General features: G+C 35.5%; 1 protein-coding gene across 2 annotated transcripts; it reads left to right on the top strand.

Moving 5' to 3' along the window:
* Positions 1–47032: 47032 nt before the first annotated feature.
* Positions 47033–118091, top strand: LOC131161664 (protein LEO1 homolog). Of its 2 annotated transcripts, XM_058117583.1 has the most exons (11): positions 47033–47318; positions 67365–67456; positions 70351–70552; positions 85522–85674; positions 86064–86195; positions 87126–87305; positions 109112–109315; positions 114852–114959; positions 115298–115336; positions 116821–116972; positions 117798–118091. In XM_058117583.1, exons 1-10 carry the CDS (start codon positions 47175–47177, stop codon positions 116953–116955), a joined length of 1389 nt encoding a protein of 462 aa, XP_057973566.1. In that variant the 5' UTR covers positions 47033–47174; the 3' UTR covers positions 116956–116972; positions 117798–118091. The 2 variants fall into 2 exon arrangements, with proteins under 2 accessions (XP_057973566.1, XP_057973576.1); XM_058117593.1 differs by lacking the exon at positions 115298–115336.
* Positions 118092–144179: the final 26088 nt, after the last annotated feature.

Genomic DNA, 144179 nt, shown 5'->3' with positions numbered 1-144179 from the left:
AAGACTGAACCCCAACTTCAGTCGTCTGATCCTGTGTCCAGGTTAATTTTTCGAAGCTCTAAGGAACTTCAGTCGTCTAAGCCTTAACCCTCAGTCTTTTAAACTTACGGGAAGATAAAAAAATTTTGATTTTTTAATGAGAGAACACACAAGTTATTTTTTGATCCAACGGTTGAGATTCATTCTAAGGGTAAGGTTACGTATATAATCAACATCCAAACCCTAGTGCCGTATAAGGGAGAGAAGAGAAAGAACCTTTAGCATACGATTGAGCATATTGTACCATTAGCACAACTTGGGAGAATACACTGCTGAGTTCTTGATTGGGATTTCAAATCTTATACTTCAAATCTGAGCTAAAGCTACGTTGATCTTCAAAAGACTTTCTTGTGATTGTTGTGCGATCAACTTGGTACTGAGGTTTGGTAAATCGATCAACTTGTTTATAGTTATTCTCATAGAGTTTTTCATCTAAACTGATTTGCTTGTTAATATTTATTCTCAAAGAAATTTTCATCTCAAAATCCATTATTGAATATAAGTTAAGTGATTGATCTTGAGTGTGCTTACATATAGATTGTTTTGACAAGATCACTACTTGAGAAAAGTTTTTGCCATTGGTTAAATGGTTTTTGATTCAAGTGTGTTCAAGTGTGATTTCAGTTAAAGACTCGATATTTTCTATATTACAAAATCTCTTGATTAAATATCCTTAGTGTTCATAACTATATATATATTATTGAGGAATATTTTCTAAAAAATATTATATTAGGTTTTTGATCTTTGGAAATCATATATATATATATATATATATATATTTGCATATTACAAAGATCATATTGTGGTTGAATATTTAGAAGAAAGCTTATTGATTTTGACCATTATAATATTCAAGACAAATCTTTTGATAAGTTCACATTTGATATTCATGCATTTAGCAAGTTGAACTAGAACCCTAATTTTTCGAAAGCTTTTACTTATATCATTACTCTAGAGATTTGATAAAAGGGAAATTGGTTGAAGCATATCATTCATACAACAATTATATCGTTACATACATACTGAGCTTCAAGTTTCATCATATGGATATGTGTTAGGTTTCAATTGTACTCACTAGCTTTGTTAGAAGCGAATCTTGAGTTGTTTCTCAAATTTGGCATTATATATTGTAATCACGGTTTTTGTTGTGAACCGAGTGAGGAGGAAGCTGTGCCTCTTGTAAGCAGCAGCTGTAAGGGAAGCTTCCTCTCGGTTAAAGCAGCAGGGATATAGTGGATTCCTTGAGTGGGTTGCTTAAGGCGAGGACGTAGGCCGAGTTGGGCTCACAAGGAACCCTAAGTTCAATGAATCAAGTGAATGTGTCTATTCAGACTCATGAGATGTCGTGTAAATACAAGAGTTTATACATCCAGATTGACATGAATAGACTACTGATCAATTCTTCATGGAGTTACAAAATCATATAAGTGTGTAATTCTTAAGTTATATGCAAGTATGTGAAGGGTATATGTCAGTGTTAATCATGGCATAAGTTAGTGTAATTCCTCAATACCTTTTTTTTTTTTTAATTTAATATAAAAGCTAGCAAGTATACGTGCACAGTGTCACATGCAAATGCTCACCCCCCCAACTAAAGTGGAACATTGTCCTCAATGTTAAAGCATAGGGGAAATAGAAAAACTGTGTACAGGAAAAGTAGGGCGTACTTGGGTGGAGAAGTAATGGAAAATAAAAAATGAAATTACACAAAAATGTACCTGAAAATTAACTAAAAATAAAATAAGGTAAAACAAAATGAAAAGAAAGGAAAGAAAAACATCATAGTTGTTTGGCTGAGGCTCTGGAGGAATTTATTCTGGTGGGTGTAGGTCTATAAATTGAACTAGTGGGTCTCCAAATTTGAGCCACCACAATGAATCAATCTGCATACCTGCACGAAAGTCAGCCTCAAATGAATTAGTACTCATCAAAATACCAGACAATACATGTGCAGATTGACTTTCTTGTTTTAACAAGAAATGATCTTTATTCAGCATATTTTTCAGGAAATTTACTTCTTTACGAACTGGTTTTTGAGGAAAAGTTGTTGGAACAATTACCTTTAATTTTTCAGAAGCATTAGCATTATAAGTTTTATCTGGTTCCTTGAAAGTTAAACATTCACTATTTTGCTCACCCTTTTTATCGGTGTACCAATCATCTTACCACTATAGGGATTTGCTTCAGTATTGGACTCCTTGATATTCATTCTAGTCGGGAGTGACGGTTCCACGGCTGCCAAGCTCTGAGAATAAAGTACCACATGTTCGTACTGCTTATTAGTATCAACCTCCTCATTAACTGATTGCTTCACATCTAGACCCACTTTCTTTGGTTTTTCTTTGACTTCATTGGTCTCAAACGTAACTTCAGGTGTGAGGACAACTGATTGTCTGTCAATGAGCACCTCAGGTTGGGAAACTTCTTTGCCGCTTCTCGAAGTAATGGCGGCCTCCGCTTTCTCAAGAAAAGCATTATGTATTTGTTGTTGTTGCTAGTGGTATTCTTGAGAACTAGGCTGAGGTTCCACTAGAAATTTCCCTTTTTCTAAGATATCCAATTGGGTGCTTATCGCATTAACGGTGTCCCGCAATTCATATATGTCCTAAGTATACTGATTGATTTGAATTTGCATGAACCTCTGGAAGGCATCCTCAAAAAAACATCCCCTTAGATTGAAATCTTGACGATGCACAACTCTTAGGGATCTATTGTGGCCAATATTGAGGCGGAAGAGTGTTTGAGTAATATGTTGGCTCATATGTGTCTCCACCACTAATTGTGCTAATAGGTTGTATTGTCGTGGGTGCCTGATTGTATCGTGTATTCCCTTATTGGACACTTTCGCCTAGGTAATCAAAGAATGATAGTGTCTGATTCGGTTCCTTGCTGAAGAGTTCTCCATTACACATGGTTTGGACAAAGTGTTTGCAATCAGGAGTAAGAATTGTATATAAAAAATTAACTAACCTCTATCATTCAAACCCGTGATGAGGACAAGTACTTAGAAGATCCTTGAACCTCTCCCAGCAAGCCCGAAAAGTCTCGTCATCCTTCTGTATAAATTGAATGATCTGTCCCTATAAAAATTGAGTTCTCTGTGAGGGACAAAACCTATGTAGAAATTCACGCCCCATATCAGCCCAATTAGAGATATAGTGAGATTGCAAAGAATTAAACCACATTTTCGCCGTATCCTTCAAAGAGGCAACAAATAAACGTAGTCCAGTAGATTCATCAGTTCTAGCACGCGAGAAAAAAATATTGCAAGTCAACTCGAACTTTGTCAAGTGCCGATTAGGGCACTCAAATTCCGTCCCATAGAACTAAGGAGCAATGACTTCCTCCCACACTGCATCATGAAATTAAGTTCTTCATTAGGTAAAGTAGTGTAAGATGGTGCAGTGGTATATTGAAACTGCAAAAAGTCCATAAGCGTGCATGGTGCAGGTGCAGCCATAAATTTTTTTCAAAGTTCAATTCTTTTTCTTTCTTCTTTTTTTATCTTTTTATTTTTCATGAGACTAATTAAAATGATGGGAAAAACACTAATTTAAGACTAAGACTGACATTCCCCGACAACGACGCCAAAAATTTAACTTACTCGAAAAATGAGCAGCTCAAAAGCTATCCCAAGTATAGGAGTTCTGTTGTGTAATATTCATCTCAAAGGTTAGGTCGTCTCCTCAGGGAATGCAATTTAATCTCAAATTTTACGTATTTCCAACCAAAAATAAAAAGTTACTGAACTTAGTTTAGATTTGGGGTTTTTAGGATTGTTTGAGATTTCTTTTGACAAATTAAACGAACATGCAAATTAAATTCTAACCCTAACATGCACTGAATTTAATAACGAGAAATGGAAATCCTACGTCTAATCAGGTAGGAATCGAAATACGCGCTGAACTTCGAAAGAAAAACTAAAGACAATAACTTTAACACGTAATTAAAACACGCAAGTTTAAAAATCTCAATTGAATGCAAACTTAAGAATCAAATATTTTATGCAATTAAGAACTAACCAAAAATTAAAACTTTAATAATAACACTAAATGGAAACACGATAAAAATCTAGACTTAAACTAAACGAACTTAACTTAAATCAAACCCAAAAAAAATTTAACTTCTAAATAAAAACAACCAACTTAAATCAATAGGAAGGTATTTTTTTGCTTTGATATTTTATTCTTTTTTTTAATAAATCAAACCCATTAAAATCAAGTTGAAATTAATTCAAGAAAAAAGTAAATCTAATACTAATATAAATCAAAGGAGAAGAAATTAAATAACATCAATAATAACACCCAAAACAAGCTTTAAAAATTAAAATTTTAAATAAAATTCTGCCCAAGAGAAATAACAATTATTTACTTCTTTAACAGCAATAACAAACAAAACACTTAAAATAAAAGAAAGGAAAGAAGAGGGAAAGAAAGAGAAATAGAGAAAGAAAGGAAAAGTTGGTCGTGTTTGTGGTGTAGCAGCAGGGCAGAGCAGCTGTGGGCAGTGGCTGGCTGTGGGCAGTGGCTCTAGCAGGTGGCTGTGGCTCGGGCAGGATGACTGGCAGCAGTTGGGAGGCAAGGGAAAGTTGGGTTTCAGTAGAAGCAGCAAGAACAGAGGAGCAGCTGGAGGGATTCTTCACGGCGATAGCAGGTGCAGCAGCCGCAGCAACAGAGTTCTTGGCTGGGGCAGCAACATGTTTGGCACAACAGTAGTTAGGGAGGAAGGAAGAAGGAAGGACAGGGAAAAAGAGAGGAAGAAAGGGAAGGAGAAAGAGGAAGAGGGGAAAGAGAGTTAGAGAGAGAGGTCCGAGAGAAAGTGAGAGAGGGAGCTTGGGGCCTACGGGGTTGATTTGGTTGTGGCCGAAAGAGCAGAGGGAAGGAGAGGGCATAAGGGAGAAGAAGATTAGAGAGCTGAAAGGATTCAAGAGGAGTGGGAAGGGTGGTAAGGGAGAGAAAATAGAGCCAAAAGGGGACAGAAGCTTAGGTGTTGCAAGAAGGGAGGAGAAAGGCAAGAAGGAAGAAAGGAAAGGAGAAGAGAAAAGGGTCTGCTTTTTTTTTTTTTATGGAAAAAAAAGGAAGTTATAGGACAAGGGGGGAAGCCCTACGCACATTTGTGAACGAGGCCAATCTTGACCCTCCAAGAGCCCGTATCTCTTGAAGTTTTAAACATGAAAATTGTAGATAATCTTCTCATCTTTCTTCAGAATTTTGAATCTTCTTGTTCAGAGCTCGGATAGAAAAATTATGCACGATTTACGAACTGATGCCGATTTTAACTCTTGATAATTTTCATGCGATAAAAAAAATGCCAAATATTCATAAATTACTCAATGAAACCCAATTATTTTAAATAGGACACCGTATTAAAATATTGAGAATAATTAGGTATTTAATTAAAAATATAAGCCCCAATGCATGAATTAAAACGCCTAATTACGCAGTTTAAGCGCGTAATCACACTAGTGTATGACAACATGAGTATTTTCGTGTTATACATAATATCAATACATAAATCATATCTGGTAAAAACTGTTGATATCATATTTGAATAAAACATGATACCCCATAACATGATATAATGTACTAAATTACTATACATGAAAATCATCTTATATAACTATACAATATGTGAATAATACTCAGGATGGATAGCTAGATGATGTCATGTATTACCCCCACATGACTGAGTTGTGTGGCCCAAAGGCGGGACCTAGCAATGGCTGGCCGACCATGCTAGTTTAAACATAAGTTTGTAAGTACAATGTGTCTGCTCCACCTGGTTCAGACTACCAGGGGAGCGCCTACACTACCATGAAGCCACATCGACTGTCATCTCCCACGGTCTACATAAGATGTGTGGTAGCACTTCATGAACTTGTACTTGAACTTGAACTTGAACTTGTAGTTATGGTACCGTGCTTGTGAAATCTAAACTAAACCATCCGTGTTCTGATAGCATATAGTACGTTTCATATACTTGTACATAATTGTTTCATAATCATAATAAGGTCTCACATGTTAATATTTCATGAAATCTTGCATATCATACATAATAATGGCATCTGAGCCAACATGAATCACAGCATTTGCGCAGACATATCATAACATGGAAATCACGACATCTGCGTGGCATATCATAACAAACTGAACATGAAATTCTTGTACTGATTTACATAATATTTATAAAACATGGTTTCTGTATTGTTTAATAATTTTCTTGAAAACTGAGAAAAACATGCTTATTCTGAGGAAATCATAATATTTTGATATAACATAATTTCATGAAAGTTATACTCATGCCACACAAATATGAATAATGTTTCAAGCATAAAACCTGATCTGAAATCATATTTCCTAATAAATAACATTAAATCTATTTTCTTATTCAACTGTAGTATTCCCAAACACTATGCTTATGCATACATAATTTTAGAAAATAAATGTTGTAATATGGTAAATAATTTCATGCAAAATATAGTTTATCTCCTTACCTGATTTATGAAAAAACCCACAAATTACTCCAAAATTACGCCTGCAGTGTTCCCAGCTCAATACCCTAAAATTTACATTTCCCCCCAACAAAACTTCAGAAAAATCCATCTAACACCTTTCCTCAGCCCAAAAATACCAAATACCTTAATAAATATTAAAATAAGTAACTTACTCAAATTTTGGAATGGTGCCCAAGTTAGCCTAACCAACAAATCACTCCAACAGATTTGCAGAGAATCTTCCCAGGAGTAACATGGCGGCTTCGGATCGTCGAATCGGCAAAGGATGGAGCCGAAATTGAAGAGAGAAGGTGAGAGAGTCGTAGGGGAGAGAGAGAGAGAGAGGGGGGTTTTTTGAAAATTATCTTGTAGGAAAAATAATTTCTTGGCCTTTTATAGAATTGTTGTCCATGTGGCCTCATTAACGAGTGACATCTCCTCGTTGATGAGTCGAAGCGATAGTCTCGTTGACGAACACCTTCTTCTCATCGATGAGTTTCAGGTTCTGGAAGAAGCTCTCTCTGTAATTTCTCGTCGACAAGGCGCGAGTTCCCGTCGATGAGTCGAAGAGCCCTGCTCGTTGACGAGCACTTCTTCACTCGTCGACGAGACCCTACTGAAACCCCTTTTTTAAAAATCTTTTTCTCTTCTTTCCTTTATTATTTAATTACTATAATTCTTCGGGTCTCTATAGGTTAATCCAAAAAATGTGAAACATCTAGGCTCAGATTAAATGAAGGTGTAAAAAATTCGACTCAGATAAGGTAAAATGGTAATGTGATTGGCTCAGTCTAAGCCAAAAATGTGAAATATTTGGCTCGAATTGAGCCTAATGAACAAGAGTATCGACCCACAATGAGCCTAGATAGGATAAATTCTGCTTAGATTGAGCCCAACGCTGCTCAGATCAAACTATATGCGGCTCAAGTGAAGTCAAATCATGCCCTGGTTTTGCCAATTAATGGCTTGAAGTGAGTGAAAAATGGTTCGGATAAGCCAGGGGTAGCATGCTTTCAGTCAAATGAATGTCTTAGAGTGAGCCAACTTCATCCTAACCAAATCAAGAGTAGCTTGGGAAAAGCTGAAAGTGGCTCGAAGAGAACCAAGGGTAGTTCTGATTTAGTAGAGAAATGGCTCGGTATTTGCCAAAACGACTTAGCAAGCCTATGGAAGCTCAGATCGTGAGCTTGGCTTGGTAATATGGAAAGCAAAACGGAGTCGATGATAGCTCATAGTTTTCCAAGACGGCTCGAACGAGCCAAGAGTGGCTCAGATTAGCCAAATACGACATGGAATTATCATAAACATCTTGGATGAGCTGAGAGCTGCTCACGTTGAAATAAATAAATAAGTAAATAGGGGCTCAATAATTTCTTAAACCTTTGAACCTTGAAAAAATCATTTCAAAGTTTTGAAACTAGAGGGGGGACAACTAATATACCATAAATATCCTTACTCAAAAGGAAGAATGGTTACAAAACTACTATTAAACCTCTCTACATAACTAACGCAACCCTTAATATACACACATTAATGAGATGGAATGGTAATAAAAATATACTTAAAACCTCCACATAAATACCAGTTAAACCTTTGCAGCCCCTACAAGCATAATAATGCCCATTAATGTTGTATTGATGAAAGGTCAACCTCCACCACTATAAAAAAAAAAAAAAAAGACTTTGAGAATAGGTAACCATCTCAACCAAATCCACTTCTTTCTACTGTTGCAATTCAAAACCTCTCATTAGTCCATTACTTAGGCATTGGAGTGATCCCTCAAAGTACACCTCGGGTCTTCCAAGCCATTCTTGCTTGATCTTTTTCAGGTGGTTGTGATCAAGGAATTCGCAAAGATCGTTCAATTTTTAGGCAACAACAAACACATTCCAAACAAGGTTATGAAAATAATAAAGAACTAATATATTTGTTTTCTAATATACAATCAACCACATTAAATCACAAGGTTCTGAAAATAATAAAGAACTAATATATTTGTTGTCTAACATACAATCAACCGCATTAAATCATAAAACCATTGTATTTTAAAAAGACCAAAATGTCATCCATAAGCATTACTTTAGTAGTAATAAAATTGAAAATATAAAAAATAAAACACTCCAAAATGTGTCACTTTCACAATCGATCATATGCATTCTTTCATATGTCACGAGTAGTTGCAGGACGTTATTATTATTTATTGACAGATTTGTACTATAGGTGGGTTAGGTTGGGTCAGGTAGGTTGACAGTAAACCCACAAACCAACCAGTACAATTGTGTTGTGTAAAATGGAAAATCGTCAATCGACCTATAAGCCATTTGAAACCAATTTTTTGGGTCGGTTCTGTTTGGGTTTATTGAATTGATTAGGTTGGGTAGATTGTTGAGCACCCTTATTAAACCATTTCAATTGGACAATTGAATTTTAGTTTACTAGTTTTTAGAACAATATGCAATCGTTAATCATGGTTACTGAGTGGGCCAAACCAAAATTGAATCGTAATTAAAAAAAATAAAAATTTCAAGTTGAAATTGAACGAACAAAAAATTGGTTTTTTGGTTCTATTTGATTCAATTCAGTCTTGCGATTTCGTTCTATGATTTCATTTTTTTTTTGTGCACCCCAAAAGTAAATGCATCCTAGAATATAATTTTAAAAATATTTTTGCATATATTTTGTAGCTATTAACTTCAAATGTGATTATTGAATACCATATATGTATCATATGACTATTGGTTTATTGGATACCAATCAAGATGTTGAGGTGGTATATGCTTCTTATGAATATTTTTTCAAAAAGTTAAAGGATCAAATGGGAAAGAGAAATAAATTAGGAAAAGACAAAAAATGGAAAGAAGAGAGGAGTGAGAAACAAAGAGAGGGAAAATAAAAAGGAAGAAATTAAGAAGGAAGTGAGAGAAAATAGATAAGTGAGAAATAAAGAGAATAATTAAGAAGAGAGAGAAGAGAGAGGAAATTAATAGAAGAGGAGAAGGGATAGAGAAATAAGAAGAGAGAATGATGAGAATATGAAAATATAAGAAAAGATATCAAACAAAAATAAGAGAATTAATCAGAAGGTTGGTCAAAAAAGAGAATTAATGAGGAGAGAGAATGAGAGGAAATAGAAAGAAATAAAAAAGAGAAAATAAATGAGAAGTGAGAGAAAATGAGAGAGAATGAGAATATAGAAGAGATAAATTAAATAGATTGAAAAAGAGAAAATTAATATGTTATGTGTGCATGAGAGAGAGGGAGGAGAGACCTAGATAGAGGGCTAAACACATTGACAATTTGAGAATTATTCATTATATAGGCTGCCCATATGAGAAAAGGAGCTCACAATGTATTGTGCAAAAAGTTTTAAATTAAATTAAAAAAACATAAATCTATTAGAAAATAATAAGGTTCATGTTGAATTGATTTGGAATATTAATTATTCTCACTCATATTAATGTGAGATCACCTTTTATATTTCCTTGGTTTTAGAGTCTCACTATATAGGGCTAAGTTACTATAAGTTTTGTTCTAATTTTCATTAAAGGTTTCAAGTTGATAATAAAAATTTTAACGGGATTCACCTTCTAACAGGATCAACAAGATTAAAGTGTAAATTAATCTATTTTTTATACGCATATGCCTCGAGATAGGTGTATGCAACAAAATATACACATGCATTCTCATTTTATGTTTGCATATATATAAATACTTTCCAAATAAGGTTGGAGATGTGGCTCATATTTGAAGTGGATCAAATGTATTGGAGAAAGCTACATGAAGCGAGGGACAATTGCATGAGAGGAATATGTAGCACTAGGGCACACCGTCGATTGATTGGGCTAAATCATCGACGGTTTCAAGTAGTACGCAGGAGTATTTTCTCAGCACCAAACAGTCAACTGTTTGGCCTAAAAAATCGACTATTTCAGTCGGTGGAGATTACGTGATTTGAATATGGGGGCTTGTGGAATAGGCTCATCTGGAGGATTTTCTTTCGGGGGATCACTATAGATGTAGTTTAGTTTTACTCTAACTCTTCTATAGGCATTGGGTTCATACTTAAACACTATTGTAACCCAAAGATGTAAGCTTTGACATTGTTCATGGTGAAAATTGAAGTGTTGCTCACGTGGATGTAGGCTATTACCAAACAATGTATATCTTGTACATTCTAGTTGTGTTTTGCTTATTCTTATTATTGTTTGATTTCTTCTTTAGTATATTTCATCATTGAGTGTTTGCATTAGTGATTGTTCAGTGATTCGTGATTGAATGTGTGTGCTTTTGCTGTGCGTGTTCAAGCCGAAGGAAACACCAACATATGGTATCAGAGCTTTAGGTTCTGTAATGGCTAGGGTCTCTTTGATGAAGTTTGATGTGAACAAGTTTGATGGAACAAGTAATTTCGGGCTTTGGCAATGAAGAGTGATAGATCTTCTAGTGCAACAAGGGATGGTGAAGGCTTTGTATGGAAAGAATTCAGATGACATGAATGAGGCAAGTTGGAAGGAGCTTGAACCAAAGGCGGTTTCCATAAGCTGACATTGTCTTTCCAATGACGTTGTGTACAACATCATGGATGAGGAATCACTAGCGGTGATATGGTTCAAGCTTGAAAGCCGGTACATGTCCAAGTTGCTTATGAACAAGCTATATCTTAAGCAAAAGCTTTATGGGCTTAATATGGCGGAGGGTTTGGATCTTTCTCAACACATCAATACTTTTAATCTGATTATTAGTGATCTAAAGCACATTGATGTGAGGTTCAAGGAGGAAGATAAGACATTGATGCTACTAAATTCCCTTTCGACGTCTTCGACATTACGAAAACCTGGTTACAACTCTAACTTGGGGAAAAGAAACTCTGGAGTTGGAGGATATCACAAGTGCATTACAAAGGTTCCACCAAAGGAAGAAGACCAGCAACAAGGGTTCACATGCTGAAGGGCTCGTTGCAACGGGGAATCAAGATCGTGGGAGAAGCGGTTCCCGGAGTGGATCAAGTGGTCATAGGGCTCGGTCTAAGTATAGGAAGAAGAAGGATGTGTCGTATTTTAAGTGTGGCAAAAAAGGGCATATAAAACCCAAGTTTCTAGAAAGGAAGAAGGGAGGTGCTGAAAAGAAAAAAAGGTTCGTCAATAATGGCGAGTGTAGTTGAAGAAGGAGATTTTGGGAGTAGTGATGGTGATATGTTCTCGGTTTCATCGAGGTTGGATGAGTTTGCTTCCTTTCTTTATTTTCTCATTAATTCAACTTTTCGGGTCTGTACACCTAGCTTTGCTTTTTTACTTACTCATGAATGATCATCTTGAAGTTTAGTGAGTCATACCACTAGTCTTGGATCAATCATCCAATTGTTGTTATGATTAGCTCTACTAAAACTTAACTTCATGTATGGGATATGTTATGCTATGCTTTATATATTCTAACTACGTATCCAAACTTAATCATATATCATCAAAACAGATTATGTGACTAAGAAATATATCTTTTGTCCATAAGAGATGATTTTACCTATCATGGCTTGCTTTTGAACCTTTATTCAAAACCTAACTCATTCATTATGAGGTTTTTCCATTTGGCACTCAAAAATTTATTCTTAAGGAGCAAGCTTTGAGTGCATGCTTTTTCATCCCATAAAAATAGTCAATACTTCTAAAAGAAATAACCAATCAATAAGAATATATACAATTAAAGTATCATATTGGTTTTATAATTTGAACTCATCAATATTGACATGAATCTCTAAAGTTCCCAGTATAGTAATCAAACAAATTAAAATGCATAATCAGGGATTTTTATATTTTGAGCACAATCGTAGTTATCACTAACTCTTTTTACCTAGGTATGGTTAAATCTACCTAAATCCTATTTCCTAATCCAAGGTTCTAAGGAAGTAATAGTTCAAAAATCATGTGTTTCCTTTTGGTACTTGGCAGGCTCACCAAGGCTTGGGTCCTTAACTACCAAAAATAATATTTATAAAACCTAACTATCCCAAGTTTAGTAGAAAGTGGGTAATTCGGGTATCGATCCTTAGGGACTTGCAGCACAGTTATTAAACTGCTTCCGACTTAGTTTACTAAATCCTTGTATGAAAAAGAAGTGAAATATTGTATTTTACAATGGTGTTTGTCTAACAACTACCGGAAAGCATATAAAAAAAAAAAAAGCAAATAAATTTATACTACAGAGAGCAAATAAATTTCGAAGTTACCCTACTCCCACAAAGCAATATTGTGGTCCAAATCAATCGTTGGACGCCATGCTTCTAACTACGCTCATCCAGACTTCCATAAAGGTACTAACCTGAGTGGGCCAAAGAGGGAGAGGGGCGATCGAGGGCACAGGGTAGCAAGGATGCACCAACCGTTCGGAGTATACCCTATATCAATGATAATGAACACCTCCGCGGTTCCGTAGCAGACTATTTCTCTTTGATTGATATGTAGAAGTGCTTATCCTTATCTGCAACCTTTCATAAAAAACACAGCAAGTAAATGGAAAGCATTAAATTGAAAGCAATAAATGAAAGCATGAGTAAAAAGAACATCCCTTTATCATTCCAAACATCTATCACTAATGCCAGAAGTAATATAGGAGATCCTAATATACACGGCTGTTGCATTAATGCCGCCAGTTGTCACAGGTCGTTGGACACTCCATACACAAACGAAAACTACTCTACTCCTATTCTATCTTGGCTCTCAATGACTTCCTAGGTCTGTCGCTCACCTAAGAGAGACCAAAGAGGAGCTCAGAGCTTGTGTTCATAGCGAATACTTATAGGCTCTAGGGTTTACAAGGTTTGTTTTACAAATTAGGAAATGTTACAGCAAATCTCGCGTAGAAGATCATTGTTGTCGACCAAGTCGCTCCTCTGTCATTCCTGTCGGCACCCTAGTTGGATCTTGTCGAAAGTTAGGGATTCAAATCTTCAATGTCTTCGACTTTGTCGCACTTCAGGGTCATGATGGTCAAGTTGATGGTCGAGACTTGTAGTATTTCGTTCTTTAGGAATTCTCAGTATCTCAACATAGTTGCCTCGGAAGGTCTCTTGGTCGACCACTTCATCGAGACTCTTGGTATTTTTGAATTTCAGTTGTGTCTCAATATCTCGATGTAGTCACCCTAGAGGGTCACTTGGTCAAGCACTTGGTCGAACCTTGCAGCATTCTGATCTCAGTATGAACCTTAAAGTTTGTAGTGGAAAACTAAGTCGCCCCTATGGTTCACATGGTCGAGCATCATTTTCTTGTCCATTTATGATCTGAAGCCTCTAGAGTTTGGTTGAATGTCTGAATTTGAAATTTGAATCCTCCAAATCCTCATTGTCTTCTTGTAATTCCTAAATCCATGGTTTTAACTTGTTTTTCCTAAAAAGACAAACAACCCTTGCATAGCTATGAACAATGATAACTCTGGGCAAATACATAATAAAATGAGGATAAGCACAGGTAAATGGGGGTCTAAAATCATATATTTTAGGGGCTCATCACAACCTCCAACCTACACTTTGCTTGTCCTCTAGCAAAGCAAAATCTAAGAAAACTACCAAATCCTACCTATATCCTCTTTCGTGGGAAATATGATTGCATTTATCGCATGCAGCATGTCTTTAAAACCCTAGGTTGATCCTAGTGGACGAGTTCTAGTCTTGTGAGGGTTTCCTGAGAGATTCCCATAAACACTTGCACAGTGAATATTAGTAAATATGTGTATGTAACAAGAACCTTACCATTTCACATACAAAAATATGACCCAATTACACGTAGGTCTAATTATTCGTGATTCCATTATAAATACTCCATAGCAATTCATTCATGAAAGTCTCAACATTGCACGACTATTATACCAAAGATACAACTCTTAAGGGATCAACCAACAATTTCAATTCAGTGCTAAAATTACTATGCAGTTTCAAACATTGCTAGATTACATCACAAGGCATGTGTAAGGTGCATGATCTGTCACACTCAGGGTGCCTTTGGACACTTATAGAACAGTTGTCTTGAATCAACCTCACTAGTATGCCTTCGGAATGGAAAACACTCAAGAAAAGGGGTTCACTTTCATATGTGAGGAAGAATGTCATGATCAAACATCCCACATATTTTGAAGAATTGACGATAAGAATGGAATGGACTAGCCTCATAAGGATGGATCCAGCCTATTTGCGAGGTCTTGGGCCCTTCACCTTAGCATCTTCTCACTTACTCGCCATACACAATCAAGACCAGCATAGATCGACCCCTTCACAATATCGACATAAACACCGCAGATACATTGGTCAGCTTGAAGATTCCTGATATTTGTAAAAACATGGTGTCGTGTCCTTAGTTTGCCATTTTGCTTACATCTAGAGCAGGTTTATTTATTTATTTTTATCTTCTGCTCATTCTTTTCTTTGGCTTTCATTTATTGGTAAACTAGGAAAATCATTATACCCTTGGTCATCTTCATACTAACAATGGGAAATTCAACTTGGAAGGGAGTCCATGAAGTATATCTATCTCTAAAGTGGATCAATTTTCATGTTTTGAGTAAGCTACAAGACCTAAGTTTATATTTCCCCACTTGATGTCACCTCTAGGCCAGCAAATGCATGAATAAAGACTAGTTAACAAGGGGTATCCAGAAAAAAGTAAAGTTGAGTTCTATAAACTCAGAGTTTGATGACAAAAACTCAAGCAATGAATGAATGGCTCAACAGTACCTCACAAGGTATTATAGTCACCATGATTGTTCTCTCAATGCTCTTAAAGAACCGTAAGTGTTACAAATCACGTGTATGTGTGTTTTTAAGTCTCATGAAGTTCCATTGAATACAAGATTTCACACATCTACTAACACAAATGGACCACTAATTGACCCTTCTGGAGTGGCATGACAGTTCATTAGGCCGTTTAATGTGAAACCATGCACAATTGGCTCACTACATTATTAGTGATCATAATAACATCATATAATAGATGAGACTAGGCATGTAACGTTTGAGTTACATAGGTGTATGTAAAAAGGGTAAACCAATTTCTATTATGTTATGAAGCACATACTATTTATTGATAAAATTTTTGAATGTCGGAAAATTGTGAAAATTGTGTCCTTTGTGTGCATGAATGCACAATGTAGTGTATTACCCCCTACCCCAAACTTAGAACTTCAGTGTTCTCACTGAAGTTGCTAAAAGGATGTTGATTTAGGTGTAATCCCGAGAGGAGGGGGGGTGTGAATTGGGTATTTTAAAATTCTTTGAATCTATTTACCACTTAATCCCTATTTGTATATTTAGCAAATCAATTTCAGGGATTTATGACAAAGACAAATTTATTTTACCAATGAGTTCTCTTTACCCAATTAATTGTGTGTAACGTTATTCAAACTACACATGCAATACGAGTAAATCAAATGTAGTGCAAAAAGTAAAGAGTAAAGGGAAGAGAGAAGATAAACGCAATTTTTATAAGGTTTAGCCAACTTGGCCTACGTCCTTGCCTTGAGCACCCACTCAAAGATTTCACTATAATCCCTGCTCCTTAAATTGGGACGGAGCTTCCCTTACAATCCGCTACTTACAAGAGGTACAACTCCCTCCTACTCCGCTGCTTACAAGAGATACAATTCTCTCCTCAAACACGGTTCACACACCGAACCGTGAATACAATCAAAATCCTAATACATTTCCATATGATGAAATTTGAAGCTCAGAATGTATGAAACGATAAAATCGTTTATGAATGTTTTGCTTCAACACACAAACCCCTTTTTATCAAATCTCCCAAAACTATTTGTATAACTCAATGATTTGGAGAATTTAGGTCAAATCTTTGATTACTAAAAAAAAAAAACAAACAATTTTGAAGATTACAAAGATGTTAAACACACTTTGTCAAAAACAATATTTCTCTAAGTACTTCAATCTCAATGTGATCTTGGTAATATTTGACTTAATGTATATATATATTTGTATCAATATGATGAGAATACCAAAGATCAACACACTTACTATATGATTTTCAGAAAATATCCTTCAATATATATATATATATATAGTTATAAACACTAAGGATCTTCAAATAAGTAGATTTGTTATATTGAAAACTATCAATTCTTTGAATGAAAACTCACTTGAACCAAAAGTGTTTAATCAATAACTAAAGCTCTTCTCAAGTGGTAATCTTCTTAAAAATGAGTTACTATATGCACACACGAAATCAACCTCTTATCAAATATTAAAAAATGGATTTTGCAATGATAAGCTCTATGAAAAATAAATATACTCTTGATTCGACCAAAAGCTAAAACCTTTCTCAAGTAATGAACGTGTCAAAATCAATCTTTATATGAATAAGAAAACTTAATATCAAACACCTCTAAGGATGTTCAAAAAACAAATGTTGATATGAGAATCTCTTGATAAAACTACATGGATTAATCAAACCTCAATACCAAGTTGAATGAAAGATGTATGAGTGAGATCCCTTTTGGTTTTCTAAGTTGAGTAGCACAAAGAAGATGAATATAGGTTGGAGTGCAGGCAATCGTATCGCAATCAGATCGCAATCAGCTCAAGTTTCTCAATAAGATGTGTTCTTCTCTTCTTGTGTGTCTTAGATTTTAACATTTTTATTTTCTTTTATGTACTAGGGTTTAGATATGCAGTATAAATAGGTGTTTAACCCCTAGAACCAATCTTGACCATTGGATTATAAGATAGCTCGGGTGTTTGCTCAATAAAAATTAGATTTTTAATCTTTTCCGCAAGTTCAGACGACTGAGGTCAAAGGCCAAACGACTGAAGTCCTTTTTATCCTTCAAAAAAATAACCCGGACACAGGGTCAGACGACTAAGGTCAAGGGTCAGATGACCGAAGCGTTGAGTTCAGATGACCGAAGTCAAAGTTCAGTCATCTGAGGTGCTTCTATAAGTTTTTGTTTGTTACCAATAAATCTTCAGACTACTAAGCTTATTCTTTAGACGTTTGAAGTAATTCTTTAGTCAACCGAACTTAAAGTTCAGTCATCTAAAGTTGCCATTTTAGGCTTCTAAATAGAAACTTCAGTCTTTTGAGGTTCTGTTCTTCTGATTTTTCAACCTCAATTCAAAATATGATTTGCTCTCTTTATTTATCCTTTTATAAGTCCATAAAATCCCTTAAAAATGTTCATGAAATGCATGAGTCATAAAGTAATTCTAAGATATGATTTGAGCCTCGAATTAAATCATATGAAAATGGAAGTACATGAGTTCTATGTACCCATTCCCATGACGTTCTTGAACTTTTCCGCTTGCATCTTGATTCTTGTATTCTTTGAGTTCCATGGAATATGCCAAGATGTGTAAACTTTAATCTTCATGGCTTCCATTACTCTGTTATCCTTCCATGCATGCTTAATATAATTCCTGTTCAAAATCTCAATTGCATAGATCAAATACCAAGTGATTTGTCATTATCAGAACAAGATTGGACTCGTAGAGTCAACAATCTCACACTTTTTGATGATGACAAATGCACAAGCAAAAATATATAATGGGTTACGCCTAACAAGGCTCCCTCTCAATTAATGCATCAAATATTCAATAAATGAAAGATGCTCATGCCAAATGAAATATGCCCATGTTCATACACACGTTGTTTAGCCTGATTTCAAATGGAATATGCTCCTGATTTTTCTCGTCTTAATTTGCTTTTTCTTCTGAGTTCTATTAGTTTTTCTTTCGATTTTTCTCCCCCTTTTGACATCAACAAAAAGGTGTAAAATAATAAGACATGAGTAAACATACCCTTATGTTCTTCTCACATTAGAGATCTTAAAGTTTGAAGCTTGTTCAACCATCAGATGTACAAAAAAATTTCCTTCTCCCCCTTTTTGATATTAACTACTCCCCTTGCTAATGCATAAATTTCAAAAATCATGTGAGGATATCAACTTTTTATTGATGGGATACCAAACATGGACAAATGTTATATCAACTATGAACAAATGTTGATTAATAAGATTCCAAAATTTGATTGATTTGATACCAAGTGATTACATCTTAAGTGATGTTGCTCCCCATTACATCTTAAATGATGTTGCTCCCCCTGAATTATATCATCTAATATGATTCTTGGCAACCTCTCGACTATGCATGAGACCTAATTCTCGCATAATCTGGATAAACCTATCCTCCACAAGTGGTTTGGTGAATATATTAGCCCATTGTTCATCCGTGCATACAAACTCAAATGTCACTTCCCCTTTTTGTACATGGTCACGAAGAAAGTGATGTCGTATTTCTATGTGCTTAGTTCGTGAATGTAATATAAGATTCTTTGAGATGTTCACTCATATTGTCGCATCTAATAGGAATTGTTTCATAGTTTAAGCCAAAATCCTTCAGTTGTTGCTTCATGCATAGCATTTGAGCACAACAACTACCTGCCGCTATATATTCAACCTCGACTGTGGAAAGAGCAACTAAATTTTGTTTCTTGGAAAACCATGGGACTAAGGAATTTCCTAAGAAGTGGCAAGTTCCACTCGTGCTCTTCCTATCCACTTTGCTAGCAAAATCACATCCTAAGATGTGACTCCAATTTCCAGTTCACCAGCTGCTCTTTTGGTAGACCTGAGGTCTACTGGTAGTCATCCCCCGATCATCTATTAGTATACCTTGTTCAGCTGTTAACTTTTTGAGTGGTCTCGACGATTGATTTAATGAATATTTCATGTTTTTCTTGTTTGATCTGAAAGGCCTGCATCAGCATCTCACACACTCTTTATTTGCATCTATGTTTAATTATTTTTCTTATTAAGTCAGAAGTAACACACTGGTCCAATGCTGGCCCACTGGTCAGTGCTTTGCTGCTCCTCCACACGCACCGTGCTGCCACCGAGCTACGAGCAGTCCCTACTGAACCCCCTGCTTGGGCCGGCCGCTGCAATACCGCGCCCGCGATTTCCTACAACTCCATCCCCACTGCTCCGGCCACGTGCCGTGAGCCACCCCTATTCCCAGGACTCTCAGCAGCAGCCACTTGAGCACCACAGCAACCTCACTAGCAGCTCCTCCCTTCGCTGCAGCAGAGGCTCTGCCCCACAAAACGCACAGTCACACACACGACAACACACACCAGCCACCACTCTCCTTCACTCTTTTTACTTTTCCTTCCTCCCTCTGACGCACTGTTAATGTTAAAATTTTCATCTTCAGGATCTCACATAATTTATTGATGATTTTATGAGTTTGCTTTGCCCTCTTCTGATGCTTATTATATGTTGGTTGTTTGCTTTTAGGCCAAGGAAACGTTTTTTGAGGCGGGTTGATTATGGGTGCTGGTGAAATTGTGTTTTATGGTTGAAGGAACTGATTTTTGCTATTCGGGAATTTGATGAGGAACTTCTTCACCACAGGGTTCTCCCTCTTCCTAAGTTCATCAATTCTAGAGCACTCCAGGGAGTACATGACTTGCTGCTCTTTATTATTATCTTTATTTCCTTTATCATTTTTCTATTATGTTTAATTTACTGTGATGTTTGTATAATATTGTTTATGTTTAGTATGATGATGATCTTTGTTATGATATTAGGATTTGTGTTTATATTTATTCCGATGTTTATAGTATCATGTTTTAGGTTTACGTTTATCATTACATCGATATCACTATTAGGATTTCTTGTTCATTAATCTGTTTTAGATTATATTATGTTTATTATTAGGTTGAGATAAGTATTTTGTTATGTTATTATTATATTTTTATGGTATTTATGTTTATTATTATATTATATATTTATTATTATGATATTTTTAGCATTTTAATATACATAGTATTATTTATTTTGATAACTTTAGTATCTGGGTATTATGTTATTATATTATATTATTATGGTATTTTATTATGTTTATATATGATATTATTTGTTATAGTATTTTTAGTATCTTAGTATATATAGTATTATGGTGTTTTTCTTTACTTATTATGGTAGTTGTAATATTTTAGTAGATATTTATTATTATGAATATTGTGGTATTTTAGTATTACATCTATGTTTTAGCCTATTATTAATTTTTTTTTTATGTTTTATATTTATTATCTTTAAAAACCCAAGAAAGTTTTGATAGTATTATATAATATTTTTAAAAATTATATACATTTTTTTAATAAATCTAGGAGCTATTTTCATAAAATATTTTCTCAATTTTTATCCCTATGATTTTAATGCGGGGGGTATGAGCCTTCGGACTTCACGTGTCCTTAGTTCTGAGGGAATATGTAAATATATATATATATATATATATATATATATATAGTACATATATTTTTGTATTATTTATTTATTTATTTATACTACATGTATATTTGTAAATCCACTAATAGAGGGGTAATTTGAAAGACTTATTAGATTAACTTAGGGATAATTCCGAATTAATTAGGTACCGTTCGTAAGAACGGGCGCGTAGGGGGTACTTGTACCTTCCCCTTGCGTAACCGAACTCCCAACGCCAGCTCTGGTAAAGTAGACCCATTCTACCCCTAACGGGGTAGTAATCATGTGTTCTAACTACACTAAAAGGTTAGTGGCGACTCCGATATTCATTGTTTTTCCCTGAAAATATAAACACATTTTTATTTTGCCACCCCGAGGCACCCACGCTCCGGGACGTCGCGACAATATACTTGAACTAGTAGAATGTCAGCTTTCTTAGTCTTTATGAATAAAGTTGTATCTATATTTCCTTTTATAAATTCATTTTCTAATAGAAACCTGCTTAGCCTTTCATACAAAGCTCTAGGAGCTTGCTTTAAACCATATAAGGCTTTTGTCAGTTTATAAACATGATCTGGATTTTTATGGTTTTCAAAACCTGGGGGTTGTTCTATATACACTTCTTCATTTATGTAGCCATTTAAGAATGCGTTCTTAACGTCCATTTGATATAACTTGAAATCCTTAAAAGCTGCATATGCTAAAAGCATTCGAATGGCTTCCATTCTAGCTACAAGCGCTAATGTTTCTTTAAAATCTATACCTTCTTCTTGATTATACCCTTGAGCTACTAATCTAGCCTTATTTCTCACAACTACTGCATATTCATTTTCTTATTTTTATATATCCATTTGGTTTCAATGATTGACTTGTCCTTAGATTTGGGAACTAATGTCCATACTTTGTTTCTTTCAAATTGATTTAACTCTTCTTGCATGGACAACACCCATGATTCATCCTCTATGACTTCACCAATATTCTTAGGTTCTTATTGAGATAGAAATGTAGTGTGACAAATCATACTCCTAAGTGACGATCGAGTGGCTACTCCACGTAATGGTTCACCTATTATTTGATCTATAAGATGATTCTTTATGTATTTTCATTCTCTAGGTGGTTCATTAATCTCATTTTCAGTTTGATTAGTTTTAGTGGATGGTTCTTGAAGTTCATTATTCTTTTCTGCATCATTCTCAATAGACAGTTCTTCAAATTCTCTGTTTATTTCAATTTCATCTTCATCACCTCTTTTGGAGAAGGGATTTGACTCATCGAACACAACATGAATAGATTCTATAATCATCAATGTTCGTTTGTTATACACTCTATAGGCTTTACTATCTAAGGCATACCCTAGGAAGATACCTTCATCATATTTCATATCGAACTTTCCTAGATGTTCATTGTCTCTAAGCACAAAACATTTACAGCCAAAGACATGAAAATATGATATGTTTAGTTTATGGCCATTCCATAACTTGTACAGAGTCTTATTAAGTGATGGTCTAATTAGAACTTTATTTAGCACATGGCAGGCGATATTCACTGCCTCAGCCCAGAAGTACTTATGTAATTTATGTTCATTAAGCATAGTTCTGACCATTTCTTGTATAGACCTATTCTTCCTTTCAACTACCTCATTCTGTTGTGGTGTTCTAGGAGCTAAAAAATTATGGGCAATTCCTAATGAATTACAGTAGTCTTCTATGCCTTGATTTTTAAATTCTCTACCCCTATCACTTCAAATTTTAGTTATTGTATATCCCTTTTCATTTTGTATTTTTTTGCACAGGTTTATGAATTGTTCACATGCTTCATCTTTGTGACCTAAGAACAGTACCCATGTATATCTTGAAAAATCATCAACTATGACAAAGGCGTATGATTTTCCTCCTAAGTTCTGAATTGGGTTTGGCCAAAATAAGTCTAAGTGTAGCATTTAGAGTGGCCTAGTAGTGGAGATCTCTTTCTTCTTCTTAAAGCTTGTTCTTGCTTGTTTTCCTAGTTGGCATGCATCATATATTTTATCTTTCACAATTTAGTCCTAGGTAGTCCCTTAACTAATTCTTTCTTAACAAGTTTTAAGATTAAATCCATGTTTACGTGTCCTGGTCTCCAATGCCAAATCCATATTATTTCATTTATAGCAGAGAAGCATGTCACACTCTATGAGGTTAAGGTATCAAAGCTTGTGGTATATACGTTTTCATGATGTTCAGCAGTGAATAGTATCTTATTATCAGTTTTGTGTTCAACAGTGCACTTGTCATGTTCAAAAGACACTTTGTAACCTTTATCACAAAGTTGGATTATACTCAATAAGTTGTGTTTTAAACCATCTACTAGTAAAACATCATCAATAATAAGTGACGAATCATTACCAACTTTACCTACACCTGTGATCCTTCCCTTAGCATTGTCTCCAAAAATGACAAATCCTTCATCCATGGGTGTGATAGATGTGAACTTTGCTTTATCCCTGGTCATGTGACGTGAGCATCCGCTATCCATATAACATCTGTATTTTGAGGATGCTGATCTTAAGCATATCTCAAGGTCATCATGTGGCATTAGACACCGATTGTCAATCTGGTCGTCGCTAGATTCAGATTCTGAACAGCTAGTGTTGTGTGTATCCCAACTGAATTTCAGCGCCTTCTTCTTTTTTTTGAGACTTTCACTAGTTTGGGACACTCAATCTTGATGTGTCCAACCTCTTGGTAGTTGTAGCATGTTAGAGGATCCTCCTTGTTTTTCTTCATGCTTGACTCTCCTCTTTTTGATTTTGAGTTCCAGAATTTTCTGTTGAGTTTCTTGTTCTTCTTCAAGAACTTCCCGAACTTATTTGTTAGCAAGGCCATGTCATCATCCGTTTCAGAATCACTCCCTTCACTTGAGTAGTTTGATGATGCCTTAAGTGCAGTGACCTTCTTTGCATTGCTTTGCTTGTTCTTTCTCTCGTTTATTGCCAGCTCATAGGTAATGAGCAATCCAATGAGTTCGTCCACCGACATCTCCTTGATATTTCTCCCTTCTACTATTGCTATAGCTTTCGCTTCCCACATTGGAGGTAATCCCCTAAGTATTTTCCTGATCAACTCATAAGTAGGGTAAGTCTTTCCATGCGCATTTAAAGAATAAATAATGTGTATGAATCTAGTGTACATCGATTGAATAGATTCATCTATAGTCATCTTAAATGCTTTATATTCACTAGTGAGCATGTCTATCCTACTATCCTTGACTTCCTTAGTGCCTTCATATGTAACTTCTAACTTTTCCCAAATTTCTTTAGCTGAGTTACATGCCATTACCCTATTAAATTCATTTACGTCTAATGCATAGAAAAGCAAGTTCATGGCAGTAGCATTGATTTGTACTGATTTCCAATCTTCCTCTGTATACTCATCTTCAGTTTTAGGTACACTAATCTTATCAATTACTTTCACGGGTATGTGATTTACCTTAGTCACTATTTCCCATACCTTCCAATCTACGTTCAATAGATATATGCTCATCCTACATTTCCAATAAGTGTAATTTACACCACAGAAAATTGGTGGTCTAGTGGATGAGTGTCCCTCACCGAATGGAGTTACACTTATGTGTGCCATGTGATCTTTTTACGCAAGGACTATTAAGTCTATGTACACCCGCTCTGATACCAAATGTTGATTTAGGTGTAAACCCAAGAGGGGGGGTGAATTGGGTATTTTAGAATTCTTTGAATCTATTTACCACTTAATCCCTATTTGTATATTTAGCAAATCAATTTCAAGGATTTATGACAAAGACAAATTTATTTTACCAATGAGTTCCCTTTACCCAATTAATTGTGCATAACGTTATTTAACCTACACATGCAATACGAGTAAATCAAAGGTAGTGCAGAAAGTAAAAGGGAAAAGGGAAGAGAGAAGACAAATGCAGTTTTTATGAGGTTCAGCAAACTAGGCCTACGTCCTCGCCTTGAGCACCCACTCAAGGATTTCACTATAATCCCCGCTCCTTAAATTGGGACGGAGCTTCCCTTACAATCTACTTCTTACAAGAGGTACAACTCCCTCCTACTCCGCTGTTTACAAGAGATACAACTCTCTCTTCAAACCCGGTACACACACCGAACCGTGAATACAATGAAATCTGTAAAATACTCAAAATTGCTTCCAAAGAAAGCTGGTGAGTACAATTCAAAATCCTAATACATTACCATATGATGAAATTTGAAGCTCAGAATGTATGAAATGATACAATCGTTTCTAAATGTTATGCTTCAACACACAAACCCTTTTTTATCAAATCTCCCAAAACTCTTTGTATAACTCAATGCTTTGGAGAATTTAGGTTAAATATTTGATTACAAAAAGAAAACAACTTTGAAGATTACAAAGATGTTAAACACACTTTGTCAAATACAATATCTCTCTAAGTATTTCAATCTCAATGTGATCTTGGTAATATTTGACTTAATGTATATATATCTATTGATATGATGAGAATACCAAAGATTAACACACTTACTATATGATTTTCAGAAAATATCCTTCAATATATATATATATATATATATATATATATATAGTTATAAATACTAAGGATCTTCAAATAAGTAGATTTGTTATATTGAAAACTATCAATTCTTTGAATGAAAACTCACTTGAACCAAAAGTGTTTAATTAATAACTAAAGCTCTTCTCAAGTGGTAATCTTCCCAAAAATGATTTACTCTATGCACACATGAAATCAACCTCTTATCAAATATTAAAAAATGGATTTTGCAATGATAAGCTCTATGAAAAATAAATGTACTCTTGATTCAACCAATAGCTAAAACCTTTCTCAAGTAATGAACGTGTCAAAATCAATCTTTATATGAATGAGAAAACTTAATATCAAACTCCTCTAAGGATGTTAAAAAAAAATGTTGATATGAGAATCTCTTGATAAAACTAAATGGATTAATCAAACCTCAATACCAAGTTGAATGAAAGATGTATGAGTGCGATCCCTTTTGGTTTTCTGAAGTGAGTAGCACAAAGAAGATGAATATAGGTTGGAGTGCAAGCAATAGTATCGCAATTAGCTCAAGTTTCTTAATAAGATGTGTTCTTCTTTTCTTATGTGTCATAGCTTTTCATGTTTTTCTTTTCTATTACGTACTAGGGGTTTAGATATGCAATATAAATAGGTGTTTAACCCCTAGAACCAATCTTGACCGTTGGATTATAAAATAGCTCGCGTGTTTGCTCAATAAAAATTAGATTTTTAATCTTTCTCGCAAGTTCAGACGACTGAGGTCAAGGGCCTAGACGACTGAAGTCCTTTTTATCCTTTGAAAAAATAACTGGGACACAGGGTCAGACGACCGAGGTCAAGGGTCAGACGGCTGAAGCGTTGAGTTCAGACGACCGAAGGTAAAGTTCAGTCATTTGAGGTGCTTCTGCCAGTTTTTGTTTTTCACCAATAAATCTTCAGATGACTGAACTTATTCTTCAGACGTCTAAAGTAATTCTTTAGTCGACCGAACTTAAAGTTCAGTCATCTGAAGTTGCCACTTCAGGCTTGTGAACAGAAGCTTTAGTCTTCTGAGGTTCTGTTTTTCCGATTTTTCAAACTCAATTCAAAATATGATTTGCTCTATTTATTTATCCTTTTATAAGTCCATAAAATCCCCTAAAAATGTTCATGAAATGATTGAGTCCTAAAGTAATTCTAAGATATGATTTGAGCCTCAAACTAAATCAATGAAAATGTAAGTACATGAGTTCTATGTACCCATTCCCATGACGTTCTTGAACTTTGTCGCTTGCATCTTGATTCTCATATTCTTTGAGTTCCATGAAATGTGCCAAGATATGTAAACTTTAATCTTCATGACTTCCATCACTTGTTATCCTTCTGTGCATGCTTAATATAATTCCTGTTCATAATCTCAATTGTATAGATCAAATACCAAGTGAATTGTCATTATCAAAACGGGATTGGACTCGTAGAGTCAACAAAGGACAATAGAACCTAGGCAAGGGATAGTACATTGCATGGTGCCAGTAAGAACCAATATTGTACCTATGAAAAATACTAACCTGAATAGCATGCATGAAAGTACACTGTAGCATAGAAGATATGGAGTAACTAAAAGCACCATGAACGTTTTCCATTAAGATTCCATCATTACAATGTAAAAAGGCATATTACAAATATTGAGATTATTAAGAAACATGGCGAACTAGAACAAGAAAAAGAAAGAGAACAACCCAATGTCACAAGGGCATAATACAAGACCCAAAAGTAAGGGACACAACAATGTTAATTCTAGACAGACTCATAATCAAAATCTGAATCCAACGAAAATAGCAATGGTTGGGCTGATGCTGCTGCACGAGATGGTGCCGTTTCCCGCACGTACAGAAGCTGGCTGGGGGAAAGTGGGGGTCGAGTCTAACGTGGTTGGAGAGCCTAAAGTGGTTGCGACTGATTAGGTATGGTACTTGGCGGGAGGTACTGATATGATTTAAAAGGGTACAACCATGGTTATGGGTCAGGCTTGGGAACCAGAGGCGTAGTGGTGGGAGCATCGAGAATCTCTGACGGTGAGATATACGACATGGTCGATTGGAAGAGGTGGAATGGTAGGGGTGGGGAAATCGAACCTTATGAAGGTCGATGGTGGTCTGGTCTACGAATGATGGTGTTACTTAGCGCGGCGAGCCCCCTGGTCGCGGGCCCGACCCTCATCGTGGTATTAACCGCAGACGTCTGTGAGGTGCCCGAACGACATGCACAACCTCTTCCTGTGACTCAGAACCCCACCGACCCCATGATGAAGACCCCCGTCATGGCATGGCTTGAAGCCATCACCACTTGGTAGCATGCTAAGATGATGTATTGGAGGATGCCGGAGATGAATCAAAAGGAGAGGACAATGCAAAGGAGTGCAATGGGACCATGGTTTGCTCCAGTAGCAATTGCGAGAAAAGGGCGACTATGCTCACCCAAGCTATAATAAGAAGGCAGGAGATGAAGAATTGGGGTCGAGCATATTTTAAACGACCTCTCATTGTTTCTTGACCAGGGTGTACCAAGCTCAGTGTTGGTCATGGACCTAGTTGAGCCTCTCAGTATCTCCCAATCTTATAACGGTGCAGGGGCTCGACCATGTTGCCCACACACGTGATGATCACTGCACTTTTTCGCACCCCCAGCCTATACTAAATCCTACTTGAAAGACTATCAACCCTACTTAATCTACTCTAACTATCCTAGGGACTCAAAAAGTAAAGAAAAACTATTGGGTTGCCTCCCGGAAGTGTTAAGTTTACCATCTTCAGCCAGATGCATTGAAACTCAATTTGGACTCATCCTAGTTCCTAAATAGCAATGGCTTCTCTATTTTCTTCCTCACACCAGGAGTTGCATACCCCCCAACTTATGTTTAGAACTGGGGACCCACTTTTGTTTTATTATAAATTGCTCAACAGGGTCCACAAATTCAGTAGTGGTAGGGCTGTCAAGTTGAAGCAGACTCTCCCAGGGGTGTTTCCATAGCATTGACGAAGTTGCTTCTCTAACAATTTTGTTAATCACGTATTCGTCCACAGCTTGGATGGCATTAAGTGGATGTTGGGAGGCATTAAATATGTTTATCCTACGCTGCTTATGAGTTATGGCTCCATGAGATATCCATAATCCCCATCCTACATTGAATGCAGGCATTAGTCGTGGCTAGGAATGGTCATCGCAAAAGGACAGAGATCGGGTTTGTGGAGGTCTCTGTGTCTAAAATGATGAAATCAACAGGGTAATGGAAATCTCCCACCTTGACTACCATGTCTTCTACTACACCGCGGGGTTGCTTAAGAGATCGATTAGCAAGGCATAAAGAAATCGAGGTGGGTTGCAACACTCCTTGGTTAAGTTTTTGATAGGCCAAGTATAAAAGGGTGTTCACACTTGCTCCTAAATCTAGAAAGGCCCCCTTAATGGTGTAATTTACAATTACACACAAAATAGTAGGTGTCTCGGGGCCTTTTAGTTTAGGAACAAAATGCTTTAGTATTATGGCACTCATATGCTTGGCTTGCTTAACAAAGCCATCCATGTGCACCCTTGATTCTATCACCTGCGTTGACAAGTCCCTACGATATTTTATGAACGCGGGTGATTGATTGATGTCATCAGGGGGAGACATATCCATTCTTACTTGTTTAAACATGTCCTAGATGGACTCAATGGAAGTCTCTTTCATGAATATAGAGGGTGTAAGTGGTGTCGCCGGATGTGTCACTAGCTAGCCGTGAAAAGCCCTATGGGAGAGTGAAATGAGGGGTGGTCCTTCTTGTGGTTGGCATGATATTCAATGGCCTTTGTACCCGACTAGAGAAAGAAATAGTGCATGAATCCGCAATGGGTGCTCCCAGTTTTTCATCTTGGGTCTCTCCCGTGCTCAGTTGCTCCTTGCCTTGTTCAGTTATCAGCTTGTCATTTTGAAGTGTGGTTACCACCTGAGCCTACTCAGAGTATGATGAGGGGTCAACATCCGGTTCACATTCTACCCTATATTGTCCCTTTGGGTTTATCATACGCTGACTTGAAAACTTACCCTTATCCCTCTAACTTAGAGTAGTGGCTAGCTGTCCCATGGTGGTTTCTAGCTTTGCAATAGATTGGGAATGGGAGTGAAGGAGTTGCTGGTCTAATTGATGGTTAGCTTCAATTCGATTAAGGGCTGTCAACACGTCTCCAGAAATGAATTATATTTGGATTGAGGTGGATGTGGATGTTGCACGGTTGAAGGTCTAGGGGCTGAGTCCGAACGACTTTGGAGATTTTGGTACAGTCGTGGAGGCAAAGCGTTTGGGGCTTGTGAAGGTCTTTGGGCTTGGAAACCCAGAGCTTATGGCTTCCACAAGAAGGTAGGATGTTGTTTCTACCCAAGGTTGTTTGTGTTTGAGTATGGGTCATTAGAGGGCTTATCATACTAATTGTAGGTGGCCTTTACTTCCTTGTGCACAAGTTCAGGCTGGGAATGCATGTGAGGGCAATTGTAATATATATGGGAAGGGTCGAAGCAGATTGCACAAACCTCTGCACACACTGTTGTTTACGGTCCTATGGACAAGCACTGATCTAATTTTTAGATAGAGCATGCAGAGTAGAGGCCAGGTCCTGGTCTGCGGTCAACTCATAGACTCCCTTAGGTTTAGAAGTTGATGGATTAGGTAGTCTACGGGTGGCAACCATGTGCTGCTAAGAGTTTTTCACCATATTTTCAAAGAGAATTCAAGCCTCATTCTCGTTCTTAGTGAGGAAAGGACCTCTGCACGACGCATCGACCATAAACCTATCTCTCTCAGCCAACCCTTCGTAGAAATTTTGGACTAATTTCCACTTGGGGGCCCTGGTGATGTGGACATTTACAGAGTAGGTCTCTAAAGCGCTCCCAAGTCTCGAAAAAGAGGCCCCCATCCATCTGTGAGAAACATGTGATGGCTCTCCGAAGCTGATTAGTCTTCTCAATTGGAAAGTACTTTTTAAGGAATTCATGCTTCATGGTAGCCCAGTTGGTCACTGAGTTAAGCTCTAAAGACATCAGCCACCATCACTGATATTTGGCCTTATCCTTCATAGAGAACGCGAATAGCCTAAGACGTATAGCATCATCACTGAAATTAGGGATACAAATGGTTGAACAAATTTCCAAGAACTCATCTAAATGCTGATAAGGATTTTCAGTGTATTTCCCATGAAAGTTGGGTAGTATTGAGATGATCAAAGTCTTAATCTCAAATTGTGCTTCCTGGAAATTTGGGAACCGGATGCAAGATGTCGATGTGTATGCATTAGGTACAAAGTAGTCCCTAAGGGGTCAAAGGTGTTGCTCTCCCACCATAGGTAGGTGGGGAGCATGGGTTTTTGGGATTTGTTCAATGGGAACCGAGGGGTTATCTTCGGCCATAGCTTTTAGTTTAGACGACTCAACCTTCTTCGGATTAGAGATAGGTTTCCTAAGGGACCTACAAGATTTTTCAATCTCAAGATCTATGAGAATTATCTATGGTTCTAAAGAACGCAGACCAAACATACACACTTGTAGCACAATGATTCAGACTCCCAAAAAAGAAAGCAAAATAAAGAAAATAGAAATTAACAAAGAAAGTGAAAACAAAAGGAAAGCAAGTCAAAAGAACAAGGCAATAATACTCTAAAGTGGAAGTTGGCTTATAACCGTAGCCAAGTCCATGGCAACGATGCCAAAATTTGGTAGGCTAGCCAAGGCTTGGGTCCTTAACTATTAAAAATAATATTTGTTGACCTTATGGGTCCTATCCCATTTTGATTATGACAAATACTCTGGTATTTAATGTCTGTCAAGTTTGTGTGCAAGATCATATTGGTGAGATCATATGATGGCATGTGGTGACTTTAAGAAGATAAAGACCCAGAATATTTATTTTTTGTGATTTATATTAAGTTCAAATTGGGTCTGTAATATTTAATTTAGAAAGGTCTGTAATAATTGATGCATATCATGCATGTAGGAACTCACATGTGGTCACACACTGATTGTAATACTTTCTTCCTTACTGAGAGGTGTCTTACTCCATTATACAACCTTTGTTTTTAGGTCCATCGGGACGTCGGTCCTAGTAGCTAAAGGGACCGGGGAGATTGTTTTGGTTTAGCTTACGTAAGCGTTCAAATCATGTATCAAACTTAGATAAAGTTCCTTTTTGAAGGGTTGTAATAACTTGTTATATTTTATGTCTAACTTTGTGTTCTTGAGGATGTAATAGTAAACTCTGGTCTAAGTCTAGCAGAAATCCCAATGAATGTTTATGTTTTTCCGCAACATTTACATTGTAATTATGTATGGTTTACACCCGTATGTCCCCGTTTAGGGCGGGTTGTCTATGTATCTTGAATAGGTACAGGTATTTTGTATTTGGGTTAACAGTTCTGGTTCATATAAAGGGTCGGGTCACTACAGTTGGTATCAGAGCCCTTAATCAGTCGGAAGTGTGTATTGATACATACTATCTAGTTAGGGAAGTGTTCAGGACTTAGGGGTTGCTAATCTGTAGTCTAGAATATACCAGAGTATAGGACATAGATAAGACCTTGGGTTTTGCTTTGTATAGCTAGAGACATAAATTCATTGATAGACTTCCGTGTTTTTCTGGGTCAGTCAAAAGGTTCCAAAAATCATGGCAATCCATCGACGATTTTGTTTCCTAGTAGAAGGGCGGAATTCGAGCTCGAATGATAGTACTAGTCGATTCTTAGGCTGTTACCTTTCTAATGGTTTCTAGTAATTTTTTTTTAGGATGGAATCCAGGGATATTACTACCAACGTGGGAGGCAGTAGTAGTGAGGGTGCCAGCCTTGAGGCTGGCAGTGACTCCACTAGTGTATTGCGTGATTTCGCATAGTAGCTCATGGCTGAGGTAGTGCGAACGAATAGAGGACAGGACCGTTCTACAACAGAGATGGGTTGCTCCATTGATCAGTTCACCAGATTAAAGCCTTTGGCTTTCGTAGGAAGTGCAGATCGAGTTCGTGCTGAGAATTGGATCCAAGAGATCGAGAAGATCCTAGATGTCTTGAACTGCACGGAGAATCAGAAGGTTACCTTCGCCACATTCAAGTTGGCAGGGGAGGCTGAGAGATAGTGGGTGTTTGTGAAGAAGATGGAGGAACTCCGATCGATACCAATAGCGTTGACATGGGCCCGGTATTTTTGGCAACGGTCAGAAACACGAAGATGGAGGAATTCATGAATTTGACCAAGGAATCGTTGACAGCGTAGCAGTAAGCTGCCAAATTCCAGGAGCTCTCCCGATTCGCTCCATTCATGATACTGGATGAAGTGAAGAAGTCCTGGAAGGTTCAGAGGAGCCTGAGGAAGGAGATCTGTAGGCAGATGACGATTCTGTAGTTGCAAGACTTTGCTACTTTGGTTGATAAAGCTACAGTGGCAGAGGAGTGTTTGCTTGAGGATGCTGAAGTCCAGGTTTCAAAGAAGAGGCCAGTGTCTCCTAGTTCTTCGTCTAGGGCAAAGCAGGGTAATTGGAAGAAGAATAGTGGTGGTATGTCTCAGAACACCGCATGTTTTCAACGTTGCCCTTTGTGTGGAAAGAGACACTCGAGGCAGTGTTGGTTGTCTACGGGGGCATGTATGCGGTGTGGTAGGCAAGGGCACCAGGCGAGAGACTCTGGTGTATAGGGAAGCAGTGGAGCCTGGCAGCGACTATACAGAGGGAATGCTCAAGCACAGCATGGTGGTGAGCAAGGGGGTATGGCCCAAGCTAGGGTGTATTCTTTGACTCTAGCCGATGCTGAGAAAGCTGGCGATGTTGTCACATGTATTATTTACATGCTTTATCATAAAGCTGTAGTAATATTTGATTTTGGGGCAACGCATTCTTTTATTTCCCATCGATTTGTTAAACTATGTGGATTAGCGGTGTAATTGTTAAATTATGAATTGGTAGTAGCTACACCGTCTGGGTCTACGGTCGAGTGTAGCAGTGTAGTCCATGATTTCCCGGTTGAAATTCAGGGAAGGATGCTACCAGTTGACCTTGTGGTGTACGACATGTTTGGCTTTGATATCATCTTTGGGATGGACTGGTTGTCAGCCAGTTATGCCAGTATCATATGCCATAGGAAGGAAGTGTTGTTCAGATCACTAGGAATACAAGAATTCAAGTTCCTTGGATTGTTTGTGCGTTTTGCACCATGGATCCTTTCTTATTTGCAAGTTAGAAGGCTACTCTTGAAAGGGTGCTAGGGGTATCTAGCGTTTGTGAAAGACACGCCAGCAGAAGAACGAGATCTGGAGATGATTGTTGTAGTACGCGAGTTCCCTGACGTGTTTCCAAAGGACTAGCCAGGTTTACCTCCGGACCGTGAAGTAGAATTTGCCATTGAATTAGCTCCAGGTACGGCACTGATATCGAAAGTTCCATATCGTATGGCTCCAGTTGAATTGAGAGAGTTGAAAGAGCAGCTTCATGAGCTACTAGACAAGGGGTATATTCAACCCAGTGTTTCTCCCTAGGGAGCACCGGTGTTATTTGTGAAGAAGAAGGATGCATCTATGAGAATGTGCATCGACTACCGAGAATTGAATAAGGTGACGATAAAGAACAAATATCCGCTACCCAAAATTGATGATTTGTTTGATCAGTTTCAGGCCATGCAGATTTTCTCTAAGATTGATTTACGGTCTGGGTATCACCAGTTGAAGGTGAAAGCGGAGGATGTCCCGAAAACTGCATTTCGAACCCGGTATGATCATTTTGAATTTATGGTTATGCCTTTTGGTTTGACTAATGCACCTGAAGCATTTATGGATTTGATGAACAGGGTCTTCCATGAGTATCTAGACCGGTTCATTGTGGTATTTATCGATGATATCCTAGTGTATTCTAGGAGTGCGGAGCATGAAGTTCATTTGAGGCTAGTATTGCTAATGCTTAGGGATAAGAGGTTGTATGCTAAACTGAAGAAGTGCGAGTTCTGGCTGGAACAGATTGCATTTCTAGGGCACGTGGTGTCTAAAGAAGGTGTATCGGTGGACCCGAGTAAGATTGAAGCAGTAGTGGACTGGGCGAGACCGAAGAATGTTCAAGAGGTTAGAAGTTTTCTGGGTCTTACAGGTTACTACCGTCGGTTTGTGGAAGGGTTCTCCAATTTAGCAGGTCCTTTAACGAGACTCACATGGAAGAACGTGAGGTATGATTGAGCGGATGAGTGTGAACTGAGTTTCTAGGAGTTGAAACTATGACTGGTCACTGCTCCAGTTCTTACTTTTCCATCCAGTGATGGTGGTTTTGTTATTTATAGTGACGCTTCAAAAAAGGGTCTTGGCTGTGTTTTAATGTAGCAGGGAAAAGTGGTTGCTTACGCTTCTCGTTAACTCAAAGAATACGAAAAGAACTACCTTACGCATGATATGGACTTAGCAGCGGTAGTGTTTGCACTGAAAATTTGGAGGCACTACTTGTATGGTGAAAGGTGTGAGATTTTTACCGATCATAAAAGTTTTAAATACCTTTTCACCCAGAAGGAGCTCAACATGAGACATCATAGATGGCTTAAGTTGATTAAAGACTACGGCTGTGTTATTAGCTATCACTCAGGAAAGGCTAATATGGTAGTCGATGCTCTGAGTTGGAAGTCTGTGGATGCATCTATTTCGGCAGTGGAGGTTCAGCATCAAATCTGTATGGGCCTTGAAAGGTTGAGTTTGGAGGTGGTAGAAGGAAACCATTAGGCTGTCCTTGCTAGCTTGGTGGTACAATCAACTTTACAGGAGAGGATTCGTGTGGCGTAAAAGGAGGAGCCTGAGTTGGTTGAGATTATGGAAGGAGTTCAGAAGGGGTTAAATCCAGATTTCAGTATCTCTGGCGATGGGATATTGAGATTTTGCGGCAGGGTTTGTGTATCAAATGATGTCGTGATTAAACAGGTCATTCTGGAGGAGGTACATCGTTCACTCTACATTGTACATCCTGGTAGTACGAAAATGTACTAGGATTGAGGGAATCTTTCTGGTGGTCCAACATTAAAAGAGAGATCGCCCGCTTTGTAGAGCAGTACCTGATATGTCAGCGGATCAAAGCGAAACATTAAAGGCCGGCGGGACCACTTCAGCCACTTGACATCCTTAAGTGGAAGTAGGAACACGTCTCGATGGATTTTGTGACTGGTCTACCTACGGCGGTACATGGGCAGAATGCTATTTGGGTTATAGTGGATCGGCTGACGAAGACTACACACTTCATTCCAATCAGAGTTAGCTACTCTCTGAATAGGCTAGCAGAGCTGTATGTGCAGGAGGTGGTACGACTCCATGGTGTCCCTATTTCTATTGTTTCAGATCGAGATCCGCGTTTTACATCTTGTTTCTGGAAGAGTTTATAGGATGCCCTGGGATCGCGACTGATGTTCAGTACGTCTTTTCATCTGCAAACGAATGGAAAGTCAGAGAGGACTAGTCAGACATTAGAGGATATGTTACGGGCTTGTGTATTGGATTTCGGTGATAGTTGGATACGATATCTAAGGCTTGTTGAGTTTGCATACAACAACAGTTACCAGGCGAGCATAGAGATGACACCTTATGAGGCTTTGTATAGTCGTTAGTGTCGATCTCCGTTCTACTGGGATTAGGTAGGTGAGGGGCAGATATTGGGTCCAGAACTTGTTCAGCAGACCTTTGCTAAGGTCGAGTTGATTAGGGAAAGAATCAAGACAGCTCAGAGTCGACAGAAGAGTTATGCTGATACTCATCGACAAGAGTTGGAATTTGAGGTAGGAGATATCATATTCCTGAGAATCACTTCGATGAAAGGGGTGATGAGGTTTGGGAAGTAGGGAAAGTTAAGTCCTCAGTATATCATGCCTTTTGAGATCCTTGAAAGGATATGTTTGGTTACTTATCGAGTGGCTCTACCTCCAGCATTATCCAAAATCCATGATGTATTTCACGTGTCTATACTAAGGAAGTATGCACCAGATCCATCACACGTACTGAGTTACGAACCTCTAGAGATCAGTGATGCCTTATCGTATGAGGAAGTACCAGTGCAGATATTGGATCGGAAGGTGCAGTAGTTACGGACCAAGGAAATACCTCTTGTGAAGGTATTATGGCGTAACCATGCGGTGGAAGAAGCTTCATGGGAATTAGAATCTGAAATAGCCAAAAGTACCCATAGTTACTTGATAGTACGTAGATATATAGTAGTGTAGATGGTATAGATTGAATGATATGATCTTCGAGAGAGTCTTGTTTATATATGTAAGCTTCCAATGTATCCTTTGTGTAACCACGGTATTCCTCTGCCATATGTGAGGGTATGTAATGAATTCGGACCGAAGTCACTTTGTAGGTGACGGTCAACTCTTTTTTGAAGCGGGATTATAAGAAAATATTAAGTTAGCAATTGTTAGTAAATTTCGAGGAAGAAATTCTTAAAAGGAGGGTAGATTGTAGAGACCCAAACCCGTATAAGCTGGGTTCATCGACGAAGAAGTCACGTTCATCGACGAAGTCCTTTAGAGCCTTGTCGACGAAATTCAGAGCCTCATTGATGAGCAAATACCGAGCGGGTCAGAGAAATATCCGGAATTGGGCTTGGCGATGAAGGAATGGCTTCGTTAATGAGCTATTTGGTGGATTCGTCGATGAAGACGCTGCCTCGTCGACGAGTTTGACTCGGTCAAAGGCCCTATAAATATCCATTTTGGTTGCTTAGAAGCTAAGTTTCTTCCCAAAGCTCTCTCTCTCTCTCTCTCTCTCTCTCTCTAAACCAGCGAAACTCCTCTCTCTCTCTCTAAGGTTCTTCATCGTTCGACGTTCGTTTCTAAAAACGGAAGTTCCCGTGGGGATCAGAGGAGAAAATTCTACAACTTTAGCAGATCGGATCGTTGTTTTGAAGATTTTTAGGTTTTCCCAAAAATCGAGGTAAGGATCTGATTTCAATTTCGATTGAATATTTGGATATTAGTCGAAATTATAGTAAAGTTATGTTCTGTGGTTGTTAGGTTTTGAGGATTCCGGGTTGTCGGTTTGGACCGTTTTGTACGTAGTTTCGTTTCAAGTTTAAGGTAAGGGGAATTTGATTACAACAATTCTTTTTGGAAAAAACTAAACCGCTAAAAAGTTCGGTTATGCTTATATGTATGATTTAACTACTTATTTGCTAAATTTCACCGAGTAGAAATGCTGGTTTTGCGATTTTCCGATTTTTGGTAAAAATATGGATTTTGGTGTATGGACTCCAAATGTTTTAAAACTTATTTATTTGGATCATTATGTATGTAGGAGATGTCTGAGTCCTTTATTTTTATGTAAAATGGTGTTTATTATATCATATATTATATAACGGATTTTCGTTTAAATTGGTGTGATATGTGGATGAAATTGAACTTGTGAACATTTGATATTATTGATATGAATCATGGGAACGGAGTTCCAACTTGTTATACTGAAAATGTGGAAAACAAAGGCCGGTTATACACTGAGCTATATATGTGAAAAGGGAAAATTGAGAGGATATGTGCTGGTTTAAACCTGATATGGATACATGAGTTTGTGAAAATATTTGAATTGCACAGGTTATCATGTTTTTTTTATAACTTGTATATATGATAAATGGAACCACAGCTTGTTACCAAAGGAGTTGAAAGATACTCTAGAGAAAAAAGGGGGGGGGGTTGAAAGATACTCCAATGTGAGAAGTTGAAAAAGCTTCATTAATGGAGGTGAAAGATACTCCCAATGGCAGGGAATTCCTTAGTTGGAAGGGTACAACGAAACCACACATGAGGGATCAGTGTGGGTACATAAGATAGTCGACCTGCGTGGAGCTAGTAAACTTTTGGTAAAAATAAACCAGAGTGCGGTCGGACTATAATAGATGCTCGACAGTGTCTGCATGAACAGGGCATTGTCAGAGGTATCAATGCACAACCCATGCCACAGGGTAAAATAGGCATTAAATGTGATACAAAGTTGTTGGTCATTCTATATTCATATACATGATTTAAAAGTTGATATGGAAAAAAACGGTATTGTTTATATTGATATATATGTAGTGCTTCGGTATTGAAAACCTTTATCTCATATATATGGATACACGTTTTAAATTGAAATACTAACATGTGGTCACACATTGATTGTAATACTTTCTTCCTTACTGAGAGGTGTCTCACTCCATTATACAACCTTTGTTTTCAGGTCCATCGGGACGTCGGTCCTAGTAGCTAGAGGGACTGAGGAGATTGTTTTGGTTTAGCTTACGTAAGCGTTCAAACCATGTATCAAACTTAGATGAAGTTCCTTTTTGAAGGGTTGTAATAACTTGTTATATTTTATGTCTAACTTTGTGTACTTGAGGATGTAATAGTAAACTCTGGTATAAGTCTAGCAGAAATCCCAATGAATGTTTATGTTTTTCCGCAACATTTACTTTGTAATTATGTATGGTTTACACCCATATGTCCCCGTTTAGGGCAGGTTGTCTATGTATCTTGAACATGTACAGGTATTTTGTATTTGGGTTAATGGTGTTGGTTCGTATAATGGGTCGGGTCGTTACAAGGTCTCTACACATAAAAAATACTTAGAATTTGGACTTAGAATAAAATTTAAAAGGATTTCAATTGACCGACCCCAGTTATGAACATTAAGCTCAATTGATCGAAATGCTCAAAGGTCATAGGTTGACCATGGTTTAGCCGACTGAATTGTTTCTGGACATGTATTCCTCAGTCGACTGAATTCACTTGTGTCCGACACCCAGCTGTTCAGCAAACTAAATGATCAGATCATTTATAATATAGTCGACCGAATTATAAATATAGTAGACCAAACCCAGATATAGTTGACCGAACCTCGCAGGGTTCGTAAATTGCCCTGATTTAGCTGACGATATTCTGTAGTTCAAAAGTAACTCGGTACCGAACTTGGCAATTGGGTCGACCGAACTTAAAATACAGTCGACCGAAAACTCTTGGGTTGGCCAAATTTTACCATGGTTAATTAGGGTTAAACAGGATTAATTTTTTAAAACTCAATTAAAACAATTTTAATAATTCCCTTGTTAGCCCCAACAGTTATAATTTTGGCCAATTCTATAAATATGAGTTCATTTTCTCAGATTAAGGGTAATTAGAATTTTGATTAACAAAAATTCTCTTTGTATTTTTGAGAGACCTTTTTCAAACCAAAAGCTCATACACTCTCATACTACTACTCCTTTGCTATATCAATCCCTGTGAGAGTACCTTCAGTGATTATTCGTTATTCCCATTTGCTAGAAACACTAATTTGTTCATTATATGTTTGATTTTTGGATTAAGAGTTAAGCATAAGTTTTCCCTAGATTTAATTTAATAAATGTTTTGTGTGGGAAAACTTAAAGCTTGTGCGTCTTGGCATTTGAATTGCAAGACACCTTAGCTTGTGTTTTTATTTGAGTTAAAATCGTTTTCACAAGCTTACGTTTCAAATATCTCTTGAGCTTAAATCTTGAGAAAGTTATTTTAGAGATATTTTGATTATTCTTGTTGGAAATCTTTGAAACCTTAAACTGTGATTGAAATATACATCTATATGTAGTTTCAAAGATTAGCTTGATAATACACTCTTGCGCTTGATTGAATATTGACATAAGATTGAGTGTTTTGCACACATATAACACTGAGCTTATAGTTTTTATATTATTGATGTGCATTGATTGATACTGGTACAAATATTCTTGTTGAAGAAGCATATATTTTGTACACATCTTATATTGTGAATTGGTTGTATTCCACGCATGACCTGAGGGGGCGTTTATCCTGCCTAAAAGGATTGGTTGTAAAGGTTGAGGTCAACCTTGTGTTAATTTGACCTGGTTGTATTAGGTGCTGCTCCACCCGTTAAGTGAGTCGTAGTGCAATCCTTGTACTTGTGAACCAAGGCAAGGACGTAGGCAGTATTGGCCAAACCCCGATAACGTATTTTTTGTCGGTTCTCTATTTATTTTCCACACTTTCAATTCTGCACATATATGGTAGTACTTGAATTGCTGTGAATGTTTTAATTGGCTTAAATATTTGCATACATACTTGCTTGGGGAATTGAGTCTATTTAAAAAATAAAAAATAAAAACTCTAGGGTTGTGTAATACTGCTGCTGGATAATTGACCTAAGGGAGAAATTTTTAAAAATACCAATTCACCCCCCCCTCTTGGGATTATAGTAAAGCTAACAATATTTATAAAGCCTAACTATCCCAAGTTTAGTAGAAAGTGGGTAAGTAGGGTATCGATCCTCAAGGACTTGCAGCATAGTTATTAAATCACTTCCGACTTAGTTTACCAATTCCTTGTATGAAAAAGAAGTGAAAGTTGGTATTTTGCAATGGTGATTGTCTAAAAACTACCGTAAAGCATATAAACAAAAGCAAATAAATCTATGCTACTGTAAAGCAGGTAAATTTCTAAGTTACCCTACTCCTACAAAGCAATACTGTGGTCTCAATCAGACGCGGGATGCCATGCTTCTAACTACGCTCATCTAGACTTTCATAGAGGTACTAACCTGAGTGGGCCAAAGCAAGAGAGGGGTGATTGAGGGCACAGGGTAGCAAGGGTACACCAATCATCCAAAGTATGGTCAGAACCAGAGTATATCCTGTCTCAATGATAACGAACACCTCCGCGGTTCCGTAGCTGACTATTTCCCTCTGACTGATACGTAACAGTGCTTATCCTTATCTACAACCTTTCATCAAACACACAGTAAGTAAATGGAAAACAGTAAATTGAAAGCAATAAATGAAAGCATGAGTAAAAATATCATATCATTCCAACATTTGTCACTAATGCCAGAAGTACAAGAGGAGATCCTAATAGACACGGCTGTTACATGAACACCTCCGGTTGTCATAGGTCGTCGGACACTCCATAAACAAACCAAAACTACTATACTCCTATTCTATCTTGGCTCTCAATGACTTCCTAGGTCTACCATTCACCTAAAAGAGACCAAAAAGGAACCCAGATCTTGTGTTCGTAGAGAATACTTATAGGCTCTAGAGTTTACAAGGTTTGTTTTACAAATTAGGAAAGGTTATAGCAAATCTTGCGCAGAAGATCATCGCTGTCGACCAAGTCGCTCCTCTGTCATTCTTGTGCGCACCCTAGTCGGATCTCACGGGAAGTCAAGGATTCAAATCTTCAATGTCTTCGACTTCGTCGCGGTTTAGGGTCTTGATGGTCCAGTTGATGGTCGAGACTTGCAGTATCTTTGTCCTTAGAAATTCTTAGTATCTTGACATAGTCGCCTCAGAAGGTCTCTTGGTTGACCACTTCGTCAAGACTCTTAGTACTTTTGAATTTCAATTATGCCTTAGTATCTCGACGTAGTCACCCCAGTGGCTCACTTTGTCGAGCACTTGGTTGAACCTTACAACATTCTGATCTTAGTCTGAACCTTGGGGTTTGGAGTGGAAGACTAAGTCGCCCCTGTGGTTCGCTGGTTGCGCCAGATGGTCGAGCATCATCTTCTTGTCCATTTATGATTTGAAGCCTTTGGAGCTTGGTTGAATGTCTGAATTCAAGCTTTGAATCCTCCAAATCCTCCTTGTCTTCTTGTAATATCTAACTCCATGGTTTTAACTTGTTTTTCATGAAAAGACAAACAAACCTTGCATAGCTTTGAACAATGATAACTCTGAGTAAATACATAATAAAATGAGGATAAGCATAGGTAAATGAGGGTCTAAAATCATATATTTTAGGGACTCATTCGTACTCATTCTTCCTTGGGTGCCTAACTAGGGGTTTGTCTTCTTCACTACCCCTTCAAGTTTCCTTTCTTTGCCTCTAGCTACTATATAAGGGCAAAATTATCGTATGTGACCCTTTCTTTCACAATATAAATAATTTTGTTTGTGTGTAAAGGTTTTGACTTATTAGCATTATTTTTACTTGATGAGGCATAACCATGTGATTTAAAAGACGATTTAAAAATCTTTTTGAAAAAGTTATTTCTTTTAACTCCCATGAATTTATTGGAGTTTTCTTTTCCTCTTATGGATTTACCATGATCTTCACCTTTATTTTTCAAGAGAGTATTTTCTTTTAAAATATTTTCAATTTGATTCTTCAAATTTCCTACTTCTACTTGAAAAGATTCATGATCTTTTTGCGCTTGTTCAATAAGCTTATCATTTTCCTTTTTAAGGAAAATATTTTCTTCTTTTAAGGTAGAACAAAAATAAGGTTCCTTTCCTTTGCATTTTAAAAATTTTTCCTCCATATTTTTGTTCTTTCTTTTAACCACAAGTAATTCATTATATATTTTAGCACAATTATTCACTACTTCATCATAAGAGGGTTCATAATCATCCTCATCTGAACTCACTTCCTCTTGTTTGTTAGCCATGAAGCACAAGTGTGCTTCTTCCTCTACTTCATCATCGGTGGAACGTCCATTGATTTTATTCCAAATAGTAGCATTCATGGCATTATAATCTTTTTTTCAAAATTTCTTGTTGTCTTTGATCATGGGACAATTAGTTATAATATGCCCAAACTTCTTGCAATCGCACCTAATGCTATCATTTTTACTTGTTTCCTCTTTTCTAATTTGCTTACTAAACTGTTGCCTTTTTACTAGGAATTTCCTAAAATCTCTTATGAGTGATTCTATATCATCCTCACTATCCTCATCATCTTCTAGAATTTCTTTGTATTTTGAGTTAGATCATTTTAATGCAACACCTATATCCTTCCCAGGCTTCTCAGGGTCCAAAGTCATGTTTTTCTTAATTTTATATGTCATAAGTGACCCAATTAACTCATCGAGTGTGACTTTGGTTAGATCCTCTGCTTCCTCACAAAGGTGGTTGATTTAGCATGCCATGACTCGAGCAAAAAATTAGAGAACTTTTTGTACATTATCCTCCATATAATAAATTCTACCGAGTGCTTTTAATTCATTTATGATACGTGTGAACCAAGTGAACATGAATGTGATTGATTCTCCCTCATCCATTTTAAACATTTCATACTCATTAAATAGCATGTATATTTTGGACTTCTTAACTCGGGATGTACCTTCATATGTGACTTCAAGCTTATCCCATATTTTTTTTTTCCGGTTTTACATCCTCAAATATGATTGTATTTGTTGTCACTCAAGGCATAGTAAAGAAAATTCTTGGTTTAAAAATTAAGTTCTACTAACCTTATTTCGGTGTCTGACATCTCCTCAAGTTGTTTTGGTCATTTTTGAATTCATAATCTCCCTTTGTGATGACTCGCCACATTTTAAAATCATGTGATTGGATGAAGATGGTCATTCAATTTTTTCATGCCAGGTAGTTGGATCCATTGAACATTGGTGCTCTAGTGACCAATTGTCCTTGGGAAGAGGTGTCCACCATACATGTCATTTGATCTTTATGTTCTAGATTTTATTTCGAAAAAAAATTTGAGCGCCTCGTTCTGATACCACTTGTCGGTCCCCGCTGGGGTATATAGAGTCAAGAGCGGGGGTGAATGGACTCTTTAGCGTATTTTTGATTTTCTCTACAAAATAAAATTTTTGACAAGATACAAGAAATTATACCACAACATATGAAATATAAATCATGCAAAATATGTAAAATAAGGAGTAAAGTAGAGAATCTTAACACCAATATTTTAACATGGTTCAGCACTAAGCCTACGTCCACACCTTGAGACCAACTCAAGGATTCCACAATCCACTATCAAACTCCTTCACCAGTGGAGAAGCCCTATAGCAAGAGATCAAATCCCTCAATGCTCACCAAGAGCCTTCACAAGGGAACAAATCCCACAATGCTCACCAAAAGCCGCAAAGTTCACCAAGAAGCCTTGCTATTTGGTTCACCAAGAACCTTCACCAACTGGTTTACAAAGAAATAAAAGGATTGAGTGCAAAGCAATGCTCCTTTGATTGAGCTTATATCAATTACAATACAACCTTACACTAATCTCTCAAGTAATGAATTAAAAAAAAAAAGAAAGCAAGAGAGAAATTGAGCACTTGTTATAAAGAACTAAAATGCAAAGTGCTTAGATTTTGTATTCAAAAGATGTTAATCACTAAACTCATGTAAAAATCATCAAAACCATGGGTACAGAATCAAGCCTAAGGACTTGTATTTATAGCCAAATGCACGAGCTTACCGTTATTTGAACATTGGGAGTGAATCCCATTTGAATGGCTTAAGAACTAGCCATTTTCTTGCTCGTTGGTTTCAAGGCTCGATTCAAATCATCGACGAGCTAACACTAATTGTCGACGAGTTGCCCCAAGTCGTCCACAAATTACCCCAATTCATCGACGAGTTTCTTGGGTAGAAAACTCATTTAGCTACTGGAAAAATTCATCAACGAATTGCTCCTATTTGTCAACGAGTTCCCCCAATTCGTCGATGATTCACCCTTATTCGTCGACAATTTGACTGGGTAGAAACTCACTTTGGCTACTAGTCTAATTAGTCGACGAATACACCCAATTAGTCGACTAATTGCCCTATTTTTCATACTAAAAAGTCTTTATTCCAACCTTTATTAGGGGATTATGAGGGTTTCATTATCCCCTTTAATTGTCTTCTAATTCCATGTCTTCATTGGCCTATTGACTATGTGCAATGATCTTATCACTACCCTTTGAAAACTCGTTTTGATATTTTATATGCTAGTATGTCCTATATGGAAAACATACTTGATTTTTTTGAATCTTTAGGACAAAAAAATTGTTTTGACACAACCGGGACCAAGTATGTAAATGTTCATAATACTAATAAGTTCAAAATTTCTCCCTTATGAAAACATATTTGAGCATAGGATACTTATGTCAAACTCTTTGTTTACTCTTTGAAAATTATGAATGTTGAGTTTATAACTTAGTTGAATCCTATATACTCTTGTGTCCTAGCTAGTATGCATTTGCAAATTGCTCAGCTCTTGTTCAGAAATCATGTGTGAAACATTACCATAAGAGTTACAACGAATACTACCTCAAACGCTCCCTAATACATATAATTCTACATTAGCTTCCTTGGATGTGCTTGAGTTCTTCCGAGTGAGTGTCCATATAATCTTTCTTATTCGAACGTCAACTAAGTGATGTTTATCTTTGATCCAGTACTTCATGTATTTGTCACTTGTACATGTACTTAACATAATCTGTAAAGATAGAATACACTAGGAAGATTAATATCATCAAAACACATTAATTATGATTATGTAACCACCAAGACTAACAATCTCCTCATTTTTAATGATACGTAACCTATTCAGATTTTATTTAATCTTTGTATTTGTGTTTGTACTTATCATAACTTAATATGTAAAGATTAGTTCACCTAAACCTACTAATGGATTGTTATCATCAAAATATGATAATAAAGAACATGTAGCCACTAAAGCTAACATTAACAGCCCCATATGCATGCATAATAATAATAATATAATATAAATAAGTTAGATACATGTTACTTTATATTTCCAAGTTTAAAATCACAAAGACAAAACCTTCAAAAATAAAGTTAAAGCACACAAAGACAAATTACATAATTAACCAGCGTTTTGTCATGATCTCTAGAGCCAAAATTACTTATGGTTGATTGAAAGGCCTATTTTCTTCTCATTAAATGAAACCCCCTCGGCAAGCCAATGAAGTCACCTCTACGTCCTCAAGTAATATAAGCCAAAATTACTTTTATGGATGCTGTAACAAACGCATGAAGTGTAAAATTCCAAAACTGCCCATATTACTTTTGGCTGGAGTTGATGTAGATTCCGGGCAATACGGCTACCAATGAGCCAACTTTAAGTTTGTTTACTAAAAAATTTTAATCGACTTCAAGCTTGAGTCGAGCTCAAACAAAACAACAATATATACTTGCTTATACTTATTTATTATACAAACGGATAAATTCAAGAGCATGCTCGCAAATAGTTTGATTTTTTTAAAACTTTTTTATGATTTTTAGGATTTTGTTAGAAAAAATAAAATAAAATGAAAAGGGACTCTTTCTCTATATATATATATATATATATATATATATTTATATATATATATATATATATATATATATATATTATCTTATAGTTATTTTACCTTCCACCAAATTTGTCTATTAATCTTGGGCATTTGTCCTACCACTAAATTAAGTTAAGAAGTTTACAAGCTTAATAAGCTTAGGCCTAAATATTTCTTATTTATCTTATGAAACTAATCCATAAATGAGTATCATCCTATTAATTAACTGAGCCCCAATTGAGTCTATAGTCGAGTTGTTTACGAGTCAAAACAGGCTAGAGGGGTTCATTCATATTCAAGTTCAGTCCGTTAAATTTATTCAAAGTGCCACAAAATTGAACTGAAAAATGCTGATTTACGTAATGAAATAGCCTGCACAAGCAAACACTTATCGAGCTGAAGTACTCCTGAGCCGCTCGCGAGCGACTTGGCCGGTTGCAGGGCTAGTGGGATGGACGAGGAACGTGAGTGGGGATGATGTGGGAGGGAAGCATTGGGAGAAAGGCACTGACAGAAACTAACTGGGCAGGGTAGCGAGCGAAAATAAGGAGCAGGCACCAGGTGGGTGGTCGCTGCCCACTGCATTAAGCCACATGTAGGTTCCAAGCGTTACTCATAGAAAGAGTCATTATTACTCCCCCTCGTGATTATCTCCGCACATTAATTAATTAACTAATTAATGAAGTCCGCCCTCCCTAGCCTCTTTAATTTCTAAGTTGATGCTACTGCTGACCACCACTGCTTTCTAGCTAGCTAGTTTCAAGAGGGAGAGAGAAAGAGAGAGTGCGCTAGAGAGAGAAAGAGATGGAAGGAGATTCATCGAGCAAGAAGGATCTGATGAAGAGCCTGTTCGGAGAAGAATCTGATGAAGAACTCCGCTCCTTGCAGCAACTCCAGCCCTCGCAAGGCAGTACTGCTGATAATGCTATCCATGCTGCTGCAGCAGCTGTAAGAACATTTTCTGTCCTTTTACCTTTTTTCTTTTTTAAATCATCTTTCAGCACAGCATATATAAATCGCATGTTCTTAGTTTACTCACTTTTGCGTTCTTCATGTTCTTTAATAATTTTTAACTGCATGTTTGTTTAAGGTCTGGGCGTGTGTATGTGTGTTCAGGGAAATTAATTTTAGAAAATTTTATTTTAAAGATTCTTTCTCTCTACATTTCATCTTCATCTTTTTCCCTATAATAATGATTTTCGAGGATGCAAAAAAAAAAAAAAGTAGAAGGGTAGCTAGCTAGTTCATCAACAGACGTATATATATATATTGAAGGAAGGATGTAGCATATATACATCCATGCATAAAAACATACACACGCTGTGCGGACGCAAGCAGGTGAGCGCATGCAGGTATAAGCTAGCTGGGATTACTCTATATATATCAACTATTGTTGTTCGTACAGAGATGTTGAATGTATTAATATGGCTTATTAATCCCAGCTACCAGCTTCAACTTGTATGAAACGAAATATTAAGAAAGATTCATGCGAAAAAAATCAAAGCATCAAGGATCTATGGCTCACTCCATACGCTTTTATTCATTGGATTGGGAAGAATTCATCAACTCTTGTTTCACTGTTGGTCTGTAATGCTTTGTCATGCTTAAACTGCTTATGTTTCTCTTTCTCCTAAGCTTCTGGCTTGGGGAGAAGTCCTTTTCCAAATAAAGTTCTTTTTACCACCTGAAAAAAAAAAAAAAATACATAGATGGCTCACTCCAAAAACTCACCCACTAATTAAGAAAATAAGCATTGGGTACAAGTACATGTAAAATAATTAGTATTTCGCATTTAATAGGTATACGTACTGAATTAATTGTTTAATAAATATGCATATCTCATCCTTTAATAACTTGTGATGGTCACATACATGAATGCAAATAAATTTATTGAAATTATAAAATATAAAAATTAAATGCAAACTATTTTAATTTATAAATTTATTTATAATAATATATTATCAATTTAAGTAAAAATATATGAATTACATTAAAATTATATAAAATTTATTATTTTTAAAATTAAAAAAATATTCACCTACGAACTAAAATAAATTTATATATTTATAGACACTTATATATTTAATATATTAACTTTCAATAATTAAATCAATGTATATATTTTAATAATCTATAAATTGAAGTAAATAAATTATTAGTATAATTTATAACCTTAAGATTTAATAATTATATTTGTCTATAAAATCATACAATTTATTAAAATATAATTTATGAATGATTTAAAAAAAATAATAGTTCATTATTAATTATGATTTTGTATTTTTTTACTAAAATTATGAGTTTGCCACAAGGAGTAATAATAACACTTATAAAGATGTCATATGCCATCATGTATTACTTTATGTAGAAGTATACTTCAAATAAGATGTTTTTAAAGTTTTTCATAGAATACGCACTTGTGTTTTTGACGAGCCAAACAACACTTAGTTTTTTTTTTGTTTTTTGTTCAGTCGAGTGGAAGCCTGCACTAAACTAAACAACACTGATTATGAGAAAATTCAAATATTAAGTCGTTAAATTGAATATCAAGTGGTAAATAATCATCTTAAGAATGCTACACAATGTGTCTCAAAAATAGCCTTTTAATTTAGGCTAAATTCATATGCATTATTAAAATAAATAATTTTATAACTACATAACTTTCACTTGACAACTTCATATACAGAGAAAGTCATTATATTACTTATAAATGAATAATATTGAACAATATATATATATATATATATATATATATAAAATTTATATGGTCTTCAAAATAAATGGATAATTAATTAATTGCCATACTTAAGTTCATAAGTTCAACTATAAATATTCAAATTTATTCATAAGAACTTGAATTTTATTTAAACTATAAAATATAGATACAAATATGCACTATATCAATAACATAGCGTAGATATTGCAATACGATCAAATCTAATGAAAAATATAGGACACATCGAAATAAAGTTATGCAAATTTAAATTATATAATGCTATATTTAAATATATTATTTATAAAAAATATTATGTTTGAAATTTATATAATATTACATGAATAAATATATATATGCATCCACTTCTTTAATGAAGAAAAGGAATTTTTACTATATGCCTTCTTTCGTTGAATATATTAATAAACATCATATAATTTGGAGAAACAATTTTTCCAAACCATGCACAAGCATATGAACATGAAACCAACAAAAAAAATATTAGGGATGCATACTTTACACCATGCATTCCAGTGGGCACTGTATGATTTTAAATTGAGCATATCTTTGGAAAACTTACTCTCCTTTTTCCTTACCCTTTTATTTGACTTGACGGTGAAATACATAAACTAAGGTAAGGTTAGGACCCCTCCTTGTTATATAAATACAAGGAGCAAACCCTACTTATCATGGACTTTTTGTATAAACAAGACCAATATATTTTTAATTTCCTATATTTCATGCCCCAAGCCTAATACTAAAATGATGATCACTAGTCAGACGTGCCTCTTATTAATGATCGTAAAGGCTTGACATTCAATTAGTCTAAATTTATGTTCACAAAATTCGAACATATATATGTCAAAGATACTGTTAATTTTTTAAGAAACCAATTTCATTGTGTTTTTATGTTGTAATTGTAATTTTGATGAAGAAAATACAATTAATGACATTAATTATAATTTGTCAATCATTATATGTCGAGAATATGTTTAAAAAATGGTAGAAAAGTGGTTTCAACAATTAAAAAATATTTTAAAAATTATTTACAATTAAAACCATGTTGGGATGCATGTTGAAACGAAAGAAGTTAAGTTCTAAAGTATGTCTACTGTAAATAAATTATTTTAAAAAAACTTTGATTTTAGAAATATTAACCTTGTTCGTCTTAAAAAAAAAGTAATTACTAATTTTTCAAAAGTAAAATTGTAATATACTCATTTAGTGTCACTCTATGTACATTTTAAATCACAAAAAGCACCTTACTGCTATTTTTTTTTTTCTAAAATAAAATTGTAATATAGTCATTTAGTATCACTCTATATACATTTTAAATCATACATAACACCTGCACTTATACATTTTCTTACTTGATGATTATAGAATATTTATTAATTGATCATATTGTTCCTAAAATTATAGTTTTAAGATTAATAAGTAATACAATATAGATAACACAATCAATCATTGTGAATGTCAAAAATTTTAAACTTGTAAACATCAAGTTATTATGTAACTATATATATATAAACATGCTAAGCTTATTAGACTAGGTATGTGAATACAATATTTTAGAATATAGCTTATTAGAATAGGCATGTGAATACAATATTTTAGAATATAAATAAAGATATAATAGATTGTTATATGAGATAAATGTATAAGGATATTTTTAATATTTCAATCGTGTTATTGTCTATAATATTTTTTCAACAAAAAATTTAATATATTTGCACGTTTGTAGAAATTTTGTAGTTATTAATTTTGTAAGATGCACTTGTGTGTTATGGTATTTGTCCAATTTGCATGCCAACAACTTTTAAATGTGATGAGGTGGTAATGGCAATGGAAGGAAGGTTGGGATCTTATGTTTGCCCATTAGAGGTGTTGAATAGGCGCCTTATTACACAAGGGACTTCCTACAAAATAGGGAGTTAGATTCTTGGTGGGTGGCAGGAACAAAGAGTTTAGTGTGCGCAGAGAGTGTGTTGAGGCAGTGTGCAGAGTGTGTAAGTGTTGCGTGCATGAATGTGTGAGACAGAACAAAGAGTGTTGTGTGTGTGTGTGTGTGTGTGAGAGAGAGAGAGAGAGAGAGAGAGAGAGAGAGAGAGAGAGAGAGAGAGAGAGAGAGAGAGAGAGAGAGAGAGAGAGAGAGAGAGAATTGAGAGTAGTAGCCTCCTCCTCCTCATTATAATTATTCTCCCAGTTTATAGTGAGATTGAGTGTTCTCCGTGGACGTAGTTAGGTCATATTGGATCGAACCACGTTAAATATAGGTGTCTATATTTTGATTGTGTGTGATTATTGCTCCTAAATCCACCCCTAATAAGATTCGTGGAAATCATAGGAGGGAGATGAGAGGGAGGTAAGTTAACCCAGAGTAGAAAAGGTAAGGAAGGAAGTGGGGAGAGGTGCCTTATTGCACAAGAGACTCCTACCGTTCAAATCATATGCAATGCAACAACCAACGATGAACAATACAGAAACACAATAACACATAGATAATAAGGAAAGCAAATAAACAATGACACAAGAATTAACGTAGTTTAGCAATGTGTCTATGTCCTTGGGAGCAAACGACAACTGATTTTCACTATCAATCAAAACTAAGGTTACAACATTGTATATATGCTAACCCTATATGTAAAAACGGATAAGGAAGTTTCCCAAATATTCCTATATCAATCCCCAAAGGTTTTTCCTCCAAATCCCCAATTTACTGATCTTCCCAATTCAAAATTCAAACATAGCACCGAACAAAACCGTTGACTGTTTCAGCAAACCATCGACGATTTTTTTCGAGGCTAAATCGTCAATGTAACTGTCAACTATTTTTTCTTGCAGCCCAGCCTCCTTGTTTTTCCTCTCCATGCATTCCCTATGCATGTGTTTCACCCAATATGAGCTGCATATTCAAACAATCTCCACCTTGGTGAATATTCACCCCTTAGGAGAAATACGAAAACGTAACCCTCCACCTAGGACAGTAGGTTGGGACGCCTCCCATTTAGCAACTTGAGACATTGATCAAGTCGAAGCAATGCTTGAACTTGTCCATGGTAATAAACTTTGTCAACATATTTTTTACATTCTCAGAAGTGTGAACTTTCTCAAGTAATAGTTCACCAGAAGCAACCAACTCCCTGATCTTGTGAAACCGCACATCTATGTGTCAGGTCCTCACATGATACACCTGGTTCTTCGCCAAATAGATAGCATTCTGACTATCACAATGTAACTGAACTCCACCTTGTTGAATACCCAACTCCTTGACCAATCCTGTAAGCCATAACACTTCCTTGGCAAGCTCAGCCACTACCATATACTCTAATTCAGTAATAGATAATGCAACAAGTGACTGCACCATGAACCTCCAACAAATAGGCCCTCCCACAAGGGTGAGTATGTGCCCTAGGGTAGACCTCCTATCATGCAAGTCCCTTGCATAGTTTATATTCACATATCCTACCACTGAAGGATCACCATCCATGTTGTTTACTGAACATGACATCATAGTTTGTAGTACCCCTCAAGTATTTGAAAATCCACTTGACTGCATCCCAATGTTGTCGACCTGGATTTAAAAGAAGCTTGCTCACCACACTAACATTTTGTGCTAGATCTAGTCTTGTACAAGTCATAGCATACATCAAGCACCCCACTGCATTGGCATATGGGACATTTGGCATGTCGCCAACGTCATCATCTATCTTTGGGCATAGTACTAGGTGGAAAACAACCTAAAATGATTCACCAATGGTGTACTCGTTTATTTTGCATTATCCATGTTATACCTCTCCAACACCTTATCAACATAATTCCATTGAGATAACCAAAATCTCCTAGAAGCTCCATCCTTGCGAATCTTCATCCCAAGAATCTTCTTGGCCACAACTAAAACTTTCATATCAAACTTTTTGCTTAACAAGGTTTTCAAATTGTTGACCTCAGTCATACTCCTTGCAGCAATCAGCATGTCATCCACATAAAGCAAAAAAAAAAAAAAAAAAAAATGAATGAACCATCATCAATGCTCTTCACATAAACACTGTCACGCCTCGAACCTGCCAGGTGGGGCTCGGGGTGTGATGAGACCAATCATTGTCTCTGATACCATTCACGCAATGGAGAATAATTAAACAACCTCAAATAAAATACCAGAGTACTATACACAACCCAAAAAGGATTATCCATCCACGTATATTACATAACTAGAAATTCTAAAACATAATTAGACATATTTCTATTTTTACTACCACTCACAAGTCACAAAAATTCTAAACCCTACCCCAGATCTTTTTAATTTTGATCACTTGATGGACCTATAAAGATAATAATTTGTTGGGGTGAGACATCTCTCAGTAAAGAAGAAATAATCTATAACAATGTGTGAAAGAAGAGTTTCAATATATATAAAATATAGTCATTTCTTAATCCATCAAAATAGAGCATACACATATATATCCAAGCACAATAACATAAATATTTATTCTGCAAAAGTTCTTGAGGATAGGGAAGGTTACACGCCCATACATGTACCTTCCCCCTGCTCTGATACCATTTGTAATGGAATCCTTTGATTCAAGTGTGGCTATAACTGATACCAATTAGGGTACTCACCTTTCACAGTAAGCCCATGAGCAAAGAGATTTACTTTGCCATAAATATCTATACATTTAAGTTCACATACCAGTATACACGCACATTCACATCAATCATTCCACATAGTCTGCAAACATGTAAGCCACAATTCATTCACACAAGATACAATACAATCCATTTAACTCAGTACGTGGCCCACTTAGGGCAACTGCATACCTCACAGTATGTGGCCCATGTAGGACAACTGCATACAACCCAGTACGTAGTCCACATAGGACTGCTGCGTACAATACTATACGTAGGCCACGTAAGGCAGTTATGTATTTCATGGTATGTTTATATAAGTGACCCATATAGGACTACTGCGTACCATCTCAGTACGTGGCCCACTTAGGACTACTATGTACTACCCTGTATGTGGCCCACATAGGACAGCTGCGTACTTCACTATACGTAGCCCACAAAGGGCAACTACGTATCCCACTGTACGTTTATGTTCACAACAGATAGTATTCACAATCAACCTATAATCACCATCAAACAATGTTCATAGCCAGATAGTATTCACATCCAGACAGTATCCACAACCAGGCAATACTCACATCCATATAGCACTAACAAGTAGACGGTATACACAACCATATAGTATTAATAACTAGTTAATTAAAAAGGATTTATTTCCATGCCACACGACTTTTCCCAATTATGATTTACAATCAAAATCATTATTTTCAATTGCCTAAACTACTTAGAAAATCATACTATAATTATATGGTTCCTGTACTCGAAAATAACTTATTCAAATTTAATAAAAAGCCTGGTATATTTTATTTCCCTTTACCAATTCCTTAAAATTTTTCCTGAATTGAACAAAAAACGAAACCCTGTATTCCAAAAAGCCTAACTTAATTAGTTTAACCCCGGAATATTTATCATTTAACATCTCCTAGGCCCACAAACTCCCAATAATTAATTTAATATTAAAAATATCCTACTTATCCTAATTTTGGAGTGGTGTCCAAGAACTCCAAATCAAGTTTCTACTCTATCTAATATGAAAAGAATCGCCCCAAGAACCTCATGGTGGTTTCCGATCGTCGAATCGGGCAAAATCTGGGCTAGAATTGAATAGAGAGAAAGCTTGGGCCAAAACCCTAGTGAGAGAGAGTGAAGAGAGGAGAAATTTCACAGAGAAAATGATCCACAACCTCTTTATAATTTGGTGTTCATCGACGAGTCTAAAAGGTTCGTCCATGAACCAAAGAAGGACATTCGCTGATGAGAACATCAGGTTCCTCGTCGTCGAAGAAGCATATAAAAATTTGAATTTTACTTGCTCTCAGTAATTCCTCATCGATGAGACACGTGTACTCATCAACGAGACACAGAAGGACGTTCGTCGACGAAGAAAACGAGTTCGTCAACAAGTCCCTGCTGATACCTCTTTTTAAATTTCTTTTCTCTTTATTTATTCCCCCTTTTCCTTTTATTTATGTTTTTCTTTTATTTTCTAGGTTCAGGTTATTACAAACACAACAATTATACTCACATCTACCTGTAGCCAATTCAGATCATATAGGAGTCAAACTACTTGTAGCACTGCCTCTGAGACTGCTTCAGCCCGTATAGTGATTTCCTCAGTTTATAGACCAAATGTTCCTATCCAAATTGACTAAACCCTTTTGGTTAAATCATGTAAATCAACTCCTCCAAATCACCATGGAGAAACGTTATCTTCACATCCATCATGCTCCAAATGCATGTCGAAATGGCCACCAATACCAACACTACCCCGATGGAAGTGTGCCTGACCACATGGAGAAGATCTCATCATAATCAACCCTTTTCCTCTATGAGTAACCCTTTGCTACTAACCGAGCCTTTAACTTTTCTCCTTTTGTTTATAATGCTACTTATTTCTTCCTATACACCTACTTGCAACCTATCGCTCTTTTCCCCCCTCTACAAGCTCCATGATCTACCACTTCTAGTTCTTATGCAAAGACTTCATCTCTTCCACCATATCACCCATCTATCAAATTTTCTCTTTACTATGCGCCACCTATTGAAAAGTAATAAGATCCCCGCTACTAGTAATAAGTGCATAAGAAACCAAATCATCAAATCCATGCTTAAGGGGTAGCCTGATAGTGCGTCTGGTCCTATCTATTACAATACTATGACGTTGCTAGTCACCTGAGTTGGAACTCCTTGAATTCTAAAACATTATCATCTCCACCTTGAGTCTCTAACTCCACCTGCACCACATGCTCATTGCTTCTATTGTTTTCTGGCACCTGTTTCTTTTCTTCTTCTTAAGTACGCTACAACATGGCTTTCTCATCAAAAACCACATCTCTACTGATCACCAACTTGCTTGCCTTCGAATCCTATAGCTTGAACCCTTTCAACCTTTTATGACGTCCCAGAAGATGCACTCTTTAGACTATGCATCAAGCTTCAATCTCTCCTCAGTAGAAACGTGAACATAGGCTAGACATCCAAGCACCCTCAAACCAGAGTAATCTACCGCGCTACCTGTCCATACCTCCTTTAAAACTTTCTCATCTAGTGCTACCCTTGGTGATCTATTAATCAAGAAACACACCATATTTATTGCCTCTGCCCAAAAGTTCTTTGCAAGCTCCGCATTTAACTTGAGACACCAAGCTCTTTTATCTATAGTTTGGGTCATCCTTTCCACCACACCATTCTGTTGTGGTGTCTTTTGTACTGTGAAATGTCTCCTAATGTCATGCTACTCACACAACTCCATAAACCTTGAATTAGTGTACTCAGTACCATTGTCTAAATTGAGGCATTTGATTTTCCTCTCTATTTAATTTTTCACTTCAGCTTTCCATAATTTGAACTTGGAAAATGTCTCTGACTTGTTTCGCATGAAGTACACTCAGAACTTTCATGAGTAATCATCAATTAAAATCACGAAGTACATATGTCCTCATCATGATGCTACCCTTACCAACCCCCAAACATCTAAATGAATATAGTCAAGAATTCCTTCCATTTTGTGTGTGGCTGTCATGAATTGCACCTTATTTTGTTTCCCAAGCAAACAATTCCTACAAAAATTTAGCTTGCATGTCCCTTATTTCTCTTATGAAACTCCATCATCCCATGCTTAACCATATTCCCTAACCACATATGCCACAAGATAGTGTTGTCTGACTTAAACTCTCCAGCTGCAGCTCCACCTATAATTGTGGTACCTTGCAGTGTATAGATATTTCTCGGTAATTTCTGCCCCTTCATCATTGTCAGAACATCCTTACTCACCTTTATAACCCCACTTGTAACCCATTATAGTCTAAAAGTGCCCAATGAAATCAAATTCTTCTTTAACTCAAATATATGACTAACATCACATAATGTTCTCACAACACCATCAAACATTTTGATCCTAATATTCCCTATTCTGACAATTTTGCATGAAGCGCATTTCCCATCAAAACAAAACCAGAATTTACTAACCTGTAAGTGGTGAACCATACTTTGTTTGGTGTTATGTGATAGGAGCACGCCGAATCTAAGATCCAAGAATCTGTGAGATGATTTGAACCAGATGAAACCGAAAGCATATCATCATTACCGATCTCTGAGTCTCCTTCTTCCACTACATTCACCAATTTTGATGAGCCCTCTTTATTTTCTACATTCCCCTTCTTCATCTTTGGACAATATGGTTTTATGAGCCCCTTTTTCCTACAATTAAAACATTGTACGTCCTTCCTTTTCCTGGAATTGTACTGAGTCTTATTGTTACTCAGTCCACTTTGGAACTTGCTTCTCCCACGTTCTTAGTTACCCTCCACCACAAGCCCTTCACCTCATGAATTTCATCACTGACCATCTATCTCTGATGAAAGCCCAAAAGAGCACTTGTGATATCCTCCAATTCCATAGTTTATTTTCCTTGTGTTAGAGTCATAACCAAGTTTTCATATATAGGAGACGTAGGTAGGAAATTCAGCAAAATCAATGCCTTGTCTTTATCTTGAACTTCACATCAACTCGCTTCAGATCACTAATGATCTGATTGAACACGTTGATGTGTTGATTCAGATATAAACCCTCTAATATCTTAATCCAATACAGTTTTTTCTTAAGATACAATTTGTTCATCAATGACTTGGACATATACCGACTCTTCTGTTCCAACTAAACTGCTTCCAGTGATTCCTCATCCATGATGGGATACATCACATCATCAGCCACACAAAGCCTGATAGCTGCCATGACCTTCGCTTCCAATTCCTTCCAACTCATGTCACCTATGCCTTTCGACTGCCTTTTGTATAATGCCTTTACCATACCCTATTGCAACAACAAGTCCTCTACCAAAGTCTAAAATTTTTTGATTTGTCAAACTTGACAATGTCGAACTTTGCAGAAGAAATCCCAACCATTGTAACCAAGTGCTTTTATACCAATTTTTTGTGCAAGTCAATACGCAGCGGAAAACCATTCATGTCATTCAATGTAGTAACCAATGACGAACAATACAGAAACACAATCACACAAAGATAAGAAGGAAAGCAAATAAAGAATGACACAAGAATTAACGTGGTTCAGCAGTGTGGCTATGTCTACAAGAGCAAGCGGCGATTGATTTTCACTATTATTCAAAACTAGGGTTACAACATTGTATATATGCTAACCCTATACGTACAAAGGGATTAGAAAGTTCCCCAAATACCCCTGTATCAATCCCTAGAGGCTTTGCCTTCGAATTCCCAACCTAATGATCTTCCCAATTCAAAATTCAAAAATAGCACCAAACAAAATTGTCGACGGTTTCTTATTGAGACTGAAATATCGATGGTTTCAGAAAAAATGTCAACGATTTCTTCCCAAGGCAAAACCCTCGATGTAACCGTTAACCAAGGCTAAACACTCAATGTAACCGTTAACCAAGGCTAAACTCTTGATTTTTTCCACACCATGTTTTCCATGTGCATGTGTTCCACTCAATATGAGTCATATATTCCAAAAAAATCATAAAAAAAAAAATCAAAGGAGGGAAAAGAGAGGGAGATAAGTGAACTGAAACCAAAATATGTAAGGAATGAAGAGAGAGAGAGAGAGAGAGAGAGAGAGAGAGAGAGAGAGAGAGAGGAGAGAGAGAGAGAGAGAGAGTGTGTGTGTGTGTGTTAAAGGTTGTATTAACATCAAAGTAGTTAAATAATTTTTAAGATATCTTTTCAAGATTATCATTAGGCCACTTACATCCATCCTAGTCAACTTTATAGTCACAAATGGCACCAAACACTAGCACAAAATTAACAATCTTAAGCACAAATTTTGAGGAGCTTCTAAACATAGAAAAGTCTAGCTACTTATAACATTGTCATTTATTACAGTTGACTCACCTTCCCTTTTCTAAGACTAGCCTTTTTTAGAGTGTGGTCATAGTTAACTCTTTACCTAGCCTTTTGTCGTAATTAAGTGTTGCTAAGATTTTTTTATGAATTTTCTATTCTTTTGAGGAGGCTTATGTTGGAACCAAAAATTGAACGACCTTCATGATCCCTGATCACGATCACCTAAAAAGAGATAAATAAGTAAGGCTTGGAGGATCCGGGGTGTACTTCAGGGGATCTCTCTGATGCCTAAGTCAGGGATTGACTTAAGAGGTTTTTTATGCAACAGTAAAGTAGAGCTTAGAATGAGATACCTTAACCTCTTCTCCAAATCCCCATTTATAGTGATGGAGTTTGACCCAAGGGTGATGTGCCATTTATTGGCGAATTATGGCGCAAACGTGAATCGCTCCAGTTGTTATAACATTGGCGTAGATTGCTCTGGTCATCATGGACCTGGCGTCAATTTGACTTAGGTGGTAACTGCCCTCATCAATGTTGGGCTTTAGTCTTCTCTAGACTTATGGTAAGTGATATATTTGGGGTATATCAGTTCCCCCTCCCCCTTCGATTTCGAATTTTTGAAGTTGGCTTCCAAAGTTCGAAAGTTGTTGTTATTTTTTTTTTTTTTCTGTTGAGCAGCTCTTCTTGAGACATTTTGGGCTCCTTGTGGCTTAATGAGTCGTGCTCTTCTTTTTTGTCATTTCTGGCCTAATGAGTTATGCTCATATTTTGGGCTTTTTTTGGGTCTTACGAGCGTTGCTTGTCAGTTGGGCTAATTCTTCTTTACCTAATGAGTTGTACTCATTTTTTAGGAAATCTTATGGCCTTACGAGCATTGCTCATCAGTTGGGCCAATTCTTCTTTGCCTGATGAGTTATGCTTATTTTTTGGGCAATCTTTTGGTCTCACAGGCATTGCTCGTCAGTTGGGCCGATTCTTCCTTGCCTAATGAGCGGTACTTATTTTTTGGGTAGTCTTCTAGCCTCACAAGCGTTGCTCATTAGTTGGGCCGATTCTTCTTTGCCTAATGAGCTGTGCTCATTTTTTGGGCAGTCTTATGGCCTCACGAGCATTGCTCATCAGTTGGACCAATTCTTCCTTACCTAATGAGTTGTGCTCAATTTTTGGGCAGTCTTCTGGTCTCACGAGTGTTGCTCATGAGTTGGGCTGATTCTTCCTAGCATAATAAGTTGTGCTCATCTTTTGGGCAATATCTTTAGTAACATTTTGGTAATTTATGATGTCGAGATGGTTGTTCAATTCAGAAGGTTCTTACAGTTTTGATTTCATTGGGGTTAAAGATGTGAGATTTGGTATTTTCAATTTCAGTTAGGATTCGAAATTGGTTCAAGATGGATTTATTTCAAAGGATTTGGATGTGTATGCACCAAGTTTTCAATCATTTGCGGCAAAGGAAAATGCAAGTGAGCATGTAGTGTTATAGATTTCGCAGACTATTTTTGTGTCGTCTATGTCATCTATGGGGTCTATAAACTCAGATTATTCAATTGTATCCCAGTTGATCCGTGAGTCCCATGTTGGATTTTTTGGACATGAGGTTGTGAGTGTAGTGGCAGATTGAAGTTTGAGATTGAGATATGTGACATGTCTACTATTGACGACAGTGATTTTGTTACTGCTTGTTTTTATTATGGTGTGGATTGTTCGGCTGATTGGGCTCCAGGTGCTCGACAGAATATCACTAAGGAGCTCGGTTTTTCTATTTGGGGTTTTACCCATTGTAGTTGCTACAATTGTGCAATTTTAATGTGTGTTGCAATTTCAACTCAAATTTTCAATTGCAATTTCAAATTCACTCTTCAGCGCACATGAATGTGCAAGAGTCACCATTACCGACCCCATGGTGCATTCGGTCAACCCATTAGAATTTCAAAGCTTGGCTTTGTTTATTTGACTGGCAATGCAGCTGTCATGACCCCACTATATATTTGGTGCATAGGTCATTGTTCGATCAATTAAATAACTTGAACATCCTATTAATTATTATTAGCCATTAAGGCGGAGCTCTTCAAGCGCTAAAATTGTGGCATCTATTTGTTCGTTTTTTTTTTTTTTTTTAAAAGCTATTATTATATGATGGAGAAAAAATCAAACTTTGAGAATAAGCATATTGGCTACATAAATCTTGTGCATAAAAATACCAATTGTAGTTAGATTCACATTAGATCTGGAATTTCCCAATATTGCAAGCTAGGTCCCGGTTATTCGTCCGTCAATTTTCTTAATTGGCTTCTTCAACACGAGCAAAGCACCATTGACTTGCTTGAATGTAATGAACTCGTACCCTTTACTTTTCCCAGTGACCTTGCCAAGTATCGCGATGACTTCTTCGAGGTCACCGTAGGTGGAGAAGAGATTGCGGAGGTTCTTGATGGTAGTGTCTCATCTAAGGCCGAGAATGAAGAGTTTATGCTGGGTAGGGTCTTGATCAGCGATGGATTAGCGTTGAGTATGTCTAGGTGTTGGATGGTGGCATTTCAGATGATCTCAATTGAGCCAATGCATCTACCTTCAATTATTTGATGTAGTCATCTTGATCAAGGATTGAAAGAGAAAACCTCTCAAGAAGTTCCCATAAACGGTACCAACTGTTACAACCAAAAATTGAACGACCTTCACGATCCCTAATCACGACCACCTAAAAAAAGATAAATAAGTAAGGCTTGAAGCACCCGGGGTGTACTTCAAAGGATCTCTCCAATGCCTAAGTCAGGGATTGGCTTGAGAGGGTTTTTATGCAACAGTAAAGTAGAGTTTAGAATGAGATACCTTAACCTCCTCTCTGAATCCCCATTTATAATAATGGAGTTTGACCCAAGGGTGATATGTCATTTATTGGTGAATTATGGTGCAAACATGAATCGCTTCGGTTGTTATAGCATTGGCGTAGATTGCTCTAGTCGTCATCGAGCTGGCGTCAATTGCTCTGACTGAGCAGTTGACTAAGGTGGTAACTGCCCTCATCAATGTTGGAGGGTGCACAAAGATTGCATAGTAAATGTTTATCCAATTTGCATACAAACATATTTTAAATGTTACAAGGTGGTAATAGTAATAGGTAATGCAAAGATGCTAGGACTTATGCCAAACTCTATTAGAGGTGTGGGGATAGGTGTCCTGTTATGCAAGGGAGTGTGTTTTGAAGTAGGGAGTTAGATTCGTAGAAATTATATAAAATAAGAGTAAGGGGAGAAGAGAAGGTGATTAGAATTAAATTAGAACAAGTAAGGAGCAGATTGAGAAGATAGTGACAAGAGACAAAAGAATTAGAATAGAGGGAGAGAGAGAGAGAGAGAGAGAGAGAGAGAGAGAGAGAATAGGAATATGGCTGGTTGTATATAATAGCACTAGGCAGGGTGAATAATATTTGCAATATATTTACAATATTATCATTAGGGATACTTATATCTATCTAATTCAAGTTTACAATTACAATTGGCCCCCAATACTTGCAAAAAATTAGAAACCTAAGTAAAAATTTCAAAGAGTTTCTAAACACAAAAAAGAAAAATCTATTTATAACATTGTCATTTATTATAGTTGACTTTGTCCATCTTCCTATTTCTGAAATTAGCCTTCTTTAAATTAGAAGGTACCATAGTCAACTCTTCCCCTTCATTGTGATTAAGTTTTACCAAGATTTTTATGATTATTCTATCCTCACAAGATTGTTCAAGTATTTGATGTTGCTTCTCTTAAGCCTTGTGGGGTTCTCTTGAGTCATGTGACTAATTGTACGACCTCCATATTGCATCTTTGGTGGGTGTACAAAGATTACACAAATATATAGTGTATTTTTAATACAAAAAAATTAATTATAAACTTTTTGTACAAGTAGATAAATTTTAATTACAACTTTAAATTTTAATTTTTATAAAAATAATTTTCATTTTCTCTATCTAGCGCACATTATGATGAGTTATGATTTCAACATACAGAATTGGGAAGTAATGTTTCATTTACATATTTAAGTAGTACAAGGAGACTCATAAATACACACAATTTTATATGTATTAATAATAGTTAAATATTTATATAATTGTTATCATTACCTTAGTAGTGCTTTGAGTTAATTGAGTTTATTAAAGAATTTTTACAAGGTCTCATTGTGCTTGTCCAGGGCCTTCAACAATAGAAAGACCTTAGATCAAAGAGAGGATTGCATTTTTTAGCATTATTTATGACAAGAATTAATGGAACTGAATAAGTGCTCATAAGATTTATATTTAGAAGGTTAACTTACAAATAAAATAGATTGGAAACAATATATACATACATGCATATGTATATAGATATACCTTGAAAACCATGGTGGATAATTTTTAGCTTCTTTGAAGAAGGTTTGGATAAACTTTCACTGCCTTTCTTCTTCTTTTACAAGATCTTCCTTTCTCTTGGAAGGTTCATTGGCAGCCAACCTTAAAAGTAAAAAATAAGATACCCCATGGTATTGTAAAATTTAAGTTTGTGCCATGGAGCAGTTAAGCAGTCAATAGAAGGATTGACCAAAGACACCTTTAAAGCATTCTATTAGTAATTTGGATCTTTATGGGAACTCTTTATGCACAAAAAATTCTTTTATGTAGTTAATAGATGAAAAACATGATCCAAATTCAATTTTGTTAATCTAATTAATTTCCCTCTAATTCAAAATGCACAAACAAACTTGATTCAATAAATGTTTAAGCTGGCTTATGATTAGTCAAATATTCACCTTTGATCCATTGGAAGAAGATGACCCCAATTTATATAATTGTTATCTATTAGCAATGGAAATATTCTTAAAGGGGCTTGGTGTAGAAATGATCTTGTTGGGATCTTAAGTCTCTTTCTCATATGTCCACCAAGGAAGAGTGCATGCCTCTAATTATTGAGTGAATAAATCACTTCCTTTCATATGATTAAGACACATGTTGTGATCATAATCCTTAGTTAGTTTAATAGGGTTTTGGGTTAAGCTTAAATTGCTCAAGCTTGGGCTTAGATGTTTGCTAAAGGAGTAAGCTAATATACATGGAATGAGCTTAAATAGACCCTAAAATTTTGTTATTAATCTTGACAATTTTACGTTTAGCAAATCAAGCTTAATTCTATGACCGGTCAATTTTGATTTTCACAAGGTGGGTAGAATTGAGTTTTGACTATTATTAACTTTTTTCATGACATTTTAATTAAATTTTGATGTCTAAAAATTGATATAACTTCATGGCATGTCTCTAGGTGTATTCTATTTTTTTATTTTTTATTTTATGGATTTACAAAACCAACTAACGAAATTGCCATAGTTTGTGTGTGGGGGAGGTATGGAGGTGATGATCAAGTCACAATGCTCCAAGACAAGCCTTTCCATAGTTAAACTAATATTAAGAAAAATAATTAATTACTTTAAAAATAAAAATAATTAGCAGCCAAAAAACACAAAACAGTAACACTATTGCAATGAAAAAACCACATTTATGTGAAAAACACTTTGGTGTGAAGGAAAAAATTAGGGGACAAAAGTCCTTTTCCAATCTTCCACTATGTCAAAATAGTAGGTTAAAATAAGTCTTCCTTAGTTGCATACATCAACTAAATTCATCAAGAACAACAAATTCTTGGCATACAAATCAACATGAGTCATCACCAACAATGGTCGAATCAAACTTCAAGAAAAAATGGAGAGATCTCACCAAAGTAGAGTCCGCTATCCAAACCATGAAACTAGTGCAAATGAGCTTCAAATGACAATTAAATTGACTAGATTGAAGAAGGATGAGTCATGAACATAGTGTCAAAATTTCAGCTTCAATAGATGGCAAATCATCATTTGATCATAACAATCAATCTAATTGAGCAGACACCTTTAACCTTAACTTTTAGCTAGTTTCTTCTCTCCTTTACTCTCATCTTGATTGCCACAATTATGAATGAAAAAAGCTCTAACTTCTGCCATAAATCTCATAATTTGCTGCCTTTAATTTCTCCAAAGATCATTGTTCACCTTCAAAGCAAATCACAACAAATTATTTAATGAACCAATCCCTTCATAACACCTAAGTGTGCTACTCCAAAACATAAAACTCTTCTAATTTCACTTCAGCATGGATTCCATTTGGGCATTGGCCAAAACATCCAAGTGGACCAGTCATACATGCAAGCCATCCTCCACATAAGAGGGAAACCCAAGATTGTGAATCTCCTTGGACATATGTAGGCCTGTCCTATATTATTTGCTTATCCTACCAAAGTATGTAATAATATGAAAAAATGATAGAGTGCACAAACTACAATTAATAGATAGCAATGTGTGAACTCAATTTTACTAATTTAAATAAAATGTTGGCACAATTCTCTATTTATTCTCTAAATATATATGGATAAGGTTTCTTATGACTTGATCTGCACAAACATTATGATTTGATAATTTTCAAGATCACCTAAAAACCATGTAATTTTGATTTTAATCTACTTGAACCAAAGTGGAAGCTCTAGGTGTTGATCAAACAGTCATAATTGATCAACTAGAAGAATATCACATCAATTTATAGGCCTGTTATATTGTAGTGGGAAAATCCTTGAAGGGTTTTGCTGTAGGAGTAATCTTCTAGTTGTTTACATCTCCTTGCATGTGCCCAATAAGGAAAAGTTTTATAAATATATTAATACATGTCGTAATCATGCCCTTTAATTAATTTAATTTGATTGGGTCTAAATCAATTCTTTCTTGGACTTTTAATTTTAGACTTCACCCAAGAACTAAGCAAATTTATTTGGGCTTAACTTAAATAGATTAAGTAATTTTGGGCTTAGCCTTGTTAGGTTCAGTTTTGACTAATATTGACTCTAACCAAGGTGAGAAACTACTTTTGCTTCTTGACTTGTCAATTTTTAGCCTGCCATTTTAGTAAAATTTTAATGCAATATGCTCCTATCTAGAAGAGATACCAAGGGAGAAAAAGAGTAGAAAGTATCACCTATCCCCGAGGTATCAAAATAAAGATTCTCCCCACTTGGTGAGCACCAAGTGAAAATATATGCCTTGAGATGTGAGACACACTCTTTGTGATACAAGCAAAGTAAAATAAATTATCATTACACACACACACACACACATTTGCGACTTAAACTTATTCATGCAAAAGTCCTAAGTCAATTCCAACTCTAACAAAAGGTGTCTCTCTCCCCACATGGTAAATTAATTCCCCTAACCTCCAAATATATTAAGGTAAAGGAACCAAAAAATTTAGACGCTTCAACCTCTAAAAACCAAAATGAAAAAAATAAAAATAAATTGTACAACCTCTAAAGAGCAGAATAAAAGAAGTAAACTAGATCTTTGATTTTTAAAGAATGAGGTAGAGAACATACAAACCCTTAATCTCCTAAAAGTGGTTGGAGAAGACAAAGACAATCTTTGAAAAGCCAAGTAAAGAGAACAACTTAAAACAATCATATTCATGAGAAAGGATACACAAATAGTAGAATAACACATTGTCTATACTTAAATATTCTACCTAACCTTAGAAATTAGGGGCCTATATTTGAGCGACGAATTGCAAACTAGAAATATGAATAGAATCAATTGGCTCATCTCCAAGGATCAGCATGAAGTGAGACTCTTCTATTACCAAATGCTCCCTTAAGTAACAATATGAGCATCATCATCAGTGACCCATGATGGATCATGTGCCTACTATGGTAGGATAATTCGCATTACATCCTATAGCCTAGATCCTCCTTGATAGAGAAAAACATATTTTCCACAAGATTTTGTGCTTATTTTTTGTTAACTATACTTATAATATAGTTTTGTTTTTCTCTTATGCGCGCCACTTGAATGAAAGAATTGAATATTGGTACAACATAATTAAATAAATAAAACAAAAGGTGCTAACCAACTTTTTGCTCAATGCTACTATTTCTAATAAACTTCTCAAAAATCAATCAATTGATGGATTAGTACTACTTGGTGTTTTGTCCACAATTAATAGTATAATTACTAAATATATGTTCTTGTTTTGACCTTGCATACTTGTCATTCTTTTTTCACATGAAGCTCTGTTATTTGTTTCTTCTTTCTTTTCATATGTATCCTTGTAATATTTATGGCAAATCCAACACTTATAATAATGGACAAAGGGGTATGGTTGCATCAAAATACTCAAGTCAAGGATATTGGGCCATTGACACTAAACTCTACAGACTACTAGGTCGTTGATCATTTTACAATGTTAATGCAAATGATCAAATTAATTTTTATATTAGTATATTAATAATTTTGTGCATGAATAGGAAATTGAAAAAAATGTACGAGAAAAGCTCAAGGATGCTAAAAAAGATGCTCAAGATAAAGGAAAGGGCATTATGATCGCTGAACCTGAACGGTATGTATGATATACTAATTTGTACCAGTTGGAAGCTCAAAGCCTAAATGTTAATGCACACCCACACCTCTCTCTCTCTCTCTCTCTCTCTCTCTCTCTCTCTCTCTCTCTCTCTCTCTCTCCACTTCATTATTTTATATTTTATTTTGTTTTACTCATTAGACCTAGGCAACACAAGGAGGGATGCCTTATTCCCTCTCCATTATCTATCCCTACAACACCCTACAGTTTGAAGCCCAATGTATGTGTCATGTTTGAAATGCTCACTATTCAAAATTTTCTCTCTCTCTCTCTCTCTCTCTCTCTCTCTCTCTCTATATATATATATATATATATATATATATATATATATATATATATGTATGTATGTATGTATGTATGTATGTATATCTCCGCTATTTATTTTTTATTTTTATTTTGTTTTACTCATTGGACATAGACTACACATTGAGGGAAGACTTATTCCCTTTCCATTATCTATCCCTACAACATCCTAAAGTTTAAAGCTCAGTGTATGTCTCATGTTTGAAATACTCACTATCCAAAGTTTATTTCTCTCTCTTTCTCTCTCTATAGATACACACACACACACACACACACACACACACAGAGTTATATATACAAACACATGAAGAGGATAATGCACACCCATACATATATATAAGCATTCGATTGGACTTGTTAGGTTTTCCTTCTTTGCGCTCATGATATTTTGTGTTATTACACTTTTAGTGGTTTAGTTTCTTAGTTTTTTGGTTGCTGGTGTTTGGTTTTTTGGTTTGATTTATGTTAGTTAAGTTAGTTTTAGGGTCTTGGAATTTGCTTTTGTTGTCCCAAAGTCTCAAAATTGTAACCACGGTTTTCCTCCGCCATAAGTGAGGGGTTTTCTAATAAAGTTAGGAGGTGCCGCCCTCTTTTACCTAAAAAAAATAAAAAGGCATTCTCCGCTAACTCCAAGCATCATCAACTAGTGTTTCTTTTTCCTGATTTGTTGGAGAGAAATGACATAAAGATAGGAAGTTTCAACCTAAGATCTAGACCAATGAGAGAATAAAAAAATTTTGGTAGAAGCAGTGGCCACTAATCTAACCCACTCCTTAAGTGCAGAAACCCTAGTCGTGGCCCTGTGATGAATAAGATAGGGAAAGTTGGAGGGGGTCATGCCAAGTATAGTGAGTCATTTTCTTGACATACATAAGGTGAAAACAAAGGTAATTGTGTCAAATTGATTGAATTTCACGTTATCTCTAACTTTTTGATTGAATTTGAGCCCTATCTGATTTTGGATGGATCTCAATTAACACATCAAACTTTGTATTTTTTTTTTTTAAATGAAAATATATTTATTAGGATCATTCAATATGAGATGTATTCAAGATCGCCATTTGTTGACTTTATGCATGGGATAAATTTCAATCAAAAGTTGGTGATAGGATGCATTTTTAGTCTACCAATTCAAATGGTTTTCTACAAAATTTCATATGCTTCCTAAATAAAATATGTCATAGAACTTGGGAAATTAGGTATTGAAATAAAGCATTTGTTATGCATAAGCAAATATATTTACTTTTTCTCAATTACTTTGTTGAAAATTAACAATTTTCATAGGGCCTACAAACGAAAAACATTCATGTAAACAATAATCGTAGTAGTAATTTTTGTTATCATACTTCATATGTGCTTGGTGCTTTCATGCATGACATATCCGGTGACGTGGCCCTAGTACATGCAACCATGGGGCCCACCTTCCCTTGCATACGCAACCATGGGACCCACCTTTTCAGACATACCTCATTTATTGTATTTATATGTAATTTATATGTCAAATAATTTGTTGCAGTGGAGGGTATTGTATTTATATGTAATTTATATGTCAAATAATTTGTTGCAGTGGAGGGCATCACTGTAAGTTGGTTGAGACGAGGAAAAGAAAGTTGTCAACTGTATATTCCAAAATGAAAAGTGATCGAGCTAGTTATGAAAATCCCTTTGAACAGATTTAGCTTGGAGGATAGAATTATTTTTTTATGCTATGAGCAAAGAAGTGATTACAAAGCATTAGGTGCATATATGGTGGCTTAACACTGCTTATAAACAGATATTATATAGAGACATCTACTTCATTTAGAGACATTCGTGATAGCTTTTAGAAGTTAAATGCCCCTTTAAAGTTTGTCTATTCTTTTGGAAGATTGGATTGGAACTATTTTTCTACCTTTGGTATTGTTGTTAATGAAGTTTGTTGCTGATCTTAACCAAGTAGAGGCCTTTATAAAGTCAAATTTGATGGTGCTTAATTATGTGGAGGCTCATGTAGCTTGTGGAATTGGATGATTATTTGAAACTTCAATGGTGAATGCCTTACAACATTGTCACAGAGGGTTTGGTTTGCTAGATTTAGTCGAGGTAGGTGTAACTAGAGCAATAGTTGAGTTAGCTATAGAGCTTTACTTATTTGACGTTATTTTGGATGAGGATGCTCTTAATCTGATCAATCAACTTAAAAAGTGTTAAATTTTTGAGGTGCCTTAGAAGGGGCATGGGAAAAATATATTTATCATGTATCTAGGAGTTTGGATCTTCGACTTTGAATTTGGAGAAACACAAGACAAAATTGTATTCAGTTACATCCAAATATGATCCACACAAATTCAAATCAAAAACCTTAAATTCATATTCTCAAATACCACATTAACTTTGACGCCAATTAACATCGTACATTTAGTCAATTATGCTTATACATAAGACATTATAATATAGATTTTACTATGCAATGCTTAGAATCAGACATTCAGTCAAAATAATTTGTTGAAAATATTATTGTCATTTTTAAAATTTTTTCTTCAACAAATATGGCATATATAATTGCTTACTAAGAAACATTTTGTTTTCAGGGGGAAGAAATATCTCGATGCTTCCTATCCCATGAACAATACTGGTGACTCTGAGGACAACAACCTAGACTATGTAGCTCAAAATATTGAACTTGACAACAATCCAAATCTTCAAACGAAGAAATCAAAAGATAAACCTGTTGGCCCGCCACTGTTAATAGAGATTCCCCGAGGAGCACCACCTCCTCGTAAACCGGAAAAGGTTTGTTTTTGTTTTCTTTTTCTTTTTATTCTGCATGCATAAACACAAAAAAAAAAAGTGTAATGCATTTATTTAGAAAATTAAGTGTTGCTTATGTTCAGACACACATGCATACGTATAATGAGAAAAAGTAGAAAATGAATTTATTTAATAGGTAATTTATTTATTAATTTTTTTGCTAGGTTACGAGCAATTTATTTTTAACATATAAAATGCTTTCTTGATTAGAATATATAATTAAACAATATAGTAATCCAACCATCCATGACTTTGACATTGAACAAACTTTCATACGTTTGTATAATAAATTTATCTATTACAATTAACTAGGCTGAGTACTTTTTTTTTAACTATATCTTGTGTACGAGTTTGTTGGATTTAAGTGAATTTATTTGACTAGTTAGTCTTTAACTCTTGTTTACAAGTTCTTTGGAGAGTGAGTCATAGTCTTAACTTGATGGAAATATAGTGAAAGTTGTGCAAAAACAATCTCTTCCAATCAAAAACTCCCAAGAATTGATATCCTTAGGTGATCTAATAGTTATATTCATCGACTAGGTGGACTAGACTAACAACCACCTACTTAAATTTACAATTCAACGCTAATATCTCCTAGGATTTTGGAGGATGGTTAAGGAAGTTGAATACTTGCTTACCTAGAGGACAAGAAAGCATGTAGCTTCTAATGTCCTATGCAGCATTCACTTAATTAAAAGAACTCTGTTTTGAGAAGTGCCTCTAGCAATTGAATTCTTTATTTATGTAAACTATTATCATTGCTATGATTTAATAACATTATTGCTAATAGCTATTATTTTTTAATATTTTTTTTTTGTTATAATGATGGGACAATGCCCAAAGGAATGAAACAAAACTAGGATGACATCGTACGAGGAATAGCTGCACCAACTGCAGTATAAAGTGAAAAGCTTAACGAAACAACTAGGAGCTCTGAAAAGTACATATTCCTATCCAAATCTAGTGATAAGTTAGCTAACAAAAACCTATTACTTTCTCGATATATCTAATATATCCAGACTATCAATCCATGAATAAGAGTTCTTTGCAATGTTTAGCAAAATAAAATATTGGATGAGAGCATACAATGTATGTTGTGAATAAACTCAGAATTGCACAGTGGAATTTAAATGCAACAATAATGAAAAACAAGTAAAGAACACACATGTAATATATCTGAAACCAAGAATAACAACATGAAGATTTATGTGGTTCGGCAATGCCTACATCCACAGGAGTAATCGGCAAAGGTTTTCACTATGAGAATGTCGAGGAACACAATACAAAATAATACAATGATCTTCCACACTCTGAATATACTCAGAATGGTATATTTATAAACTCTTCAAAGGTTTGCCTCCAAACACCCAACCATTTTAACGTTCGCATTCAAATTTTAAAATCAGTCTTACTGCCTCAAGCCAATCAGTTGACTGTTTCAAACAAAATATAGTTGTCTGAATTTCGGATCAAACCGTCGACTAATTTGGCTAAACAGTCGACGGTTTGCTGCTGCTTCTCAGCACAAGTGACTTTCAACTATGTTTTCTTCCTTGTTTATGTACTCTATTAAGTATATGAGTCACAAAAACACAACAATCTCCACCTTGGCGAGTATATGCCCCTTAGGAGAACTTTAAAAATATAGCTTGTTGCTCCACCTTGACCTTGGAACGTTTGGTTGGGTCCGTCTCCCTTCAAGCACTTGGAGACATGAAGTGAGTCCAAGCAATGCTTGAACTTTTTAGTAGTAACCAGTTTTGTCAAAATTTCCACTACGTTTTTAGATGTGTGAACCTTCTCCAATACAAGTTTACCTAAAGTAATCAATTCCCAAACCTTGTGGAGCCTTACATCAATATGTTTGGTTCTAGCACGGTACACTTGATTCTTTGTTATGTAGATAGTGCTCTAACTGTCACAACGTAGCACAACCCCACTTTGCTTTATACCCAGCTCTTTGACCAAACTGGTAAGCCATAAGGCTTCCTTTGTAGTTTTGGCAACTACCATATATTTAGATTCAGTTGTAGACAATGCCATCAAGGATTGTACCAAGGACCTCCAACATATAGGTCCTCCCAAAAGGGTAAAGACATAACCCTTTGTAGACCTTTTGTCATCCATATCCCCTACATAATCAACATCAACAAACCCCACAACTAATTGACTATCCTGTTACTTTCCAAACATGATGTCATAACTAGAAGTATCTCGTAAGTATCTAAAAATCCATTTGACAGCTTCCCAGTATTGTCTACCCGGATTAGAGAGAAACTTTCTCGCCCGACTCATTACATGTGCTAAGTCTGGTCTTGTACACACCATGACATACATTAAACTCCCCATGGCGCTATCATAGGGGACCTTTCACATGTCATTGATATCATTATTTGTACTTGGGTATTCAGTAGTAGACAATTTAAAGTAGCTAGCTAAAGGTGTATATACCGGTTTAGCATCAGCCATGTTGAACCTTTCCAACACTTTCTCCACATAACCACCTTGAGATAACCACAACCTCCCTATAGTTCTATCCCAGTGAATATTCATCTCAAGTATCTTCTTGATTAGACCAAGTTCCTTCATGTCAAACTCTTTATGTAATATATCATTTAACTAATTTACCTTAGTTAAATCCTTCGTAGCCATTAACATGTCATCGACATACAACAATAAGAAAATAAGAGAACCATCATCAAGCTTCTTCATGTACACTTAGCAATCATATTGACATCTTCTATAGCCTATCCTGATCATATAGGAATCAAATCTTTTGTACCATTGCCTTAGAGACTGTTTCAGCCCACAAAGAGACTTTGTCAACTTGCAAACTAAGTGTTCTTGCCCTGGTTCACCAAATCCCTCTAGCTGTATCATATAAATCTATTCCTCCAAGTCACCACGGAGAAATGTCATTTTCACATCCATTTGCTCCAAATGCGGATCATAATATGCTACTAACCCCAACACTACCCTGATAGAAGTGTATCGGACCACAAGTGAAAATATTTCATTATAATCTATTCCCTTTTTTTTTTGTGAGTACCCCTTTTCAACTAACCATGCCTTGAAATGCTCTCCTTCCTTTTCTAAAATTATTTTGTTCTTCTTATATATACCCATTTGCAACCTATTGCCCTGTTCTTATTTGGAAAATTCACGAACTCCCAAGTTTGATTCTTATGCGGCGATTCCATTTCCTCAATCATAGCACCCATCCACCTACTTTTCTCCTGGTCGTGCACTGCCTTTTAAAAAGTAGTTGGATCATTGTAACTGGTAATGAAAGCATAAGATACTAACTCTTCAAACCCATACCTTGGTGGTGGTTTGATAGTGCGTTTGGATCTCCGTATAAGAATATTATCGACTTGTTGGTTTCCTAAGCTAGAACCCTTTGCAACCGAGGAACCAAGATCATTATCATTGCCCTGAGTTTCTAACTCCACCTGCATAATATGTTTGTTCCTGTTCCAGTTTTTGGGCTCCTGTTTCTCTTCATTATCAACTTGAGTGCACACACCATAACTTTCTCATCGAAAACTACATCCCTACTGATCACCACCTTACTTGCCATTGGATCCAATAGCTTGAACCCCTTTACACTCTTTTGATATCCCAAAAAGATGCAGTGTTTATACTTTGCGTCAAGCTTCGATCTTACCTCACTAGACACGTGAACATAGGCTGGACAACCGAATACCTTTAGTCTGGAACAATCTACTGTATTTCTCATGTATACCTCTTCTGCCACTTTCCCCTCTAGTGATGCTCTTGGTGATCCGTTTACTATGAACAAGTTGTACTAAATGCCATGACTCAGAAGTTCTTCAGTAGCCCTACATTAAGCTTAAGACATCAAGCTCTTTTAGTTAGAGTTCGGTTCATTCTTTCAGCCACACCATTTTGATGAGGTGTTCAAATAGTGAAATGTCTCTTTATGCCGTACTACTCACAAAACTCCATGAACCTAGAATTAGCATACTCAATCCCATTGTCTGACCTAAGGCATTTGATTATCCTCATCGTCTAGTTTTTCACTTCAGTTTTCCACAACTTAAACTTGGAAAACATATCAAGCTTGTGCCGCATAAAGTACACCCAGAATTTTCGTTAGTAGTCATCAACAAAACTCACAAAGTTAAACAAGTCCACGTCTTGATGCTACTCTAACCTGTCCTCACACATTATAATGTATATAATCAAGAATACCTTCCATTTTGCGAATAGCTGATATAAATTTTCCCCTATTTTGTTTCCCAAGAACACAAAACTTGTAAAAATTTAGCTTACATGTTTTCATACCTTTCAAAAGTTTCCTCTTGTAAGGTTCTTTCATACTATGTTCACCCATATGCCCAAGCCACATATGCAACAAAATGGTTTCATCACATTCAAAATCTACAGCTGCAGCTCCACATACAACAGTAGTCCCTTGCAGTGTATAAATATTTCCATCTAACTTTTGCCCTTTCATCATTGTCAGATTACCATTGCACACTTTCATAATACCACTTTCGAACTTGTAATTGAATCCATTACAATCCAAAGTGCCAAGTGAAATGAGACTCTTCCCCAGGTCCAATATGTGTCTTATATTGCTCAAGGTTCTTAGAGCATCATCAAACATTTTAATTTTAACAATTCCTATGCCAATGATTTTACAAGAGACATCATTGCCCATAAGAACTGAACGTGAATTTACCAACCTGTAAGTGCTGAACCACTCCTTATTTGGATTCATATGGCAAAAGCATGCCAAGTCTAGAATCCATGAGTCTGTAAGGTGATCCAACCTCGACAAAACTGAAAGTACATCGCCATCACTGCAAATCGAATTTCTTTCTTGAACTACATTTGCTAATTTTGAAGTCCCTTCATGTTTTTCAGTATTTCCTTTCTTCCAATCTGGACACTTCAGTTTGATGTGCCCTTTTTTTACCGCACTTTTAACATCGGATATCCTTTTTCTTCTTGAATTGAGTTCAGTATTTTTGACTCAATCAATTTCTGAATTTTCCTCTCCCATGATCATGGTTACCTTTCACGACAAGTCCTTCTCCGTGTGAATTTTCATCGCCGACTTTCATCCTTTGATGAAACCCCAACAAAGCACTTGTCACCTCTTCCAAGTTTAGTGTCTCTTTCTCCCATGTAAAAGTGGAAACTAGATTCTCATATGTGTGAGTCACTGGCAAGGAATTCAATAGTATCAACGCCTTAACATCTTCTTCAAATTTCACATCAACTTGCATTAAATCACTTATGATTTGATTAAATACATTTATGTGTTGATTCAAGTTTGAACCATCCACCATCTTAAGCAAATAAAGATGCTACTTAAGAAGTAATTTATTAGTAAGGGATTAGGACATGTACCAGCTTTCAAGTTTTTGCCAAATAGCCGTAGGAGAATCTTCCTCCATGACATGATAGAGTAATTCATTGGCTAGATATAATTGTATTGTAGCAACAACCTTTGCCTCTAATTGTCTCCAATTAGCCTCATCCATACCTTTTGGTTGAGCACTATACAAGGCCTTCACCATCCTTTACTGCATAAGGAAATCTTTCACTCTCCTCTACCACAAACCGAGGTTTTTGCTTCCATCAAATTTGATAACATCAAATTTCGCATATGAAGTTCTTGATGCCATAACAACAATGCTCTAATAGCAATTTTCTGTGAAGGAACTCGGAATTGCACAGCAAAATTTAAACACAGCAATAATGAAGAACAAGTAAAGAACATGCACACAATATATCTGAAAGCAAGAATAACAACACGAAGTTTTACATTGTTTAGCAATGCCTACATCCGTGGGAGCAATCAGTAAAGGTTTTCTCTATGAGAATGTCAAGGGACATAATACAATACAATACAATGATCTTCCACACTCTGAATATACCTAGAATGGTATATTTATAAACTCTTCGGAGGTTTCCCTCCAAACACCCAACCATATTAACGTTCTCATTCAAATTTTGAAATTGGCCTCACTATCTTGAGCTAAACAGTCAAATGATTGGGTCAATCAGTCGAATGTTTCAGATAGAATGTAATTGTTTGAATTGTGGATCAAATCGTTGACTGATTTGGCCAAATAGTCGACGGTTTGCTGCTGCTCCTCAACACAAGTGACTTTTAGCTATGTTTTCTTCCTTATTTATACACTCCATCAAGTATATGAGCCACAAAAACACAAGAATTTAGCAGTGATAGAATTACAAAATGATAAAACTAATAGTAAAACATGACCTCCAATTTCCCTAGTAATCTGTAACAACTCCTCCTCATAGTATCTCGAGCAACCTTTAGTTGCAACATTCAAAATAATTTTAACCCAATATATAGGAGGCCCTAACCAACAAACCAACCTCTCCACTTTGGAAGGCAAATGAAACTACTATATAAATCCAAAACATTTATAAAAGTATCAATTTAAACTTGGATGATGAATATCATAAAAAAAATAAAATATTTCTCTTGTGCTATAAAAGACCATACTTTAATTGAAAAAAAAACAAATTCCCAATAATAACAAGGATTAAAACCAAAAACCTTATTCATGTTGTAGCAATCCAAAGTTATAATTCAACCATAGAATGATATTGGTTTTGAGCCTTGGTTAAAGAATTCAAAACATTCAATGCCACAGCATAATCACAATGGACACCCCAACCCTATAATGCAAACAAAGAGTGTTTTGAGTTAGAGTCCTAATGTAAAAAACATTATTATTCTACCATGATAAAATTTCTATATAGAAAGAGGTAACATCTTTTTGGAACCTAAAGGTTCCAAATATGCCTTCGGGTTAAATTTATCCCTAACTCTTCATTCCTTTCTCTAAATAAAGAGTAGACACTCTTTAATGAGAAAAATACATTTGAAGAGCCACTCTAGATTAGAACATCCTTGTCCTTGGGATGTTGGGATAAATTAATTGAAGTAATGTGATATACAAGACATCCTTTGAAAGATTCCCCTTTAAAAACCTCTAATTATAGCCAAATTAAAAATCCCTATAATCTAAGGCTTTAAGAGTTAACTTCATCTTAGATAGGAAAACAATGCTAACTCCACAAGTGATTAAACTATCAACCACCTATCCTCGAAATTTTAGTTCAAGTACCATTTCCCACACTTCAACGAGTCCACTTAGAATGATTACTTTAGAACTCACAATTCCTCTTCAAATTCTTGAATACAAATTATTTAGTTTGATTGCCTAGAACCTGCATCCATCCCTATGTATTTCCTTTATATAACCTGAGCCCATAAAGCTTATTGATTAGTCAACAACATTGATCCCATTTCATGAACTAAATCCTTATTAACTAACCACGTAGGTTGAAAGCCTAGATGCCCATCAAAGTTACCTTGGCAAATTTTGCTCCAACTCACCAAAGGGACTTCATTTTGGGTGTTAAAAGAACCCTAGATGAAACTAATATGGCATTCATCAATTTAGGGATGATAGTACATTGCACCACATAGCTTAGAACTATCTTCTTGCCATAGACAAGATTTTTTCTCTCTAACCAACTACTATGCTTTGAACTCTCTCTAGCACAAAACTATTAGCTTTTTTGGAGGTGCTTCCATGAATAGAGGACATATGCAAACATCTTCCCAAATAATTTTTAAAAGGAATCATAGCCACCTTACTGATAGTATCCAAAATCTCATGAGCATTATGAGATGAACAAATGTGGGATTCTCAAAAACTAGATTTTTAACCCCAAACAAGTACAAAACTATTACAAACATTGTCTAATGATGTTCTTTTGACACATTGAGGCTTCACCAAAAAGAATAATATCTTTAGTAAAAATTAAATGAGATAAGGTAGGTCTATAACTTGCGAGTCTCTACATGACCTTGATGCCAAGGGACTCAATAATATGATTTAGTCTTTTTAGAAAAAAAAACAAATAAATTAGGAGAGAATGGATCTTCCTACCTCACACCCATTTAGGGCTTAAAAGCATGTAATATATCACCATTCAAAACTTTGCTCATGGAAGAAGTCACCAATAAACTCATCCACACAACAACACAATAAGCATAACCTTAAAATAACTGAACTAGGTAGTATTCACCCACATCCATTTTAACTATTTCCGATTGAAAAAAGGGGCCCCTATGACATAAGATTCCTACCATTATCATGTCCACAACCATATTATCCATATATGGATCTAGAGACTCCAAAAGGGAGGGGTAGCTTTCCTCCTCTATTATTGTATAATGGCCACCTTCACCATCATAAATGCTAGTAATGAAAACCATTTTAGACAAAGTACCATCACCTTGTTCTCAGTTACACAATCTTTATTATGCACAAAGTCCCCACTTTACAAGTACTTGCCAATTACCTTGTGCCCATTAGATTCCTTTTGCACATGAATCATGGCTAATTTACTGGTGAAAGCTCTCTTTATGTTTAAACATTATTTTTGTGCACATGAACAAACTTCGATTTACTTCTAATAAAAACAATACGTGAATTATCCTAGAACAATTGATTCCTACGATATAGAGCATAGGATTTACTATCAACATGTTGCGCAATTAGCTCTATATTATCCTCTTTGTCCAATTCCTATAATTCCTTTTCCTTTTCCATAATTATTAAAGATGTTTAACAAATATTTTTAATTTTCTTTAGTATTTAACTTCCTCTCAAGCCATACTGCTACTACATCCCTACAAATCATGTGCATCTTCATTAATATTTACAATTATCTCCTTGTCCATAATCATTTCCACCCCACTTGCATCATTCCTATCAGTTTCTTTACCCAAAATGGTAAACCATGATCCCCTTCCCACTATGTTTCCTTTCGGAGAGGCCCCAATAATTATTGTCCCATCATGTGCCACAATTCTCCTTACAACATTCTTCTCCCGTTTCTAGGATTTCACCTTCTCCCCGGTCGTTGAACAAGCATCTAAGGCGCATGGGATTTTGTTTCCTCCAATTAGCAAGTCTCTAGCAAGGCATCACCAACTTTATGAATGTGAATTGATTTTCCTCCAAATTCACCTTATCATTTCTTGCATAACTCAATACATAAAAGCAAACTAGATGAATACCCTAAAATTCAATTCACTAAACTTTTATATTCAGTTTATGTTAGGATAAAATAGGTTTTGAATAAATTAAACTTCATGCTAAAATGAGCAAACTTACATCATTTATGGAATACCACAACATAAATAACTTAAAATAGCATTTCTAATTCAATCTCCTAATTGATACAAAAACTCTTCATCAAAAAGATTCAACAGGAAAACCTCACCTAAACTGTCACCCCATCAATGTTGATGACCCTATCAAGGATGAGGATCCCATTCCATAGGATCAAGCGAGCATATGATGACCTTAAGAGGAATGCAGCAGGTAGACGACAAATGAATGAGGTCCTCTCCTGTGATAGAGCATGCTTTATCCATGGTGGTGGAAGGAGTTGAAGTGTAGAACTCAACTTGTGGAGTGTATTTGGGTCCATATGTAAAGGCTAGGGAAATAGTTTTAAAATATAGATATAATTATAAACCATAAGTTTGACATTAAAGATAGAAAAGATGGATCAAATGTTGTGGTTATAAATTTTACAAGATTCATAAAAGCAACAATCCAAGAACATTCGAAAAAAGTAAGAGAATCATTTGAAAACTTGAAGAAATTCAAAGGAACAACCATAAATGAAAAAATAAAGGCGGAACACATACCTTGAGTAGTTTTTTCTTTATCTCCCACCCTATGGAGTAAAGAAAATAGGAATAAAGAGGGATTCTATATAGGAGATTGAAGACCCTAGGAAGGCCCATAAACTTGAAATCACCTTGAAAATAAAACTCGCGAATTTTTCTAAACATATTTGGAGTCCCTATGGCTACATTTGATCCAAATGATTTTGGGATATGGGGACACCCTAGAGGAAAAAGACTACCAAGGATAGAGCATCCTTGGTAGTAACCTTGGCTAAGGCTCAGAATAGTAGGCCATTTCCATCATTAAGATTGGTGATGGTAATCCTAGCAAATTAATGATCATGAAAGAGAAGGCCACTTCAACTAATACGACTAGTTTGGTAACCTTTGGAAACACTCTTGATGAGCAAGCCTTGATTGTCATTACGACCAGGAGGGTAACCTTAGGAATAACCCTTGAAAACTCAATTAATTAACATATCTAAGGACAATAGAACTAGTGGGGTCTATGGATCACTTTGAACTTGAGAACTAAAAACTCAAGAACCAAGATCTCAACCTCATTAAAGTAAAATAGGAGGGACTAAAAAGTTAAGGTCTATGCTTTATTATAGTAAAAAAGGCAATAAGGTTCACCTCAAATGTAAGAGCAAAGATTTTAGAGTTAAATCTCAACTTTAAAAATATCGGAGGACCCCTCGATTAATTGATCCAAGGACACAACTTAATACAATTAAAAATAAAAAAGAGAGCTTGGGTTGAGGACCCAAGGACCTCTTGGTTTATTGATCTAAGGAAACACCTCGGTACAATTAAAAATAGAAAAGAAACCTAGGATTGAAGACCGAAGGACCTTTTAGTTGTTAATATGGTGACAAACCTCGCTATAATTTGATAACAAAAAAGAGATATTCTAGTTAAAGACTCAATGACCTCTCAATTAATTGATCCATGGACACACTTTGCCACAATTTAAAAAAATAAAAATAAAAAACAAAAAAGAGCTCAAATTGACGACTTGAGGACTTCTCGATTAATTAATTTAAGGACACACCTTAGTAAATTTGAACACAAAAAAGAAAGTTTGGGTTGAAGATCCATAGACCTCTCAAATAATTGATTCAAGGACTAACCTTGGTACAATTAAAAAGAAAAAAAAAGGATTTTGTGTTGAAGACCTAAGACCAAGGTCAATTAATCTAAGGACCACCTTTGTGTGGTGACTTGTAAGAACATGTTAATAGAAATATTCTTTTTTTGAAAATAAAAACCTCTAGTTGAAGACCAAAGGACCACCGTGTAATGGTGGCCCACATGTAACCTCATTCGGAAGCATAGTCTTCTTAAAAGAAGACCTCGGGTAGAGGACCTAAGGATTTGTTGTAGTAGAGATAATAGAGGACTTTCTTAAGTAAAGCAAATGGCAACAACGACAATTCATTGATTGAATACGTTGATGTGCTGAGTTAGGTCTGAACTCTCTGCGATCTTAAGCCAATATAGTTTTTGCTTAAGATACAGCCTTTTCGTCAATGACTTGAACATGTACCGGCTCTCTAGTTTAAGTCAAACCACTACCAGCGATTCCTCATTCATGACATGATACATCACGTTATCGACCAAACAATGTTGGATAGTGGACACAGCCTTCACTTCTAACTCTTTCCAACAAGTGTCGTCCATGCCTTCCGGCTTCTTTCTGTATAGTGCCTTCACCCTACCTTGCTGAACCAGCAAGTCCTTAACCCTCCTCTTCCAAAGTCCAAAATTTCATGTTCCATCAAACTTATTAACATCAAACTTCAGTGAAAAGATCTCAATCATTGCAACCAATAGTTCTGATACCAATTGTTGAAAAATTGAAGCTTTGATACCAATTTGTTTATGCGAATATGCAGCAAAAGATCTCACAAACTCAAATCAAATCGGAAAAAGTAATGCTAGCACTCAACGATGAATATATGGAATCAACAATTTACTATAATGAATAAAGGAAAGTAATAAATCAAACACGACACAAGAATATACGTGGTTCGGAAATTTGTCTACATCCACAAAAGCAAGCGGTTGTTTTTCACTATCACATGTCAAGCTTACATCAAGCTTAGATCAAACTAGGGTTACAAATATTGATTAAGTACTAACACTACGTGTATAGAAGACTTAAACTACATCTAAAACACTTATGTAGCGATCTCCTAGAGGAAAATCCTCTAAAATTTCTCAATCTACTAATCTTTGATTAGAATTTCATTGCTTGCGCCGAACAAAACAATCGACGGTTTGATGCTGAGACTGATCTTGTTGCAAATTGAAACTATCAACAGTTTCCTTGAAACCATTGACGGTTTGATACCAAGAGCAAACGTCTCTCGTATTGTCAACTAATCCGTTGACGGTTTGATCCTGCAACTAACCTCCTTGTTTTTTGCATCACTATGCTTCTCCAGTACGTGTGTTCCACTCAAATATAAGCGACATCTCCAACAATATGATTATGTACTTAGTTAACAATAAATCATGCTAAAAAGGTAATTCATGAAGTTATAAATAGTTCATTAACAATTTTTACCTTGGGCATCGAAGTTGATTCTAGGGTTAATTTTGGTTTTGGTGTAGGATTAGGGTATAGATTTGATTAGGCTTTTTTTTTTTAATTTAATATTTAAAATAAGTTTGGAAATTATGTTTATTTTTAAATGGATTTTATAATGTCTAAAATTGAGCTTGTCTTGAAATGTGAATCAACAAATTTTAGCTCTTGTTTATTTAAATTTTGATCTCATTTCTAAAATTTGGGGTAGTTTTTTTTTTTGTTAGTGAACTTTCACGATATGATTCTCATGAGTGTATAGCTTTAGAAAAAAAGATAGCAAGAGATCAATAAAAGATTTATACATTTAAATATTGATGTTTTTTTTGGTAATTGAAGTTGAATTAAAACAAAATGGGTAAATGGGTATATGAACAAGAAAATTAGTAAAGAAGACTGAAGTTTTTCTAAGAAAAATAAGATGCCTTCACCCAAGTCTAACTAGGTCCACGACATCTTCATGTAAATAGCCTAACTTGGAAATACCAAGATGATGTTTTCCTTCCAATCGCCACCAAGCTATAACTCTTACCATATCCTAGAATAATTAACACTTTACTTAGGACTTCAGAGTGGTACCATAGTGCTAGGGAATGTCATGACATTAGCTACATGATATATTTTGTTCAAACAAGTTGAAACCCTTGAATTCTTCCATTAGGAATGCAACTTATGACTATAGATAGTGTAGCGATATTGTTAGCATTTGAGTAATTCATGCTAAAAGCCTCCAATTCAGCTATCTTGACCTTGTGACTATTATCTTAGATCATCTTATTGCCCTTTTAGATGTATTGCCACCCTTAACTATAGCTTGGTGTGGTAGCTTGAGTCTATAATGTAAAAAATATATGTTTAACTTTTAAAGCTCTAGGCCAGAAACCACCTTAAAGAGTGATGCTATTGTCTTTGATCGTGTCACGATCATCAAGTATAACCTAATAGGATAAGTTATGTCCTTTCTAAACTAAAATCATCCAAATAGACCATCCAAATCTTTTTTCTAATATATATATATATATATATGAGTGTTGCTACCTTTTCAGACTATAGAGATACCTTTAACCATTTTGGGTTTGAGTATCTATCTCTTAAAAATTACTACAGATGAGTGGCAATCGTCTTACTGTTTATTTTGTGCCCAAACCATTGAGATTTGCATTTCTAGTGCTTGGCATGCTGGTCTAGGCTCAACATTGTTATACTATGGTAGAATGTAATGCCATATTAGACCTTTGAATTTACATGTTAATTTTTATATGACTTGAAATTGTAGGAATGTACCATAAATTTAGTTGTGATGGTACCATAAATTTATTTGAAAATGTACCTCAAATTTACGTCATTCCCTCCCGTCAATGCATTTAGTTGTGATGTCCTAAGTAGAAAGTGATTGAACATTACCTAAAATTTGTATATTGTAACCTAAAAGAGGGGGGGGGGGGGAGTCTAGGGTATCTCCAGGACTATCTTTGAGTAAAAGATGTCTTAATCCAAAGGTTGTTGTAGTCTAGGTTGGTTGTGTGGCAAAGGCTCCGCTAGTCATCAACAAATTAGCTATGGTTTTTTTTCTTTTTCTTATTAATATAAGTAGGTCAAATTTAAGTTTTATATTTAATTTTAAAGATGTTAAAAGTTATGAGACCACACACACACATATTACTCAATTATCAGCAGTAGAAAATTAACTTTGATCTATTTCATATTTAATTAACTATACTTTCTCTATTTTGCTCACATTTGAAGTATCCTTAACTCCTTTAATTTTATTCCCCAATCATGCATTTATTTTTTTTTTCTAGAGAAATATTTTACATAGAAATGGGAATTGAATGAATCTTCAATAATATAAAGTATATTTTCAAGTTTAAAATTATAATTTTGGCCTATTTTTTCCACAAATAGTGAGGTAGACTTGAAGATTTTGCTTAGGGTTGTAGCTGATGAGTTGGATATGGCACATTCACACATTAAACATATCTGAAAAAAAAAAAAAAAGTTATTGTATCTAGAGAACCCTCTAGTGATTAAGTTGCAAATTATGTTTTTTAGAAGAAAAAGGTAGTAATAGGGCATGGTGTAAAGATATGATTATGCCTTAAAATCATTAGATCTAGATTTTTATAAAGAGAAAAAGGAGTCTTGATTTGTATTGCAGGTAGTTCTTAAAATGTGAAATGAGTCAGACATAGAGACTAAAGTTCCTCCCCCCCTCCCCCCTAGCCCCTGCCCTTTGCATTTTCAAGTTAATTTTCAAAGTGTCGCTTTTTGATAACTAGTTGTTTGATTTGATTGTATTGTTAATCATTGAAACTATAAGATTTTCCTTAGTCATAATGGTCCATTGCACACAAAATTTAACAAAATGATATACATATTTAACAAAGTTTTCTACCAAGATTCCTACTTCTACTTTATATATGAACTACTTTTATGCCTATTTTTACCAATATATATTGTCTAATCAATATAACATTGTGTTCAACATGTATGCATAGTTCTATCGCACTTACTATTATGAAATTGACTAGATTTCAAGATTATTTCTGTATCCTTGTTTTTCCTATCTTATAAACAAATTTTTCTTGAACCAAGGAAAAAATTTTAACGATCCAATATTGTGTGTTACAGATAAGTCTATTCAAAATTTCGAATATCATCTATTTCGATCCAAATCCATTTGATCCAGAGACATATGTTGATGAAAACGAGTTACTTGGTACTAATAAACGAATCAATGTTGTGCGTTGGAGAAAAGTCATAAATCCTGATGGCACCATATCAGTAAGTGAATTACTAACTTCACTGGTGCACTATTAATGATTCGAAGCATGTATGCATGTATTAATTTGAATACTTTTATTTCATTTCATGATTAGGTATTTTTTATATTCTACATTTGTTCACATCAATTCTATGAATATCAATTTATGATGTAAATTGTATAGCTCTAGCCAATGCTGGTCTTCCTAGGTTTTCATACTGCAAATTACAAAAAACAAATGTTTATTTTTAGCATCGGAATGGTAAATGTACAAGAGTATGTTTGTGTATGGCTTTTTTTAAACTACAAATGATGTATGTACTAATTAAACTACCAACCTAGATTTATCGAGAAAATTAACCATGATTTCTTACATTTGGATATGTTTAATATCATTTTCAATGTCCAGCGTGAAACCAACTCGCGATTTGTGAGGTGGTCAGATGGCAGTTTACAACTTTTAATAGGAAATGAACCACTGGATATAACAGAACAAGAGGCTCAAGAGTTGCAAACACACGTGTTTCTTCAAATTGGAAAGGTATTTTTTTTTTAAATTAGTCAATTGTTGATTAATTTCTATGCTCTTCATTATCCAACAAAAGGATTGTGTGGTTTTTTTCCTAGTTGAATAGTTTAGTTGCAATTTATAAGAAACATACAATATTATGAAGAAATAAATTTACACCCTCTGAAATATGCCCTTTATTACAAACGCCCCCTACTTTTAAAAGTGATATTTAAATATATCAAAAGCATCTTTTTGGTTGCAAACACAAATAACTTTAAAACTTAATAGATTTAGTCAAGTTCATGATGAATAAGTAATTAATAGATCTATTTGGATTAAACTATACATGTACATTGACTAAAAAGTGATATTGACCCTCTGTTTTTTAAATAGCCAAAAAAATTGCATTTTTTAGCTATAGAATATACATTTGTGAACCTTTTAAGAAGTAAAATAAGACAAATGTTATGTTTAGATTGTAGCCATTTAAATTTCTTATTGATCATGTTACAAACCTTTAGAAACTCATCATCTACTTGGTTTAGACATAACATGATTATGTATAAAAACAACTATTAGTTACTAATATATAATGCACATGGTCCCAATTCATTACGTTTAATGGCTAATTGTAAACCAAGATCCCTTTGAAATAAAAAAGAAAATTCAGTAAAAATTTTCACTTCTTAAAATTTAAGGGGGTTTGAAAAATAACATAGTTTAGGGGGTGTGCATTCATTTTTACCATATTACTACATCTGATTTGAACCTTCAAAAACAATTTAGAAGGACATAGGATTGAGAACACACTATTATAACTTATCATGAAGATCATGTTTGATAAATCATTGAAAAAGAATAACAATGCTAACCAAGTTCAAAATTTTCGTATCAAACTTGCTCGATAGATATTACAATCAAATAATATCTAGCCTTATTATGGAGAAAATATACATGCAGGGACTCATGATGGCTCAAGGAAAGGTCAAGAAGAAGATGATAGCTACACCATCATCATTATCTTCAAACTCTCATCGATCCCTAGCGGCTCTTGTTAATTCAAGGTCCAAAAAGGGTCCCAAGGTTAAGCCTTGCATTACAAGTGTTGATCCAGAATGGGAATTGGAAGACATGAAAAAGGTATTCTTTAATTAGCAGAATATTGTGGCATGTACGCACACGCATGCGCGCGCACACACAAACACACACACACACACACACACACACAATATTCCATATGTAACATGTATTTTTTATGAGTAAAACATAATGATCAAATGAACAAGCTAAGAAGGAAGAGTTAATAACTAGTGACAACCCAGGATGCCACCAATTAAGGATGACAAGACAATTTGGTCCACCTACATAAAATAAGTTGACTCATTATTTAAGCATAGATCAATTGGATACAATTAGTGCACCTCCCCCGTTAAATTGATAAATTTTATCATTATGATAGTCCATGTCAACATCCTCTTCTCCAATTTTGTTTTGTAGCTAGATAAAAAAAAAGGGACGATAGAAGCTCATAAGACGATCACTTGACCTAATTGTTCTGTGTATAAATAATTAGTGTAGTTTAAGGAAAAGTTTTAGTAAAATTTGTCATAACTTTATGAAGTATTGCACAAAAATGCAAGGGTTCCCCTGCCCCAACTTAGAATGGGTGCCAGCACCAACCACCACATTAAGATTAAAAATATTGTAGGCTTAGTAAATCAAATAGTTGACTTACAAGCGCAAGTGAATATTCTCTTGTTCAAGATCTAAACCCTATGGATAGAGAATAACAAATGAAATTCAATTCAAGGAGGGATTTGTCAAAATCCTACACCTTAAGAGGACAGGACCATAAAAAATTATAATGAATATCAATCATAGGTCCCAAAAACAAGCTTGCATCATAGCTTATCTGATCTACAAATAATAAGGTCATAACAATGACCTATGAAATAATATATAATCTCCATGAGTCTAGAATGAACAAAAAGTGGGGCATTTGAAATGCGATCACACCCATCTTTCCTTAAAGGATGAGGTTTCTCATTATACATAGATACTGGCTTGGATGGTGAATTTATGATGTTAGCAAGGTCCTTAGATTTTAAGTTGAGGAGAGCTAAAAGGAATTAATAGATAGTAAGAAGACCAATAGTGGAAGGCGGGATGGTGGTGAAGCCATTTGAAGACACCAAAAGCCTTTCACCTAAGCATTCTACATGAACCCTTTCCAATAAATAAATAAAAAAAGTGCTTTTAAATAAACCTATGTACTTATTTATGATGTTGCTCAAGATCCCATTAATCATATGAAGCACTTCCATAGCACCATGATGTTCTACCTAGTTTTGGATGCCATTATACATCAATCTTTTGCATCCAACCTCAAAGGGGTCACTCTCAATGACGTTTATTCCTTCAATAGAATTTAGCTTATGGTTTTGACCAATTAGTTAAGCTACTATTTACCATTATTAAAAAGATAAAGAAAACATTATGGATGAAATGGTAGTGAGGTAAGGGCTACAAGAATCTCTATAAGATTCTTGATTGAGCTATGATGTCAAGATAATCACTTTCCTAGCCAAAAAATAAGACATGAAGAATTTCCAAACGTACTAGTTTGAGTGTAAGTATTTACAACTCTTAGATAAAAGGCGCCTAAATAAATTTTATAGTAAGAGGCTAGGAAGATAAAAGATAGGTCAGTCAATGACCATTGAGGAAAAAGGAAGGCGTAGCCTAAGCTTTAGCAATTATGTACACCTCCTTAAATTTAAATCTTAGTGTATATCCAAAATAATGATAAAATTATATGGTCAAGTGTTGTGGAAATTGAATTGCACAACGAAATAAAGGATCAAACAAACGCAGCACTCAATGGTAAAACATACAGAAATGACAATCACAATGACTCTAATGAAAACAATAGTAAAGACACAACAAATTACGTGGTTCAGAAATGCCTATATCCATGGGAGCAATTCACAATTTTTTTACTATTTTGTGTCAAAGACTCGGACAAACTTTACAAATACATCATAAACAACGTATAAATAAAGTTTCCAAAGGCTTTCCCTCCAAACCCTAACCAACTTAACATCCTTATTCAAAATTTGAAAATCTTCGTTGGGTTCTTAAGCCAAACTGTTGACGATTTATAGACATACTGTCGACAGTTTCAGACAGAGAGCAAAGTCTCTCTAAAATTGGGCCAAACCGTAAACAGTTATAAGGCTTCCATTGACTGTTTCCCCTGCTAACACCAACATCTTGATTTTCATCATGTTTTCTCTTTGTGCATGTTTTTCACTTAGTATGTGAGCCACATATCACAACAATCTCCACCTTGGTGAATATATGCCCCTTATGAGAAACTAAAAACATAAACCCGCTGCTCTATCTTGACCTTAGGACATTATGTAACGACCTACCTATTTTACCATAAATTTTTTTTTAAACATAATAATCTTGATAAAACATAATCAACCTAGACCCATAAGTACCAGGAATATACCTAAAATACAACACTGATACCTAAGCAACGGGAAACGTAAAATCATATACATATCAAATCATTCATCTAACACAATACCAGAGTTTTACTACAACTGTCATATACATACACACATCCCAAAATATCCAAAAAGTGCCCTAGGGTCACCACCCAAAAATCTGTTAGCCCCTAGCAAAATGACTTACGCTTTAGACAAGGTAGAACAGTGGAACTCTAATGCTGCGGAGCTCTATCCGCTCTTCTACGTAGGGCTCCTGAAATGTTTATATTGCTGGGGTGAGACACCTCCCAGTAAAGAAAATAAACTAATATCAGTGTGTGGCAACATGAGTATTTTTGTCTTATACATATAACAGTACATAAATCATATTTGATAAAATTGTTTGAATCATATCTGTGAAAAACATAATTTATCATAACATGATATACATATTGAATTTTTATACATAAAAATCCTCTCATATAACTATACATGAAATAACACCCTCGATGGATAGCCGACTTGTGTCATGTCTTACCCCCACATGATTAGGTTGTGCAGCCTGAAGGCGGGACCTAGCAATGGCTGGTCGACCACGCAAGATCAACATAAGTTTGTAACTACGATGGGTCTGCCCCTCCTAGTACTAACACCAGAGGGACGTCTGCACTACCATAAAACCACATCAACCGCCGATCTCCCACTGCCCCTTACGATAAGTGGTAGCACTAACATATACATGATCGTGATCATATAGTTACGGTACCGTGCTTTGTGAAAGCCTAAACCAAGCCATCCGAGTTCTAATAACATATAGTATATCTCAAATGATGATACATAACTGTTTCATAATAATATCTATCATGATAATATTTTCATGAATTCTTACATAACATATCATGTAAAATTCACGGCCCTTACACCAGCATATCATATAAAATTCATGACTCTTATGCTAGCATATCATATAAATTCCATAGCCCTTACGCCGGCATATCATATAACATTTATAGTTTAAAAGCCGTTGTATCATTTTTAATAACCTAAAAATAGTAATAACATGCATATTATGAAAACATAATATTTCATCATCATAGTTTCCATGGTAAATATTACTCATGCCACACAAAAGGGGTAATGCTCATAACATAAAATCTTTCTAAAATTATATTTCTGATCAACAATATTATTTTCAACATAATTCTACAATATACATATTTACCTGAAATTAAATGCTGTAAAATAATAAATATATTTTCATAAGAAAGCTGACTTAGTTTATCTCCTTACCTAACTTATGAAAAAGCCTACGAATTACTCCAAAATCATAGATGTGTATTCCCCAGCTCAACATCCTGAAATTGATATTTTCCCAAAAAAAAATCAGCATTATCTTCCCTAACATATTCTCCTCAGTCCAGAAACACCAAAAACCTTATAAAATTGAAATTAACTAACTTACCCAAATTTTGGGATGGTGCCCAAGTAGGCCTAATCAACGATCCACTCCAGCAGATATGGAGAGAATCTTCCCAAGAGTAGCGTGACAGCTTCAGATCGTCGAACCAGCGAAGAATCGGCCCAAAAACTTAGAGAGAAGGGGTGGAGGATGAAATGTAGAGAGAGAAAAAAGGCTTGCATGCACGTTTTCTCTCTGAAGACCCAAGTTTGAGTTATTTATACATTTGCCTTCGTCGACGAGACATGTCACTTCGTCGACGAGGCCAAGTAGAGCGTTCATCAATGAACACTTATTCATTGTCGATGAATTTCAGGCCCTAAAATAGCCCTCTCGGTAATTCCTCGTCAACGAGACACGTGTCCCCATCGACGATCTCAATAAACCTCTTTGTCGATGAACTCTTTGTGTTCGTCGACGAGATTCTGCTGTGACCCCTTTTTAAATTTCCTTTTCCTCTCCTTCTTTTATTATTTAATACTATAATTCTTTGGGTCTCTACACATTAGGTTGGGACCGTCTCCCTTCTAGCGACTGGCGACTTGCAGTAAGTCCAAGCAATGTTTGAATTTATCCGTGGTAACCGGCTTCATCAAGATATTTGTTGTATTCTCAGAAGTGTGAACTTTCTCAAGCATAAGTTCACCTGAAGAAATCAACTCCTAGATCCTATGGAACTTTACACACACACACACACAGATATATATATATATATATATGTGTGTGTGTGTGTGTGTGTGTGTGTGTGTGTGTGTGTGTGTGTGTATGTGCTTGGTTCTAGCATGATACACTTGATTCTTCCCCAAATAGATAACACTTTGACTATCACAATGTAGCTAAACTCCAACTTGATGTATGCCAACTCCTTGAATAAACCAATAAGCTACAATGCTTCCTTAGCAATTTTGGTGACTGCCATATATTCTGAATTAGTTACTAATAATGCCACCAGAGATTGTACCATGGACCTTCAATAAATAGGTCCTCCCACAAGGGTAAACACATACCCTGTTGTATAGCTCCTGTCATCAAGATCGCATCCATAATATACATGAACAAATCCCACAACTGACAGATTACTTTGTTGTTTGCGGAACATGATGCCATAGTGAGAAGTGCCCCATAAGTATATGAAAATCCACTTGATGGCATCCCAATGTTGTCTACCTAGATTTGAAAGAAACTTACTCACCACACTGAGTGCATGTGCTAGGTCCAATCTTTTACATACCATAGCATACATTAAACAACCCACAACACTAGCATAGGGGACCTTTAACATGTCCTCGATATCATCATTTGTCTTTGGGCATTAAGCAGTAGACAATTTAAAGTGATTCGCTAAAGGAGTGCTTTTTAGCTAAGCCTCTCCCACACCTTCTCCACATAACCGCCCTAAGATAACCACAATCTCCCTGAAATTCTGTCTAGGTAAATCTCTATCCCAAGTATCTTCTTGGCTACACTAAGATATTTCATATCAAACTCTCTAATCAACAGAGTCTTCAATTGATTTACCTCAGTTATGTCCTTTGTAGCAATTAGCATGTTATCAACATAAAGCAACAAGAAAATAAGAGAACCATCATCAAGATTCTTTACATATACACAACAATCATACTCACACCTCATGTAGCCTATCTAGATCATATAGGAATCAAAATATTTATACCATTGCCTCGGAGACTATTTCAACTTATAAAGTAACTTCTTCAATTTACAAATCAATTGCTCTTGTCTGGGTTGACAGAATTCTTATGGTTGTACCATATAGATCTGCTCCTCTAAATCACCATGGATTAATGTTGTCTTCACATCTATTTGTTCTAATTGCATAGCATAATGTGCCACTAATCCCAACACTATCCTAATGGAAATGTGTCTGACCACACGTGAGAATATTTCATCACAATATACTCTTTTCTTTTGTGAGTATCCCTTTACCACTAAATGTGCCTTGAATTTCTCTCCTTTCGTTTCTGAAATTGTTTCCTTCTTCCTATATACCCACTTGCAACCTATCGCCCTCTTCCCATCTGGAAACTCCACCAAATCCAAAGTATTTATTATGCAACGATTCCATTTCTTCCATTATAGCACTCATCCATATACTTTTATCATGTTCGTGCATTACCTCTTGAAAATTAGTTGGATCCTTGCAACTGGTAATAAAAGCATAAGATATCTGATCATCAAATCCATACCTAGGTGGTACTCTGATAGTGCGTCTGGGTCTCTATATAAGAACACTGCCAACTTGCTGGTTTCCCAAATTAGAACTCCCTGTAATCTGGGAACTATCATCATTGCCCTGAGTTTCTAATTCCTCTTACACAACTTGCTCATCTTTCCTCTAGTTTTCTAGCTTTTAATTCTCTTCATCATCTTCTTGAGTCACCATATTTTTCTCACAAAAAAATACATCTCTACTAATAACCACTTTGTTTGCTATTAGATTCCACAGCTTGAATCCTTTCACACTTTTCTGATACCCTATAAAAATGTAGTGTCTAGACTTTGCGTGAAGCTTCGATCTCTCCTCACTAAATATGTGCACATAGGTTGGACAACCGAATACCCTCAAACCGGAGTAGTCTACCGCATTACCTGTCCATACCTCCTCTGCAACTTTCCCCTATAGTGATGCCCTTGGAGATCGATTTACTAAGAAACATGTTGCTAACTGCCTCGGCCTAGAAGTTCTTCGTTAGCCCTTCATTCAACCTGAGACACTGAGCTCTCTTAACCAGAGTTTGGTTCATCCTTTCTACCACGCCATTGTCCAACAAACTATGAAATGTCTCTTTATGCTTTACTTCTTAAAAAACTCTATGAACCTCGAATCAGCGTACTTAGTCCCATTATCTGACCCGAGGCATTTAATTCTCTTTCTGATCTAGTTTTCCACTTCAACTTTCCACAATTTAAACCTAGCAAATGCATCTGACTTGTACCTTATAAAGTACACTTAGACCTTTCATGAGTAATCATCGATGAAACTCACAAAATGCATATGTCTACCCCATGATACTACTCTCATCAGCCCCCAAACATCTGAATGAATGTAGTCGAGCATACCTTCCATCTTATGAGTGGATGTTTTAAATTGCTTCCTGTTCTGCTTCCCAAGAACCCAAAACTTATAGTAATTCAGGTTGTATATTTTTCATACCCTTCAAGAGTTTTTTTCTTATGAAGTTCCTTTGTCTCATGCTCACCCATATGCCTTAACCTCATATGCCACAAAATGGTGTCATCAAACTCAGAATCTACGGCTATAGCTCCACCTACAACTGTAGCACCCAGTCGTGCATAGATGTTTCCCACTAACTTCTGTCCTTTCATCACCATTAGAGCGCCTTTACACACCTTCATAATCACATTTTCATACTTGTAACTAAATCCGTTATAATCCAAGTGCCCAATGAAATTAAACTCTTCCATAGATTTGGTATGTGTCTTACATCACATAAGGTTCTCAAAAGACCATCAAACATCTTAATTTTTACGTTTCCTATTTCAATTATTTTACATGAAACATCATTACCCATTAGAAAGGAACCAGAATTAACCGACGTGTAGGTGTTGAACCATTCTTTATTTAGTATCATGTGATAAGAACACACCAAGTCTAGGATCCAAGAGTCCGTGAGACAATCTGACCCCGATGAAACTAAAAGCATATTACCATCACTACTTTTTGAATTTCCTTCTTCAACTACGTTTGCTAATTTTGAAGAGCCCTCTTTATATTCTATATTCCACTTTTTCTATTCTAAACACTCTGGTTTTATGTGTCCCCTTTTATTACACTTAAAACACCGAATATCCTTCTTCTTCTTCTTGGACTGCGATCGAGACTTATTTTTATTTGATCCATTCCTAAATTTTCCTCTCCTATGTTCATGGTTACCCTTCACTACAAGCCCTTCACCAAGTGAAATTTCATTGCTGACCTTCTTTCTTTGATGAAAGCCCAACAATACGCTTGTTACCTCTACCAAATTCAAGGTTTCTTTACCACATGTTAGAGTCATAACCAAATTTTCATACGTGTGAGACACTGGTAGGGAATTCAATAGCATCAGTGCCTTGTCATCTTCCTCGAATTTCACATCAACCCGCATTAGATCACTTATGATTTGATTGAATGCATTGATGTGTTGGTTCAAATCTGAACCTTCCACCATCTTAAGCCAATATAACTTTTTCTTAAGAAATAGTTTATTCATAAGAGACTTAGATATATACAAACTTTCAAGCTTTTCCCAAATAGCTGCACGAGAATCCTCTTCCATGATGTGGTACAACACGTCATCGGCCAAACACAATCTCATAGTAGCCACAACCTTTGCTTCCAATTCCTTCCAATTTGTGTCATCCATTCCTTCTAGTTGAACTTTGTATAAGGCCTTCACCACATCTTGCTGTACTAATAGATCCTTCACCCTTCTTTACCATAAACCAAAGTTATCGGTTCCATTAAATTTGACAAAATCAAATTTTGCAGACGAAGTTCTAGAGGCCATTACAACAATGCTCTGATACCATTTTATTGTGGAAATTGAATTGCACAGTAGAATTTAGGATCAAAGAAATGCAACATTTAATGGTAAAATATACAGAAATGAGAAAAGTCTCTTTGAAACTAGGCTAAACCGTCAATGGTTACAACGCTTCCGTCGATGGTTTCCCCTTCTAACACAAGCATCTTGATTTCCATCATATTTTCTCTTTGTGCATGCCTTTCACTCAGTATGTGAGCCACATATCATAACATCAAGGAAGATGAATTCAAAGCTACTAGAGGGAATACAAAAATGATCTTACCAATTTTATTGAGGTCATGCACAACAAAAATGAATACAAAAACTATAAAAATGAGTTAGAGTACTTGGTAAGACTAGGATTTTTGAGAATATATGTAGCTAGACATAGAGAACCTTATGGCCATACTAAAGATAAAAGGAAGTCTATGGATAAATGACCTACTATACATAGATGCACAAAGTTATGAAGGTTTGGATACAGAGTATAGACCAAATATTTAGAATGACAGTCAGAAGAATGGTAGTGAAAAAAATCAATAGGGATTAAGGATGCACCCAATTTCCTTTTCAAATGGGTCTTAACATGTGTGCCACTTATGCACAATGATGTACTCGTGATCATTATTGTAATTGTTTGTTGCCTAAAATGGAGAATACTGATAAAAAAAATAGATCAATAGGTGTGTTTTTTTATTATGGATTCCAATAAATGAATATTAGTTAGGACACATTAACACCTTTCATAACTCTAATTATAGGATTTACAATTAAGGTTGTTCTACCTACAATCAATCATGCTACTTATCAGATGGTCATAAAACCTAAGAAAAAACCACAATGAATCCTAAAAATAAATAAAATTGTAGACAAGCTAATCAAAGTCAATTCATCAACAAGGTAAATTACCCTAATTATTTAGCAAATGTTTCATGTTTGAGAAAGAAATGGAAAACAATGGATTTGCATCAACTTCGTGCGCTTAAACAAAGCCTAGCTAAAGGATAACTATCCCTTCCCCCAAAATAATCATTGATTAATGTTATGTTGGGCTATGAATTGCTTACATTCGTGGTCACATGCTTAATATCAATTAGGATGAATCCACCCAAAGAAGAAAAGATATCCTTCTTCACAAATTAGGAATTTTATTGCTATAAATTGATTCCATTTGATCCTAAAAATACTTGAGCAACTTGTTGATAGATATTTAATATTTTAAAAGTTAAATATAGAAAAACATGTAGACAAATGTCAATGATATGTTTGTGAAAAGCCAAGAGGGCATAAAGAGCATTGCAAACTTGGAAGAGGCATTCCAATATCTTAAAGATTCCAATTAAAGTGAAAATGACTAAATGTGTAGTTAAAGTTTCTTATACTAAGTTCCTTAGGTTTATGAAAATCCAATATGAAATTGAAGCAAACCTAGCCAAGATGCAAGCCTTGGTTGAAATTAGCTCTCTAAAAGCACTTAGGGATGACCATAACTTGACAAATAGAATGATCCAACGGAAGTAGATTAGTAGAAAGATTTCTCCTATTCTTTCTTATCTTACAAAGTATTGCTAACTTTGAGTAGGCACTAGTGTTCTAACAATCCTTTTTATGACTTAAAGATAGTCCTTCCACACTTTTTTAACTAAAGCGAAGGAAGTAGATGTTTCTCTATTTATAAATTTTCAATTGATATACAAGTTTAGTGGGGTACAAGCATATTTGGAAATTTAGAAGCCAATATATTTTATCAACAAGACACTAAAAATTAACTATAGGAACGATATTCTTGTGCAAGAATATGACACAAGAGTTTCGCGTGAGTTCTCTCAAAATAGACAAATTCAAGCACAAAGTAATTTTAATGAGAGATGAGAGAGCTTGAGCACTTAGAAATTCAATATAAATATGTTCTTCAAGTTCCTTGGGCTTAATGGTGTATATTTATAGAGTTTGGGGGTCAAGTAGTCATTTTATGCCCAGTCAATGCTCTGCTCATACTAAATGACCTATCTCATAGGCCAATTGACCAGGCACTAACTATTAAAGTACAATATTGACCATTGGAATCTTTGAAAAGCAAGACTGGCTAATCACTCACTTTTGTTGATCAGCTGTCCAAGACTTCTACCTACTCCAGTCATTGACCTATTACAAGAGAACGGTCAATGAGCTTGACATTTTGCTAGGTCAATTGACTGCTCCTTTTGGTTAGTTAACCACCCTTATTAGGGCATCTTGGAACAACCTCTCAATTTTGTGTATCTCTTAGTTTTAGTATTTTTTTTATGCCATGACCTTCATATTATTAGATATACAAATTAAAACTCATTACATTTCAAAAAACTAACACAAATAAATAAGAAATAAATATTTCAAGTTCTCTCAATTCTTCAAATCTAATAGCTTGAACTTGTACAAAGCTATTAGCACAAAATAGTTTGTTATCTTCAAAATGTAGTAGATGAAACCTTGGGGCTAAAACTATAGATGAGAGGTAAGATTTTCTTAACGAAAGAAGGTCAACTATGCTCTACATATAACAACAAAAAAGCTTTGTTCATATAATTTCAAGCTCACATAGTAATGTTCTGCATATAACAAGACCAACTATAAAGATTTGTTCATAATTTGAAGATTGATGAAGGTAGCCATAGAACTCACAAAATCAACATTTGGTATGAAACAAAGCCAACTATTAAAGCTTAAACAATAGTATACTTTTTTTATAGAAAACATGGTATTTTTAGGCAATCAATGTAATCCCTCTAAGAACACGACTATAATGCAAGCTTGATCTTCGTATCTCCCAAAAGGGGTTGTGATTGAATACATGCTCAAGTTTGAGCTCAAGGCAACAAACAATGAGGTAGAGTATACGACTCTAATTGTTAGGATATTGAGAGTGAAATATTTGATAGTGCATTGTGACTCAAAAATATTAGTTAGTTAAGTCACTAAATCTTATGAGGTCACACACCCTATAATGAAAAGATAATTGAAAATAGTATAAGGATTAATTATGTTTTTGCATTTTTTCACAAAATTGTATGTCCCTTAAGATGAGAATTCAAAGGTAGATGCACTCTATAGGTTAGCGATATCATCCTTATTTAATATTAATAACTCACTATAAAAATGAGCTGCGCGAAGGCTATCCCAAGTATAGGAGTTCAGTCGTGTAATAATTAGTCCAAGGGTTAGATTATCTCCTCAGATAATGCAGTTTAAGTCCAAACGTTGTGTAAATCCAAAAGAAAATAAGAAAGAAAGTTTTACTGAACATGGTTCAGATTCAATTTCTGGGAATTTTGAGATTTTTGTGATGAAACTAAAACATAACCTAAGAACCTTAAATTAAAACATAAAATAAGAACCTAATACGCTTATAATAACAAGAAACAAATAATGGTAATTAAATCATTTTTAGACAATAAATAAATTCTACGTATGAAATTCCGGACAAAAGCTTAAAGATCAAAACTTAAGTAATTAACTGAAGCATTCAACCATAAAATTAAACACCAACTAAACAATTGAACTTAACCCAATTAATTAACATAAACAAAGTTAAACTTAATCCTATAATAGATTCAAACAAAAATAAATTAACCTAAACTTCAATAACGGATTAACAAAACTTAATCAAACTTAATAAATTAAAATGCAATAAAAACTCAAATTGGAAATTAACTGAACTTAAAAATAAACGTAACCCAACAAGTATTTAAATTCCAATGAAAGACTTTAAATAAAACAAAATTGAAATTAACATTAACAATAATTTCAACAAGTATTAAAAAATAACAAGAGAGAGAGAGAGGGGGAGAGAGAGATGATGATGATGATGATGGCCATAGGTGTTTCCTCTCCCAAGGGCTGCGCACGGCTCCCCAACACACCCACACAAAGGACCCTTTAAAAACTCTAAAAAAAAATTTATTTTGAAAACCTAGCCTACCCTCCTTTTTTGACTTTTCAACCCTTCCAATTAATGCCCAAAAAAACAAACCTTACTTGCCAAATCTAAAGTACACCTCTAAAGAGATTCTCCTGGGCATGGTTGGTTCTTTATTCCAACGCATGTCTCGTGCTACACATGGGCCTTGAGCCCCCCTTACGTGGTCATATCAACTTGATGGACCTTTATTCATTTTTTTCCTTTGTTAACACATGGTCGGTTATGCACTTTCAAGCCTGATTTTGATCTTCTTACAGCCCGTAGCTCTCAAAACTTGAAACACAAGTTACAGAGCATTTTCTTGGTTTCCCACAGCACTTTGAATCATCTCAATTGGAGCTCGGATAGGAAAGTTATGCCCAAATTATGACGTAATGTCGGTTTTAATGTTCATAAATTACCTTGCAATAATAAAATACCAAAAAATTATAAATTATCAAATAAAAACCTAAATATTATAAATTGAGTGCAATGTTAAAAGATTGAATATAACTAGGCCTTTAATTAAAAATATAATCTTTAATGCATGATTTTAAACGCCTAATTACTCAACTTTGACGCGTAATCACACCCCCAACTAACGTTTTTCTAGTTCCTAGCCAAAAAAAAAAAAAAGAAGAACTAAGAAAACTACCAAATCCTATCTACCTCCTCTTTCGCAGGAAATACGGTTTCATCTACCAAATGCAACAAGGCTTTAAACCTATAGGTCGATCCTAGTGGACGAGTTGTAGTCTCGTGAGGGTTTCCAAAATGACACCCACAAATACCAATTCCAATGAATATTAAATGAATATACATGCAACACAAATATACCATTTCACGTACACAAATATCACCATATTACACACAAGCTCATTTATACAAAATTCATTCAACTTCGAAGCAAGTTGCTCATGCAAGTTTCATCACTATATAACCATTAAGAACAGTATACTTACATAGAGTTAACCAGAAATTACAATTCAGAGTTAATGTAGTCATATAAATTTGAGTATAAATAAGTGAAATCTCAAAGCATGTATAATGTTTATGACTCGTTACACCCAGGATATCCATGGATACCTACAGAACGGTTATTTTGACTAGGCCTAACTGGTATACCCTTAAAAGCACTCAAAGAGGATGGGTTTCATCATATGTGAAGAGAAGTGTCATGATCAAACATCCCATATATTGCAAGGAACAAACGCTAAATGTATGGAGTGGACTAGTCTGAAAAGGATCCAGCCTATTTGTGAGGTATCGGGTCCTTCACCCTTGCATCTTCTCACCTACTCGCCATATCCAACCAAGACCACCCTAGATCAACTTATTCACTAACCAGGCATGAGTACATCTCGAGGCATTAGGTGGTTAAAGAGTCTTCACATGTGGAGAACATGTGTCGTGTCCCTTCTTCTTCTTCTTCTTCTTCTTCTTCTTCTTCTTCTTCTTCTTCTTCTTTTGTGTGGAGCAGGTATTAATCTTTCACCCCATTTTGGTGCATTTCTATTTCTCTTTTTTTTTTTCTTTTTTTTTCTTCTCATTCTTCAATTTCATTCTTTTCATGGTCAATTAAGAAAATCATTACACTTCTTTTATCATCTTTTGAATTAAGTTCGAACAGGATTCCATGAAATAAGTCTATCTCTAGGGGTGGCTCAGCTTTCACATCTTGAGTAGGCTACAAGACCTAGGTTTCTATCTCCCCACTAGATGTCACCTCTAGTCTAGCAAGTCAAAAATCGAGACTACTGTAAAATGAGTATCTAGAAAAACAAATGGGAAAGTTGAGTTCATGAACTCTAAGCTGATGTCAAAAACTCAAAAGAATGATAAATGGCTCAATAGTACCTCATGAGGTGTCAAAATCACCACGGGCGCTCTCTCAGTGCTCACAAGGAACCCTAAGTGCTACAAGTCACATGAATGTGTATTTTTAACCTCTTGAGATACCATGTAAATACAAGAGTTTATATAACCAGATTAACACGAATAAACTACTAGTCAACCTTCATGGAGTTACAATTCCTAGATTAGTCATATAAGCAGAAACTACACATAAACTACACATAAATAACCCAAGTGTGTAACTTCTAGGTTATATACAAGTATGTAAAGGGTATAAGTCAGTGTTAATCATGACCTAATCATCCATAATCAAATTTTTTTTTCAATGTTTTTTATTTCAATGTATTTTCTCATCCCCCCCCCCCCCCAACTACAGTGGAACATTGTCTTCAATATGAAAGCATAGGGGAAATAGAAAATATGTGCACGGGGGAAGTACAGAAGAAGTGAGGGAAAAAAACTGAAACTAAGGAAAAATATACCTGAAAATTAACTAAAAAAAAAATAAGGTAAAACAAAATGAAAAGAAAGGAAAGAAAAACATCACAGTCTGTCTGATGGAGGCTTAGAGGGATTTCATCTGTTGGGTGCAGTTTTATAAATTAAATTGGTGAGTCTCCATATTTGAGTTACCACAGCGAATTAGTCTTGTTACCAATACAAAAGTTAGTCTCAAATAAATCAATACTTTCTAAGGTACCAAATAAAGCACGTACAGACTGCCTTCCTTGTTTTAACAAGAAAGGGTCTTTATTCAGTATATTTTCCATGAAATTCACTTCTTTAAGAACTGGTCTTAAAGGTGTCAGATCAGTTAACTTTGGTTCTTTAGAAGCATCAACATTAAAATTTTTACCTAATTCCTTGAAAGTTAAATTCTCACCATTCTGCTCAACCTCTTTATGGGTGTACCAATCACCTTACCACTGCAAGGATTTGCTTCAACATTGCACTTCTTGACATTTACGCTAGTAGGGAATGACGGTTCCACGACTCTCAATTTTTGAGACTAAGGTCCACAAGTTGGTATTCCTTACTAGTCTCGGTCTCCACATTAACTGACTTCTTAAATTCTGGACTCGCTTCCTCTGATTTTTCTTTGACTTCATTTGTCTCAATTGTAACTTCAAGTGTTGGGACAACTGTTTATTTGTCGATGAGTATCTTAGGTTGGGAAACTTCTTTTCCACTTCTCGAAGTAATAATGGCCTTTGTTGTCTCAAGAGAATCCTGTAAGACATTATGTACTTGTTGTTGTTGTTGCTAGTATTCTTGAGGATTAGCTAGGCTGAGTTTGTGCCGAAAATTTTTCTTTTTGTAAAATATTCAATTGCATGCTCATCTCATTAATGGTGCCCCGCAATTCATTTACGATCTGCTTATATTGCTAAAGTGTATCCTTAAGGGACTTCTACGGTGAAGTAGGTGCTACATTAGATTGAAATCCTTGAGATGCATAACTTTGAGAGATATTTTGTGGCTGATACTAATGCTGAAAGACAGCCTAATGATATGACGGCTGATAAGGGGGTGCGTACTTGAATTGACTAATATGTTCTTACAAAAATTGAGTTCTTTGTGAGGGAGAAAATTTATGCAAAAATTCACATTCCATATCAATCCAATTAGAAATAGAATGAGGCATCAAAGAATTAAACCACATCTTTGCTTTATCCTTCAAAGAGGAAGTAAATAAACGAAGTCTAGTAAATTCATCAGTTCTAGCTCTAGGAAAAAAAAATATTGCAAGTCAACTCAAGCTTCATCAGATGCTGATAAGGACACTCGGATTCTGTCCTGTAAAACTAAGATATTAATGACATCCTCTCACACTGAATCATGAAATTAAGTGCATTATTAGGTAAAGTAGTGTAAGGTGGTGTAGTGGTGCATGTAGGCTACAAAAAATCCATAAGATTGTATGGTGCAGGTGTAGCCATATATATATTTTTTTTCAAAACCCTTTTTTCTCTGTTTTTTTTTTCATGAAGAAAAGAAAAATAAAAGGAAAAAAAAACTAGTTTGAAACTAAATCTAGCATTCCCCGACAACGGCGCCAAAAACTTGACTCACTCTAAAAATAAACAGTGCGAAGGCTATCCCAAGAATAGGACTTTAGTCATGTAATAACTAGCCCAAGGGTCAGATCGTCTCCTTAGGGAATGCAGTTAAGTCTAAACTTTGTGTAAATCCAAAAGAAAATAAGAAAGAAAGTTTTACTAAACATGGGTTCAGATTCAGTTTCTGGGAATTTTGAGATTTTTGTGATGAAACTAAAACATAACTTAAGAACCTAAAATTAAAACATTGAATAAGAACCTAATACGCTTAGAATAATAAGAAATGAATGAAGGTAATTAAATCCTATTTAGACAATAAATAAATCTTACTTATGAAATTTTGGACAAAAGCCTAATGATCAAAACTTTATTAATTAACTGAAGCATTTAACCATAAAATTAAATATCAACTAAACAATTGAACTTAACCCAATTAATTAACGTAAACAAAATTAAACTTAATCCTTTAATAGATTCAAACAAAAATAAATTAACCTAAACTTCAATAACAGATTAACAAAACTTAATCGAACTTAATAAACTAAAACGCAATAAAAACTCAGATTGGAAATTAACTGAACTTAAAAATAAATGTAACCCAACAAGTATTTAAATTCCAATGAAAGACTTTAAATAAAACAAAATTGAAATTAACATTAACAATAACTTAAACAAGTATTAAAAAGTAGCAAGGGAGGGAGAGAGAGAGAGAGAGAGAGAGAGAGAGAGAGAGAGAGAGAGAGAGAGAGAGAGAGAGAGAGATGATGATGATGACGATGATGATGGCCGTAGGTGCTTCCTCTCCCAAGGGCTGCGCACGGCTCCCCGGCACACCCACACAAAAACCCTTTAAAAACTCTAAAAAAAACTTATTTTGAAAACTTAGCCTACCCTCCTTTTTTGACTTTTCAACCCCTCCAATTAATGCCCCAAAAAACAAATCCTACTTGCCAAAACTAAAGTAAACCTTTGAAGTGATTCTCCCAGGCACGGCTAACCCTTCATTCTAGCGCATGTCTCATGCTGCGCATGGGCCTTGAGCCCCCCTTATGTGGTCACATCAACTTGATGGACCTTTATTCATTTTTTTCATTTGTTAATAAATGTCCGGTGTTGCATTTTCAAGCTCGATTTTGACCTTCTTATAGTCCGTAGCTCTCAAAACTCAAAACACAAAAGTTGTAGAGCATTTTATTGGCTTTCCACGGGATTTTCGATCATCTCAATCAGAGGTCGTATGAGAGAGTTATGCCTAGATTACAAAGTAATATCGGCTTTAATGTTCATAAATTACCGTGCAATAATAAAATACCAAAAAATTCATAAATTATCGAATAAAAACCCAAATATTATAAACTGAGTACAATATTTAAAGATTGAATATAACTAGGCATTTAATTAAAAATATAATTTTTAATGCATGATTTTAAACGTCTAATTACTCAACTTTGATGCATAATCAATTAACAAGATATTTAAATTTGACATGTTATAAAATCAAAATTTTGAAGAGAAAAATGAAATTGTGCAATTTAGTATGATGTAAACTAGATAGTCATATTGGCTCTCAAATATCACTGTGCTTGTAGGAAGCACTTGTTTCGAGCTCAACTTCCTTATTCATGTAAAAGAGCAAGAAGGAAACATAGGCTCCTTTATACAAGGGAAAATCAAATTCCTATGATGAGTTATAAAAAATTGAAAGGAAAAGGCAAAGGGTTAACCAAGTAGAAGAAAGGTATATATTAAAAATTCATATCTAGTTGCCCTATATAGAAAAAAAACTAGCTAAAGACAAGACACTAGGTTGAAAACATTTGAATAACAATAAGGTTGTAAAGATACTTACTTTGAAGGAGTTCAACAACAAGAAAGTGAAAAAAATTAGCCTAATGATGGGTTTTTTTTTTTTTTGGTAAAAGAGGGCAGCATCTCCTTTCTTAATTTTATTAATAACCCCCACTTATGGCGGAGAATACCATGGAAACAAAAGGATACTTAGGGCTTACATAATAACCAATAAAAAACACCCCCTGCATCAAACCAAACAAAAGAAGAAAATAAACCTATACCAATACCAAAAGGAAACCAACTAAACATATCTCATATAAGGCGTACCTATTTTATCCAATCTATATAAACCTTTGATAACTCTAGGAAGTTGACTGCTATTTGTAAACAAACTATTCCTCCCCCAATGGCACCTTATCGAGTCAATTTGAACCTCTACATATGAAAGCATTTTATCAATTTGAACCTTTATGAATGTTTCATATCCCTTCATTCAAGGCAATCAACTAATAAAAGAGGCATAGGCCACATGTTGAGTACCCTAGAAATATATATAGTGCGACAAATGTAAAAAGACAATTAGTCTTAACAAAGGGGCATGTCGGTGCCTTTGGAAACCCAAGAAAGGGTGAATTTAGTCTTTTTCTAATTTTTATGACCCTTACTCCTTTTATCAAACTCTTGGAGAGTAATATTCTAGTATGTATATTCTAGTAAATGCATTGAAGAAGTCTAGATAAGAATAAGTTTATGTTCACTTACAACTCACCCTATATGTTTTAATAACCCGAGATAATGTATGAAATTTGCATAAATACAATTGAGCAATTAATTAAATCAAATAATAAATAATGTAAGAGAAGAGGGAGAGAAATGCTCAAACTCTTTTATAGTGGTTCGGTATCCTTCACAAACACCTTTGTCCACTCTCTCGACCAAATGCAAGCCAAGATTCAACTAGCAAACTTCTTGCCTCTCAACTAGGGTAAGAGCACAAATATTACAAGACCTAACCTTTCACCGGGCGTAGATTATAAAATGAGTCTTTTACCAAGGCTTAAACAACACTTACAATGACTAGAAGTTAAAAATGATATGTGCCTTGGTATCTCTAAGTAAATTGATGCTATAACTCAATCTCACAACTCAAACTCTCTCAAAGAAATGAGACTTGGAACTTGAAGAGAGCTAAAACTAATGAAAAGATTTTTTTACAAGAAAGTTCTCTCTTAAGCAAGAACAAAACACTCTTATCACTTAGAAATATGGAGGAGAATGGAAAACCACTTTGATATTGATTTCTCTTATGCTTCTTCCTTGAAATTGGATTCTTTTCATAGAAAAAATTGTCCACTAGACTTTGGAGAGGTTTTGGTTCCATGTGATTGGAGGTAAACAATCAATGATATGACAAGAAATCTAATTTTTAGTTGAGATGATATATTTTATAAAATCACAAATGCTAGTAAATACAAAATAAAATTCATATTGACTTATCAATAAGTCTTGTTTCCAAAGAAAGAAAATTACATCAGTTGGAGTAGTTGTTGAAGAGATAAAATTTAAACACTATAGATATGTTAAACGACTTTTATAATAGAGGATAAAATCTATTTTCTAACTTATACAATTCATAACAAATCGAATATTTATTCAAATTAAGTGTGACATATCCTTTTGGAATCCCCATAACATTTACTTTCATATAAAAAAAATAAAGAAATAAAATATGCAAAGATTCTAGAGTAAGATGTATCTAATTTACTGTATCATAATCATTTTTGATTATGACTTTATGGCAATGCAGAATGACCATATTGTTTTAAGTTTTAATCCTATATTATAGCTCCAAAATGTCTACGTAAACTTTTTTGAAGAGAATGATGAGTCTAGTTTTATATGAATTAATATTATAATTTTTGGACTCATGTGAAATAAAATATAAAATTAGATTCACAAATAGTACATAATTATAGTCTAAGTTTTTTCTTAAGACATAGGGTGTACTCTTACAAAAACAAACATTTTAGCTTTGAATATATAAGAGTCAAATTGAATTTTCTTGAAAATATTTATGAGTTAATTTTAAAATATAAAAGGCCTTGTCACATTTGGATCTTTCAATAAAAGTATATAGTCATTTTACTATATGATATTCAAGTTGGTATATTTGCTTTCTAGCGAGGTATCAACATACTTAGCCTTAAATACCAAAGTACTTTCCATATATAAACATAAAAGAAAATAATTATCACATAATAATTCATAGGACACAAATTCATATAACACATGCACTAATTCTTATTTGTTTTGTCATCATCAAAATCAACATGAAACCCAGAGTACACCTCATGGATTCAAATTTCAAAGGGTTCCTAAGTCGACAACCCAAAGGCTAGAGTTTTGAACTTTCATGTCAAAGGTCTAAGGTTTGAATCTTCAAAGGTGGTAGGAAGGGGTATGCCTTTCATTGTGTAGTCAAGGCCTAAGGTGCCTCTGGCTAAAAATAAATTAAAAAAAATATGTGTCCCATCAACTCTTGACCTTAGAGAATCCTAAACAACCAACCAACAAGATATAAAGGTTGGTTCTCTTACCGCTAAACTAGGCAAGTTAACCTTGAGAGTGGGGGTTAGGAGGGAGATTGATGAGAAAAAGATTAAGGTTATCTAAATTTTAGTGAATTTAAGATATCAAAGGAATGCCACCACAATGAGGATGAATGATGAGAATAGTAAAAGCAAGCCCACTTTATGTAGGTAGGCTTACCATTTTAGAAAAAAAATGAGAATTATATATAGCTAGTAGTCCTCTTTAGTGGGCAAGATACATGTTATTATACATTATAACAACCAAAAAATCAGAAAAGGTGTAAGAATAGGTTGCACACTTTATGGAAAACAAGTGGTTATGGCTAACTTCCTATAATCAACACTATTTCCAAATAAGGAACTAAAGAAGCATAAACTCAATTGCATAAACTCAATTAAGTGTAGAGAGATTTTCTACACGCACAAGAGGTTCCTAGCTAGGGGACTTCCCAATGGTTAGAGTTTGGGACTTTTATGTTGGAGGTCTCAATTGAAATCTTGGGAGGGGGTGAGAAGGTATATATTGTGGGAGAGGATATAGACTATCTCTCATTGTCCTCATTGAATTAGTCAACAATTGACAATAGTAAAATTTATGCATGGGAGACTACTAACTTTTGCTTATTCTTTCTCCATCCAACTTAGGCATTAGAGGGTTGTTGTCAAAGTATCCTCTTATCACTTTAGTTTTTCTTTGCGTCGTGCAGCATTCAACTCAACCTAATTGCAACAATTTTCAGTAAAATTACTTAGAATACTTTATACTTCATATTAAAATATGATATATCTTTAAATATTTCATGAATAAATTTCAAACTTTTATGCCATATACATTAATTTGTAGAGGAATGCTATATCACCACATTGTGTGGTTAAGCATTATACCTAGACTACTTAAGATGCTGATGCATAATTCACTTATTGGATGTTTGGTATGTGCATAGGATTGAAATAGAAACAATTGTAATATATGAAATCAAATTTGTCATTTGATTTCTTTATGTTTTTCCTTCAAATTTCCATTCTACCTTCTTTGATTACATGAACCAAATATATCCTCAATGTTTTTTTTTTTTTTTAATCTAACAAGAAAGTGATTTGTGTGTGTATGTGTGTGTGTATACATACATATATATATATATAGTTAATTATAAAGTAATTAATAAGGTCATACAATTTGCTAACACAAATATGTTGTATATTTTTATAGGCAATGGAGCAAGCAGCCAAAGCTGATGCAGTTCTCCAACGAAAGCAAGAAAAGGTGATGCAAAAGCATGAGAAAGAGAATGATGAGAAGAAGAAAAACAAGAAGAAGAAGAATAAGAAGAAGAACAAAAAGAATAAGAAGTATGGCGAGGGTGGGAACCAACTTTCGGTTGATATGCTGGAGGATTCAGCTAGTGCTAGCGAGGTCGGCCATAAATGAGAAGATATTTAAGTATTTCTAATGATATTATAACTACATACTTTTTACTAAATTAAGTGGCATCGTTCGCTAGGAGATGCGCATAAAATGGATTTTCCTTAATAATATTATCATATAATAAGCTCATAAATGCATTAACTAAATTTTGTTTGATGATATATATCTACATTTTTATACGCTAAAAGCTGCGCATTCTCCTTTTTTGTTGAGTTAGAAGTACATTTCAAGTCAATTGGCATTCAACATGCATCACTTTGTCCTATCTTGAGCCATGAGGTATGGGCTAAGTAATTCTTTTCTTTTGTGGTCCGATCACTTCAAATGTTGTACTTAACAAAGTCCTATGTTGGAAGAATAGGATGTCTCTAAGTTGGATAATTATTAGGATTGTTCTTTTACTTTTGTCTTTCATCAATTAGAGCTAATTAATTACTTTCGTATGATTCAAACTTTGTCACTTATTTAGAAAAGGAGAGGCATAATCCTTAAACCTAGCATCTAATTCCTTCAATAGTAGATATAATAAAAAATGAGAAAGCTACTTATTTTCAAAAGAAAGGAGAGATACAATTACTAAATTCAAAAATTCAAAAATATGATCCCTTAGAATGCAAATAATAATAATAATAATAATAATAATAATAATAATAATAATAATAAAAGCATCTTACATTTGAACAATTAGTAGTGGGCTTTAAGACTTTGGGACACATGTAAAAAGTTTTGGACAATTATGTATAGGGATATTTTTGAAATATTAATGTTATTTTTAAATTTTGAAATGCCTATTCTTAAGAATAGATTAGTTTTAATAGGTTAGTTAAAATTAATTATATAAAAATTTATATTATCAATAGAAAATAAATAACAATATGAAATTTTTTATGAATCCATAATAACAAGTAAATAAGAAATAATTATTCTCTAATTTTGAATGAAATGATTAAAAAATATATAAGGAAGACTATTATTTTTTTTTTTTCATTTTCCAAATTTTAACCATATTCCACCTAATACTCAATAGGATGTTCCTAGATTTGGGACTGTCTGCTTCTATCTGCGAACCCCTCAGATTTTCGCATCACAAGCTTTCTTCCTCTAATGGCTATTTCAACTTCTCTGCAACACTTCCTGTTAGGGTTCCTGATACGTAAGCAGCTCGCTTTTCCCATTCTTCTTTTCTATCATATTGTACAATTTGTTGGAACATCTGATCGTGAAGACCTTGCTATGGCAGTCGATATAATTTGATCAGGAATTTTAGGTCATTGATCATTCAGTATTTGTACTATTTATTGATTTAGTCCCAACTGCAGTTGATATAGTAAGTTAATAGACTGCCTTTTGGTAAGTCTGTGGGCGTAGTGTTAGTCTTTCATCTTGTGGAGCGCAATTATTGTCTATTCTATTTTTGCAATCAGTTAGATTTGAGCGTTAATTTAATTCATTCCTTTCTTGTTTATTCTCTTTCATTGATTTCTTGAATGGCTATCACCAACGCAGTTTATGCATTTCAATTCAAACAGTGACCATGTTTCCCGCAATAAAGGAATCTTCCTCCATAGGGGAAAAAAATCCCTAGTCAATTTCTTTGTCTTTTCTTTGTTTCTACTGGTCTCATGAGTTGGAAGTGGATGCAACTCCTGAGATATGCTTTGTTACTCAATAGTTTTCACTGGGTGAAATGATTGGACTAGTCATAGTTGATTCGTGAGGCTTTCATTGGCTTGGATGCTCGTGTTTTTGTTTGTTCAATCACATGATCCACACTGCTACTTCTCATACTGCTCTGAGGGCTGTTTGTACGGATTGGTAGGACTAAAGTGGAGGAGCAAAAATGACTGTTGGCTGAGCTTTGCGCTTTTGCTTGTTGCAATGAGAATTTTGAACTTAACTGTCAAAATTCATAGTGGTGCTTGCTCCAATTAATTGTTACGGACTTAAAGATCATTTAGGGGTATCACATTTGTGCTTCAAAATTCATTACAGCTGGGTGTATGCTCTTTTTTTGTTCATTTTGGTATGAACAAACCAAAATTGGTAATAGGTCTTGGACATAACATCTTGGAGGACTTGCACTTCATTCATCCACATGTTTTGATCATTTGCTACATGGCATATGGACACTATGTCCTCACAATAGTTTCCCTGTATGATAGTTCTATTGCAAACTCATCCCTTTGCCTCTTGAATAACCACATGAATATGTAGAAGAATTGGACATGGTTGAGGATATGGTTACATGGCAAAATGCATTTGGTTGCTATATTTAGAAAAGAAATAGGAAGGTGTGGGTAAGGACAGGAAGGATGTGCATGGCATATGTGTTCTGGATGTAGATATTAAGTGCACCTTGTTGGCTTGCCTGATCAAGGAAAAGGGGGGAAAGGTGTTGGACCTTGATTTCATTACTTTGTGGTGAAACAATATGGACTCATGACAAATCGAGAGCCATTATTTGCACTTTACCTAGTTCAATTTGGAACAAAAATTCCTAGCACTCAAGGCGTATATTTTTGGTAATCTATAGGAGCAAAGCTTAATGTTTTACATTCCACTTTGTTACAATCAAACACCTCATTGCTTGCCTATCCTTTTTAAAAGGAGGTGACAAAGGTACTAGAGGCCTCTTGCAAAGCAACTTTTGCGTCCACCTTAATAAAATGAAGCCTTGATCAAGTTAAATCATGTTAATGCAAAAAACTTGTAATAAATAGTGAGAATGTCGAAAAAGGAGAATATTGTGTTATGTTTGATACTTTGATTTAGTGGGAATGTAATATCTATTGTACAAGGGTATGATAGTTTGCCAAAAGAATAAAATTGTTACCCAAAGTCAAATAACCATGTAACTTTTGGTGTTATTCCAACTAATGTGGAATAGCATAGGAGTAAACATTCCAATGGTGAGATTTAGGAAGAATTATTCTTGGTACATTCCATGTAAGTTGGAGTAATACCAATTTTTGCATTGTCATTTGGCTTAAACTAGCACTTTACCCCTAGTATATCCCTTCACAATAGTTATTCTATTCCTACCCGTTTCACTCTACAAACCAAATGTAATCTTATTATGCAAGTTGGGTAGCAAGGACCTCAGATTCTCATAAGCCATGAGGATGACTAATGTACTCACATAGAAGGAACTAACTAAAGCCATGTGAGAGTCTGCATAACGTGAGATAGGCTTTTGATGTTGTTTACCCATTTGGTATACTTTTCTTGCATGAACACCTGTGGAAAAGTTAAAATTCACAAAAATAGGGTAGCCCTAGATGCCATTTTTAGGTATGCAAGTAAATATCTTGGCCTATCAAGTGTGAGCGAGTGCATTGGTTCTTGATTTAGAGACTAGAGTAGCCACTTTGTGTAAGAATACCAAATCCTATTTGGCCTCAGCTTGGCTCACCCTTAAGATGCAAGCATCTTTGGAAGCCATTCTAAAGTTTTAAAGAAAAAATGATGACCACATGTTTTGAAAGTAAGGACAATAAAGGAGAAGGTGATGCATAGGCATTGGCCTAAATTCTATCCAACATGCACTTTTTTGGGCAGTTGGGCGCAGTGGGGCTTCATAATGTTAAATTATTCCTATGATTCTTTCTAAATTCAATTGCCCAAACAAAAAAAGAAAAGGCTATTTTGGTTGGAAGCATTCGTAAGTAATGGGTCTGGGTTAAAGTTATGTTCCCTTATCTCTGCCATTGACATGAATAGAAGCATAATTGTGAACCTCAACCAACTTGAAAATGAGTTAGCATTTCTCATAATCATCAACGTGTTGCAAATATTGTGTTAATAACTTGCAAAAAGATCTATTGAAGAACCCACCCAATCTTGGATGTTTTTATGTCGAAGGGATTGAAAACACCGTTAAAATCCGTTTGTGCATGCATGTGTTTGTGTGCATGGCTGTGGAAAGGTTAGGGAATCATTGCGAAAGTATTTAGTTATTATACCAATTCTCATCCAAAATGTATGCTGCAAAGAATTGATATGTTCCAATAGAGGAAGATCAAAATTGGAAACTCCTAGGGTCATAACTAGGTCATTACATGAAGGCATGCCAAACTTAGTGCTATGAAAAAATGAATATCTTTCAAGGAGGAGATCAAAACATAAAAAAAAAAAAAAAAAAAGGCTTTTCAAAGATATAAATATGCATTCAAAACTTTTAATAAACCCTAACCATGCGGAAACAACTTCCCCCTTCATTGGGCCAAGAATTGGTACATCTAACCTTCCCAAACCAATGAGATAGATGTGCCTTGACCATTGTGTTGCTCTTTTAGAAAGCGCTTACCAAAAATGTTCTCTTTATATTTGGCAACATTCTTTTAAATTGATATGTTATTTTTTATTTAGCAAAACTACAAACCTAGATTAAATCCTTAAAAGATAATATTATTTTTTTTTCTTAATCATACTAAAGAATTCATAATGGAGTAAGGAAATAATTGGGCAGTTGGTTAGTAAGCTCCTAATAAAGCAAATTTCTCACATAAATTTGAAATGAAGTTTTCACTATGAAAAAGTTCTCTATCCCGTCTTTTATTGGAACCTTAACAAAGGCTATCAAGGAATTCTCAAGGACTAAAAAAGCTAGGACTCGACTTCATAATCTTGATTTGAGACCAATCCATATTCTTTAGTCACTCACCAAATGCAAACAACCCATCTTTATAGAGATTGATAGTAAGTTATACACATCCTAATTAAATGCATTTTATAATGCATCTAATGATTATAATGTAAGTACATCAATATCAGCACAACTTTGGTAAGGTATTGTCTACTTTGGCTTATTGGGCTTTATGATAGTTCCCGCAAAAGATGCCTCACAAATTTAAAATGCAAACTATTCGTATATGGCCATGATCTTCCTAGTACACGCCCAATGTGGGATCTACATCTTCATCAAATTGGTCCACATCAGTGTTGAGACCCATTCCTCCATGTAAGATCCATTGGCATGGTGTTCACACCAAGGTGGTTTTGATACCAAATATTACTAACTCAGCCCAACTCCAACGAGGTATTGTCAATTTTTGCGGGCCTCATCATTTTTCCTCCAAAAAGGTGCCTCCTAAGGTTAAAACCTAAACTATCCTTATGCGGCCAATGTCTCCCAGTACATTCCTAATATGGGTTATTGATGCTAAGCTTGAAGGGCTTCAAAAATAACAAAATATTTGCTAACTGAGTAGATTTAAATTAGGATGAAGTCAAATATGGAATAATTGTAAACTAACCTTTGGCCTTAGTACACGCTAATTTGTTAATAACGAAGACATAGAGAGTGGAATCAAATATGGAATAACTTACAACTGACCTTTGGCCTCAGCACTCAAATTTCTTTAAACAATATTCGATGGAGTCTATGAAGAAGACTCCAGCTAAAGCATCGGTAACATTTAGAAAGGAACAAAAATTTGAGGAATTGATTTTAATGTGAAATAATTTGACAAGAGTCAATAAAAAAATCCTTGTCATTTATCTCACTCTTTTTCTTGTTGCATAGGATGTTGAACCGGATTATGTGGACCCTCGCTCCGCTGCTCTTCGTTCCCTCGAAGATGACATTGTAAAAGAAGCTGAAGTTGAGAAACAAAAGGAAAATGCAAACAAGGTACTGCAGCATATTTACATTGTTTGGTGGCTGAACATTCTTTAGTTTGCTCCCAAGATACAAGTTAACCTTTTATTGCTTGTTTATTGTGCAAAAGCATGCCAAAGCTCTAAACGTAATGAATGCGTATATATTCCTGGGACTTTATGTGCTTTATTTATGTTAATGTCCCTTGACTTAATAATTTAATTTTCTACAGTTAATTTATGAATGCACTGGGATACAAATTAGAGCACATTTTCATTTATATTGTTTTATACATACATCATATACGCATTTGTGCATACATAATCTTATTTTAAGTTTACTTTTCAAAATGAAAATTTGTTCCAATACAGGTGGCTATGGGAAAAGAAGCATTAGAGGGGATAGATAAGGTATGGCAAGACACGCTTGACTGTTTGTTTCAGCATAATGGACATGTCATTATTCTTTGTTCTAGATCCAGAATATATATACCAAAATATCTTTAAGATCCTATGATCAGACAAAATTTTCAGGAAGAATTGTTCAGCCAGTTTTGACCTTATAGTAGGAAAGGAAGGAGCTGACTTGATAATACAATTTTTATTTTTATTTTTGTTTTTTTTCATGTTATGTCATTAATGCATGTTAAAATTAGAACAAAAAGGTAAGGTTGAATGTTTTGACCCTTTCTGAAATTTCTCATCCATTTCTTCCAACATAAATATCATACGCATAGTTTCCGTTCTAATAATTAATAATGTTGTACCATGTGATATTATGCTTGGTTTTTAGAGATGTTTAATGTTGAATCAACAGAATTTCTTAGTTGGAGCACCCTATTTTAAAAATTGAAGAAATATTTCCATTGTATTTGTAGGAAAATTTGGAACTGTGTATTGAATGGCCCAAGATTTTGTGCTATTTTATGGATTAATATATTTTAAATGGGAAAATTGTAGAATTAGCTGTGGAACTCTTTTTTGTTTTTTGTTTTTTGTTTTTTTGAATTTTAGTGGAGCTGTTGGAGAATAAATGTATTTTTTGGAACAGTAGCTAACTTACTGTAGGACTTAATGATTTTTCTATTTCCAGTGGGAGGCAGGTGCCGCCACTGGATTGAACTTGGGTCAAACTTGGGTATTCCAGTGAAAATATTGGATGCCCTGGTATGTTAACCTGATGCTCAAAACTTCAAAATTAGGAAAATTGTTGTGCTTTTACTCAATTTAAACTGAGAAGCATTATAATTTTCCTGCCATATCTAGGTATCATTTAACTTTTGCTACTTGAAAGGAAAGAATTTTACTTGTTGAAAGAGTGTTGTACTACTAATATTGTTTGATAAAGGTTTCTTATGCGTACCTATGTGTTTTCAATGATACACCAAATTCAGGCGGCCTTAGAGAAAGTGGTTTGATCATGGGACTATGGTTTGGTTATTCCATTTCCTTGTTGGAACTTCTACTTTAAACCTCAGGTGGGATGGGAAAGGGTTCTGGAAGGGGGACGGTTTACCCCCTTTCATGCAGCCTATGCCTAGTAGGCAAAAGAAAAAATCAATATAGTGAATTATTTCTATACATTACCATATGTGTCTCACTTTTATCAGGAAATAGAGGAGCCTCTTTTTTAGTTCAAGATATTTTTATGGTTCTGCATACCCAATGTCCACCTAAATTACCATTTTCTTGGGAGCATGTCAGTTTTTGTTGCATGAGTTGCGTATCATTATAATGGTACTGTTGGCATCTTAAGTGATTGATATAATGAATTAAGTTGTATATAACCATGGTGTTTTCTCCCACAAGTTATTGATCTTTTCAAATTGTAATAAATATTTTACTGCAAGAGTAATTAGTGTTCTTTTTTTTTTCTTTTTTTCTTTTTTTTTCAGGAACCAATGCATGAGACAGAAAAACCTGCAGCAGCAAACAAAGGGAAGAGGATTGCATTAGATGATGAATCTCCTCCAAAGAAGATAGTTGTTGGTCACCGAAAGGCTATTGTTTATGAGAGTGATGAGGAGTGATAAAATTTGCAGCAGCTGTAAGTAATACTTATATTGTATGAGAGGCAACACTTTTGAAACATATAGTCTTGCTATTGTTATCCTCCCTGATTTTATTCGTCATTTTTCTTGTGCTCTTTTTCTCCCTACCTTTGATAAAATTCTTTGTTTATAAAAGAAAAAATCTTTTCATGAAGAGGTAAAGAATATATATATATATATATGCGCTCTATCTCTTATCATTTCCTAATCTATATCAAGTTGTCAACAAAAAGTCAACTTATTAACAGAATAGCATTGTACTAGGCAAATTATGATCCAAGACTGCTTTGTTTAGTTAAATTCCAAGTTGGATAAGTACTCTCCAACCCGACATTTGATAGAAGTGAATAAACTTAGTTACTCTTTACCAAACATTGGCAGTATTTAACAACATTTCTCTTTACATCTGTTATAAATAGAATAGTGCTAGATTAGTATCCAAATTTAGCCTCTGGATTTCATTGCCATTCCTTAGTTGATGGTGGAAAAGGTTTCTAGTTGAAAATTGTAGTTACTTGACCTTTTACTAGTAGTCTATGCCTGTAAAGATTTTAACCTGGCTTTAGAAGAAATGATCAAATATCGGTGGCTGTACAGCTGAGTTGGGAGTTGGGACTCTCATCTCATGGGTATGACTTTGCCATATTGAGGGTACAAAATATTATTGATCCTGAATCAATAAAACCCTTGCCACTTCTATACGTGTCAAGTGAAGGTAGATCTTATTAGATTATTGTTTATTAATAATATATTTCTACTGGATGACGTTTGTAATTTGCTTTTAGGTATTTATTTTCATTATATTTATTTATTATTTGCAGGAAACCAGGTGAAGAGCAATGATAGAATGCAACTCCTAATGGTTTAGTTGTCTTCTTGGTTTCAGTACATGTTAATCTTTATATACTTTCTGTTTGGATAATACAAAACCTTGAACTGCCCTTTTATACCGGTGAGTTTCAGTGTCTAGGTAGGTGTGAGCATCCTTTCTCTTGACATCTGACGTTGTGAATGATAAATGTTGCCTTTGGGTATGGTTTAATTTGGATGGCCTGAGCATCCAAAGACAGTACGCAGTTTCTCATTTATAGTATGGTCAGAGTTTGTTACTATCACCTTGAGATGTTGTGTTGCCAAATTCTTGCCTGGAAATGCGTCTTTCCTGGTGCTGCTGGATTCCTTTAGGGCAATTTTATTTCTGCATCAACAATTATTAGGGTCACATCATATATATATATATATATATATATCCCAGCCACCAGATGCACTGCCATGGGGCGAACTCCTCCTTGATGGCAGGATGAGTATGTGGCTGATGCAGAGCTAAACTTGGGGTAGTATTTGATGCCTTAAGCCTTTCGTTCACCAACATCATATTTGATTTGTGTAAAGAAATTTGGTGGGAATGGAATAGTCATTGTGTAGAAGTTCATTATTTTATAAAATAAAATTAGTAGCAAGTGATGTTAAAGCTAGTGCTATTTAAAGTAATGTTACTTCCAAAATTTACAAGGAAATTTCTATTCTTACACTATTATGTGTTCGTTATGATAAAAACTAACTTCGACAGTCATTTGTCTTTGATTAGTATCACTTTTCTGGTATATAAAATGTTAAAATTATAACTATTCTATTCCCACCTTAATCCATCTCGTGAACCACATGTGAACTATAGGATGTTACAAAGTTTCTAGTTAGGATAATAAAAGTATGATTAGCACTTTTGATCAGTCAATTTATTGGTTTTGAGTTGGTTGGTCTATTTCTATTCATTTTGACATAATCTGCCTAGATTTGTTCAATCTATGAGACAAGCCAAGCTCTCAATTTTTCTTGCAAGACCAATGGACCTATCCAAGATTGATTGACTTGCACTTTGGACAATGCAATCCTTTTGAATTCCTTTCGAACCTAAATAGTTTTTCAATATATTTGAAGTTTAGAAAATAAGGTTCTTTGTATATGGTTATCATGCATGACATTGAAACATATACAATAAGGGATATAAGTTTAAAACAAGTGAACAAAAGATCTTCAAGCTTATTAATCCGTTTGATTGAATCTTATAATACATATTTCAACCTCAAATAACATTATTACCAAGAATTTGCTATCATGAAAATTGAGTTAATAAAATATTAAATTAGCAAATTTCAAATAATTTTTAATTATGAAATTAATTCCATAAAAAATAGTCACAGATGACATGATATAATGTAATTAACAAAGAGTATAAAATTACTTCTAAGATAGCATGTGACAATTTAATAGAAAAATTATCTTCATTCTAAAATCAACTTTATATGAAGCTTTGATAACTAGTTCGTGAATTGAAGCAACAATAGGTTTAAATTAATCTTCAACTCCACAAATGTGATTAACTAATTAAGTTATTAAAGCAAAAGAAACTAACTTGCCCTACAATATCAAAAATTTCATAGCAAAAAGTTGAAGAGCTCCCTTGTGATTTAAAAAGGTGAAGAAACTACCTTTCCTAAACGTTTGATTTTAAAAACAGTTAGAACCCGCCTCCTTGGGCTTGATAGTAAATTGATAGAGTGGGTATTAGTGTTCAAAAATCAAACATTTAGGGAGTTCTATATGATTTTTAGAACTTCAAGTAAAGTCCACATCTTTTTGCTAAAGTTCATAAAAGGTCTCTAAAATTTTTGAAATTTAAGGAAGGTTTAATTCTTTTTCACCAGCATCTGTGTAGGTAATTGTCTTTTATCTAACTTACTAAAAGCTAACCTAAAACTAATTTACACTAAAATTATTTCTATTCAACAATCAAACATAGGCATTTTACTTCGCTAATAAAGTTATATTCATTGTATAGTTTACACAAAACCAAGAGTTAATGATTTTTAAATTATCTTAAAATAAAAAATTTATGATGGAGTGTCTATTGATAATATGTACAACCAATTTTGTTATGATTTTAGTTAATTTCTTGAAGGTGTTATTCTTTTGTAGTTTATTATATGAAACTGAAAGTAAATACTATAACAGTTTTAACGTGGCCAATAAGAATAGTTATTCATATTTTTAGTTTGTTTAATTTACCATGTTGATAATTTAAGTCACACATGTTAGCCTCATGGTTTCATTAACCTGATTTCGATGATGGCAAACTATTATGGACTAATGGCTTTGTGCTTAAGTTGGTTTTCTATTAGGTTAAAGTCATTGAAGTTGAAGAATTGAATAGTTAATTTCTCATTTGTTTGTATTGTTATTTTCTCAATTGTATTGTACTTGTTAAACTATAAGGAAATATATGACATAGCTTAATTGTACTTTTAATGGAAAATTGGGAACAAAAGATTATTGAACCTGACCTTTGAGCCAAGGGAAATCTATTGGCCACTGGGGGCGGTCAACACAGTCAATCGATCCAGGAAAAGGCTAGAGGCAATCGACTGGCCCGTATAAGCGCTTGACCGATTTGACAAACTTGCTTGCAACGTTCCTTTTTCCCTCTCTAATGGCTAGTAAGTGATCAACTAGTCTAACCAGCAAAAAGGCTCCAATAGACAAAAAATGACTAATTTATCAAGGCGAGGACATAGGTAGTATTGACCGAACCCTGATATCATATTCGGTGTCACTTTTACATTTCATACATTATATTCTGCTTTGTGTTTGATTTAATTTTCCAGCTAATTATACTGCATATCTGATTGACACTACATTGTATCTTGTTGAGAAATACTAAAATTGTGGTGCATGTACTGAAAATTGTTTAATATATCATATCTACAATTTCGTATATACTTGGACTGCTCCTAGGTTGCATTATATTGTTGCTAGATTAGTTTATTCTAGGAGGAATTTTTAAATCTCTAATTCACCCCCTCTTAGGATTGCACCAAAGCTAACAAACAGCGAAGAACACGAAGAACAAAACAAACATACAATGCCACACAAAAATGGAATAAAGCAACCAAGGAAGAGCAGAAGGAGAGCTTACCTAACAAACAGAAGGGGACCCTTTGGGCAAGATGAGAGACAAGTGGGGGAGCCCGCGACCTTTATAGAATGGTAAACCATAACCCACCTGGACCCAAGGTACCAGGGGTAACTTGAAATTCATCACCATTACCTAAGCAGCAAGAAACGTGAAATCCTATACAATCAAAATACCATACAACCCAAAACCAGAGTTTACTACAACCATCATATAAATATACACATTTCAAAAATATCCAAAATAGTCCTAGGGTCGCCACCCAAAAATCCGTCTAACCCTAGCAAGTACTTACCCTGCAGGTAAGGTAGGGCTATCGAACACTAACGCTGCGGAGCTTTATCCGCTCTTCTATCTGGGCTCCTGAAATGTTCATATAATTTAGGGTGAGACACATCTCAATAAGGGAAGATAAGCTAATACTAGTGTGTGACAACATGAGCATTTCCGTATTATACATATAACAATATATAAACATATTTGGTGAAACTATCTGTATCATATAGGAAAAACATGTATACAATCATATCATGGTAGAACATATTGGATTTCCATAAACATAGTTCATCTCATATAATAATAATACAAAAACAATCATTCAAGGTTAGCTGGTTGGTATCATGTCTTACCCCCACATGTCTGGGTTGTGCGGCCCGAAGGTGGGATCCGACAATGATTGGCTGACCACTGTTGAATCAAAAGCAAAATTCTGTAAGTATGATGGGTCTACCTATACTGGTTCATACACTAGGGGCGCCAATACTACAATAAAACACATCAAATGCCATTCTCCCACTGCCCCATACGGCTAGCGGTAGCACTAACATATCATGATCGTGATCATATAGCTACGGTACCGTGCTCGTGTAAGCCTAAACCAAGCCAACTAGGTTCTGATAACATATAACATATTTTCAAATTGTGATACATGGCTATCTTGTAATAATAATTGTCAAGTCAATATCATCATATCATTTCATAACATAATATGAAAATCTTTGGCCCTTATGCCAGCATTTCGTATTTTATCAATCACGGCCCGTATGCCGTATTACATATCAAATAAAAAGCTCGGCCCGTACGTCAGCATATCATATAAAAGGCTTAGCTCGTATGCTGACATATCATGTAAGAACATCCTCAGCCCGTACGCCAGTATATCATATAAAAACTCTCGGCCTGTACGCCGATATACCATATAAAAACTCTCGGCCCATACGCCGGTATATCATAGTAAAACTTTGTATCATTTAACATTTTTCCAAAAAATAGTAATTCATAATAAATTCTACTCATGCCACACAAACTGGGTATTACACATTTAAAATATATTATCATTTACAGCAGTATTTTCCCAAACATAATGCTAATATATATATATATATATTTATTTTCCTAAAAATGCTATAAGATTATACATACATTTTCATGAAAACAACTAGTTTAGTTTATCCCCTTACCTGATTCCTAAAAAGCCCATAAAATATACTAGTCCTACACCCGCAGGGTTCCCCATTCAACACCTTGAAATCAACATCTTCCAAAACAAAACCTCAGTATTTTCTTGACTACTACAATTTTTACAACTGTAGGAAAGTCAAATACTAAATAAAATGCATTACCTTAAACTTGGGATGAAATTCAAGTTAGCCCCACCGACGATCCATTCTGGCAGACTTGTAGAGAACTTCCCCAGGAGTGTCGTGGCAGCTTCGGATCGTTGATTTGATAAAAAACAGACCCAAAAACATAGAGAGAAGGGTAAGGAATCAAAGAGGAGAGAGAATTAGAGATTTGAGCGAGCATTTTTAGTTAAAAATGAAGTTTAGGTCTATTTATACACTGGCCTTCGTCGACGAGCCACGTCACTTCATCGACGAATGCTTACTCCTCGTTGATGAAATTCAGAACTGCGATAAAATCCTCTCGGTACCTTCTCGTCGACGAGCCTCTCATGTGTTCTCGTCGATGAATCCCCTTTGTTCGTCGACAAGTCCCTATTTAAATATTAAAATTAAATTTCCTTTTCCCTTTTCTTTCATTATTTAAATACTACAATTTCCCTGGGTCACTACATTCTCCCCTCCTTATAAAATTTCGTCCTCAAAATTTGCTATTCATATGATTCATCATCCCTTAAAGGCAAACTGGTCTACTTATTTTATTACTTACCCTCACTTATGACGGAGGAATACCATGGTTACATTCCAAGTCTTAGGAAATTACATATATAAAATAAAAATTTCCCCCAAAACTAAAAGGCTACTCACTAACTAAACTACTACATGTACCGGCAAAAGAAATATTACCTAACTACTTATATTTTACCCGGTGATGACCAAACCTCTTGGAACAATTGTAGATATTTCTGCCTTATCTGTTCCTCGAGCTCCCAAGAAGCTTCTTCTATTGCGTGATTTCTCCACAAAACTTTTACCATAGGAATCTTCTTGTTCCACAATTCCTGCTCCTTCCTGTCCAAAATCTGTACCGATACCTCCTCATAAACTAGTGAATCATTGAGCTCTAAATCACCATAGCTGATTACATGAGAAGGATCTGAAACGTATTTCCTCAACATGGAAATATGGAATACGTCGTGTATCTTGAACAATACAGGTGGTAAAGCTAACCTGTAGGCAACCAGCCCCACTTCATCTAAAATCTCAAATTGGCTAATGAACATAGGGCTAAGTTTACCTTTCCTCCCAAATCTCATAACCCCTTTTAATGGAGTTATCTTCAAAAACACATGGTCACCGATATCAAACTCTTACTTCCTGCGGCCGTTATTGACGTAACTCTTCTGTCGGCTTTGAGCTGCGTTGATTCTATCTCTGATGAGTCGAACCTTATCACATGCTTGTTGTACAAGCTTTGATCCCACAAATCGCCGCTCACCCACTTCATCCCAAAATAAAGAAGAACGACATCTCCAACCGTAGAATGCCTCAAATGGTGCCATGCCAATGCTGGTCTGATAACTATTATTATATGTAAACTCCATCAGTGACATAAAATGGGTCCAACTACCCCCAAAATTTAGCACACATGCTCGAAGCATATCTTCCAATATCTATATCGTCCTCTCAGCCTGCCCATCTGACCGAGGATAGAATATCGTACTAAAAGATAACTGAGACTCTAGAGCCTTTTGCAAGCTTTTCCAAAATCGTGATGTGAAACGCAAGTCTCGATCTGATACTATAGACACTGGCACCCCATGAGAACGAATTATCTCCTAAATATAAATATCTACCAAATGGTTAAGGTACTAACTAATCTTGATAGGAAGAAAATGGGTGGTCTTAGTTAAACGATCTACAATAACCCAAATGGCATTCTAGCCATGTGACGCTGACGACAACCTTGATACAAAATCCATAGATATATGATCCTATTTCCACTCTGGAATAAAAAGTGGCTGTAATTGGCCCGCTGATCTCTGGTGCTCAGCTTTTATTTGCTAGCACATCAAACACTGTGTTACATACTTGACAATTTCTTTCTTCATACTACTCCACCAATAAGACTCTTGCAGATCTCTATACATCTTCATACTACCGAGATGAACTGTGTACAAAGATCTATGAGCCTCCTCTAAGATGGTTTTCTTGATATCAGCATCGGTAGGAACATGTAATCTAGATCAAAACCGTAAAGCTCCATCATCTGTAATACATAATTCCTCCCCATGTCCATTCTACACTCCGACTAATACCTTTTCTAATTCTGGATCGTCTTTCTGAGTAGCTTTAATCCTTTCCTGCAAAGCAGGCTACACCACTAGACTGGCAATACATGCCTGTGGATCACTCTCAACCAACTCTATGTCGAGTCTCTCCAGATCCATCATGATTGGATACTAGACGTCCATAGCTGCCAACGCTGATCCCACCGGCTTCCTGCTTAACGCATCAGCTACTACGTTTGCTTTCCTTAGGTGGTAACTAATGGTACAATCGAAATCTTTAATAAGCTCTAACCACCTTCCTCGCCTCATGTTCAGTTTCTTCTGGGTGAAAAAGTACTTTAAAATCTTATGGTCGGAGAAGATCTCACATCGCTCGCCATACAGGAAATGCCTCCAAATATTTAATGCATGTACCACTGCATCTAATTCAAGATCGTGGGTAGTATAGTTTTTTTCGTACTCTCTCAATTGCCTAGAAGCATATGCTACCATACTACCATGCTCCATCAGTACACATCCAAGTCCCTTCAAGGATGCATCACTGTAGATAACATAACCCTAACCCCCTGACGGGATGATCAATACTGGTGTCGTGACAAGCCTCTACTTTAATTCCTAAAAACTCTGCTCACAACTATCATCCCATTCAAATCTAGTGTTCTTCCTGGTCAGTCGTGTCAGAGGCCCTAATAACGTTAAGAATCCCTCAACAAAACGATGGTAATAACCAGTTATCCCCAAGAAACTCATGATCTCTTGGACGTTCCTCGGTCTAGCCCAATTCACTACCGTATCAATCTTACTAGAATCCACAAAAATTCCATCACCTGAGATGACATGCCCCAAAAACATAGCCTTCTTAAGCCAGAATTCACACTTACCGAACTTAGCGTATAACTTCTTTTCCCTGAGCATCCGTAAAATTTGCCTTAAACACGTCTCGTGCTCCTCATAATTCCTCGAATAGACCAGTACATCATCAATAAAAATAACAAAAAACTAGTCCAAGTATTGGTAGAAGACTTTATTCATCAAGTCCATAAATACTGCAGGAGCATTCGTCAGATCAAATGACATAACAAGAAATTCATAATGCCCATATCTGGTCTTGAAAGTTGCCTTCGATACATCCTTTGCTTTCACTTTCACCGTATGATAGCCTGATCTGAGGTCAATCTTAGAATACACCCGTGTACCCTGGAGCTAATCAAATAAATCATCTATACGGGGTAGAGGATACTTGTTCTTGATTGTCACTTTATTAATCTCCCTATAATCTATACACATCCTCATAGTCACGTCTTTCTTCTTCACAAATAGAATTGGAGCTCCCCACGAAGATACACTAGGTCGTATAAAACCCTTATCGAGCAAATCTTGCAATTGATTCTTTAATTCTGCCAACTCTGCTGGCGCCATTTTGTAAGGTGCTTTAGAAATTGGCACTGTACCTAAGCAGATCAATAGAAAAATCTATCTCTCGATCGGGTGGCAAGCCTGGTAACTAATCTGGAAAGACATCCGCAAACTCATTTACTACTGGCATACTAGTGACCTTCACTTCATTCCTTACCATTTCCTTCAAAAACCACAAATCCCTGACAACCACTTAGGAGCAGTCTCCTCGTCGAAATAGCTAAAACTAACTGAGGCAGGGATTGCACTCACGATCCTATAAACTTGAATTCTGGTTTTCTCGAAGGTCTGAATATTACTTCCTTTAAACGACAATCTATGCTGGCGTAATTGACTGCCAACCAATCAATACCGAATATTACATAGAACCTATGCATGTCAAGCACTATCAGATCAGCAAAAAAAATTTCCCCTTGAATATTCACTGGACAACCCTGGAATACCCTACTACACCTCACTGCTGACCCAGTTTGTGTAGTCACTAATAATTCAGTATCTAATAGCTGTGTTTCTTTCCTACACAATTTAATACACCCCATGGACACAAATGAATGTGTGGCTTCTGAATCAAAAAATACAATAACTTTAAAAGAAAGCATGCTAACCATACCTGTCACCACATCACTGGCTGTCTCAACATGACCCAGCATCAGAGCAAAAACTCTGACTGGAGCCATATTCCTCTGCTGACCTCCACGTGGCGCTTGATAGCCTCCCCAGTACGATCTAGGAGTAGGAGCAGCATCTGACGGTGTAGGGCAGTCTCGCACCAGATGTCCTTATCAACCACAACGATAGTAGATAGCTCTCCCTAGTGCCTCTTCCTACAAGTCTGACAAATCGGAGGATTCTATACTGTCTGAACCTCACAATCCCTAGTTTCCTGTCTCCGCCCTCTATCACAGTTTCCTCTCCTCCACTAACCCTGCCTATGACCCTGTTGGTAGCCTAAAGATGCAAATCTCTTCTTATGTGCCTGTTCCTCTGCATCCATATGCTTACCAACCTCTGCCAAGGTTGCTCTGTCGACTAACTCAGCAAAATCCCGAATCTTTAGTACCACCACCTACTTGTATATGCCTCTCCTAAATCCTCTTTCAAACTGTCTCGCCTTCTTTATCTCATCAGGAACAATATACGGAGTGAAACGAGAAAGCTCTATAAACTGTGCCGCATACTACTAGACCGACAATTGTCTCTGCTTTAGACTCAGGAACTCTTCCACTTTAGCTTCCTTGATAGTAGTTGGAAAATATATGTCAAAGAATAATTCTTTAAATCGATCCCATGTCATCACTATCGGCGTCGTCCTTTGCTGCTCCAGAAGTCTCACAGCAGCCCACCACCTCTTGACTCCCCTGTCATTTTATAGGTGGCAAAGAAGACCCTCTGCTCCTCCGTACATTGTAATACAGCCAGGACTTTCTCGATCTCCTATATCTAATTCAAGGAAATTGCAGGGTCAACCCCTTTTGAAAACTCCCAAGCATTCATCTTAGTAAATTTCTCTATGTGCACCTATGACCTGCAGATGGACCTCCCTGCTCTCTAGAGCTCCTAGCGATCTCAGCCATAACCTGCTGAGCCACACTGCGTAGTACTGCATCAGGATCTGTCCCGCCTGCACTCGAGGGCTCTATTCCATCATTATCACTCGCATGGGCACTACCTACTCTTAGATCCATCCTGAAAAACAATAAACGTAACTTAGAAACCTTATCCTTATAATTTACACGCCTAACATAGTTCCTTATCTTAACTTCCTTAGCTCATTCCTAACTCCAGTCCTACATTCTAGGAACACAACCCGACAATAGTTTACTATGGTTTTCCTGAAATCGTAACCCTAGGAAAAATAGAGAAACCACCACGGAAGTCCTACCTCTAGACTATAGAATAAAACCTTAAATCCTTTCCCTATACTATGGTATCATTTCCGCTACACTCTAAAGTCTACATGTAACGACCTGCTTACTTTAATATAAAATGAAACATAACAAATAAAATAGTCAACCCGAACCTGTGGGTAGCAGGGATACCTGTCATTCACAGCGGAAACTTAAGCATTAGTAAAAATAAATCACAATCTCAAAATCATAGAATACATATTACCAGAGTTAACTATAATCCATAATGTTCTGTATTTATATACAATCTCCAAAATACCCAAAAACACCAAAAAATATTTCCTAGGATCCTACAACAAAAGTCGTTCATCCTAGCACAATACTTACCCTCCTAACAGGGTAACTCAATAAACTCAAAGGCGGCCATGCTCCGCCGGTCTTCCTAGGTTTCTTGAAAATCATTTAATTTTTTGGGGTGAGACACTTCTCAGTAAGGGAAAATAAACTAAATACAGTTGTGTGGCAACATGAATACTTAATGATAATATAGATATACCATACAATCTTCATACCAGAAAACATTCATCATTTAATAATTTCAAAATGTATACTTTTATGTTTCTAATACATCATACTAATCATAACTATTTGGTATAACTAATAATACTGAAAACATACTCAGGATGAATAGTCAGCTGATGTCATGTATTACCCCCCATGATGGGTTGTGCAGCTCAAAGGCGGGACCCGACAATGGTTGGCTGACCACTGCCGAGTCAAAAATATCTGTAAGTACGATGGGCACGCAACACCCTGGTCCGAATTGCCAGGTGGACGTCTACACTTTACACTAAAAGCTACATTGACTATCCATCTCCCACTCCCTCGTGGAGTGGTTAGCACGAATCTGATCATAGATATCTGATCTATAAGCTACAGTACCGTGCTCTTGAACTGAACTAAACTAACATCCAGGTTCTAATAACATATAATACATAATAATATAACGTTTAACATAAATGGAATGATAGCATTTTATATAATTTCATAAATATGGCCTCATGCCGAACATTTCATAAATACGGCCTCACGCTGAACATTTAATAAATACAGCCTCGTGCCGAAATCATAAGTAAAAAAAGGCCCTGTGCAGGATATCAATCACGGCCTTGTGCCGAATATTTCATACATATCATTCTGAATAATAAATCAATTATCATGTATTTTCAACATCATTTTGTATTGTAATATTTCATATTCCTGAAACATGCTTTACTCATAACATTTTCATACCATAATATTTCTCACGTAAAGTAATATTCATGCCACACATTTTCTATATAAAAGCATACATTATATTCTAAAATCATAATTTCTGGCATCTCATATATATACATTTCAACATAATAGTAGTATTTTTCCTAAACATGCATTTCCTTTGTAATATACAGACATAATATATGCTTTCCAAAAAATTAATTTACTGATAAATAATAATAATTTTCATGGAAAAATAATTGTTTTAGTTTATTCCTTTACTTGACACTAAAAGAAACCCCCTAAAATTTCCGGTCCTACACTCGCAGGGTTCCCCATTCAACTCCCTTAAAACAATAACTTGCAGAACTAAACTTCTATATTTTCACGTGAATATCATTTCCTATAACTACAGTAAGGCCAAATTTGGCATAAAAAACCTTACCTCAACCCAGGTATGAATTTCAACTTGCTTCCACCAACGATCCGCTCTGGCAGATTTGGAGAGAACTTCCCAAGGAGCGTCATGGTGGCCTCAGATCGTCGATTTGGCGAATGACAAAGCCGAAATTGAAGAAAGAAGGGAGAGAAACTAAAGGGAGAGAGAGAGAGAGGGAGGGATTTCTATTTTTCGGTGTTAAAAATCCAAAGTTCAGCTATTTATAGGGCCGGATTCGTCAACAAGTCCTGTAGAAAGTTCGTCGACGAACTTACACCCTCATCGAAGAATTTTGGACTTCCAAAAATCCTCTCTTGGTATCTTCTCGTCGACGAAACTTGTCTTCGTCGACGAGGCCGTCTTGTACCCTTGTCGGCGAATCCTCTGTATTCGTCGACGAGGACTTGATGAATTCCCTCGGTTAATACTCCCAAAGTGCAATGTCATCGAATGTCTCCTTCTGTTACTATTTCCATTTCCTTTTATCTCTATTTAAATACCATTATTATTATTTAGGTCATTACATTGTCCCCTCCTTATAAAATTTCGTCCTCGAAATTTACTATCCATATAATTCATTATCCCTTAATAGGCAAAATGGTCTACTTATTTTATTACTTGCCCTCACTTATGGTAGAGGAATACCGTGGTTACATTTCAAGTCCTGAGAGATTACATATACCAAAAGAAAATTTCTCCCAAAACTAAAATACCACTTACTAACTAAAGCATTACATGTACCTACAAAAGAAATACTACATATTTACTTACATTCCCTAATTACATCTGAACCTCTTGGAATAGTTGCGGATATTTTTGTCTGACCTGTTCTTCGAGTTCCCAAGAAGCCTCTTCTACTACATGATTCCTCCATAGAACCTTTACCAGAGGAATCTTCTTATTACGCAGTTCTTGTTCTTTTCTATCTAGAATCTACACTAACACCTCCTCATAGATTAGCGAATCATTGAGCTCTAGTGAGCCTCCTCCAAAATAGTCTTCCTAATCCTAACATCAGTAGGAACACACAGTCTGGAACAGAACCGTAAAGGTCCATCATTTGAAATGCAGAATTTCTCTCCCTAACCAATTTGTACTCTATCCATCACCTCTGCTAATTCTGGGTCTTCCTTCTGAGCAACTTTAATTCTTTCCTACAGAGTAGGTTGTACCACTAGGTTGGCGATACATACTAGAGGGTTACTCTCAATCAATTCAATGCCAAGTCTCTCTAAATCCATCATGATCGGATGCTGGATCTCCATGGCCGTCAACGTTGATTTCCATGACTTTCTGCTCAGTGCATCAGCTACCACGTTTTCTTTCCCAAGGTGGTAACTGTTAGTACAATCAAAATCTTTAATTAACTCCAACCACCTTCTCTATCTCATATTCAATTCCTTCTAGGTGAAGAATACTTCAAACTCTTATGATCATAGAAAATCTCGCACTGCTCACCTTACAGATAATGCCTCCAAATTATTAATGCATGTACCACTATATCCAGCTCAAGATCATGGGTAGGGTAGTTCTTTTCGTATTCTTTCAACTGTCTAGACGCATATGCCACTACTCTGCCATGTTGCATCAATACACAGCCAAGTCCCTTCAAGGACGCATCATTGTAAATAGTAAAACCCTGCCTCAAAGCTCTGCTCACAGCTGTCGTCCCATTCAAATCTGACATTTTTCCTAGTCAGTTATTTTAGAGGTCCTGATAAAGTTAAGAATCCCTTAATGAAACGACGATAATAACTAGCTAACCCCAAAAAAACTCCTGATCTCCTGTACGTTCCTCGGTCTAGCCCAATTCACTACCGCATCAATCTTACTACGATTCATAGAAATTTCGTCTCCTGAGATAACATGCCCCAAAAACACAACTTTTTCGAGCCAAAAGTCACATTTACTAAATTTTGCATACAACTTCTTCTCCTTGAGCATCTACAAAACCTGCCTTAAATGTATCTCGTGCTCCTCATAGCTCATTGAATGAACCAGTACATCATCAATAAAAACAACAACAAACTTATCTAAATATGGATGAAAAATCCTATTCGTCAAATTCATAAATATCACAGGAGTATTCGTCAAACCAAATGGCATAACAAGAAATTCGTAATGCCCATACCTTGTCCTGAAAGACGTCTTCGATACATCCTCTGCTCTTACTTTTACCTGATGGTAGCCTGATCTGAGGTCAATTTTAGAATATACCTGTGTACCCTAGAGTTGATCGAATAAGTCATCGATACGGAGTAGAGGATACTTATTCTTGATGGTCACATTATTAATCTCCCTATAATCTATGCAAATCCTCACAGACCTGTCCTTCTTCTTCACGAATAACACTAGAACTCCCCACGGAGATACACTAGGTCGTATGAAGCCCTTATCAAGCAAATTATGCAAATGATCTTTCTGTTCTGCCAATTCTATTGGCGCCATTTGGCACGGTGCTTTACAGATCGGCGCTGTACCTGGAAGTAGATCAATAGGAAAATCCATCTCTCGATCAGGTGGCAAACTCGGAAATTCATCTAAGAACACATCAATAAACTCCTTTACTACTAGCGTGCTAGTGAGCTTTACTTCATTCCCTATTGTTTCCTTCACAAAGGTCACAAATACCTGACAACCACTCAAGAGCAATCTTGTCGCCTGAACAGCTGAAACCATCTGAGGTAGAGATTGCACTCGTCACCCTGCGAATCTGAATTTTAGTCTTCCTGGCGATCTAAAAATTACTTTTCTCGCATGGTAGTCTATACTGGAAAAATTAGTTGCTAGCCAATCCATGCTGAAAATAATATCAAGCCCATGCATGTCTAGCACTACCAGATCAACAGATAAAATCCTCCCCTGAACATCAACAGGATAACCACGGAGTAACCTACTACATCTCACTGCTGACCTGGTTGGCGTAGCTACTAATAATTCAACATCTAATGTCTGTGTTTCAGTCCCACACAATTTAACACACCCCAAAGATACAAACGAGTGTATGACCCCTGAGTCAAATAGTGCAATAACTTTAAATGAAAACATATTAACCGTATCTGTCACCACTTCACCGGCTGCCTCAGCATCACCTAGCGTCAGAGCAAAAACCCTGGTTGGGGCCATATTCTGCTGCTGGCCTCCACATGGTGCCTGGTAGCCTCCTCAAGTAGGTCTAGGAGTAGGAGCAGCACCAATCTGAGCCTAAAAGTCCCTCATTGTATGCCTAGGCTCCCTACACCTATAGCAAACACCTCGCCCAGCATGACACTCCCCCAAGTGTCTCTTCCTGCAAGACGGGTAAGCTGGAGACGGTTGCACACCCTGGAAAACCCAATTCCCGATCTCTGTAATAACCACCTCTCTTCCACAAACCATGGCCAACTCCCTACTATTAACCGGAAGGTGTGGATCTCTTCTTCTGCCTCTGCTCCTCAACCGCTAAACGCTCTCCAATCTTTGTTATAGTGGCTTTATCCACTAGCTCAATAAAATCCTGCAACTTCAGAATCGATACCTGCTTATATATTTCTCTCCTCAGGCCTCTCTCAAACTTCCATACCTTCTTTACTTCATCTGGTATGATGTACAGGGCAAAGCAAGATAATTCAATGAACCTCATCGCATACTGCTATATGGTCTGCTGTCCCTGCTTTAGATTCAGGAACTCTTCAATCTTTGCTTCCCTGGAGGAGGCTGTAAAATACCTATCAACGATTGTCTCCTTAAATCGCTCCCATGTCATCTCCATAGGTATAGTCCTCTGCTACTCTAAAATTTTCATCGCTGACCACCATCTCTCAGCCTCCCCAATCAGTCTGTAGGTAGAAAATAGCACCCGCTACTCCTCTGAACACTGCAGCACTGCAAATATTTTCTTGATCTACTGCACCCAATTTTCAGCGATTGCAGGATCTATTCCCCTTGAGAAAGTTGGAGGATTCATCTTTATAAATTTCTCGATTGAGCTACCGTGGCCTACCAATGGACCCCCATGTTCCCTCGAACTTCTGGCTATTTTTGCCATAACTTGCTATGCTACGCTGTGCAAAACTGCATCTGAATCATTGCCTATAGCCCTTGAGGGTCCAACACTCTCATTCCCACTAGCGTGGGCACTACTGCCACCAAGGTCTATCATGAAAAATAAATAACTTAACTCAGAACCCCTTTACTATACATACCATCCAACTCCTATAATATATTCTCCTAATTAATTCATCTTTTCTGATTTTAATTCAAGGCTCAATCTTGCAACCTAGATACCCAACCGGACAATAGTTTATCATGACTTTCCTGAAATCGTCACCCCAGAAAAATCACACAAACCACCACGGAAGTCCTGCATCTAGACTACAAAACCAGACCTCAAATTCCTTTATCCTATACTTCTGTGTTATTACTGCTGCACTCTAGAGTCTACAGAACCTAGTATCTTAAACTCTGATACCAAATTGTAACGACTTGCTTACCTTAGTATAAAATGAAACATAACAAATAAAATAGTTAACCCGAACCTGTGGGTTGCGGGGACACCTGTCATTCACAACGAAAACCTAAGCAGTAGTAAATATAAATCACATTCTCAAAACCATAAAATACATAATACCAGAGTTAACTATAATCCATTACGTTCTGTATTTATATACAATCTCCAAAATACCCAAAAACACCAAAAAGTATCTCCTAGGATCCTACAACAAAAACCGTTGATCCTAGCACAACACTTACCCTCCTAGCGGGGTAACTCAATACACTCAACGGCGACCACGCTCCGCCGGTCTTTCTAGGTTTCTTGAAAATCATTTAATGTTTGGGGGCGAGACACTTCTTAGTAAGGGAAAATAAACTAGATATAGTTTTGTGGCAACATGAATACTTAATGATAATATAGATATACAGTACAAACTTCATACCATAAAACATTCATCATTTAATAATTGCAAAATGTATACTTTTATATTTCTAATACATCATACTAATCATAACTATCTGTTATAACTAATAATACTGAAAACATAGCCAGGATGAATAGCCAGCTGATGTCATGTATTACCCCCCATGATGGGTTGTGCAGCCCGAAGGCGGGACCCGACAATGGCTGGCCAATCACTGTCGAATAAAAATGTCTGTAAGTACGATGGGCCCGCCACACTCTCGTTCGAACTTCCAGGTGGACGTCTACACTCTACACTGAAAGCTACATCGACTATCCATCTCCCACCCCCTCATGGGGTGGTTAGCACTAATCTGATCATAGATATCTAATCTATAAGCTACGGTACCGTGCTCCTAGACTAAACTAAACTAACATCCGGGTTCTGATAACGTATAATACATGAAAATATAGCGTTTAACATAAATGGATTGATAGTATTTTCTGTAATTTCATAAATAGTGTCTCGTGTCGAATATTTAATAAGTACGGCCTCGTGCCGAAATCATACGTAAAACACTGCCTTGCGCCGGCTATCAATCACGGCTTTGCACCGAATATCTCATACATATCATTCTAAATAGTAAATCAATTATCATGTATTTTCAACATCATTTTGTATTGTAATATTTCATATTCCTGAAACATGCTTTATTTATAACATTTTCATATCATAATATTTCTCACATAAAGTAATATTCATGCCACACATTTGCTATTAAAAAGCATACATTATATTCTAAAATCATAATTTCTGGCATCTCATATATATATATATATATATATATATATATACATTTCAACATAATAGTAGTATTTTTCCCAAATGTGCATTTCCTTCGTAATATACAGACATAATACATGCTTTCCTAAAAATTAATTTATTGATAAATAATAATAATTTTCATGGAAAAATAATTGCTTTAGTTTATTCCCTTACCTAACACTGAAAGAAACCCCCCCTAAAATTTTCGGTCCTGCACTCGCACGATTCCCCGTTCAACTCCCTGAAAACAATAACTTGCAGAACTAAACTTCGATATTTTCGCATGAATATCATTTCCTATAACTACAGTAAGACCAAATTTGGCATAAAAATCCTTACCTCAACCTATGGATGAATTTCAACTTGCTTCCACCAATGATCCGCTCTGGCAGATTTGGAGAGAACTTCCCCAAGAGTGTCGTGGTGGCCTCAGATCATTGATCCGGCGAACGACGGATCTGAAATCAAAGAAAGAAGGGAGAGAAATAGAAGAGAGAGAGAGAGAGAGGGAGGGATTTCTATTTTTCTGTGTTAAAAATCCAAATTTCAGCTATTTATAGGGCCGGATTCATCGACGAGACACATCACCTCGTCAATGAGTCCTGTAGAAAGTTCGTCAACAAACTTACACCCTCGTTGAAGAATTTTAGACTTCCAAAAATCCTCTCTTGGTATCTTCTCACCGACGAAACTTGTCTTCATTGACAAAGCCCTCTTGACCCTCGTCGACAAATCCCCTATATTCGTCAATGACGACTGGATGAATTCCTTCGATTAATACTCTCAAAGTGCAAAGTCGTCGACTGCCTTCTTCTGTTACTGTTTCCATTTCCCTTTCTCTCTATTTAAATACCATTATTATTATTCGAGTCATTACATTCTCCCCTCATAAAATTTTGTCCTCGAAATTTACTATCCATATAATTCATCATCCCTTAAAAGGCAAAATGGTCTACTTATTTTATTACTTGCCCCCACTTATGGTGAAGGAATACCATGGTTACATTTCAAGTCCTAGGAGATTACATATACCAAAAGAAAATTTCCCTCAAAACTAAAATACCACTTACTAACTAAAGCATTACATGTACCTACAAAATAAATACTACATATTTACTTACATTCCCTAATTACATCTGAACCTCTTGGAACAGTTGCGTATATTTTTGTCTGACCTATTCTTCGAGTTCCTAAGAAGCTTCTTCTGCTGCATGATTCCTCCATAGAACCTTTACTAGAGGAATCTTCTTATTACGCAGTTCTTGTTCTTTTCTATCCAGAGTCTGCACTGGCACCTCCTCGTAGATTAGCGAATCACTGAACTCTAATTCACTATAACTGATGATATGAGAAGGGTCTGTGACGTACTTCCTCAACATAGAAACATGGAATACATCGTGCATCCTGGATAATGAAGGAGGTAAAGCTAACCTGTAGGGAACCGGTCCCACCTTCTCTAAAATTTCAAATGGACCGATGAACCTAGGGTTAAGTTTACCCTTTCTACCAAACCTCATAACCCCTTTTAACGGAGCTATCTTCAAAAATACATGATCACCCGTATCAAACTCCAAATACTGCCTCCTTCTGTTACTGTTTCCATTTCCCTTTCTCTCTATTTAAATACCATTATTATTATTATTCGGGTCATTACACTACAGAACCTAGCAATCTAGGCTCTGATACCAAACTATGACAACCTACTTAATTTACCATATTTTTTTTATAATGATAATATCCTAGTAAACCGTAACCCACCTGGGCCCAAGGTACCAAGGCTAACCTGAAATTCATCACCATTACCTAAGCAGCAAGAAATGTGAAATCCTATACAATAAAAATACCATACAACCCAATACCATAGTTTACTACGACTGTCATATAAATATACACATCTCAAAAATAACCAAAATAGTCCTAGGGTCGCCACCCAAAAATCTATCTGACCCTACCAAGTACTTAACCTGCAGGTAAGGTAGGGCTATCAAACACAAGCGCTACGAAGCTTTATCTCCTCTTCTATCTGGGGCTCCTGAAATGTTCATATAATTTAGGGTGAAACACCTCTCAGTAAGGGAAGATAAACTAATACCAGTGTGTGGCAACATGAGCATTTCCCTGTTATACATATAATAGTATATAAACATATTTGGTGAAACTTTCTGTATCATATATAGGAAAAACATGTATACAATCATATCATAGTAGAACATACTGGATTTCCATAAACATAGTTCATCTCATATAATAATAATACAAAAACAACCCTAAAAGGTTAGCTGGCTGGTGTCATGTCTTACCCTCACATGACTGGGTTGTGCGGCCCAAAGGCGGGATCCGACAATGGCTGGCCAACCACTACCGAATCAAAAGCAAAAGTTTGTAAGTACGATGGGTCTGCCTCTGCTAGTCCATACACCAGGGGCGCCAACACTACAATAAACCACATCGACTGTCATTCTCCCACTGGCCCATACGACTAGCGGGAGCACTAACATATCATGATCGTGATCATATAGCTACGGTACCGTGCTCGTATAAGCTTAAACCAAGCCAACTAGGTTCTGATAACATATAACATATTTTCAAATTGTGATACATGGATATCTTATAATAATAATTGTCAAGTCAATATCATCATATGATTTCATAACATAATATGAAAATCTTCGGTCCTTACGCCGGCATTTCATATTTTATCAATCACGACCCGTATGCCATATTACATATCAAATAAAAGGCTCAGACCGTACGTCGGCATATCATATAAAAGGCTCAGATCGTATGCCGGCATATCATGTAAGTACATCCTCGGCCCATACGTCGGTATATCATATAAAAAATCTCAGCTCATACGCCGATATACCATATAAAAACTCTCAGCCTGTATGCCGGTATATCATAGTAAAAATTTGTATCATTTAACATTTTTCTAGAAGACAGCAATTCATAATAAATTCTACTCATGGCACACAAAATGGGTATTACACATATTTAAAACATATCATCATTTACAGCAATATTTTCCCAAACATAATGCTAATATATATATATATATATGTATGTATATATTCTTGAAAATTAAATGTTGTAAGATTATACATACATATTCATGAAATCAACTAGCTTAATTTATCTCCTTACTTGATTCCTGAAAAGCCCCTAATATATACCAGTCTTGCACCCGCAGGGTTCCCCGTTCAATACCCTGAAATCAACATCTCCCAGAACAAAACTTCAGTATTTTCTTGACTACTACAATTTCTACAACTGTAGGAAAGTCAAACACTAAATAAAATGTCTTACCTTAAACTTGGGATGAAATTCAAGCTAGCCCCATCGACGATCCACTCCGACAAACTTGTAGAGAAGTTCCTCAGGAGTGTCGTGGCAGCTTCGGATTGTTGATCCGGCGAAAAATGGACCCAAAAGCCTAGAGAGAAGGGTAGGGAACCAAATAGGAGAGAGAATGAGAGATTTGTGCGTGCATTTTCTGCCAAAAATGAAGTTTAGGCCTATTTATACACTAGCCTTCGTTGATGAGCCACGTCACTTCGTCAATGAGGTCAAGAAGTATATTCGTCGATGAATGCTTACTCCTCGTCGACGAAATTCAGAACTGTGATGAAATCCTCTTGGTACCTTCTCGTTGACGAGACACGTCCTCGTCGACGAGCCCCTCATGTGTTCTTGTCGACGAATCCCCTGTGTTTGTCGACGAGTCCCTATTTAAATATTAAAATTAAATTTCCTTTTCCCCCTTCTTTCATTATTTAAATACCATAATTTCCCCGGGTCACTACATAAACAATCAGGTTAATTAGAAAATGGCTGACTACAACCTTCACATACAATCCTTATCAAGTAGGATTACCGCCCCCTGAGGCCACGCTTGGAATATAACAATATTTCATAATACAAATTGGGTATAGTGATTATACTTCTCAATCAAGTAGATATGCAGCAAATGTAATCAATCAACCACACATCAACAGTATAGGAAATTGTAAGCTCAGTGATGTAATTTTGAGCAAGTAAACACTCAGTAAGGTATAATCACAAATATGTTCAGAGTGTATAAACAAACTATTTCTTTGAAACAAGATATATCAAATTTCAATACTAGATTAGGGTTTCAAAGATGCTAATCAAATATTTAAATCAACTCAAAAAAATATTTTCCTTAATGAAATAGGCATAAGAGTTGTTTGAAAAATTATAACTTGTAAAATCCTTTGCACACAAAAATGATAGCTATAGGAATTTTGCAATGACAATGCAAAGATCCTCAAGCTGATGAGTTTTTACCAACACTAGATTTATCAAATAAAATCTGTGGGATAGCTCTTTGCTTAGCTCTCAAAAATCAACAAACAATCAAGTACAATGTTGAGAGTATTAAGCAATCAATAATATAGTTATAGCACACTAAGAACTCTCACAAAGTTAGGATGAATTAAAGGAATGGATGTATGAGAGTATTTTGAGTAGTGTGGGCTAAAATGAGCTTTTAAGTTTGAGAGGATTTTTACACTAATAATTTTCTTAATCTCTTGGTAATCCACACAAATGGGGCCCTATATATAGAAGTTGGCCAAATTATAACCGTTGGGGACATAGGGGTCTTTATTAAAATTGTTTTAAGACAAATCAAGAAAATTAACCCGATTTAATTAACTTTAACCTTGGTAAAAAATAAACAACTGGAGAGTTTTTGGGTGGCTGAACCATGGTTTGGTCACCTAAATAGACTTAGTAGAAAAAATCTCTTTTGGATGTTTGGGTGCCCGGGTCTATGTTCGGTTGGCTGTACCAAGGCGAAAATCATTATGTCTACATTTAGGTCACCCGGTCTCAAATTCGGTTTACAAAACTCATGTATTTGGTCACCCAAAACCATGTCAACCCATAGACTTCTCAGTTGTTTGGACGCCTGAAGTATTTTGAACACAATGGGTTCGGTCACCTGACCTCTCATAGATTTGCCTATTTTGTCCAATTCATTTCAATTTTCCCCCCTAATATTATAAGTGATTATGGGGACTATTTTGTGCATTTGTGTAGGGACCTGAGGTCTTTTCTAAGGTCTATGAAGACACCAAAAAAATATAGCATCAATTTACCAAAGGGTGATCCCTATGGTTTTTCTAAGGTATTGAGCTTACAATTAACCTACATGCATGATATGCAAATATTATTACAGAACTTTTCCTATATTTACTATTACAGACTGGAATAGCGCCATAAAATGAATTACAACATAAAATAATCTTCAGGGTCTTCAGGTTTTACTTTATGTGCCATCAATTGATCTGCTAATATAAACCTGCGCACAAACTAGATAACCATCAAATACTTGAGTATTGGTCATTATCAAAACTGGGTATGACCTATGAGGTTAACATTCTCCCACTTTTTTATGATGACGAATACACCATGCAAAAAGTGGGTATAGCCTTGAAAGGCTCCCTCTGGTAATATGCATAATGTTAAAACTTTGTCAATGCAAACATTTTTCAAGTACTCAATTTTTGTTTTTTCTTTCCCTTTTGGCAACAACAAAAAAGGTTATGATACATATAAAACACACCGTTATGGGCATTGAGTATGATTCATTTAGATACAAGATAGGTTTGGGAAAGTATTTCGAAATTTCAACAACATGCCGTTTGAAACTAGAACATTTTCCCAAAAATACCTGTATATAAATGACCTGATTGAGTTTTAAATTAACAGTTTATCCACAACTACTTAACTCAAATAGTCCAGTATGATCAAGACATAAAACAGAAAGATAATTATCAATCATACAATAGATATGAAAATCATGCATTTCAAATCATAACCAAATTCATAAAGTCTAAAGCAGTGACATGTTTAGCAATTAAGCACACAAACTATATAACTGGTCATTTAAAGATTTAAATGACATGAAAATAGAATTAGACCATAAATATGCACAAACCATTGCAATTGAAACATAAAAGATATGAGTTTGAACCACACGACATATGATAGCAAATAGTTGGTTTGAACACACACACACACACACACACACAGTCTAACTAGTACGCATGCATTTTCATATGAAGTTACCGAACCAGTTATGCAATTTTAAAATTATATGTATATAATAAATATATATCCCCCTTTGATATTTGCAAAAAGTATTGGGGGTGCTTCCTGAAAAAGGAACTTTAATTTAAAATAAGCAAGTACAAATTTTCTGGTTTGTCAATGAAGCACATACTAAAATATAACTAGAAAAACCACAACCATAATTATCCAAAAAATTTAACAATCACATGCAAGATCATATGAAAAATCAAATGACTATGACAAATTAACATATTTCAACTTAAGATTTTCAATAAAGCATTTCATTTAAACACATGCCACACTTGATTCAATAACAAATATAAGCTAAACATATGGGTGAGCAAACAGGGTAGTAATTTAATTCAAGATGCTCCCCCTATCAATTTGAATTATTGCTTAGATGAGATAAACTACTTATACCAGTTAAAGACTAATTTCATTTAACATGCCATGCAATATAAGTCTTCATATTTAAGTCTTTTAAAAGGAGTATACTGGATTAATATTTATTCATTTTACTATGCGTCCAATATAATCATCCCTATAGGTTACAAATGCATCTGAGAATATGTATTAAGGCATACAATAGAGTTCATGGCCCAAGAACATTTCATATCAAATCATAAAGCTTTAAGCGCAGGATATAATACCGAGGGATTTCAAAAGAGCCTCAATATTCAATAAGGGTAGTGATACATATAAGTTTCTTATGCTCTTTTCTAGGGATGGAACTGAAGTCCTTTGACTATTTGATGATTATGTTAGGATGAAATTTAATATATTCGGTTCACTCATCCTTTTAAAAAGATTTTAATATTTATTATATCATAATCATCTATGCACAAGGTTTTATTTTTGAGATTTTTTTTTGAAATTTCTGCAACATGCTGTCAGTAAATTGAACATTTCCTAAATTTTCATGCACCAAAACCTGATAGATTCAAGCAATCAATTCAAAATAATTCAGTTTGAGTGAGCGAGAACCTATAATCCACTACCAGCATGCAATTCACATCAATTGCAACCGCCATGCAGGAAACATTCTAAACTAAGTATGCAATCAAGTAGTAATCAACAACTTAACAAAATATAATCCATCCATCAATGAATATAAAAAGTAGAGAGTAGAGGATAGATTGAGTTCAGTGCAGTATTGTTATTTATTAAGGCATGTAAACTATGATTATGAGAGCATATTAATTTAGTAGTCATGAAAGTGTAATGCTCCCCCTGAGTTAATCACTTAATCATTTTATGCCTTCTTCTTATTTTATAATTACTTAACCAAGTGTTTTAGACTTTTCGTGATTTAATCTTGGCTTATCATGCTTCGGCTTAGATGACTAAAAAGTCACAATAAGCATTTCTTTAAATGAACTAAGCCTACACTGCCTTTTTTCTTTATGAATCCTAACGAGTGAGAGGCATAAGTTCATATGACTTTGAAATTTAAGGTTCATGCATAAGTTTCTATGAATTTTATTCTATCATCTAGATTGGAACCTATAGCAATCATTTTAGCCTTTAAACTTATTTTGATCATGTGAAGCTCTAAATGATTTGATCGAAGTTTGAGAGCTTGGAGGAAAAATTGAATACTCTTAAGGAATAAACTTCTATTATGTTTAGAAGAGTATACGAGGAAGTAGGACATTATGCATGGTTAAATATGTCCTAACTAATTTGGCAAGGAGCATTTATGGGTATATGAATATTATAGACCAGAGCTCATAGGAGATTGGACAGTATCCTTTAAATATAATCACTATTTTGAGCAAGGATACAACCAAGGAATAGGATGAAAACTTTACCAAATGCGATCGTGGTTGGTGAAGTTTTCTTATGGAGAAGGAAGATATTTGTATGAATCAAAACCAGAGAATTTTATATTTAACGCACAAGGGATTATTTTGATTGACTAGTAAAGCATGAATCCCTTAGTCAATGACTCTAATTTTGATTACGAGAATGATGTCTATTAATAAGCATCTGATGAATAAGGAGTTATGATCAACAATGCATAAACCTGGAGAGATGACTAAGAATTTTATTATGCTTTTAAAGCTCTAAGATGAGTTTAGGATTAGATGATACTTAATGTATTATTTATTTCCTAAAGCTTAGTATTATGCAATGGACAGAGTATGCTTAACATTAGATTTTCATATTTAAGTATGAGTTAAGCATTTAAAATTAGATACAAGGCAAACATGCCATGTCCATTTGAAAGTGGATTTTTATTCGAGCAGCCAATAATTTCATATTTCAACCAATGGATATATGCATTAAGTTTAGATTGGTTATATACATGGATTTGCAGATTGGCTTGATTCTCAAATGATGACAATGTACCAAAGATGGAATAACTATACTAAGATTTGACATTTTAGGGACAAACCACTTCGTAGGACAATAGACATCATTCTCCCAAAGCCTAGAACCTAAGAGAGGTATTTATGTAACTCCAATTAGAATTCGTTCCTCAAGTTCTAATGAGAATCCTTTCTTTACAATCCATACCATTTTTCTATCTTTGAGTCTTGATGGGTTAGGACTAGGTGGCACTTTGACTCTGCAGACCTATTTGCATTTTACACCTTTCCTTTTAAACTGGCAATCAAATTTTATGTGCCCCTTCTTTTTACATAAGATGCAAGTGGTGTGAGTGTATAGACTGGAGGAGGTATTAGCATAATGTTTAGATTCTTTTACAAAGTACCCCATGTATAGGTTCTTCCTTTTCCTATTTTCAATCCTATTAAAACCTATACCTTTTTTA

Source organism: Malania oleifera, chromosome 1, assembly GCF_029873635.1.
Source record: "Malania oleifera isolate guangnan ecotype guangnan chromosome 1, ASM2987363v1, whole genome shotgun sequence".
Lineage (NCBI taxonomy): Eukaryota > Viridiplantae > Streptophyta > Magnoliopsida > Santalales > Ximeniaceae > Malania > Malania oleifera.
The sequence above is the reverse complement of the archived record's forward strand: the minus strand, read 5'-3'. Positions and strand labels throughout refer to the sequence as shown.

Bases quoted from the DNA above. Each gene is read 5' to 3' on its own strand.
- LOC131161664 (XM_058117583.1), top strand. From the start codon at position 47,175: ATGGAAGGAGATTCATCGAGCAAGAAGGATCTGATGAAGAGCCTGTTC. The intron at 85,675-86,063 runs GTAAGTGAATTA...TTCAATGTCCAG, and splicing joins ATCCTGATGGCACCATATCA to CGTGAAACCAACTCGCGATT. The intron at 87,306-109,111 runs GTATTCTTTAAT...ATATTTTTATAG, and splicing joins AATTGGAAGACATGAAAAAG to GCAATGGAGCAAGCAGCCAA.